Source organism: Bubalus kerabau, chromosome 16 (assembly GCF_029407905.1).
Source record: "Bubalus kerabau isolate K-KA32 ecotype Philippines breed swamp buffalo chromosome 16, PCC_UOA_SB_1v2, whole genome shotgun sequence".
In the NCBI taxonomy this organism is placed as follows: domain Eukaryota; kingdom Metazoa; phylum Chordata; class Mammalia; order Artiodactyla; family Bovidae; genus Bubalus; species Bubalus kerabau.
This window is the reverse complement of record NC_073639.1, coordinates 14,703,017-14,847,195: the sequence shown is the minus strand read 5'-3', so window position 1 is coordinate 14,847,195 and position 144,179 is coordinate 14,703,017. Positions and strand designations below refer to the sequence as shown.

Genomic DNA, 144,179 nt, shown 5'->3' with positions numbered 1-144,179 from the left:
TGGAAGTGAATATGTATATATGCATGTGTAAATGCCCTCCCCAAAAGACCTTTGAAATTAAATACACAAAATTTAAAGCATTATCTCTGATAACTTCAATTTTCTGCTGCACAGCTGTCAAGCACCCATGATAAGCCCATGTTGAAAGCACTGGATACTAAGAGGCACAGAGGTTACTTACATTCAAGGTCAGGCTCTGTGGGCCAGTTGTGGGTCTGGGCAGCCACTGCACATTGAAATCCTGGCACATGGAAGACCACCACAGGGGCAAGGGCTGGGAGAAACTGTGTGCATGAGTAGAGCCACGGTACAGTTAGAGAAACTACACACTGAAATTCTCAAGAAAGGGAACTCACAAAGCTGCAGGTATTTCAGGGGAGTCCGATATACACTGGATCCCCAGTCAGAGCACAGAAAGGTCTTCTCAAGCTGCTTTGGCTTGTAAGTCATTTTGGAATTGCACCTGTTAAAGAACAGCACCCATAGCACCTGCCACTGATATGTGGACCAGCTCAGTAAGTTCAGTCCAGTCGTGTCCAACTCTTTGCAACCCCATGAATCATAGCACGCCAGGCCTCCCTGTCCATCACCAACTCCTGGAGTTCACTCAGACTCATGTTCATCGAGTCAGTGATGCCATCCAGCCATCTCATCCTCTGTTGTCCCCTTCTCCTGCCCCCAATCCCTCCCAGCATCAGAGTCTTTTCCAATGAGTCAATTCTTCGCATGAGGTGGCCAAAGTACTAGTGTTTCAGCTTCAGCATCAGTCTTTCCAATGAACACCCAGGACTGAGCTCCTTTAGGATGGACTGGTTGGATCTCCTTGCAGTCCAAGGGCCTCTCAAGAGTCTTCTCCAACACCACAGTTCAAAAGCATCAATCCTTTGGCGCTCAGCTTTCTCCACTAGATCACCCCAAATCATAACATCACATCTTGAATGCAGCCACAGTAATCAGAATCTTCCATTGAGTACCTCTACTCTGCCAAGCCACCTCATAGGAGGAGCAGAGGAGACCTCAGATCCTTTCAGAAAGACGGAGAGCTACCTCTGACTCAGTGTTGTTATCTCATCCATACAAATATATGAACAAGCCAGGATTCAAATTGTCAGACTGCAAAGCCCAGGATAAATTTTAACCTGGGCTTTCAATCTCCTCCCCATCTGCTCCCTATTAAGATCATGGAAGGAAAGCACTGTACGGATACTTACATACAGTGTGGGCTTAACCTAATGGAGTGGATGAACTCATGGGTCTGATGGCAATTCCTAAGTTTGATCCAAATTAACTAAATCTTGACTTGTAATCCAAACTATTATTTGTTAATTTTTAGCCCCACTTCATTACCAAACCACAGCTTAAAAAAATTCATAAAGTGCAGCACAATAAAATGAGTTAGAAGTAGATGATAAAGACAAGTGAACACAGATAGGGGCACAAAAAGGTGCCAAGATTGATGCTAAGACAAAATCACAGAACACAATGTCCTTCTATGTACTTGAGTGTTCATTCTTTTGTAAACTTACATGGCATTTTAGAGTTCTGCCAATAAAACTCCAAGTCACATGATTTACCACCTAGTACCTGCTGCTGCCGCTGCTAAGTCACTTCAGTCGTGTCCGACTCTGTGCAACCCCAGAGACGGCAGCCCACCAGGCTCCCCCGTCCCTGGGATTCTCCAGGCAAGAACACTGGAGTGGGTTGCCATTTCCTTCTCCAATGCATGAAAGTGAAAAGTGAAAGTGAAGTCACTCAGGTTGTCTACTTGAAAGTTACACAGTCGTGTCCGACTCCTAGCGACCCCATGGACTGCAGTCTACCAGGCTCCTCCGTCCATGGGATTTTCCAGGCAAGAGTACTGGAGTGGGGTGCCATTGCCTTCTCCACCTAGTACCTAGTTACGTTCTAAAAAGACAGGTCAGCTTTGGTATAAGTTGCTTTAAGTGAACACTTATCACAGGTCAGAAAAGTTTAGTAATTCAGAATTGCTTTTAGAAACTAAGACATTAGCATGAATTGTGGATCAAAAGACAGTGAGGGACTCATAACACCAGTGTTCCAACTTCTCTATCATACAGGTTGTGGTCACCAGTGCCCACAGGGGATAAAGATTTAATTTAAAATCGGGTAAATGTTAAATTCACCACCTACAGCCTCTATCATATGCTACAACTTTCATTCCCCAAAATAATGATGGAACTGTGCTATCTAGAACAATGATAGAACAGTATACAGCAGTCATAAACATATAGCATTCAACATTTACAATGTTTAATGCTATTAAGATATTAATAATATCTTGAAAAGTGACTTAATTGATAGAAAACAGAAAACAAATGCAGATGTTCATTTGTACTTTGAAGAGTTATCAATGAACTGCACTGTATATCACAGAGCACAAGTAGGTACTTACTTGGAAGCAAAGATTTTTCACTTTAAGATAAAGTCCTAAGATTCAAACATGGTACCCTTTACATCAAGAGAGCAAGAAAAAAGGTTTAGAGCAGATGTGTTGCTGTTGTTGTTTAGTCGCTCGGTTGTGTCAGATTCTTTGTGAGCCCATGGACTATACATAGCCCATCAGGCTCCTCTGGCCATGGGCTTTCCCACACAAGAATACTGGACTGGATTGCCTTTTCCTCCTCCAGGGGATCTTCCCAACCCGGGGATCAAATGTGCACCTCCTACATTGGCAGGTGGATCCTTTACCACTGAGCCACCTGGGAAGCCCAAAGGGATGTGTAAAGAGCTAGAAAAACATTACTCTGAGGTGTGTCTGTGAGTACTTTTTCCAGAAGAGATTATCATCTGAATCAGTAAAACTGAGTGACGATCACCTCTCACCCCTGCAGGTGGCCATTGCCCAATCTGTTGAGCGCCTGGATAGAACAGAAAGGTGGAGGAAGGACAAACTTGCTCTGTTTATGCCAAGACATTCATCTTCTCCTGCCCTCAAACATCAGCCTCCAGATTCCTGAGGCTTTGGTCTCAGACTGGATTCCACCATTGGCTTTCCTGGTTCTCCAGCTTGCAGACAGCAGATCATGAGATAGCCTCCATAACTGTATGAGCCAATTCCCACAAGAATCTTCTCTTATCTGTCTCCAGCTCTATCTCTTATCTGTATTTCTCTCTCTTACTTCTATCTCAAGCTCTTAACTCCATCTCTATCTCTCTTTTCTCTATCTCTATTTATCTCCATCTCTAATCTCTACTTGTTGTTGTTCAGTTGCTAAGTCTTGTTCAGCTCTTTGTGACCCCATGGACTGCAGCATGCCAGGCTTCCCTGTCCTTCACCATCTCCCAGAGTTTGCTCAAACTCATGCCCATTGAGTCAGTGATGCCATCCAACTATCTCATTCTCTGTCGCCCCCTTCTCCTCCTGCCCTCAATCTTTCCCAGTATCAGCATCTTTTCCAATGAATCAGCTCTTTGCATCAGGTGACCAAAGTATTGGAGCTTCAGCATCAGTCCTTCCAGTGAATATTTCAGGTTGATCTCCTTTAGGATGGACTGGTTGGATCTCCTTGCAGTCCAAGGACTCTCAAGAGTCTTCTCCAGCACCACAGTTCAAAAGAATCAATTCTTCAGTGCTCAGCTTTCTTTATTGTTCAACTCTCACATCTGTACGTGACCACTGGAGAAATCATAGCTTTGACTATCTCTACCTCTGTCTCTATCTCTGTGCATCTCTATCTCTACTTCTACCTCAGTCTGTATATCTATATCTCCTATTGGTTCTATTTCTCTGGAGAACCCTAACTAAAACACTCAGAAACAAACTGGATCTTGTATGCATAACTGACTCACCTTGCTGTACAGCAGAAACTAACACATTATAAATCAACTATACTGCAATAAAAAATATAAATTAAAAAAAAACACTGGATTTCACACATTTCTCAGATGCTCTTCCCCAGTTATAATCCTCAAATTTGGCTCACATAAAAATTTCCAATTCCTACTCAAAAAAAAAAAAAAAACCATACTAGAAACTGATATTTGGAAAAAGTTGGATCTGTACTATGCAATATGGTAAATTCTAGTCTTGTGTGGCTATTTCATTTTAAGTGTAAATGACTTTAGATGAAATAAAATTTAAAATTTAGTTCCTCAGCCATGTTAGCCACATGTTTAAGTGTTTAACAGCCACGTGTGTCTAGTGGCCACCATATTGGACAGCATGGAAGTAAATTTCCATTACCACAGGAAGCTCTATGGAGCAGGTTGAGTTGGTTCAACTGAGATGGTTCAGTTACCAAGCATGAATTTAAAGAATAAACTATCAAGTTTACTCCACTTTAAAACAAATCAAAAAGCGAAATCTTACACTGTCATCTGTAAAATTCCAGCCACCTTTGCTCAGGGGGTAAAAAACAAGCATGGGTCAGGACAATATGAAACCCATTAATAAAAGCAGCTTACATTCCTTCTTCCCAGCAAAGAGCAGTACAGCTCAGCCTCAAATGGAACCTGACATTAATGGGCTAAAAGAGAGAGATGGGTAACAGAGACCAACTGAAGCTAAACAGAACATGCCCCAGACTCTGCATGCTTCATTCCAAAGTATTCTTAACTGTTATCAGGCTATCTCGTGACCCGATGAGGAAACTAATACCAGTGAGAAAGTGTCTAGGTAATGGGGAGCATCATTCTATGTCTGGCTCTCTCTGGAACACTCAACTCTTACACAAGCAACAACAGCCAAAAAAAGAAAAAAGAATGTATTACTCAGGGTTCTCCAGAAAAACAGAACCCAAAGGAGACAGATAGGCAGACAGATATAAAGATAAAAAGATAGATATAGATAGAATTATATGTAATTTTAATTTTATATTATAATTTATTGTTAGAGAGGATTTCTTTTAAGGAGTAGGGGCATGAGATTGGGAGGACTGGCACATCTGAATCCACAAGGCAGGCCCGCAGACTGGAACCCCAGGGAAAGCTGATATTGTACTTTTGAGTTTGCAGACAGTCTGAAGGCCAAATTCCTTCTTCTTTGTCAGGCCTCAGGCTTCTCATGTAAGACCTTCAACTTATTGGATGAAGCCTGCCCACATAGAGGAAACATCTACTTGACTCAAAGGCTACTGATTTAAATGTCCCATCTAAAAAATACCTTCACAGAAATATCTAGACTAGTGTTTGTCCCAACAGCTGGGCATCAGAGCCTAGTTAACAAGGGAAATTAACCATTACAGGAGCACAGAGGTGATAAAACCTTTGGCTCCAGGTGCCTAGCATTTAAAGGCTACCTACCCAGAGTCCCTGATGGCTCAGCTGGTAAAGAATCTGCCTGCAGTATGGGAGACCTGGGTTAGGAAGATCCCCTGGAGAAGGGAACAGCTACATACTCCAGTTTTCTGGCCTGGAGAATTCCATGGAGTATGTATAATCCATGGGGTGGCAAAGAGTGGGACATGACTGAGCAACTTTCACTTCACTTTCTATCCAGATCCTTTCCTTGCTTCTTTCCTCCAACTCAGCAGCCACATCAGTGGAAACTATAATGATATTGATATTGTAATAAAAGCAGGCTGAACTGTGAGGACCACTTGTCACCAGTCCCACTTAAGTTTGCTGACAAAGTCACCATGAGCCTTCAGAATGGGACACCTGATGTCAACCTTGAAAATTGTTCCAGGACAAGGGAAGAGTGGAAAGCGTTGGCATTTCTCTTTTCCCCAAACTCTTCCTTGCCAAGGCCCACCTAAGATACTGAAAATTGAAATTGCATGTCACTTATTATATGATCCAGAGAAGGCAATGGCACCCCACTCCAGTACTCTTGCTTGGAAAATCCCATGGACGGAGGAGCCTGTTAAGCTGCAATCCATGGGGTCTCTAAGAGTCAGACACGACTGAGCGACTTCACTTTCACTTTTCACTTTCATGCATTGGAGAAGGAAATGGCAACCCACTCCAGTGTTCTTGCCTGGAGAATCCCAGGGACAGGGGAGCCTGGTGGGCTGCCGTCTATGGGGTCGCACAGAGTCGGAAACGACTGAAGTGACTTAGCATATTATATGATCACTTGGGAAATCTGGAAAATAAATGAGATGTTTGTCAACTATGCTGAATATTTCAAAAAACATGCATAGCTCAAAGGGAAAAGGGGCTTTCATTAAAAGAGCCTTTCTAACCTGCTAAAAACAACTTGAATTTTCCCCTGGATTTGGTAGGTGGAGAAGGTAATTTGCTCATCTTCTAGGAAAAGGAAAAAAAAAAATTCTTTCAGACCATGGATTTCATGGTCTATGAAAGATTATCAGTTTATACTCCCACTAGAAAGTTTCTTCTGCCTTTCATTATTCCTAATTTTCTATTCAGAACTGATGAATATATAGCCTGCAGTGGTGTTATCTGAGTGAGAAGAAATTAAATTATAAATGTATAGAAAGCCTTCCTCCTCACAAATGATATTAAATATTGAGGGAGAAGGTTTATGGATTGATTTTTTTTTTTTAACTGTACATAACTGTATTAGATTTGCCAAATATCAAAATGAATCCGCCACAGGTACACATGTGTTCCCCATCCCGAACCCTCCTCCCTCCCCCCTCCCCATTCCATCCCTCTGGGTCGTCCCAGTGCACCAGCCCCAAGCATCCAGTATCCTGCATTGAACCTGGACTGGCAACTCATTTCATACATGATATTTTACATGTTTCAATGCCATTCTCCCAAATCTTCCCACCCTCTCCCTCTCCCACAGAGTCCATAAGACTGTTCTATACATCAGTGTCTCTTTTGCTGTCTTGTACACAGGGTTATTGTTACCATCTTTCTAAATTCCATATATATGCGTTAGTATACTGTATTGGTGTTTTTCTTTCTGGCTTACTTCACTCTGTATAATAGGCTCCAGTTTCATCCACCTCATTAGAACTGATTCAAATGTATTCTTTTTAATGGCTGAATAATACTCCATTGTGTATATGTACCACTGCTTTCTTATCCATTCATCTGCTGATGGACATCTAGGTTGCTTCCATGTCCTGGCTATTATAAACAGTGCTGCGATGAACATTGGGGTATTCGTGTCTCTTTCCCTTCTGGTTTTCTCAGTGTGTATGCCCAGCAGTGGGATTGCTGGATCATAAGGCATGTCTATTTCCAGTTTTTTAAGGAATCTCCACACTGTTCTCCATAGTGGCTGTACTAGTTTGCATTCCCACCAACAGTGTAAGAGGGTTCCCTTTTCTCCACACCCTCTCCAGCATTTATTGCTTGTAGACTTTTGGATCGCAGCCATTCTGACTGGTGTGAAATGGTACCTCATAGTGGTTTTGATTTGCATTTCTCTGATAATGAGTGATGTTGAGCATCTTTTCATGTGTTTGTTAGCCTTCTGTATGTCTTCTTTGGAGAAATGTCTATTTAGTTCTTTGGCCCATTTTTTGATTGGGTCATTTATTTTTCTGGAGTTGAGCTGTAGGAGTTGCTTGTATATTCTCAAGATTAGTTGTTTGTCAGTTGCTTCATTTGCTATTATCTTCTCCCATTCTGAAGGCTGTCTTTTCACCTTGCTAATAGTTTCCTTTGATGTGCAGAAGCTTTTAAGGTTAATTAGGTCCCATTTGTTTATTTTTGCTTTTATTTCCAATATTCTGGGAGGTGGGTCATAGAGGATCCTACTGTGATGTATGTCAGAGAGTGTTTTGCCTATGTTCTCCTCTAGGAGTTTTATAGTTTCTGGTCTTACATTTAGATCTTTAATCCATTTTGAGTTTATTTTTGTGTATGGTGTTAGAAAGTGTTCTAGTTTCTTTCTTTTACAAGTGGTTGACCAGATTTCCCAGCACCACTTGTTAAAGAGATTGTCTTTAATCCATTGTATATTCTTGCCTCCTTTGTCGAAGATAAGGTGTCCATATGTGCGTGGATTTATCTCTGGGCTTTCTATTTTGTTCCATTGATCTATATTTCTGTCTTTGTGCCAGTACCATACTGTCTTGATAACTGTGGCTTTGTAGTAGAGCCTGAAGTCAGGTAGGTTGATTCCTCCAGTTCCATTCTTCTTTCTCAAGATCGCTTTGGCTATTCGAGGTTTTTTGTTTTTCCATACAAATTGTGAAATTATTTGTTCTACCTCTGTGAAGAATGCTGTTGGTAGCTTGATAGGGATTGCATTGAATCTATAGATTGCTTTGGGTAGTATACTCATTTTCACTACATTGATTCTTCCAATCCATGAACATGGTATATTTCTCCATCTGTTAGTGTCCTCTTTGATTTCTTTCACCAGTGTTTTATAGTTTTCTATATATAGGTCTTTAGATTCTTTAGGTAGATATATTCCTAAGTATTTTATTCTTTCCGTTGCAATGGTGAATGGAATTGTTTCCTTAATTTCTCTTTCTGTTTTATCATTATTAGTGTATAGGAATGCAAGGGATTTCTGTGTGTTGATTTTATATCCTGCCACTTTACTATAGTCATTGATTAGTTCTAGTAATTTTCTGGTGGAGTCTTTAGGGTTTTCTATGTAGAGGATCATGTCATCTGCAAACAGTGAGAGCTTTACTTCTTCTTTTCCAATTTGGATTCCTTTTATTTCTTTTTCTGCTCTGATCGCTGTGGCCAAAACTTCCAAAACTATGTTGAATAGTAATGGTGAAAGTGGGCACCCTTGTCTTGTTCCTGACTTTAGAGGAAATGCTTTCAATTTTTCACCATTGAGGATAATGTTTGCTGTGGGTTTGTCATATATAGCTTTGATTATGTTGAGGTATGTTCCTTCTATTCCTGCTTTCTGGAGAGTTTTGATCATAAATGGATGTTGAATTTTGTCAAAGGCTTTCTCTGCATCTATTGAGATAATCATATGGTTTTTATTTTTCAATTTGTTAATGTGGTGTATTACATTGATTGATTTGCGGATATTGAAGAATCCTTGCATCCCTGGGATAAAGCCCACTTGGTCATGGTGTATGATCTTTTTAATGTGTTGTTGGATTCTGATTGCTAGAATTTTGTTAAGGATTTTTGCATCTATGTTCATCAGTGATATTGGCCTGTAGTTTTCTTTTTTTGTGGGATCTTTGTCAGGTTTTGGTATTAGGGTGATGGTGGCCTCATAGAATGAGTTTGGAAGTTTACCATCCTCTGCAATTTTCTGGAAGAGTTTGAGCAGGATAGGTGTTAGCTCTTCTCTAAATTTTTGGTAGAATTCAGCTGTGAAGCCATCTGGACCTGGGCTTTTGTTTGCTGGAAGATTTTTGATTACAGTTTCAATTTCCGTGCTTGTGATGGGTCTGTTAAGATTTTCTATTTCTTCCTGGTCGAGTTTTGGAAAGTTGTACTTTTCTAAGAATTTGTCCATTTCTTCCTCGTTGTCCATTTTATTGGCATATAATTGTTGATAGTAGTCTCTTATGATCCTTTGTATTTCTGTGTTGTCTGTTGTGATCTCTCCATTTTCATTTCTAATTTTATTGATTTGATTTTTCTCCCTTTGTTTCTTGATGAGTCTGGCTAATGGTTTGTCAATTTTATTTATCCTTTCAAAGAACCAGCTTTTGGTTTTGTTGATTTTTGCTATGGTCTCTTTTGTTTCGTTTGCATTTATTTCTGCTCTAATTTTTAAGATTTCTTTCCTTCTACTAACCCTGGGGTTCTTCATTTCTTCCTTTTCTAGTTGCTTTAGGTGTAGAGTTAGGTTATTTATTTGACTTTTTTCTTGTTTCTTGAGGTGTGCCTGTATTGCTATGAACTTTCCCCTTAGGACTGCTTTTACCGTGTCCCACAGGTTTTGGGTTGTTGTGTTTTCATTTTCATTCATTTCTATGCAAATTTTGATTTCTTTTTTGATTTCTTCTGTGATTTGTTGGTTATTCAGCAGCGTGTTGTTCAGCCTCCATATGTTGGATTTTTTAATAGTTTTTCTCCTGTAATTGAGATCTAATCTTACTGCATTGTGGTCAGAAAAGATGCTTGGAATGATTTCTATTTTTTTGAATTTACCAAGGCTAGCTTTATGGCCCAGGATGTGATCTATCCTGGAGAAGGTTCCATGTGCACTTGAGAAGAAGGTGAAATTCATTGTTTTGGGATGAAATGTCCTATAGATATCAATTAGGTCTAACTGGTCTATTGTATCATTTAAAGTTTGTGTTTCCTTGTTAATTTTCTGTTTAGTTGATCTATCCATAGGTGTGAGTGGGGTATTAAAGTCTCCCACTATTATTGTGTTATTGTTAATTTCTTCTTTCATACTTGTTAGCATTTGTCTTACATACTGCGGTGCTCCTGTGTTGGGTGCATATATATTTATAATTGTTATATCTTCTTCTTGGATTGATCCTTTGATCATTATGTAGTGACCATCTTTGTCTCTTTTCACAGTCTTTGTTTTAAAGTCTATTTTATCTGATATGAGTATTGCTACTCCTGCTTTCTTTTGGTCCCTATTCGCATGGAAAATCTTTTTCCAGCCCTTCACTTTCAGTCTGTATGTGTCCCCTGTTTTGAGGTGGGTCTCTTGTAGACAACATATGTAGGGGTCTTGTTTTTGTATCCATTCAGCCAGTCTTTGTCTTTTGGTTGGGGCATTCAACCCATTTACGTTTAAGGTAATTACTGATAAGTATGACCCTGTTGCCATTTACTTTATTGTTTTGGGTTCGAATTTATACACAATTTTTGTGTTTCCTGTCTAGAGAATATCCTTTAGTATTTGTTGGAGAGCTGGTTTGGTGGTGCAGAATTCTCTCAGCTTTTGCTTGTCTGAAAAGCTTTTGATTTCTCCTTCATACTTGAATGAGATCCTTGCTGGGTACAATAATCTGGGCTGTAGGTTATTTTCTTTCATCATTTTAAGTATGTCTTGCCATTCCCTCCTGGCTTGAAGAGTTTCTATTGAAAGATCAGCTGTTATCCTTATGGGAATTCCCTTGTGTGTTATTTGTTGTTCTTCCCTTGCTGCTTTTAATATTTGTTCTTTGTGTTTGATCTTTGTTAATTTGATTACTATGTGTCTTGGGGTGTTTCACCTTGGGTTTATCCTGTTTGGGACTCTCTGGGTTTCTTGGACTTGGGTGATTATTTCCTTCCCCATTTTAGGGAAGTTTTCAACTATTATCTCCTCAAGTATTTTCTCATGGTCTTTCTTTTTGTCTTCTTCTTCTGGGATCCCTATGATTCGAATGTTGTAGCGTTTAATATTGTCCTGGAGGTCTCTGAGATTGTCCTCATTTCTTTTAATTCGTTTTTCTTTTATCCTCTCTGATTCATTTATTTCTACCATTCTATCTTCTAATTCACTAATCCTATCTTCTGCCTCTGTTATTCTACTATTTGTTGCCTCCAGAGTGTTTTTAATTTCACTTATTGCATTATTCATTATATATTGACTCTTTTTTATTTCTTCTAAGTCCTTGTTAAACCTTTCTTGCATCTTTTCAATCCTTGCCTCCAGGCTATTTATCTGTGATTCCATTTTAATTTCAAGATTTTGGATCAATTTCACTATCATTATTCGGAATTCTTTATCAGGTAGATTCCCTATCTCTTCCTCTTTTGTTTGGTTTGGTGGGCATTTATCCTGTTCCTTTATCTGCTGGCTATTCCTCTGTCTCTTCATCTTGTTTAAATTGCTGAGTTTGGGGTGTCCTTTCTATATTCTGGCAGTTTGTGGAGTTCTCTTTATTGTGGCGTTTCCTCACTGTGTGTGGGTTTGTACAGGTGGCTTGTCAGGGTTTCCTGGTTAGGGAAGCTTGTGTCGATGTTCTGGTGGATGGAGCTGTATTTCTTCTCTCTGGAGTGTAATGAAATGTCCAGTAATGAGTTATGAGATGTCTATGGTTTTGGGGTGACTTTGGGCAGCCTGTATCTTGAAGCTCAGGGCTGTGTTCCTTTGTTGCTGGAGAATTTGCTTGTTATGTCTTTCCCTGGAACTTGTTGGCCCTTGTGTGGTGCTTGGTTTCAGTGTCGGTATGGAGGCGTTTGATGAGCTCCTGTCAATTAATGTTCCTTGGAGTCAGGAGTTCCCTGGAGTCAGGGTTTGGACTTAAGCCTCCTACTTCCAGTTATCGGTCTTAATTTTACAGTAGTTTCAAAACTTCTCCTTCTATACAGCACCACTGATAAAACATCTACGTTAAAGATGAAAAGTTTCTCTACTGTGAGGGTCACTCAGAGAGGTTCACAGCGTTACATGGAGAAGAGAAGAGGGAGGAGGGAGTTAGAGGTGACCCAAATGAGATGAGGTGGAATCAACAGTGGAGAGAGTGGGCTAGCCAGTAGTCACTTCCTTATGTGCACTCCACAACTGGACCGCTCAGAGATGTTCACGGAGTTATACAGGGAAGAGAAGAAGGAGGCAGGAGACAGAGGTGGCCAGAAGGATAAAAGGGGGAAATGAAAAGGAGGGAGACAGATCCAGCCAGTAATCAGTTCCTTAAGTGTTCTCCACCGTCTGGAACACACAGAAATTCACAGAGTTGGGTAGAGTAGAGAGGGGTTAGGGAGGAGATACAGGTGACCTGGTGGAGAAAATGGAGAGTCCAAAGGGAGAGAGAGCAGTCAAGCCAGTAATCTCGTACACTAGTGAAAAATGGGTCCTGAAGATTGGGTTCTTAAAGGTACAAAATTGGTAACAAATACATAAAAACAAAAATTAGAAATCTAGAGTAGAGTTTGGAATTTCAAAAATGCGATGTTAATGAAAAGAAGAAGGAAAAGAAAGAGAGAAAAAACGAACAAAGAAAAACAAACAAGGTCGTGAAAGTAATAAAGAAACTACAGGTACAAAACTGATAACTAATACCAAAAAGCAAAAATTAAAAATCTAGAGTAGAGTTTGGAATTTCAAAAATACAACGTTAAAAAAAAAAAAAAAAAGAAGAAGAAGAAGAAGAAGAAAAAGAGAGAAAACAAACAAACCAACAAAAACAATGTCGCAAAAATTATAAAGAAAATACAGGTACAAAATTGATATCAAATACCAAAAAGCATAAATTAAAAATCTTGAGTAGAGTTTGGAATTGCAGATATACGATGTTATATAAAAGAAGAAGAGAAAGAAACAGAGGGGAAAAAAAGTCACAGCAATTATGAAAAAAACTATAGGTACAAAATTGATAACATATATCAAAAGTCTAAAATTAAAAATCTAGAGTAGAGTTTGGAATTTCAAAAATACAATGTTAAAGAAAAGAAGAAAAAGAAAAAAAAAAAAAAAAACCACAGTCAAAAAATTATAAAATACATATATGGAGTTTGCTGAAGAAGAAAAAAAAAAAAAAATAGGGTCTTTTTTTTCTTTTTTTTGGCAAAGTAATAGTTATAAAAGTGAAAATTAAAGGACAATAGAGGACTTAAAAAAAATTTTTTTTTAATTAAAAAAAAAAGAAAGAAAGATTGATCGTAAAAATAGTAAAAATATATCTAGGTCTTTATCTGGTTTTGTTGTGAGTATTGTGGGTTCAGTTCATTTTTGGCAGTTCCTTAGTCCGACTTATATTTGTCAAGATCTATAGGCCCCTTCCTATGTAATCCGTAGTAACCACAGGGTTTTAATCTATGGCCTGTAGCTTCCAAGGCGTTTCCCTCTGTTATAGCTTCTTCTGTTTGCTGGTCTCTTCAGTGTCTGGTTCCCGCCCTGACACAAAGGGGATGGTTGAGGACACTATTTTTTTTTTTTTTTTTTAATTTAGGCTCACTTGTTCAGCCGCGCTGTGGGGAGGGAGGGAGGGATGCTGCAATCAGATAACACTGGCGTGCGCTCGCAATGCCTCAGCCACACTGGGTCTGCCCCCGCTCACGGCGCATGTAGCCTCCCTGCCCACACTGCTTGGGCTCTAGGTTGTTCCGCCGGGAACAATCAGAGGCCGGCCCTGGGCTGAGCTCCCAGGTCCAAGCCGCTCAGGTTCAGGCACTCGGGTAGTCCTCAGAGGCGCAGACTCGGTTGGGCCTGCGTTTTGTGTTCTTCCCAGATCCGAGCAGCTCAGGTGATGAGGTGTTTGGCAGGCGCCAATGCTGCGACTTATCGCCTCCCCGCCACTCGGTTATCTGGGTGTAAAACCGGCGCACCTTCTCAGGCAGCTGTTGACCGTCCAGACCCCCAAGAAGTTTTAGTTAGCAAAGAAGCCTGCTTACAGTTTTATAGATAGTGTCTCTCTGGGGCTGCGATTGCCCCCTTCCGGCTCTGGCTGCCTGTCACCGGAGGGGGAAGGTCTGCAGCCTGCTATCTCTGTTCAGTCCTTTGTTCTGTGCACGGGCCTGGCGGTGTCTTAGGTTAGGGCTGGCTTTTCGCGTGGTAGATATCCCACAGTCTGGTTTGCTAGCCCAAATTATTTCGCTCAGATAGCGCTCAGGACATTCGGCCCGATTCTTACTCTAAGGGACACAGCCCGCGCCGCGCTTCCCTGCCCAGCCCCCGCTTGCTAATGCCGTGTGCAGGTGTCTGCGCTGCTTCTCCGCTGGGGGAGTTACCGTAGGGCTCACAATCCGCGATTTTTAATTGTTTATTTTTTTTTCCCCTCCCTTTTATGTTGCCCTCTGTGCTTCCAAAGCTCGGCACAGATTCGGCAGTGAGAGGGTTTCCTGGTGTTTGGAAACTTCTCTCTTTTTAAGACTCCCTTCCCGGGATAGAACTCCGTCCCTCCCTCTTTTGTCTCTTTTTTTGTCTTTTATATTTTTTCCTACCTCCTTTCGAAGAGTTGGGCTGCTTTTCTGGGTGCCTGATGTCCTCTGCCGGCATTCAGAAGTTGTTTTGTGGAATTTACTCGACGTTTAAATGCTCTTTTGATGAATTTGTGGGGGAGAAAGTGTTCTCCCCGTCCTACTCCTCCGCCATCTTGGCTCCTCCCCGGATTGATTTCTTTTAGTACTTATTTCAAACTCTAATCATAAACTTTGTCAGTCACAGGTACTAATATCCAACTATACAACTTGGAATCCAACTGCAGCTCTCTGCCATTGCCTTGGCATAATCCTTGGGGTGTTTTTTTCCTAAGCATTTTGGTCAGAGACAGAGCCCCCCTTGGAATATCACAAGCCACAGTATCTGCAGCTGCTTATTCCATAAGACACCACTAAAATCCATGATTACCAGTTTCTCTCAGTTGTTGGTGAGAAAAGATTAGCAAAAACACAATTATTTAAATCCATAAAAATATCGATTTATTTCCACTCCATGCAGACTTTGAAAGATTCCATGGACCAAATGCCTCCATAATTGGGTTTCATAGGAAGTAGAAGGATTCTATATGATTAAAGGGACTTGGTTTCCACAGTCAATGTAAGTTCAAGGAACTAGTAAATTCATTCATATGGGATGAAAAATTAGAGTGAGAATATGTCCCTTCTACAACTTGTCCTTCTACCCACCTTTCTACACTCTAGAGTTACCTCTTGCTACCCTTACCTACCCTGTCTTAAATTCCACCTTCTCAAATTCATCCTTCCCTTTGAATTAATCCAATCTATTCCCATTTATTAGACTCATCAAAAGTCTCATTTGAAGAACCTAGAAAAACAGTATAGATGATCTTATTTGCAAAGCAGAAAGAGAGACAAAGATGTAGAGAACAAATGTATGGATACCAAGGGGAGAAGGGGGGGTAGGAATTGGGAGGTTAGGATTGACACATATATACTATTAATACTATGTATAAAATAGACAGGGGCTTCCCCAATGGCTCAGCAGGTACAGAATCCACCTGCAGTGCAGGAAACACGGGAAATGCAAGTTTGATCCCTGGGTTGGGCAGATCACCTAGAGGAGGAAATGGCAACCTGCTCCAGGATTCCTGCCTGAAAAACCTCATGGACAGAGGAGCCTGGCAGGTTAGAGTCCAGAGAGTTGCAAAGAGTCGGACACAACTGAGCGACTAAACACACACATAAAACAGATAACTAATGAGAACCTAATATATAGCACAAGGAACTTGGCTGAATGCTCTATGGTGGCCTGAATGAGGAGGAGGTCCAAAAGGGAGGGGATATATGTGTGGCTGGTTCATTTTGCTGTACAGTAGAATCTAACACAACATCATAAAGCAAAGTTAGTTTTTTTTTAAATCCCATCTGTTAGGTACTTACCATTCAAATCTCACATCTTTCATAAACCTTCTAGTTCACTTCTCTAAGCACTGAGAATTTAACCTCTCCACCTCCGTACTCTCAGAATGCACTGCCTTCACCAGAATTAAAGCCTTCAAACATTTCAGATTGGGGTTCCTCATGTATCTTTCTCATTATTTGTGAACTCTGATTCAAAAATTTACTGTGTATCATTTTTCTAGCATTTAACACAACCATATGCCCAAATAAACGGTGTGTTTATTTAAACAGAATGGGAGAGAAAGGAATGGAAGTAGTTCTAAGGGATAGAACTTTGCAGGATCAGGTTAAGTTGCCAAAACAGCTTTTCTGAAGGTCCAGGAATTCTGTAATATAATACAATGTCTTTAGGCCATGGGACCTTAAAAACAGGGGACAAAATGTCCTTAGAGAAACTGGCACAGAGAAGTAGAAAAGGACAGAGTGTCCAGTAAAGGGGATACTTTAGCAAAAATCAAGGTGTACTCACTCTTCCAGAAATTCCGTCCTCTTGCAAGAAGAATTTCCCAACTCTGCCACTGAATCTTCCCCCATCAAGGTGAACTATGACTCCCTGCCGCCACCCCAACACCACAGACCACAATAACAGAGTAAGTGCATTTAAAGCTCCTCCGTACACACTTCCACGTTCCATTCCCTTGTACCTTGCAAGGGCAGTTTTCCTCATTTTATAGATGAAGAAAGAGAATCACAGAGATTCAGTCATTTTCCTGAGGTCCCATAGGCAGTTTATGGCAGAGCTGGGACTGTCAGCCAGGTCTTTTTTTATCCGTTTGAGAGCTGGAGTTGCCGTCTACCCTCCCACTTTGTAGGAGTAAGATTTTCAAGCCTTGACTACAACTGAACCTTTGGGGGTTGCAGAGGGAAGAGCAGCAAGCAGTTCCAGCTGTGGAAGCAGGGGGCTCAGGCAAGGCAAGGTGAGGAGGGAAGAGGGTGAGCCCTGAGGCTGCAGTTTATTGTATGCAGGAAGTTCAGAAGCAGAACCTTCCTATAGCAGCATAAACTCTGTTCTATTCAGTTAAGATAAACCCTTCAAAGAGAAGCAGTAATTCAAGTTCAAGGAAAGGACTATTCCTGCTGGCAGGGTGGGATGACAGAGCGCTTGTGACCACTCAGGAATCGTAGGTCCAGTTAGGATGGAAAGGATGAGAAAGGAAGTCAGGGTCCTTTGAGCCCTGAAAATATGCAAACTTGAGACATCTGATCTTCAGAAACAGTGCAAATACCTCCTTGACTAAAGTCCATGACATTCAGCCACAGGCTGAAGTCACCACTTCTCATGGACAAGAGTTGCTGACAAGGATGCCGAATTCAATGTTGTGACATTTTATGGCAATTAACCCAACACCCATAGTTATATATTAATGATAGGCTGGATAGAAAAGATGGTCCACAACTCAGGGCAAGTTTCTTCAAGGAAACTTTTTGACTCTTTGACATTTGGTATGAAGCCAACATTAACATATTAAGTCAACATTGAACTAATGCAAAAGATACATCTAGTAATGAGAGGAAAAAAGCAAACCAAGATGATGGAAAGAGATAATTTTAAATGGAGATAGAAAATAAGCCAATCTCTATAAATATGAACATCTGCTCATCATAAAAAGATTTTACATTTTAACATAGGTTGTATGAGTACTAATTTATAAATTTATTTTAAATATTATTCCATCTTGCTTCAGTAGGTTTAAGATATGCAAAAAGAATTTGAAAGTATAAAAGTGTATGTGTATATACACATACACACATATATACACACACATATATATACATACATATATACCTATATACACATGCATATATACATACATACACACACACACACACGTACATGCTACATGGCTTCCCTTGTAGCTCAGTTGGTAGAGAATCTGCCGGGAGTGCAAGAGACCTGGGTTTGATCCCTGGGTTTGGAAGATCCCCTGGAGAAGGAAATGGCAGCCCACTTCAGTACCCTTGCCTGGAAAATCTCATGGACAGAGGAGCCTTGTGGGCTGCAGTCCATGGGATCACAAAGAGTTGGGCATGACTGAGCGACTAACACTTACTTACTTACATGTATATATACTTTCCTTTAAGATACTGGCAAAGACTCAGAAATCTTAAGCAGGTTGTGAACTTTGGGTTCACTAGGCTAAACAGAATAATAATTTAGCTAAAGAAACAAATTTTAAATGTCCATCAACAAAGGAATGGATCAAGATGATGTGGTACATATATACAACAGAAGATTACTCAGCCATAAAAAGGAATGAAGTTGGGCCATTTACAGAGATGTGGATGGATCCAGAGCCTGTCATACAGAGTGAAGTCAAGTCATAAAAAGAAAAACAAATATTTTATATTAACTCATATATGTGGAATCTAGAAGAATGGTATAGATGATCTTACTTGCAAAGCAGCATAGAGACACTTATGTAGAGATCAAACATAGGGATACCAAAGGGGATAGAAAGGCGGGTGGGTTGGATGAATCGGGAGATTGGGACTGACATATATAGACGGTACTTATACTATGTATAAAATAGAAATTTACACACACTGTAAAGCAACTATACTCCAATAAAAATTAACTTTAAAAAATAAATAAATTTCGAGAGGAATGAATGGCTGTGCTGATATGGGAATCTCCTGGCTGATCCAAAAAGCTACAGGGAAAGACTGAAAGTGGGAGCTGTCCTCACTCCTTCCCACACTCACAGCTCCCAGATGTCAGCCACTAGGAAGTGAAGTGGAAAAGAAAAAGACTCAGTAGAGGGGTCTCTGGAGAGCTGGAGACCATGAGTAATTCAAAGAACCAAACAGAAAAACCACTTCCTCCTTTCCTGATGTAGAGGAAGAAATTTAAGACTTGGTTACAGCATTGCTATAGAGTGTGTGCACATGTATGTTCTAATGCAAACTTAAATCAAGTTCTAAATGACTGTCAGATAAGCAGAACTTAGAAGCCTAGTTTTGACTCAGAGGAAAAATCCAAAAGAACTGTATTTTATCTGAAGAAGTAAATCCATTATTATTATGTATTATGATTTCTTGCCTAATTAAAAGAGGTAGGGGGATTTCATATAGCTTTTTGCTAAACTCAGGCATAAATACTGTTTGAAGAGAAATTAAAACCAGAAAAGGAGTAAGAAACAAATATCCTAACCACAAAGGATAATACGGTTACTGTGACTGAACTCCACGCCTGGCCCCAAGCTTCTTGGCAGTCAAGACCAAAAGGAAAACACAGTGATTTATACAGTGCCAATGAAGGAAAGCATACAAATGCTTCAAGGGGGAAAACCTTTGTTTCTGGTAATAAATTTTCCAAAAAGCATTCATCACTAAATTAAACAATAATTGATAACAGTTGAGGTCTTGCGGAAGGAGCTTGCATTTGTATTTCTGAAAGAGAGCTATTTTTTATCGTGGCACAAATGTATAATTCATCTCTTACTTATGAGAGGTTAATATGTCTGTGACTGATGCTACAATTAATTGTATACCTATATAAAAATGTCTAAGATCATGGACAATATGTTAAAAGTCTCTCTCAGTTTTTTTAATTAGCAAACTTTACCATTTCAATCAAAGCCAAATGCCAGTCCATGGTGGCATCCAGTAGAATTGGTTTTAATCTTCAAATCTACTAAGAGAACAAGGCACCATCTCTAGCCTCATGAGTGAGTGAGCATTCTCGTCCCAATGGGATTTTTAAATAGCTTGGATATTTTACTATAGTCCACAGTTTTTTTTGAGTACAGTCGGTTTGTTCTCATTTTGATATCAGAAGTGGCAGAATGGTTTTCTGCTTCTGCCTTGGAATGACGAAGACAAGTGTCTTCACCAAAGCATAACACTGACACATGGAATAGGGTTATAGAAAAGATTAAGAAGTAAAAAACAAAGTTTCAAAACAAGAGACAAAACAGGAAGGTCAAATATCAAGGGAAAGAGTGTCAGCTATGAAGGACACAAGAAATACTTGCAGGTGGATTTTCAAGGAATAGGGAAATTTTAGAAAGGATTGAAAGTCACTGAAAATCTGCTTTAAAAGCAGAACTCATGAACTAATAGGAAGAAAAACTTACAAAGACTATAGACATTTTGGAGATCCAAGGGGTTACTTAAGAGTTCAAGGGGCCTTATTCTAGAATATATATCAAGTGTAAGAACAGAAATAATCACATCCACATGGGGATTTAAAGCCTGTGACTATTTCTAGCAGAACTGAACAAAGTGTAAAGAAGAGGGTAGACAGGATAGGAGATTCGGTACAGAAATAAGAAGAGAGAAAGACGACCTACAGAGCAGCAGCATAGAAGGGCTGGTAGAAAGAGGTTGGACTGGGAGGTGACGCACTTGGATGTGACCTTTCTTTTACCACTCACTGGCCTGTCATATGAGTCAAGTTACAAAACTTCTCCAAGCATCACATTCTTCATTCATAAAAATAAGGATAAGAACAGAGTTATCAGGCAAGGTAAGTGGCATCATACAAAAAACACCGAGCATAGCGCCCTCCACAAAGCCTGCTGCTACTGCTGCTACTGCTTCAGTCGTGTCCGACTCTGGGACCCCATAGACAGCAGCCCACCAGGCTCCTCCGTCCATGGGATTTTCCAGGCAAGAGTACTGGGGTGGGGTGCCGTTGCCTTCTCTGCCACAAAGACTACTGAGGCATTTACAGGGACTGGAGCTGGGGGATAGAGAAGGAGTCAGAGGTAAAAAAGGAAGGATGGGGGAGAGAGAAGGGGAGGATGAGAGAGGGAGTGGGGAGGGAAGGGAGGAGGGGAAAGGAAGGAGACCTGGAGGAAGAAATGAAGGATGGAAGGAAAAGAGGGAAGGAGGAAAGAGAAAGAGGGAGGGAGGAAGGAAAAGAGGCAGGAAGGGAGAAAGAGAGAAAGAAAGGCGAGGGAAGAGGAAGAAGGAAGCAAAGAAAGAGAAGAATCTCTACTCAGGGAGCCTGGAAAGAAATACAGACTGCCAAGTAAAATAGCAAAGAAAGCCCATGCTGTTATACACCACTGGACAGAGTATATTGGAGTAGCTATGCCTCAGAGACCATGGTCCATGGGGTCGCATAGAGTCGGACACGACTGAAGTGACTGAGCAAGCAAGGTGCCTCAGAGAGGACTGAGTTCAACTCCAATTTCATAGAGAGTTAAGTCGTGTCCAACTCTTTGTGACCCCATGGACTACACAGTCCATGGAATTCTCCAGCCAGAATACTGGAGTGGGTAACCATTCCCTTCACCAGGAGATCTTCCCAACCCAGGGATCGAACTCAGGTCTCCCACATGGCAAGCAGATTCTTTACCAGCTGAGCCACCATGGAAGCCCACAGGTAGTTAAACCGATGCCCAAAGTGGTTCTATCTCAAGATCTCACTGTGAGTGTGCAATAGATCTCTTCTCCGGGGGGAAAAAATCTATTATACTCATTTCAGAAAATTTATGTCAGGCAAGGTTGGGTGATTATTTACAATCATAAACAGAGGATGAGCATAGCCCTGGCTGACCTACATTTTCAAAATTTATTGCCTGAATTTTTTTACTTGCTTTTGGCCTAGTCACTTGAAGACATTCTCCTAAATTTAATGAATAGTGTCTCTGATTCTATGTAAGTATAAATCTAAAGAACCTATTGTACATTTTATTCATTATAAGACCGCCAAGACTGAGCATGTTGCTCTTTGGAGTAAATAATTATTACCTCTTTGTTACTGTAACCACTGTCTCTGAAGACAATTTAGCCCAGACATGTCAATTAATACCACAATCATTAGTTCTTGGCAGCCAGTGCCCCTTGATACCTTCTCCCTTATTCTAGCCAAATGCTAGCAGCTATAATAACAGAGATCCTTTTCAGTGTCCTGTATCCTTGGTTGTTATTTTTAAATTGTAGCTAGAAAGTGTATTTCTGAAAGATAAAAAAAAAAAAAACTTTTGTTTTGAAAAAAAATTATATATCCCAGCCAATGAAGCCTATTGTTGAATACTTGTAGGGAATATAGGAACATGTTTCGGTTCTTTCTTTCATTGTTTCAAAGTCCAAACTAAAAAGTCACTAAAAAAATACTCATTGGAATGGGATTTTGGTTTATGTTTATTTTTGACATCAGCATATGCCCCAGGATCTACTCAGGTTGAGTTCATTTTAGGAAAATGGTAGAGGGACTTGATTCTACCTTTTAATCAGATTTCACTTGGTGACCACTCTCAATGTCCTTTAAGTGATCAGACATCAGCTACATTTTTAGACTCTTACATCTTTACAGAAAAGTATCAGGCAGATCCCCTCATTTCCTGAAGAAGCTTAGCATCTAAAAGGGGAGATAATACTTAAAAAGTTTAAAAGATGATCTCACAAGTTGGTAAACATATTAAAAATTTTTATTGAGTTCTAAAAACAAAGGTAATTACTAACACAAGAAAAGACATCATTCTGTCAGTTACTAAATGTGTGTGTGCTGCTCAGTCACTTCAGTCATGTCTGACTCTTTGTGACCCCACGGACTGAAGCCTTCAAGGCTTCTCTGTCCATAGGATTTCCCAGGCAAGAATTCTGAAACAGGTTGCCATCTCCTCCTCCAGAGGGTCTTCCCAGTCTCCTGCAGCTCCTGCATTGGCAGATGGATTATTTACCACTGAGCCACTTGGGAAGACCAATTACTAATTGAGTAATTATTAAATGCATAATGTAGTCAATAAATGCTGAGTTGAGAGGGGTAAGATGCTCAAAGAAGACCTACTTTCTCATCAGGTCATCATCATCATTATCAAAATCACCGTCATCACCATGTATCTAACATGAAAACTGCTTATCATGTGCCATTGGCTAGTTTGAGTACTTTATGCACACTACCTCATTTAATTTCTACAACAACTTATGAGATCAGTGATATTATCTTCATGTACAGATGAGGAAACTGAAGCTCAGAAAGGTTAAGTGACTTGTCCAAGATCACACAATTAGTAAGTACCAGAGTCGGAGACGACTGAGCAACTTCACTTTCCCTTTTCACTTTCATGCATTGGAGAAGGAAATGGCAACCCACTCCAGTGTTCTTGCCTGGAGAATCCCAGGGACGGGGGAGCCTGGTGGGCTGCCATCTCTGGGGTCACACAGAGTTGGACATGACTGACGTGACTTAGCAGCAGCAGCAGCAGGAGCAGAGCTGAGACTTGAATCCACACATTCTGGCTTCACAGTGTAAACCCAAAGAAGCAAGGTTTGATCTCGGTCTTGAAGGACTGATAAGACTTCACTAAATGAGGAGGAGACTGAAGGGGGAAAGTATGTGCAAAATCAAAAAGCTGAGAAAACTCAGTCCGCCAAAGTGGAGAAATATGATTGGAGAGTTGTTATTAACAACAACAAAACCTCTGAGACTTTTGAGCAAGAAACTGAAAAACCAAAATGACATTTTAGGAAGATGACTCTGACAATAATGTGCTGCTGCTGCTAATTCGCTTCAGTCGTGTCCAACTTTGTGCCACCCCATAGACAGCAGCCCACCAGGCTCTGCCATCCCTGGGATTCTCCAGGCAAGAACACTGGAGTGGGTTGCCATTGCCTTCTCCATTGTGTGAAAGTGAAGTCGCTCAGTCGCGTCTGACTCGTAGTGACCCCATGGACTGGAGCCTACCAGGCTCCTCCATCCATGGGATTTTCCAGGCAAGAGTACTAGAGTGGCTTGCCATTGCCTTCTCCGAATAATGTGCTAGATGGATTCAAACAGCTAAAGGACTGGTTGACAGCCCTTCATTATAAGTCAGGTTTGCGGGTATAAAGACTTGGACAAGCAGTAATGAGAAGAAAGAAATGAATGAGAAACATTTCAATAAGAAGTGTCGATCTCAGTCACTGAATGAGCCTAAGGGGTCAGAGAAAATGGAGTTGCAAAGATGGTTCTGAATTCAACCTGGACAAATAGGAATATGGTGTCATCCTGACAAATTTGGAGAGTTGATTTTACAAAGACAAGAATGAACTAAATTGATAATTTCCCTGAAGTCTGATATTCCTATACAACTCAGTTCTTCGTTGCATTACTTCTGTCTCTGACACGCCGTGTTTCTATTCCCCAAGGTTTAGTCTTTGATCCTCTTGTCTGCTTTCCCATCCTTTACCCTACATTTTCACGATCACTCTGACAGAAGTGTGATAGAAGATCACCCTTCTCACAATCAATCTGAAGGTTTGGATAGGTTTTCATAGGGACAGTTGTGATAATATGGATTGCCTAAAATATTTTTCTCCCCCTTTGCGTGAAGACGGTCTGAAAGTCTGGCATACCCTGTAGCCTGCACACTTCAGGATAGCACCCTTGCTGAGATCTCTAATTGTGTCCAGCTTTGAACTCAGAGGATTTGGGCTGGCTGAATGATGCCTCTAGAATATTGTCATGTTTGCCTTAACAATATTTCCAAACAAGCTGTGATCAGAATGCCTAAAAGTGGACAAAGATTTGAGATTTGCGTACCCTTTTGTGCCTGCTTGCTAGTAAATGTTGCACGCGTGTTCAGACATGTTCTGGAACTTGCTTTCACTGTAATCGGGTAGTGAGGTGGTGAAGGAATGGCAAAGCCTTTCTGGCCTCTCTTGATGGCTCTACCCAAAGGAACAGAATAATCATACATAACCAATTAGTCTGGGCTAGTTCATATTCTGTGGGTTTCAGAGAGAACAAGGGAAAACAGAACCTGGAGACAGTAAGTAACAGACAATTCTTTCAAGACATTTTGTAAATGAAACAGAGATTTAGGACCATGATGTGGTCAGGCTGGTACAGGGGGGAATGGGGTAGTGAAGTCAAGAAGGATTATTGCATTCTTTCTGAGTCATCAATAAAGTAATCCTCCTTTCTAACTTCTTAAAAAAATATTTTCCCAATACACGAAAAGTATCACAAAGAAAAATAATTGAGAGCATGTGATGCTCAAAGGTGTTCTAAGTTAATGCACATCTTAATAATTATTGTCTATATTTGAATGTGCACATATGTGATCTATTTATTATCCCAAAGAGTTTGGCAAATTAAGCAATTTATTTAGACCAATAAAATCAGTTTTTAAGCTTCTAACATTTTAACCACTGAGAAAGAGGACAGTCTTGGGCTTTCCAGAAGGCATCTGTTATTCTGTTCCATTTCTGTGGAATGCCATTCCCCTTCAACCACCACAAACAAACTTTCAACAGTATTTGTTCTTTGGAGCATTTTGTTTCCATAACTTCAGGTCACAGGAAGGTTGGACAGAAGAGAGGGACTTCTTGTTAACGAATCCTTCTCTTTTTCCAAAGGCTTAACCCTGATCCATTAGAATGCTTGATTTTCTTCTACAATAAATATACCCCAAGGTTATTTTCCTTGGTGAATTAGCTGGGCACAAATGAATCCTGAATTTTCATGGCCTGACTTCAAATTTTTTTTTCTTTTACAATTCTCTGCCTGGCAGAATTCTCAGGTTGAAGACTGACTCACACAGATGGCCAGATTGGGCGTTCTGATTAAAAGAATGAGTCTCTTCAGCTGATGCTTAGTAATTGTAAGAAACTAATCACAGAAAGGTGAGTCCTAAATATCTATTCTAGAGAAAAGACTTAGCCAGCCAAAATAAATTAAGTACATTTAGACAAGGCACATTCTAAACATTTCTAACCCACTATCCAGATGTTTCTATGAAAACATCTCCAAATTGGTTCCTTTTGGGAAGCATAATTTTGAAACACTGAAGAAAACAAATGTCCATTTTTCAACAGATCTAATAAACTGTTCAACTTTATTAAACAGAGAACTTATTATTCTGCATTTTTCTTCCTGTACAAAAGGTCTCATTTTTGTAATCAAAAAATAATAAATACTTGAGTTCAAGCTGTCCTCCACTTGAAGAAAGCCATGAATTCTATCGATCTTAAAAATCCATCTTTGAAGAGATATCATTGGCAAGGTATGAGGACATTAATAACTGACACATTTATTTAGCTTTGATTTCTTAAAGGAACTTCACATTCGTTCTTTCACAACCTATGCAATACAATAGGGATGGGCAGGCATTATCATTACCATTTTGCAAATGGGTAAACTGAGGTTCAGAAATTTAAGGGACTTACTCGAGGTCCCAAAGCTTGGAACGCTAAAGGCAAAACACAATTATATGACTTCAAACTCCAACTCCACAGCTTTTCATGACATCACTTATGTCTTGTTTGAGTATCTGAGAAGACAGTGAATCTACCAGTACAGTCCCTATTTCCAACAGGTTTCATAACAACAATTTCTCAGCTGAAGTGACTGAATTCCATATGGGTCTTTCTGAATAGATTACTATAAAGATCATAGCATCTATAGTTAAAAAAAATTTCAGCCACAAAGCTTGTAATGCTCAAATAAGTTGATGGATCAAACATAATAAGGAGTCTAAAGATTCAGAAGTGATTAAAATAAATATTTCTAGTTAATACTGCATTCATACTATAATGTTAAATAATTTTTTTTAAACTCTAATATTAACTCTCAACAGTTAGAAAGAGGGAAGGAAAAAGTGTATGTTTGTTTAAAAGGAGACTGAATAAGGTCTAATAAAGTCATAAACAATTGCTATACAGAGCTCACAAAGTTTTCAGTTCAAGGTGGCAGAAGAAACACATATGTTTACTCTTTATTCCTTCCCAAATAGGACATTTCACCCCAAAACAATGAATTTCACCTTTTTCTCAAGCACACATGGAACCTTCTCCAGGACAGATCACATTCTGGGCCATAAATTTAGCCTTGGTAAATTCAAAAAAACTGAAATCATTCCAAGCATCTTTTCTGACCACAATGCAGTAAGATTAGATATCAAGTACAGGAGAAAAAATATTAAAAATTCCGACATACGGAGGCTGAACAACACGCTGTTGAATAACCAACAAATCACAGAATAAATCAAAAAATGCATAGAAATGAATGAAAATGAAAACACAACAACCCAAAACCTATGGGACACTGTAAAAGCAGTGCTAAGGGGAAAGTTCATAGCAATACAGGCATACCTCAAGAAACAAGAAAAAAGTCAAATAAATAACCTAACTCTACACCTAAAGCAACTAGAAAAGGAAGAAATGAAGAACCCCAGGTTAGTAGAAGGAAAGAAATCTTTAAAATTAGGGTAGAAATAAATGCAAAAGAAACAAAGGAGACCATAGAAAAAATCAACAAAGCCAAAAGCTGGTTGTTTGAAAGGATAAATAAAATTGACAAACCATTAGTCAGACTCATCAAGAAACAAAAGAAGTTCTTTTTAAAGAATAAACCCCTAACAGCAATGGAAACAAGAAATAATATAATCGGTAGACCAGCAACTTTGAGGAAATAAAAAGCAGATGAGATCAGACTGACGGAAAATCCAAACCAGAGAAAACTGCAACACACAGTAGGTGTGGGAAAGACAGCCGTGAAAGAGACATTCAGCTCTAAGGACTTGTCACAGAGAAACTGCAAGTTCTGAGGCCGCAACTGAGAGGGGCAGAGTGGATGACGAGATTATCAAGACAAGCAGACAAGCAACCTAAGAAACACCGATAGAAGAGGTGAGCCAGGGGTGGCCCTGAAGCTCCCTATCTATGGAACTTTTCTGGCTGGGTATTGCTTCCACAGGATCTGACTGAGAAGGGCTCCCAGCACAGGGCATGAAATGGAAGCATAGCCAAGGCTGGGTTGCCATTCCCTTCCCCAGGGGATCTTCCTGATCCAGGGATCGAACCTGGGTCCCTGCATTGCAGGCAGATTCTTTATAGCCTGAGCCACCAGGGAAGCCCAGAGGTAACTCCAACTCCAGACACCCACAATGCATGAACACACACACACACACACACACACACAAAAGGAAGCAATTTCCACACCCAAATATTTCTTGCCCTGGAAATCCTGGGGTCTCGGCCTGAACAGCTGCTCCCAGTATGTAGTCTAGAAGAAAGCATGTCTGCTTACACAGAAATTTTAAAATTCTCAATGAAATGCTATGTTCCTAGAAAACATAAATATACACAGTTCCAGAAGAAACTGTAAACCCAAACTAGATAATAATTTTGGGGCAAATTAAGTGCATATGTGTGATCCCAAAAGGGTACTGGGTCCAGACCATTTTATTGGTGAATTTGTCACACACAAAAAACAAACCAATAAATTCTATTTTATTTAAATTGTCCCTCAACATTTAAAAAGAAAATAGCCTCCTAACTCATTCTGTGAGGCTGGCACAAATACATACACAAATATACTAAATGCTACTAAATGGGTTCTCTGGGCCATGCCTATCTTGTCAATGGTCATACTTAGCATTTTTAATGCTGAATATACGTGTTATAGGAGAAGGAAATGGCAACCTACTCTAGTACCCTTGCCTGGAAAATCCCATGGATGGAGAAGCCTGGTAGGTTACAGTCCATGGCATTGCAGAGTTGGACCTGACTCAGCATACATATTAAGAGACCCAATACCCATTCTATTACCACACTCTCCACTTCTCTTTGTGAGCCTCATCTACTCTACTTAAACTTTTTAGACAAATTAGCTCCTCTAGGCATCTGAGTTTATAGTTCTTACCATAAACTAATTTCACATGTGGACGGTAATTTTAAATTCTTTCTAAAATATTAGCAAATTAAGACTATCTTAATTCTTTTACTAGAGTAAACAGAATAGAGCCTTGTAACTAAATACAGCTTTACAAGGCCTCATTTATCATTGGAAACTTAATTCACAGAACTCACTCTGTTAACATAATAAAGAACCATTTGATGGATGGATGCACACACACAAACTTGAACACTTTATATCCATTCCTGACTCTTTCATAATTCTTAGTAAGTTAAGAATAGAAGGAAACTATTTGAAAACCATTACATGGATAAAAAGAATGTATCTGAAACATGGGGCAAACAACATTCTTAAGGGTAAAAGATAAGAAAGAATTAAGAAAAAGACAAATCATCACTACTGCTCAAACTTATCTTGAAGTTACTAGACAAGAGAGGAAAGGAAGCATAAATATTAGAAAGAAAATAGAAGTCTATGAATAGTTATAGTTCAAGATAATCAATTGAAAATTATTGGAACTAATAGAGAGTTTCCTGAGGGATCAAGATGTAAGATACATCAAATAATTACATTACCATAAAGCAACAATACTATTAAATGAAATTTAAAAATCATATTTATAATAGTTTAAATATTCATATATTTAAGAAAAACCAAAAGGTGTAAGAAAATGTTTAAATATTTCTGAGAAACTTTTTCAAAAGTCTGAATAAATATCAAAATGCATAAATAACTATATCATTATTCTTTTATACATAGGACTATCCTATTGGTAAAAGTATCGATTTTTGGCAAATCAATAGCTACAAATTCCATGTGACTCTGATAAAAATCCAAACTATTTTTAATGGAACTTGAAGAGTTGATTTTAAAGTTTATTTGTAAATGTGACCAGAAAAAGAGCTGAATGTTGAAAAGAACAATTGAGACATTTTCCCCTAAAAAATAATAAAATGAACTATAAAATATGAACTAAAACAGAATTCATAATAAAAATATGTGGAGATGACACAGTAGTAAAGAAGCCTGCCAATGCAGGAGACCCAGGTTCAACCCCTGGGTCAGGAAGATCCCCTGGAGGAGGAAATAGCAACCCACTCCAGTGTTCTTGCCTAGAGAATCCCAGGGAAGGGGGAGCCTGATGGGCTGCCGTCTATGGGGTCACACAGAGTCGGACACGACTGAAGTGACTTAGCAGCAGCAGCAGCAGCAACAGAAAACACTTGTACTTGAAAACATGTGGACCAAGGTTTCTCAGCTGACATTATGGAAATCTGTGGCATCTAATCCTCGGTTGTGGGCATGTCCCTGTGCATTTTAGGATGTTTAGCAGCATCCCTGGCTTCTACCCAGGCCAGAAAAATACTTTTTATAAATAAATCAGAGCACCTTTCTCTCTCATTCAAAATTCCCCAATGACTTCCCATTCAGTTCAGTCACTCAATCGTGTCCAACTCTTTGCGACCCCATGAACCACAGCACACCAGGCCTCCCTGTCCATCACCAACTCCTGGAGTTCACCCATACCCAGGTCCATTGAGTTGGTGATGCCATCCAGCCATCTCATCCTCTGTTGTCCCCTTCTCCAGACCTCTGTTGACAAAGTAATGTCTCTGCTTTTTAATATGCTGTCTAGCTTGGTCATAATTTTCCTTCCAAGGAGTAAGCGTCTTTTAATTTCACGCCTGCAATCACCTTCTGCAGTGATTTTGAAGCCCCAAAAAATAAAGTCAGCCACTGTTTCCACTGTTTCCCCATCTATTTTTTTTCCCCCATCTATTTCCCATGAAGTGATGGGACCGGATGCCATGATCTTAGTTTTCTGAATGTTGAGCTTTAAGCCAACTTTTTCACTCTCCTCTTTCACTTCCATCAAGAAGCTTTTTAGTTCCTCTTCACTTTCTACCATAAGGGTGGTGTCATCTGCATATCTGAGGTTACTGACATTTCTCCAGCAATCTTGACTCCAGCCTGTGCTTCTTCCAGCCCAGCGTTTCTCATGATGCACTCTGCATATAAGTTAAATAAGCAGGGTGACAATATATAGTCTTGACGTACTCCTTTTCCTATTTGGAACCAGTCTGTTGTTCCATGTGCAGTTCTAACTGTTGCTTCCTGACCTGCATGTAGGTTTCTCAAGAGGCAGGTCAGGTGGTCTGGTATTCCCATCTCTTTCAGAATTTTCCGCAATTTATTGTGATCCATACAGTCAAAGGCTTTGGCATAGTCAATAAAGCAGAAATAGATGTTTTCCTGGAACTCTCTTGCTTTTTCGATGACTTCTTATTACTTTACAGTAAATTCCAAGTTCTCCTCTGCTCCATAGCTGCTGGAAGAATACACACACAGGTCTCCAACCCTAGATGCCCACAGAACCCTTCTCCCCACTCACCCACCTTCACAGCTGTGAAACCAAAAAGGTCTCCAGACACCACCAAATGTCCCTTTGGGGGCAAAATTACCTCTAGCTGAGGACCACTACTGTGAACAATTGAAATCAAGTCTCTGCTTCCTCAGGGTCTGAAGAATGCCCCCCAGTGGGTTTGCCTCATTGCTTGAGTACTGTTAACACTCATCTCTGACCCTCCCTTTGGACTTCTGACACTGCACTCGCATGGGTCACTCGCCCAGAGTCCAGGACCAGAAACAACAGTTTCATCCCTTCTCTTTCCCTCAAATCTCCATCATTCTCCATCCTCGCGTTCAACTAATGGCTTTACTTCCTATTTTACTGAGAAAATAGAGGCTATTTTAAAATACCTTTCTCATCTTTCTATTACAAATTCTACCAGCATTCATGTGGCTGTACCTCTACACTCAACCTTTCCTCTTACCAGAGTGGGTGATCCCTCCCTGCTCCTAGCTACACTCATATAATGAGAGGTAGCACACACATTAATTTTCTAGCCATTAATAATTCATATTTGCCACCATCCAAAGTATATGCAATACTTAAATCAAGATACTACCTTATTCCAGTTGTAGAACTATTGTGATAATGCTCCATTTTTTATATCTGATTTTATAGCCTGGTAACATTATTTATAGATATCAATAAAGTGTGAGGAAACTTGATATCTGATAGCTATTGACAAAGTGTTTGGAGGCCCAGTGTCTTTCAAAGAATGGATGACTCCATCCATCTGGTATCAAGAAACCACATTTATAACTTTGAATAAATTGAGGATGTTGATGCGAGTAAAGGTGAAAGTCATTGGGTGTTATTTTTAAGAAAAATTCAGTGAGAAAAAATATGAAAGCATTTTGTCAGGTTTTTTTATTGAGAACCTACTATACTGCTTCTAGACTAGCTCTAAGGTAAGTGGAAGTCTTCAGTAAGGTAAGTAACCTCAAAGGTTAACTCTTTCTACTTGGGGGGAACAGGATATCCTTACAATGATTCACCTTATGGTGCAGTTTCCCGAGATAATCTGGTAAGAAAATAAGATTTCCCTTTTCCTGCCCCACTTTTCTTATAGGGATGCTATGAGGCTTCAAAAATGTTGGCTATATATTCAATTTGAAAAAGTTAAGTGAATTAAATGCAAACTGTTACCCCCTTCAAAAAATTTCACTCCCAACCCTGGAAATACCCCATCCTAAGATAGGCAGAATGATTGCTCTACATTGCTCTATAAGCTCCTTTTAGCTTATAAAATTTGCAGAACCAGGGACTATTATATTCTTTTCCATTATAAAGCCTAAATAAGGGGGGGGGGAGGAATATAATTAAATAAGCATTTAAGTAATCTAGAAGACAGAGGAAATGGACACATTCTAACTCCTGGAGTGATGAGTATAAATGAACTCAGCTGGCCACATCTGGAAAGAGCTCACAGGTGAGGTGAGTCAGAGGTTGTGATGGAAAAATGAGTGTGTATCTGAAAAGGACCTGGGGGGCGGTGCTCTGGTCATGGTGGGTGGTAAGTGCCAAGGCTAGACATCAGTACAGGGCAGAACTGGAGAGCCTTGCTGGAGAGTTGTCAAATATATTTGTCCAACTAAATTCAGAGAACATGTAGGCTCTAAAGTTAGTGCCTATGGAGTAACACATTAAGTGAAATAAGTCAAAGGCAAATATCATGATATCACTTATATGTGAATTTTTTAAATGACACAAATGAACAAACAGACTCACAGACACAGAAAACAAACTTATGGTTACCAAAGAGGAAACAGAGGGCAAATGGGGGGAAATACATTAGGGATTAACACATACACACTGCTGCTGCTGCTGCTGCTGCTGAGTCACTCCAGTCATGGCCGACTCTGTGTGACTCCATGGACCACAGCCCACCAGGCTCCCCCATCCCTGGGATTCTCCAGGCAAGAACACTGGAGTGGGTTGCCATTTCCTTCTCCAATGCATGAAAGTGAAAGGTGAAAGTGAAGTTGCTCAGTCGTATCCAACTCTTAGCGACCCCATGGACTGCAGCCTACCAGGCTCCTCCATTCATGGGATTTTCCAGGCAAGAGTACTGGAGTGGGGTGCCATTGCCTTCTCCCATATACACACTATTATATATAAAATAGATCACCAACAAAGACCTACTGTATAGCACAGGAAACCATACTCAGTATTTTGTAATAACCTATAAGGGAAAAGAATCTGAAAAAGAACAGATATATACATATATATTTATAACTAAATCACTTTGTTATACACCTGAAACTAATATATTGTAAATCAACTATATTTCAAATCTTTTAATGGTTAAAAAGAAAGCTTTAAAAAAAAGGTAGGGCCTGACCTATAACAAATTATAAATATAGACTAGTAGGATATCAGTTTGCAAGGCTGTGGAGAGATAAGACAAGAAATAAGGTGTTTAAGTTTTACATAGTTCAAGATAGAAAATGGTGAAATAGTGGCAGTGTCCTGGCAAGAGAGTGTTCAGTTCAGTTGCTCAGTCATATCCGACTCTTTGCGACCCCATGAATCGCAGCACGCCAGGCCTCCCTGTCCATCACCAACTCCTGGAGTTCACTCAGACTCACGTTGAGTTGGTGATGCCATCCAGCCATCTCATCCTCTGTCGTCCCCTTCTCCTCCTGCCCCCAATCCCTCCCAGCATCAGTCTTTTCCAATGAGTCAACTCTTCACATGAGGTGGCCAAAGTACTGGAGTTTCAGCTTCAGCATCATTCCTTCCAAAGAACATCCAGGACTGATCTCCTTCAGAATGGACTGGTTGGATTCCTTGCAGTCCAAGGGACTCTCAAGGGTCTTCTCCAACACCACAGTTCAAAAGCATCAATTCTTCAGTGCTCAGCTTTCTTCACAGTCCAACTCTCACATCCATACATGACCACAGGAAAAACCATAGCCTTGACTAGATGGACCTTTGTTGGCAAAGTAATGTCTCTGCAAGAGAGTGTACATGTGACTAAATGTGGTTCTAAGGATGTAGAGTTGGCTCTGAATAAAGACAGGAAGAGGGGATGGGGTGGAGTCATTCATACAACTCTTAAGTTAGTTCCTACCAGATATCAAAAAAAAATTTTTTTTAATGTTTTGGGGAAATATTACCATGTTCCAAAAAATGAAAAAAAGAACATCTCCAATGATAAAGTAGGCAATGGCTCAACATAGAAGAGCTTAAAATGCTCTTTTTTTTTAATGTCTAAAATGTAATATCCTGGAGGCATGGTTTTTTTTTTAATCTCATGTAGACAGAAATCACAAAACTAGAGCATGAATAAAGTTTCCCTGTAGTGACTAACAGCAACACAGCCCAGCTAAGATGGTGAATAATAACATCACCACATCCTCGAGACTCAGCTAATACCAGCATTTCCTAACATTACTTAACCACAGAACACTTTGTCAATGATAAAATGTTGATGAAACACCAACCTAGAAGACAGTCTGCTGCTGCTGCTGCTACCGCTGCTAAGTCGCTTCAATCGTGTCCGACTCTGTGCGACCCCATAGACGGCAGCCCACCAGGCTCCCCCGTCCCTGGGATTCTCCAGGCAAGAACACTGGAGTGGGGTGCCATTGCCTTCTCCAATGCAGGAAAGTGAAAAGTGAAAGTGAAGTCGCTCAGTCGTGTCCGACTCTTTGAAACCCCTTGGACTGTAGCCCACCAGACTCCTCCGTCCACGGGGTTTTCCAGGCAAGAGTACTGGAGTGGGGTGCCATCGCCTTCTCCGAGAAGACAGTCTGCACACTTGACTAAAAGGGGACAGCAAAAAATAAGTGCTTCAGGAAGATCTCAAGATTGAATTCATACATTTGAAAAGAAACATTTAATAAAATCACAAATGAATTCAATACAAAAAGATTCTTATGGGACTTCCCTGGTGGGCTTGTGGTTGAGACTGTGCCTTCCATTGCAGGGGGTGTATCCCACATACCTCAGGGCAAAAAACAACCCAAAAACATAAAACAGAAGCAATACTGTAACAAATTCAATGAAGATTTTTTAAATGGTCCACAAAAAAAAATCTTTAAAAGAAGAAAGAGTTCATATAGTTGAGAAATAATCAAATATTTAGACATGAAGCTTATAATGTCTGTGATTTTTAAATATTTCCACAGAAATAAAATATTTCCACAGAAGTACATATACTCATGAAGCACGTAAAGCAAAGGGCAGTACATGAAGCAGCAGGTAGGAGCAGACCCTGGGGTGCGGGGCTTCCATGCTGCCATTTAGACCCAGAGTGCACGTATGAGATGCAGTCATGGCAAATATCGTATATTAATGCATATATATGGCATCTAGAAAGAGAGTACTGATGATCACACTTGCCAGGCAGCAAAGGAAACACATCTTGGACACAGTGGGGGAAGGAGAGGGTGGGATGATAAGAGAGCATAGCACTGAAACGCATACACTACCATATGTAAAGTAGGCAGCCAGTGGGAGCTTGCTGTACGTTGCAGGGAACCCAAAGCCAGTGCTCTGTGGGGCCGGTTCATGTTGCTGTATGGCAAAAACCATCACAATATTGTAAAGTAATTATCCTCTAATTTTAAAAATTACATATATATATATATATATATATATATATATATATATATATATATATATATATAAAGTTGTAGTCATAGGGGAATTGTATCTCCTCTAAAATGCCTATGTTAAACTCCTAACCCCAATAACTGCATTCGGGGACAGGGCCTTTAAAGTGTTAATTAAGGCAAAATGAGATCATGTGGTGGGCCCTAAACAAATAGAATTAGTGTCCTTGTAGAACGTTAAGACTAAAAACAAACATGAACTCACATAAGCAAAGACCGAATGAAGACACAGCAAGAAGGCTGCCATCTACAAGGCAAAGAGAGAGGAAATCTCAGAGCAAACCAAACCTACTAACACCTTGATCTCAGACTTACAGCTCCCAGAACTGTGAGAAATCAATTTCTGTTGCTGAAGTCACTCAGTCTGCGGTATTTTGTTACAGCACCCCAGCAAATGAATACAGGTGTCTGCCCAAAAATATTCAAATCAGAAAGCTGTCAACAAATGTCCTTGAGATGCTGTCTAATCCACCCATTCTCCTTTAGGCAAAGCCACCTCTAAATCTTCCAGTTGAAGGATAAAAAGTGCCTGGGAAGGAGACCTCATTCATGGAAGATGGCTGAGCTGTTGGTAATGGCACATTGAGAAAATTCTGAACTCTATATTTTAAGCTCTATAGAGCACAAAACCCGTCATCAGTTTTGGACATCTAAGTTGTAGTCCTAAAGCCCTGGTTGACAAATTAATATGAAAAACATTGGAAAGCTATGTTACAGAACTCTGCATTAAACATTACTTAAAATCATCAATAAATATACATGAAAAGCCAGAAGTCTTGATTGTTTTTCTTGTATTTTTTTTGTTTCATTCTTTACATTTAAATTCTTGATTCATCTGGTATTTATTTAGCAAATGAAACAGAGGTAAAGCCCATCCCTAATGTTTAGTCATTCCTCAGATAGTCTTTTTCCCACTGACCAATGATTTGTAACAATTTATTGATACCACTGAGACTTCTGGAGTCAGACAGCCTGGCTTAAACACTTACCAGTGATGGCTTCAGGTAACACTGTAAAACCAAGATAGCAATTGCACCTATCGGAGAGCCAAAAAAAATAATCTGAGAAAGGGTTCCAGTAGTTGACATGTAAGCCCTCAACAGACGTGAGCTACTATGATTATATTAAGCACTTATACATACACAGCAGTTTATTTCTGGATTCTATACTCTGTTGACTGGTAATTCTCCCACATCTATGTGAGCCAGCCATTAACACTCCATAACCCAACTCCCTGCCCCACCTAAAAGCTCCTCTTCCCTCATTTTGAAACCAAGGAGGACATGTGGGGCTGCTGGGCACAAAGGTCTTTCTGTGTCCCTCATTTCCTTTTTAGACACACTGTGCAGCTTACAGGATCTTAGTTCCCCAACCAGGGATTGAACCCAGGCTCTGCAGTGAAAGCACCAAGTCCTAACCACTGGTCCGCCAGAGAATTCCCTCCAATTTCTTGGTTATAGGAAATAGGCATCCTTCAGCCTCCATGACCTTCCCTGAGTTCCAGTGAGCAGGTTCAAACAGTTGCTAATCAGAGAGGGGAGGCGATGAGGAGACAAGGGGGGAACAATCAAGAAACAATGGTGCAGGACTTCCTTGGTGGCTCAGTGGTAAAGAATCTACCTGCCAATGCAGAGGACATGGGTTCCATCCCTGCTCCGGGCAGATTCCACATTCCTCGGAGCAACTAAGGCCCTGCACTGTAACTACTGAGCCCACACTAGAGGCCATGCTCTGCAACAAGAGGACCCACTGCAACGAAAAACCTGAGCGCCACAACTAGAGACAGCCCGAGTGTGGCAACAAAGACCCAGGGCAGCCAAGAATAAAGGAAGAAACAACAGGTCAGGCTTGGGGCAAGGCCCTGGGTCCCCCTCAAAGGATACACAGAACTCTACCTTCGAGCTGTTTTGCAGATACTGAAACCCCCACCAGGTGGGAGAAGTTAACTGTGTGCCGCCCACAGGCACAGAGACCCCAGACCAGTTGAAACCAGAGGTTGATGATGCTGACGCCCATTTACTGACAACCAACCAATCAGAAGAAGGTCCAGGAGCTGGTCTCCATCACGCCTTCTTTGGTCCATTACAATAAAGGCTCCTCACTACCCCCTCCAGGTGGGAACACAGTCTTGACAGCATTAACCCGCTGTGGCCCATTTTGTGTGACAAAGAAAAAAAAAAGTTATTCTTTTCTACTTCACTCAAAACTCTGTCTCTGAGGTTTCATTCTGTGTCAGGGTACCGAAGTTAGATTCAGCATCTATTTCATCAAAAAATGTCTTATCTCAACTGCCTTTCTAATTGTAACTAGAGCCTGAAACTGTGAACCTTGGTGAGGTCTGGCTGGAACTAAGCCCCTGCTTCACAAGAGAGCAAGAATCAAAATCCAATCAAGGAATCAAACACAGGTGGGGGAAGGGGCCGGGTTGGGGGCAGGGGGCGATGATCAAGTTCTCCTACCTGATTTTCTGGAACGTCTCAGCCCTCACCATATAACTGAGGTTCTCAGTACATGTCTTCCTACTCTAGTTTGCAGCTAGGCAAAGTCATTCACCTTGGTACCCCAGTGGGCCCTGAACTAGGGGTCACAAGCTTGAAGATCTGGAGCCACCAGCGTGGGGAAGGATTCCTACCTGGGCCTGGGTCCTGACCTGGCCATTTCCTCTTGGCTGATGGTGGGCAGAAGACTTCCAGACCTCTGAAATGTGCAGGGTCCAGCACAATGGCAGGCAAGACAGGACCGCCAACAGAGCCCTCAGAGAAGACAGCAGGGAAAGGCGGCAGGGAGGAGAAACGAGGGACTGGGAAGAAACCCTGAGACCTTGTCTAGGGGAGGAGCCAAGGGAGAGCCGCTTCCTGCTCAACTGCGCAGGCGTGACTCTGGTGCCTGGAAGCCAGTGCGGTCCCTGCGCCGTGTGTCCTCTTCAGCTCCAAGCACCCCTGCTGTGCCCCAGTACCCCCATACTTCACTGATCGCTTGCTTCTCCTGCCCTAACCTGCTCACTTCCTGTGCATGCGTGTTAAGTCGCTTCAGTCGTGTCCAACTCTTTGTAACCTTATGGACTGTAGCCCGCCAGGCTCGCCTTTCCATGAGGTTCCCCAGGCAAAATACTGGAGTGAGTAGCCATTTCCTTTTCCAGGAGACCTTCCCGACCCAGGGATCAAACCTGGGTCTTTGACATCTCCTGCATTGGCAGGCGGGTTCTTTACCACCAGCGCCACTTGGGAAGACCACGCGCCTCCTACCTCTCTCCATGATTGCTTCTTTCCTTTTTTTAAGTTTTTAAATTTTATATTGGGGCGTCATTGATTTATGGGCTTCCCTGGTAGCTCAGGGGTAAAGAATCTACCTGAGATGCAGAAGACATGAATTTGATCCCTGGATCAGGAAGATCCCCTGGAGGAGGAAATGGCAACCCACTCCAGTATTCTTGCCTGGGAAATCCCATGGACAGAGGAGCCTGACAGGCTACAGTCCATGGGGTCGCAAAAGAATCTGACACTACTTAGCAACTATCCAACAACATAATTGATTTACTATGTTGTGTTAGTTTCAGGTGTACAGTAAAGTGATTGTTAAACAAATACATGTATCTATTCTTTTTTAAATTCTTTTCCCACTTAGGTTATTATAGAATATTCAGTAGGATTCCCTGTGCTACACAAGAGGGCCTTGTGATGATCTATTTTATATATAATAGTGTGTACATGTTCATGCCAAACTCCTGATTTATCCCTCCCCACAACCTCTCCCCTTTGGTAACCATGAATTTGTTTTCTTAGTCTGTGTTCTGTTGTGTAGATAAGTTCATGTGTATCCTTTTTTTTTTTTCCCTAGATTCCACAAACACGCTGTCTTTCTCTGCCATACTTCACTTGCTATAATAATCTTTAGGTCCATCTGTGTTGCTGCAAACGGCACTATTTCATTTGTTTTAATGGCTAATATTCCATTTTGTGTGTGTGTGTATCATACATATATAATACATATAAATACACACCACATCTTCTTCATCCATTCATCTGTCGATGGACATTTAGGTTGCTTTAACTCAGCATTCAGATAAAGCCACGGAAAACATCTTCACTTTTTAAAAATGTAAATTAGAACTTAGGAAAAGGCTTTGCTTCAAGCTTTACTTTACATGCAGACTTCCTTGTCACTTGTTCCCCTCCCTATAAAAGTAGAAATGGAACTATTTCCCAAGAAAATTATTTTCCAAAAGTTACCAAGCAGTCTTGAAAAAAAGCTTAATGTAGCACACGCTAATTGTAGATGGTGTTGATTTTTCTTCCACCTATTACAAAAATAAACTTAACAAAAAGAGTTATGCTCGCTGCTTAGCAATGTTTTCGCATGTCTTTCTGCACTGTTTCTAATTACTAAGCTATTTTGAATGTGTGTAAAGCAGAAAAGTCTCCCTAAAGGCTCGACTTGGCAGCCTTAGAACAATATCCCCCTTATTGCCCATCTCTGTGACCTGTCTCCACTCTTCATTCCCTTTGACCTCTCTTGACCACTCATTCATTCCTGAAACTCTCTTCTTTCTCTGTGCCACCAACACTGCCCTTCTCTGGTTCTTTCTCGGATATTCTCTCCGTTCGACAAGCTTCTTACTGAATGTTTGGTACGAAGCTCACCCTTGTTTCTTTGCCCTTTTCTTTTACACATTCTCCAAGTGAAATGCATCCAACTTTTGACTTCAGTTACTGATTAATAGTTTTATTTCAAGCCTGAAGCTCCCATATGCCCTTAGATTCAAGCTGTTTAAAAACTGAATTTCTTTTCTTCCCACATAAACTCCACTTGCCCCATCAAACCTGGTCTCCCTTTCCAGGCACCCTAATGGATTCACTGTCCATCCTTTTCACCTGGTCACTTTGCTTACATGTATTCTAGGGCTCCTTTCAAGTGATCACAGCAGAGTTCAATGGTTGTGATAGAGGCTATTGGGTTCACAGAGACAAAACTATTTACTTGACATCACTTTACAGAGAATGTTTTCCAGTCCCTTATCTAAGGATATCTAAAACCCAGATAGGTCTAATCCTAACACTTACTGGATTGTTTTTAAGCTGATTGCATAACTTTTCCCCAGTAGACTCAAGACTTCTTTAGGATAGGGTCCTATCTTATTTGCTGTTACTTTTTCAAATCTCTGTTCCTAGCTGAACCTACTACAGTTTTTGCTCAATAAATATTGATGAACAGTTCTGAAGTCCCTCCAGGAAATTTTAGGGTCATTTTTTAGACTCTTCTCACTTCATCCCATAGATCCTATCTGCACTCCTGCATCAAAAAAAAAAAAAAATTCTGGGTTGCATTAGCTGGTTTGCACAAATGACTAGTATAATTTCCTTTCTCTTTTTTCATGTCATTGTCTAGTCTTCTTCAATACTGACTCTGGGGCTTGTATCACTTGCTTTGGCCAATAGATTAATAACAAACATGAAGTTCTTGAAAAGTACTTGTTCATTGGGGCTTACCCTTCCTTGCTGCCCTGGGAACCCTGATACCACTAGATGAATGGGCCAGGAAAGCCTGCTGGATGATGAAAGACACATGACCCTGATAACTAACCCCTTACTCCAGCCAAGAGCCAAATATGTGAGCAAGGCCATCTAATGCTAGCTGACAGCAGATATGTGAGCACACTCCACTGCATGAAGGAGCCTAGGCAAGACCAACAAAAAGAACCACCCTGATGACCGAGCCCACATTTCTGATGTACAAAATCTTGAGCTAGGAAACCATTGTTGCTTTCAGCCAATATGTTTTTGGTGGGGGGAGGGGGGAGGATTTGTTTATACAGCATAAGCAGCGTAAGCTAGCTGCTACACCAGTCTTCTTCATTTTAAATGTCTCCAGGACTTTTGCCTTAAACATTACCTCCAAACGACCAAAGCAGTGTCCATTACCACTTTATTCTCTACCTCCATGCTTCATACTAAGATACACCAACCTAACCTGTCTTCTTGCCCCTAGTTACTATTAAGACATATAAAACACTTTTGCCAAATTAATCTTCCTAAAACTTTTATTTCACATATCCTGATCAATGATAAATAAGGACATCTTTTTCCTAAACCCAAGGTCCATTTTATGTCCTGAATATCTATTTTTATATTCAAAATATCCATTTTGATCCTAAAGCCAAGGAGCTTATACAATAAGCTCCATGCAAAAGGAACTGTAGAATTATAAAGCATCAAAAAGCCTAAAGCTAATATGATTTTACAACTTCCCGTTACATATGAGGAAACTGTCTATCCTGCGACTATCCCACCATTGTTTTTGTAAGCATATAGCTTGACTGGCTTCACAGGTTCACAGCAGGAGAGAAATTTTGTCTCAGGGTGAATCATACCTTGAGTCTACTTGTATCTTATTTAGATAATGTTTAAGTGAAACTTTTGGACCTTAGACTTAAGAATTGATGCTGGAATGAGTTAAGATTTGGGAGCTGTTGGACCAGAATGAATGTATTTTGGGAGTTTTTATTAATTTATCTATTTATCCATTGGCCATACTGTGTGGCTTGTGGGATCTTAATTTCCCAACCAGGGACTGAACCTGGGCCCTTGGCAGTGAGAGCGCAGAGTCCTAACCACTGGACCACTGGGGAAGACCAATGGATGTATTTTGTGTGTGAGAAGGACATGAATTTTGGTGTGGTGTGATATGAACTGAATGTCTGTATCCTCCCCTCCATTCATATGTTAAAGACTTAGCCTCCAGGGTGCCGGTATTTGGAGATGGGGCTTTGGGAGGCAATTCAGATTAGATGAGGTCCTGAGAGTTGGGCCCTGAGGACAGGATTCAGTTCAGTTCAGTCCAGTCACTCAGTCATGTCCGAATCTTTGCGACCCCATGGACTGCAGCATGCCAGGCCTCCCTGTCCATCACCAACTCCCTGAGTTCACTCAGACTCATGTCCATTGAGTCGATGATGCCATCCAACCATCTCATCCTCTGTCGTCCCCTTCTCCTCTCGCCTTCAATCTTTCCTAGCATCAGGGTCTTTTCCAATGAGTCAGTTCTTCACATCAGGTGACCAAAATATTGGAATTTCAGCTTCAGCATCAATCCTTCCAATGAATATTCAGGACTGATTTCCTTTAGGATGGACTGGTTGGATCTCCTTGCAGTCCAAGGGACTCTCAGGAGTCTTCTCCAACACCATAGTGCAAAAGCATCAATTCTTCAGTGCTCAGCTTTCTTTATAGTCCAACTCTCACATCCAAACATGACCACTGGAAAAACCATAGCCTTGACTAGATGGACCTTTGTTGGCAACATAATGTCTCTGCTCTTTAATACGCTGTCTAGGATGGTCATAGCTTTTCTATGGGATTGCTGCTGCTGCAATAAGTCACTTCAGTAGTGTCCGACTCTGTGTGACCGCATAGATGGCAGCCCACCAGGCTCCCCCGTCCCTGGGATTCTCCAGGCAAGAATACTGGAGAGGGTTGCCATTTCCTTCTCCAATGCATGAAAGTGAAAAGTGAAAGTGAAGTCACTCAGTCGTATCCAACTCAGCGACCCCATGGACTGCAGCCTACCAGGCTCCTCCGTCCATGGGATTTTGCAGGCAAGAGTACTAGAGTGGGGTGCCATTGCCTTCTCCGTTCTATGGGATTAGTGCCCTCATAAGAAGATACCAGAGTACTCTATTTATCCATCATCTATCATCTCATTCTTTCTCTCTGCCATGTGAGGACAGAGCAAGAAGGTAGTAATCTGTAAGCCAGGAAGAGAGGACTCTTACCACACCCTGACCATAATAGTCCCTGATTTTGGAATTTCAGGCCTCCAAAACAACAAAATTTCTGTTGTTTTAGCCATCCGGTTTGTGTATTTCATTGTGGCAGCCCCAGCTGACAATATCAGCATCCACAAGGCACTAACTAGTCAGGACACCGACCAATCTTTTCTGTCAATGTCAAAGTCTACCTTGTTTCCCTGTTATATATGCTGCTGCTGCTGCTAAGTCGCTTCAGTCGTGTCCAACTCTGTGCGACGCCATAGACGGCAGCCCACCAGGCTCCCCCGTCCCTGGGATTCTCCAGGCAAGAACACTGGAGTGGGCTGCCATTTCCTTCTCCAGTGCATGAAGGTGAAAAGTGAAAGTGAAGTCGCTCAGTCGTGTCTGACTTATCGTGCGACCCCATGGACTGTAGCCCACCAGCCTCTCCATCCATGGGATTTTCCAGGCAAGAGTACTGGAGTGGGGTGCCATCGCCTTCTCCGCCTGATATATCTAAATAACAATTAAAACCTAATTGTCTTTCCCTCTCCTGATATGAAGCTACTACATATGAGACGTGCTATTGCCCTGTATGGCCAGACCATTCAAGATGGTTGTTCTCTTGCTCTCTGCACATTCCCTGCTTGTCCACAACCTACTCACACAAGTGACCTTCTCACTTAATCAGAGAGCCCAATCAGCAAATACCTACATATTTGCCTCCTGCCTTAGTTGGTGATTTTTCTAATCTTTAGATCAGAATGGTTTCCCTACAATAATTTATCAAATGTAAGGCCTCTGCCCCTTAAAGGTACCTATATCAAGGGGCTAAGAGGGCTGTAAACCTCTGCTGTTTCCTTGGTAACTGATGAGTCAATTCCCCTTATTAGTCTTCCTGTTTGCCTCCGGAGTGAAGACTGCTGCTGTGTCCTGCCGGCTGTCTGCTCTCCACAGTGGACTGTCACTTCAGGACACTTTTGCTTCAGACGTGTAAGATCTCCCATCTAATAAAGCCCCGATGTGTCTGTCACTGACTCTAGGCTCTTTCTTCAGTCTTAAGGCTGGGCAATACAGGGCCTGCAGGTCTGTGGGGTGCAGCCCAACACACCTCCTTTCACTAAGTCTCCTTAATTTGTTTGTCTTCTTTGATTACAAGTGCAAGTCACAATTCTCAAGCCCATTTCAGCCTAAGGATCATTCAAGAGCCAGAGACACAGTGATGTCATGAGAGGACCCATCTTGGCCTGGCCGCACTAACAAACTCTGGAACACTTAGGCCCCTCCATCCTTTTTATTTTTAATTTCTTTTGGCCACACCACACAGCATGTGGGATCTAAGTCCCCCAACCAGGGATTGAACCCTTACTCTCTGCCGTGGAAGCACAGAGGCCTAACCACTGGACCACCAGGGAAGTCCCAGGCCACTTGCATCTTGTTAAGGATTCCTGCTGCAGTGTTGACATCAGCTCTGCTGTGGATAACTATTCTCCTCCTGATCAACTCAAGGCAGCAGAGCCCCTGCCAGCTTTTACCTTGTGGCTCCTCAGAGGCCACTGGTCTCCCTGACATAAGTCCCTCTACTGTAACACATTCCTGAAGTCACCCAGGTCGTCACATGATGCTGCTTATTCTGCTTTACCAGTCACCACACAGACAAACCAGGAAGGAACCCATGAAAGTGAAAAAAGGTATCATTTATTGCCATTACTCCTGTTATGTGCCAAGACTTCAGGTATTAATACTTTCTTCTTCTTTTTTTTTTTTTCTTAAGTCTTATCTTTTTCATTTCTTTTTTGGTAGTTAAAAGTACATTCTATCTCTCCTAAGAGAATCTTTAAAAGATAAGACAATTCTTCCATATGCCTCTCCAATAATATCACTGAATAAATTAATAATTTCTTAATAACATCTAATACCTTGTGGTTATTGTTGGTCATTCACTAAGTCATATCCGACTCTTTGCAGATCCCATGGGTTGCAGCATGCCAGGCCTCCCTGTCCTTCACCATCTCCCGGAGTTTGCCCAAGTTCATCTCCATTGAGTCAGTGATGCCATCCAACCATCTCATCCTCTGTCACCCTCTTCTCCTCCTGCCCTTAATCTTTCCCAGCAGCAGGGTCTTTTCCCATGAGTAGGCGCTTCACATCAGATGGCCAAAGTATTGGAGCTTCAGCTCTTCCCTGTTAGCTCAGATAGTAAAGAATCTAATGCCTAGTCCAAATCTAAATTTTCCTAGTTCTCAAAAAAAATGTCCTCTATAACTGGTTTATGAAAACCAGGATCCAATCCAGGACAATGTAACTCCTTTATGTTTCTAATCTAGAAAAAAAAATCCCTTTTTTAATTGATTAATTCATTGAAGAGACAGGGTTAGATGTCCTGTAAAATGTCATAGTTTCTGGATTTATCTATCTGCTTCTCCATGGTATTTGTTTAACTTGTGTATTCATCTTCCATCTTTCCTGGAAACAAGAATAGCTAAAGTTTTGATTCAGGTTAAACATTTGGGGCCAGATGGAATATGTCATAAGAGGACACCTAATATCTGCTCAGCCAATCATGATTGATGCTTGATTTTTCAGTTCTCCAGTGAGGCGACCAGCAGTTTACAAAACACCTGGGCTACATTCTGCTGCTGCTGCTGCTGCTAAGTCGCTTCAGTCGTGTCCGACTGTGTGCGACCCTATAGACGGCAGCCCACCAGGCTCCCCCGTCCCTGGGATTCTCCAGGCAAGAACACTGGAGTGGGTGGCCATTTCCTTCTCTAATGCATGAAAGTGAAAAGTGAAAGTGAAGTCGCTCAGTCGTGTCTAACTCTTCATGACCCCTTGGACTGTAGCCTACCAGGCTCCTCTGTCCATGGGATTTTCCAGGCAAGAGTACTGGAGTGGGGTGCCATTGCCTTCTCCGGGGCTACATTCTACCTTCAGTATATTTTGATGAGATATCCTGCAGTCTTGACCACCAGGTGCAAAACACTGTTGCAGTCAGAAAACACTTTAGAGGGACTTTCCTGGCAATTTAATGGTCACGAATCCGCCCTCCAAAGCAGGGGACAATCCCTAGTTGGGAACTAAGATCCCACATACTGCAGGGTAACTAAGGTAACTAAGCCTGAGCATTGCAACTCCTGGGCCCCCACGTACTACAACTAGAGAGCCCACGAGCTGCAACTCAGACCCAGTGCAGCCAAATTAAATAATCAATCATTTATTTGAAAAGCAACAGTTTAGAATACTTCCTTTTGTGAATTTAGATTAAAAACGGACCTTCAACTCCCAGGGCTTGCTTTTTCGCCTCCAGACCAGTGATACTCACTGCCAACAGCAAGTCTCAGCTCTGATAATGCCCAGTGCTGCTCTAACAGGTTCAGGATCTGGTGTGCGCTTCCCCAATCTCTCAGTCTCTCTTCTCACAACCAGCTGTCCAGCCTTTATATCTCTGTGGTTCACACTGCGAGATTCAGACCCTTTATTGCAGTTCAGATTTGAGGAGCTAAGGAATTAGCAATTGTGAAATGGGTCTGCACATTTGAATCAAGGAACTTAAATTCATAAGAACATTTACCCCAAGGACACAAGAAAAGTTGCTTTTTAAGTGCTATCTTGAGTATGTCTTAATCTTCTGCAATTATTCTTCAGGGGATCAATGATCATATAATACGACACTGAGAAAAACCATTGTAACTGCCATTACAGTAATTCCCCACTTAATGAGCAGCTTGAACCCGAAGTCTAGTGCACCTGAGAAAGACTCCCTGCAACCTAGAAGATCTGCATATTGCATCCAATCCACCTTCCAGGGAAAATAAACAACCTTTGGGAGCTGAGTTGAAAATTTTGGTCGAAAATATAAATTATATGTTTGTTAAAAGTATAAAGCAGAGAATACAGAAGTGGGGCAAGTATTTAAAGTCTTGGCTATGGGGAGAGGGTAGGTAATTTAAATAGCTGGTTTAAAATCCACTGAAGTCATTTCCCCCAAAGTAAAGCAGAGAGGATGAGAAAATAAATCTCCAAAAGCTAAGGAAGGTTTGGATTCTTCTCACCTAGAATGAGGCAACTCCAGTGTCTTACAAAGGCAGATCTATGCTGGCGATCCACATAAACAGATCTGTTTGTACCTGAAGATCTTTCTCAGAGAGACAGAAAGCTCTTTAATGAACTTATAGAGCAGGTCAAAAGATAATATTATAGGTGGGAAGGTTCCATCTTAATGTCAGGAAGAATTTTTTTGTTGTGTTAAAATATACGTAAAATCAATTTATCATTTTAACCATTTTTAAGTGTATGGTTGTGGCATTAAGTACAACCATTACCACCATCCTCCTCCAGAACATTTTCATCATTCTATACTGAAACTCTGAAGCCCATTAAACAACAAATCCTCCTTCCCAGAGTCCCTCTTAACCACCATTCTACTTTCTGTCTCTATGCTCTCAACTACCTCATAGAACTACCACCTAAATGAGGTGCAATACCTCTCCTTTTGCATTTGGCTTATTTCACTTAGCATAATGTCTTCAAGTTTCATCTATGTTGTAGCATGTATCAGAATTGTATTCCTTTATAAGCCTGAATAATATTTCATTTACATGTACATACTACATTTTATTTGTCCATTCATCCATAGATGGATATTTGAATAGTTTCCATCTTTTGGCTTTTGTAAATTATGCTGCTATGAATTATGTATATGAATATCTGTTCAAATTCCTGCTTTCAATTATTTTGGGTATATACCCCAAAATGGACTTACAGTGATTTTACGATTAATTTTTTGAGGAACTGCTAAACTGTTTTCCACAACTGCTGCACTATTTACATTCCCACCAGCAACACACACGGGTTCCAATTTCTCCACATTATTACCAACACTTGTTGTTTTCTACTTTTTGATAATACCTATCCAGGAATTGATGCTTTTGAACTGTGGTGTTGGAGAAGACTCTTGAGAGTCCCTTGGACTGCAAGGAGATCCAACCAGTCCATTCTGAAGGAGATCAGCCCTGGGATTTCTTTGGAAGGACTGATGCTAAAGCTGAAACTCCAGTACTTTGGCCACCTCATGCGAACAGTTGATTCATTGGAAAAGACTCTGATGCTGGGAGGGATTGGGGGCTGGAGGAGAAGGGGACGACAGAGGATGAGATGGCTGGATGGCATCACTGACTCGATGGATGTGAGTCTGAGTGAACTCCGGGAGTTGGTGATGGACAGGGAGGCCTGGCGTGTTGAGATTCATTGGGTCACGAAGAGTCATACATGACTGAGCGACTGAACTAAACTGATCCTAATGAGTGTAAAGAAAAAACTGTGAATAATTAGACCTGTACCACAGCAGGATGAGCTGTCCCAAAAGGGAGGGACTGACGGATGTGCTCTACCAGAGACTGAACAGACTGACATGTTCAGTTGTGCAGGTCGTGCAGACATCCAAGTGCATCTGGTCACAAGGTAAATAAAGGCTGAAAATCAACACACGTCTCACACGCCACAGTTTGAACCCTGGTATAGGACATTTTCTTCCCTGAAAATATTGTCAGCTTGCTAAGCCATGTGCCTGAAGTGGCACCTTTTATAATGCAAACAAAGACATTTATTTATAAAAGCTATTAAATATTCTGACTGACTGACTCTTCATCATGAGGAAGCTGTAGATAGAACAGATTAATGCACAGGCTAATATCCAGTCTATTGAACTAGATGACTATTAAGGTCCTTTCCAATGGTGGTATTCAGTGGATCTCTTCATAGTATTACAAAATGAACCTTGAATCCTTTGACACGTCTTGCCTTGACAGGTGAAGTCGATAACCCCTTACCTTGAATCTGGGATCCATGACTGCTTCACTAATAGGAATAACTGGAATAGGAAAAGGAATTCTGCAGGAGTAACACTGTATCAGTTTCTAAACCCAGACTTTAAGAAACTGGCAGCTACCATTTCCTGTCTCTTGGGACACGCCTTCTTGGAACCCAGCCACCACTCTGTGAGGAAACATAAATCACTTTGTAGGGAGACACACATGGAGAAAACCCAACACTCATTACCAAGAAAGTAAACTATCTTGGAAGTGGAACCTCCAGCCCCAATAAAGAGGATGATCTGTCCCAGCCAAACCCTGCCCAAATTGCAGATTGATGAGTAAGGTATGTTGTTTTAAACCACTACCATTTTAGGGTGATTTTTCTTTAGCTGCAGCTGATAATCAGAACAGTCTGGAATATAATGTGACCTGTGCTCCAAAGTCACATTTCCACAACATGCCTCACATCAACAGTGCACTGAAGGACTCCCAGGTGAGGTCTTCCCTAAGGAGCCCTTGATTAATTTTTTTCCATAGAATGTTTTATTTTGATCATTTACTTGATATTAAACAACCAGATTATTAAATATTCTCTCATGATTTTTAGCAAGGTGTAGTTGACTTACAATATTACGTAAGTTACAAGTATAACGTAGTGATTCACAATTTTTACAGATTATACTCCATTTAAAGTTATTATATTACCTATATTCCCTGTGCTATATATCTTTGTAGATTATTTTATACATAGCAACTTATACTTCTTAATCCCCAACTCCTGTTTTCTCTCTCCCCTCTCTCTCCCCACTGGTAACCACTAATTCATTTTCTATATCTGTGTGGTTTCTTTTTGTTATATTTATTGTTCTTTAGTCACTCAGTCATGTCTGGCTCTTTGTGATACCATGGATTATAGCCCACCAGGCTCCTCTGTCCATGGACTTTTCCAGGCAAGATTACTGGAGTGACTTGTCATTTCCTTCTTATATTTATTAGTTTGTTTTATTCTTTAGATCCTACATATAAGTGATCACATACAGTACTTGTCTTTCTCTGCCTTATTTCACTAAACATAATATCCTTTGAATCCATCCATGTTGCAAATGGCAAAATTTGGGGGTTTTTTTATGGCTTAGTAGTATTCCATAATATATATATGTACTTTATTAAAAAGCAGAGACATTACTTTGCCAACAAAGGTCCATCTAGTCAAAGGTATGGTTTTTCCAGTAGTCATGTATGAATGTGAGAGTTGGAACATAAAGAAGACTGAGCGCTGAAGAACTGATGCATTTGAACTGTGGTGTTGGAGAAGACTCGTGAGAGTCCCTTGGTCTTCAAGGAGATCCAACCAGTCAATCCTAAAGGAAATCAGTCCTGAATATTCATTAGAAGGACTGATGCTGAAGCTGAAGCTCCAATACTTTGGCCACCTGATGCGAAGAGTTGACTCATTAGAAAAGAGCCTGATGCCAGGAAAGATTGAAGTCAGGAGGAGAAGGGGATGACAGAGGACAAGATGGTTGGATGGCATCACTGACTCAATAGACATGAGTTTGAGCAAGCTCTGGGAGATGGTAAAGGACAGGGGAGCCTGGTGTGCTGCAGTCCATGGGCTCACAAAGAGTCAAACATGACTGAGTGACTGAACAACAACTGCTTTACCCATTCATCTATTGATGCATAATTGGGGTGCTTCCAAATTTTGGTGATTATAAATAATGCACTGGGGTGCATGTATCTTTTTGAATTAGTGTTTTCAGTTTTCTTCAGAGATATACCTAGGAGTGGAATTGCTGGATCATATGGTAGCTCTATTTTTAGTTTTTCAAGAAATCTCCCTACTGTGTTCCACAGTGGCTGCACCAATTTACGTGCCCATCAAGAGCGTATGAGGGTTTCCTTTTTAAGGAGTTTTGATTTCTTTTCCTCATCTGCCTCATCTCCTCTCCCATATTCCCATTTAAGATAAAACTGTTGAAACCCACCTTCGGCAGCATCTGCACCCTCCCTGATTGGATTTCTTGAGGAATCATAAGTTTCTCAGAGCCACCCACTGGACCCTTCCACAGTCTCTTCAGGAGCTCCTATTTTACCCTGAGCCAGTAGTATATAGCCTTCAAGGGACAACATAGACACAAAACGTCCTTGAAACAGTCAGCTGCTGTGCACACGGGCTCTTTGGTGTTGCTGTTCAGTTGCAAAGTTCTGCTGGACTCTTTGCCACCCGTGGACTGCAGCACACCAGGCTTCCCTGTCCTTCACTATCTCTTGGAGTTTGCTCAAATTCGTGTCCACTGAATGGGTGATGCAACCTAACCATCTCATCCTCTGCCGCCCCCTTCTCCTTTTGCCTTCAATCTTTCCCAGCACTTTAACTTGCTATAAACTTAAGAGGGAGCTTAGAAGCCAAGCAAAGGGGCAGGGAACGCAGAGCATAAACCGCTGGTTCCGGACCCTGACTCTCTGCAGCTGCTCCATGCAGATCAAATCTGCCTGACTCACTGGGGAGGGAAAGGTTTCTCAGCAAGCCCTTCCTTAGTTCTGGGCCTCGTTTGTTAAACTACCCTCCTCCTCGACGACCGCCCCCGCACCACCACCACTTTCATTTCAGGAAGGAAATAGTTAAAAAGACTCCTGCCCTTCAGGGCCTGGGAGGGGGCGGCCGCCTAGTGCCTTATAGTGGCTGCATCCCTGGAGGGCTGGAAGGCTGGGACATTCTCGCCGCCTCAGAGTGGAGTAGATCTGGGAGCTTTGGGAGGAGAAGGGGAGGACAGACGCGAGGCGCGTTCCTTCGGAGTTTTCTTTTTCTTGAGAACACCCGCGCGCGCGCGCACAGCCAGCCCTTTGGTCTGGCGATTGCGGACCAGAGGTGGAGAAGCTCCATCCGCGTCCCCCCCCGCCCCCCCCTCCGGTGGCTGAAGCCTGGCGGCTCGGGGAGGACCTCCCCAGAGAAGCCGTGCCCAGGAAGTTTTCCGAAGCGGAGGCAACGGTGCAACCCGGGCCGCCGCCGCGCCGGATCCCGGGACACTCGCCATTCACCTTCGCCGGCTCGGCTTCAACTTGCCCGGGCGCCGCACACGGACCGGGCAGCCGTCTGAGCCAGCGGAGCTCCACGGTCGGTGCAACTCTTTCCTCTCCGGGTCCAGAGTCGGGTGGGGGAGACACTGGTGGGTCCCTGCGTAGGGAGGAGAGGGGACCTCCGAGCGTTGTCGCCCGGCGCCGGCACATCCTGCACCGGGGCTGGCATCACCTGCCCGCGGGGGCGCGTGGCTGCGCGGGCGCCTTCCTGGGCGGGTGCGCGCCCGGGAAAGTTTGGGGTTTGGGAAACTGATCCAAAGCCCCTCAGCCTTCCCGGGCGGGCGGCGGAGTTTTCGTCAAAAGAAAACCTGGGTCTCCCTTTTCCAGGCGTGCGAGAACTTTGTGGACCATCACGCCCCTGTCGCTGGCTCCAAAGCCCGCTTGTGAAGTTTGCCCCGCAGCCCGCTGCTCCGGCACGCCCGGGACGTGCCAAGGGTAGCCAAGGGCACCGGGTGTGAGGGGCGGATGTGTTTGGGAAAGATGTTTTTGGAGAACCCCCAGGGCAGCTACTTTGGAAACCTGCCTGTGGAGGTCTGGGCGTTTTGTTCTGTGTCCTCCTTTAAAGGACACTTGTCGCCCTTCACGTGCGGAAAACAAGGGCCGTTCCTACATAATCAGCCTCTGTTTACGCCGTCCTAATGGCGTTCCGGGTACTTGGCGGCAGAGGGGGTGGGCCGGGAGGCATATTAAAGACAGGCGTTGTCAGTCAAGAGAGTTACTAATTTCTTACTCAGTGAGCAAAACCCACCAAAGTTGGGGGTAAAACTTATTTAAAAGTTCCTAGTTTATCTGTGTGGTTTTTTTTTCTCTTGTAGATTATTTATGGCTCCCTCGCCCCCACCCTCCGATTTGTGTTAACTAATTGAGAAATACCTTGGCAATCATTTCATGTAAATTACCTGCTCTAAACTCATGCCGTGTGGGTAAGGTTGGAATTTCCAAATCACGAATTTGGTGAACTTTGATCCGGAGAGTCCCCAGATGCATCAGGATAGAGTCCTCTTGCTTCATAATAGCTTTTGAACTCCAGCAGATCCTTAGACCCCAAATATGAAGAATGCTGAATCTGTAAACCAGGTTCCTCAGGTCTGAACCTGAGAGGCTTCACCAGAGCTATGACTGATGATGAGTGATGATCTGAAGCCAGGGTGACTAGGTCCATGGAGATGAGCTAAGACTCATCCTTGGAGGAACACGCAGTTCAGAGGGCTTTTTCCCTTTGGTTTTGTGTCTTTAACCCAATGATCATAAGGCAGCTTCATGCCTTGGCCAAGTATACCTTAGTTCTGCAGCTCCATGTGTGTACAGACAGGGCTGAGAGAGATGACTTCAGAAATGGTGTCACTGTTGGAGGAGGGAGGCAAGTGGTTTTTATGGTAGCCGGCTCACATTTTGATAAGAACCCACAGCTTTGATAAGACTCAACTCTTGCTGTAATCAGCTCACCAAGTGAACCAAAGTGCTGATGTTCAAACAGTAGTGCTACTTTTGTGAACCACCTAGCCAGGCCCGTTCACAAAATATCCTCCTAGCAGACTATGATGGGCAGAGAGCCATTCCATTTCTGAGACAGGCCTTCTTGTCTCTTACTTTGAAGAAAACTCATTAAGGTTCATTCCCATTGGGAAACTGGAAGGCATTAGTCATTAAATAGCATAAGATATTGAAGAATTTCCTTTTTTCCATCTCTGATCTAAAGAGGAGGGTGACGATGTGCTTTATTCTTGGAACGGTGTGGAGTGGAGTCCTGATCACCACTGTGTAATTGAAATAGCGGCGTTTCATAGGTCTATCAATATTTTGTCAGATACTCCAAACTGTAAGACACAAGGGGGAAAAAAAAACTGCATACTATTTGACTTGGTCAAAAAGTTCATTTGGGCTTTTCCATAAGCTGGTACAAAAAACCCAAATAAACTTTTTGGCCAATCCAATAATTAAAATTGTCTAGGCAGAACCGTATGCCCAGTATGCTCATAGCTTAGAAAAATTGATATCTGAATCATTTAATCAGACTGAGTCAAGTCCTATGATTAATTAGAGTGAAGGGTTATACCTGTCCTACCACTTCTTGGTCACAAAAATGTAACTTCTTCAAGACTGTTTCCTCATGATATTCTCCCTGCCTACCTAGAGTTGTAAAGCTCAATTCAGATAACAAATAGGTGTATAAATAGATTACCATAGTACATAAACTTTTTTTTGGCCTCATGGCATAGTTTCCTGACCAGGGATGGAACCCATGCTCCCTGCAGTGAAATCACAGTGTCTTAACCACTGGACCACCAGGGAAGTCCCAAATGTTATTATTAATTCAGGTTCCTAGGGAAAAAATCTCTGGGGAAGGCAAAAGTATACAGTATTGCACCTTACATTTACTTTAGACCTTCTGTACATTTTGAATAAATCTTATTTCTTCATATATTGACTAAGCCCTAAGCTTTATTAATAACCAAGATAACTGTCAAACTCCTAAAAATGGTTGATATCAACGATGGATAGACTCAAAAGGACACAATTCTTAAAGCTTAAATTGTGACCTGGGTGTGTTCATCATATGTACACACTATATTGTAAATGAAAGATTCACAAAAACTCACAGAAAATATCCAAAAGATAAAAATGGGAAGAGCAATTTTATATATGTTTGTTGTGTAATCACCAACCTCCCTCATTTTCCCAGCATCTTTTCTTTAAGCATTGAAGTAGAAATCTAGACTTCCTGAACAAGAAGGACCACTTGCTCTCTACGAGTGACTAAAACAAAACAATGAAATGGTCTTTTGAAATCATATCTAAGTACCCTGCAATGCCTGTTGCTTCTTCAGAATGCTTGAAACATTGTTGAACATTTTAAGTGCTAAGTGAGTGTACAGTCTAGCAGTTAGGAGCTCAGATTCAAAGGCAGACTCACCTGCCTTGGTGTCATAGAAGGGCCACATCAACTATGGTCTTGACAAGCTACTTGACCTTCCTGAGCCTGTTTCCCTGTGTTTATAATGGAAACAGATACATAGTTCTCATGGTCATTGTATGGATGAGATGACATCACACGTGTGAAGTGCTCAACGTGGTAAATGGCTGGTCAGAATCAATGTAGCTATAAAGGATGTTTAAAGAATGTATAAAGGATATTTGGAAAATCAAATAGTACACCTGGTCTGGGAAAGTCCATTACTCCTAGTGCTACTCATTGACAAATATTCTTATAGTAATTTCTGACAAATGGAAGAGCAAAAAACTCCTGTCAGAGGATGTAGATTGGACTTCCCTGAAGGTTAAGACTTCCTGTGGTTAAGACTCCAGGCTTCCAAAGCAGGGGGCATGTATTCAATCCCTGGTCAGGGAACTAAGATCCCACATGCTGTGCAATGCCCACCCCTCCAAAAAGATGTAGATTGTACACATTATTCATCCAGGTTTTTAGTAAAATAAATATTCTGTCTTTATCAACTATCTTATTTTTAATTGACTAAGATTGTTAAATGTATTGATGGTTTAATCACAGTTCTGATTTTCAGTGAACATAATACTTAATAGCACCTGAGCTGCATTTTATTTCTATTTTATTAAACACACACGTGCATTTTATTTCTATGTTCATCATAGAAATACACACATGTTAACAGCACACATGTTGAAATACTAGATTGTTAATTATAAAATTTGGTGATTTTATGCCTTACTACTATATGACTTTCACTCAGTATATAATGTCTTTTCCATTAGTAAATAAAATATTGTTATCTCAACTCTTGAAGATTTTCTGTACTTCAGGCTATCAGCCTAAGTGTAAGGGAGAAAAGAAAGTAACTTCTGCACTACTTAAAAGGAAAATTGTCATTTTATATTATAATGACATTCATATTATAATCTAGATGTAGATGTGTGCACTAGTATTCAGTTGCTTCAGTCCGATTCTGTGTGACCCTATGGACTGTAGCCTGCCAGGCTCCTCTGTTCATGGGACTTCCCAGGCAAGAATACTGGAGTGGTTTGCCATGCCTCCTCCAGGGGATCTTCCCAACCCAGGGATTGAACCTGAGGCATCTCCTGCATCTTCTGTATTGCAGGCAGACTCTTCACCACTGAGCCACCCAGGAAGCCCCAGATGTAGGTATAGCTATGGAGAAAGGTGAGAGAGACAGAGGCAGAGGCTGAGATACAGAGATATCACTTGCCCTAATAGCTTTGATCTTGTCTGCTTTTGTTCTGACATGGGGTAACCTGACACAGATGTTATCTTATCTACTTACCAAATAAATCCTGCTTTTTAATTGAAGCAGTAAATTATCATCGACTGCAATCTTACTGGCAGCTGGATTTGTAACCAAAATCATTTTTTCTCTTTTCTTTTTCCAGGTGGAGAAAGAAAAAAAAAAAAAAAAGAGGGTGTCAAATCAACAGATTAAGTGACATTTCCTGAAATTTGCATCGAGATGGAAACCTTTTGGCTCAGGGTGTCCTTCTGGGTGGCGCTGGTTGGAGGTGTCATCAGTGATAACCCTGAAAGCTACAGCACAAACCTAAGCCTCCATGTGGACGGTGTCACGACTTTCCATGGGACAGAACTCAGCTTCGTGGTGACCACACATCAACCCACGAATTTGGCCCTCCCCAGCAATGGCTCAATGCACAACTATTGCCCACAACAGACTAAGATTACTTCAGCTTTCAAATACATTAACACTGTGATATCATGTACTATTTTCATCGTGGGAATGGTGGGGAATGCAACCCTGCTCAGGATCATTTACCAGAACAAGTGCATGAGGAATGGCCCCAACGCGCTGATAGCCAGCCTTGCCCTTGGAGACCTTATCTATGTGGTCATTGATCTCCCTATCAATGTATTTAAGGTAGGGAATCACCACACGTGCGTTTGCAGGTTGGCATGCATGCTCTGGTTCCACAGTTGAGAGAGGTGCTACAGACCTTTCTGTCCTTTGGAATTTCAGTCTGTGCTTTTACTGAGAGCCATTTCTGCTGTCTTGAAACTGGGTGACACATAATTTTTATTATTTCTTCAATGTGACACTGATTTTCTGACTTATTTATTAACAAAAGAGTATCTCAGGGATGACTCTTCAAAGTTATGGTCTTCCATGAATGGGGTTCTCATGCCAGTCCTAAACTGGCTGAGTGGATGGGCAATATGGGAAAAGAGCAGTGGATGTTTCTGAGATTCCATTTCTGGGCTGAGACCTACTGAGCCCAACAAGTATTTAAAATAAATATATCTTCAGTTTTAGTTACCTTTTCAGCGTGATGCTCTCTGGGAGCCAGATATCCTCAGTGTGACTTGAAATGAGAGGGCTTGTTTTATTTTGACTGTCTGGCTGATTGAAGTCAAAGGTCATGCTGGCTTCTGCAGTTATCTGGGTGACTTAGAGATAACAGGGTGCACGTGATGGCAAGCCAGTGGTGACCATGCTGAGCAGTGTTGCTAAAACCATTTAAAACAGGCATTGGCTTACTGCTGCCTCCTTCCTGGTTTCGGCTTACATTTATGGAGCACCCACTGTGTGCCTGCGTGCTCCCACTGTCCAGAGCTAGGCAGTAGGACCCAAGTTAGTGCCTGGGTGGGAGAAAAGGATAACTCACCCGTTGTTGGTGTGATCAGCTTGCTCTCTGGACTAGTTAGTACCAGAACAACTACAGCCAAAAGGAATTAGCCATTCCATATTTGGTTTAGTGGTTGTGAGGGGAAAACTGCTGCAAGAATTCAAATGAGCTAAAATTCAAATGAAATTTCATGATCTTTGCCAGATGTTTTGGAATGTCTTTATTCCTAGCCCAGGGAAAGCACGTTCCTCAGCCTTCTTTTTTTTTTTTTTCTTCTATGTATTATCTGAAGAAACAAAACTATTCTGAGCAAGAATACTCTGAAATATGACTGAAAGTGGAAAGTTTTGTCAGTTACAGACATGATTAGTTTTACGAGAAATAATAGCCTCTCGGTTTTAAGTAGATAGACTCCAACCGTGGGGAAATGACACTAGCCAACTAGAAAAAGCAGTGGTCTGACAACAAAGATGAAAACACTGATGAAAACTTTGAACATTACAAGGAAATAAATCATCTCACAATTATTCCGATACACTGGTTGCCGAATTGGGGGAATTAGACAACAAAAAGTTAAAAATCACGTACCATCTCTTTCCACAGAAGGGCATGAACACATGTGTTTTCTATTTGAACTTAAAGCAGAATTTCAGAACCAAATTAGGAGGCAAAATTGTAAATAGGCAAATGTGTAAATAATTTAAACTATTTCGCATATGCTACAGAACTTTATTTTTTTTTCTTTTCAAAAGTTTTTTATTTTCTCTTTGTGAAATAGTATATGTACTCAACCTAGCTTCCTCAAGACATCTCTTTAGTAAGAGATTAAAAAATGTTGACATGACTTATTCACAATCATGGTGTGGATTATTAAATAAACATTGATTATTCACATTTATACAGCTAGTTAACCAACCCATTATGGCTCAGGAAAACAACAGAACTGTCTCTGAATTAATAGGCACATCAGTATCTGCTGAGAAGGAGACTTATCTCTTGGAGGTGCTACCTGCCATTCACCAGAGTAAACTTTGTTTCTATGCCATAATAACATTTTAAGTCAGATCACATGGAATATCTCCAAATTTGGTGAAAATTCAAATAAAGCTTTGTTTTACATTCATACAGCAATGCGTGAAAACTAGCACTTCCTTATTTGACCTTATAAGTCTTCCATCTTGGGAATCCAGTACTTTATACTGCCGTTTTCAACAATGTGGACAGTTTGATGTGTTTCTTTGTTGTGGGAGTACTTTTGTATAATTCCTGTTTTTCTAAAACTCATGTAATGAGTCATTTAACCAACAGTTATTTTAGCAAGTAAACCTTTGGGGTTAAAAAAAAAATTACTCTTTAGTCATTTCAGTCTTCTTTCAGGGGAAAAGAGAAAAGCACTGGAGTGAGCATAAAAGTCTCACAATATTCAAGAGTTATTTCTACTTCCTCCTGGCAGTCCTCTTGTCTAGGTTAGGAAACCATAAGATGTTACTGTTTCTCTGACTTCTGCCTGAGAGAGTCAAGAGAATTCCTTCTAAGCAAGCTGCCTCCTGCTATAAGAGTCTGATGCCTTGAAGTCTCACACATCAGACCTGTGGATTCCTCTGACCATGTCAAGTTGTCTCTGTATTTCAGGGCAAAATAGTAGCCATCCAATCTCACTGTACCGTTATGTTTAGGTACCAGTGAAAAGTGCACAGGCTTGAAGAACATTCTATTAAAGGGATGCATGAAGCTTCTTTATCTCCCCTACTATTAGAATTAGGTTGAAAGAAGACTGGTTGAAAGGACATGCCTGTTCCTCAAAGAAAGATAAGTTTTCAAATCTCACAGGTCATTGTGTTTAAGAGTTCCATCAGTTGCTTTTTAGACTCAGTTCTAAGGTGTCTCCAGAGGGCAAACATTGCATTGAGTTAGGTTAGAATCAGAATAAGTGAAAGCAGCGTACAGGCGGCAAGCTAGACCTGCTGATTAGACTATTACAATAAAAAGGAGAGTGTGTGACAAAGTGTTCTTTCTATTCACATTTTGTTATCTTTCTTTCACTTTGAAAGAGGTTGCACTGAAACCGTTCCATGTATTGATGTACTGGAAGAGCAGTGCGGCCAGCCTCAGACGACTAGGCTGTTTCTGTTCAGTCATCATCCCATGCAGCTGGTGTTGGGTGGCTTGCGATGCTCTGTGGGCATGGAAGAGGTGTTCACTACACATCTGAATTTCCAGGTTTCCTTGTCGATGTCTGTCATGTCAGGATTTCTTCCTCCAGGCTGTAATGGACATTGCTTGTGCTTATCACGTGCTTCTCTGCTTGGACACCCCCAAGAGCTCCTGCTTCTTCCTCCTAACACGCATGTGCAGCTCTTGTCCGGATGCCTCACTCCCCCTAAGTAACGTTCTCCACCCTGAGGCTGGATATAGTCACCGAATTGCCTCTGCTGAAGCATGTACAAATCCTGAATTTAAAAATGAATTAGGTCTTAAGTTATATACATTGCATGGAGAAGAAATAACCCAAAAAGTGAAGAGAAATTCCTCTGGCCTTGTTTACACTCGTGCGAGTACACACACACGCACACACACACATTACCTGATAGTAAAAATCAGACTGAGACAATAAACTATAAAGTAGAAGGAACCAAAGGACGCAAATAAATGCCAATTATCTTGTTGCCTTTCAAATGGCAATGTTGAATGAATGCTATTGTTTATCAAGGGATTACCCTAATTTTGAATTGTACAAAAAAAAAACAACAACATATCATTAGCTTCATGAGGAGACTGACAAAAATAGGAGAGAGGAGAGAAAAGGAGTTAGTAGACCCTTTCAAATAGTCACACTTATAACCAAACTGATGATGGATTCAATCTGTCAAGAATTACACTATCTGATATCCTGAATTTTCAAGGAAGGCAAAAACGTAGCAAAATAGATCAATCTGTATATAAAATATTTACATTCATTACAATGACAAAACAAAGCATTGTATCTGTGTTTCGAATCCAAAAATACCCCCTAATGACTCAATTACAATGTAGATTAGAAGTATGGAATCTAATAATTATATATATATTTTTAATGACTCATTTATGTCAACTTTAGGGAGAGAGGTTTTAAACTTGAATAGAGTGGAAACCCTAAAAGTGATGTTGGTGCATGGGTGGGCCAAAGCTTCTTATCATGTGCTCTAAGTTCAGTTCAGTCGCTCAGTCATGTCCGACTCTTTGTGACCCCATGGACTGCAGCATGCCAGGCTTCCCTGTCCATCACCAACTCCCAGAGCTTACTCAAACCCATGTCCATCGAGTCGGTGATGCCATGTGCTTTCAGGATAACAGTTAACTCAGGGGTGCACACAGATATGCCCATAAGCCATTGCACCTCAGCCTCTTAAGTAGAAACAGGAGTGTGGGGAAATATATGTCGGAAGGAAGCAGAATGGAGAGGATGAGAATGGCAGCCCTGGGAAGAGGGAAGCAGCTGAGCCCAGGGACTTGGCATGGAAATGTCATCACAGGGGGGAGCTGGAACCAGTGGCGTTGTAGACAATACTGTGGGTGAGTAACGGCTCCACTTAGCGGGTAGGGTAAGGCAGATCTCTGAGAACAAGCTAAGCAGCCAGGGACACATCCAGTAATTAGTTGTCGACTAATTGCGTCCACTCCAAGCAACCACCTCTTCCTGAGGACAACAATAAAAAATAAACAAATACAATTTCTGTACGAAATGATCAAGGATATTTTGCAATGAAAAGCCAAGGTTCCCAATATGTTGCTCTGGCAGAGGATCTGAGCAATGTGGAAACCAGAGACGTTCACACAAAGCCAGTTTATCTCCATATTCACACAGACTTTGACATCTTGTGCAACGGGAATCCATCTTGTTTGGGCAGCCATACAAGAGTTGTTTCCGGACACCTCAAATCACCAGGGCAATATCTGTGTTGGACACAAATTTCCCCAGCATATAAAGCATATGCCTCAAACATAGAACCTGTGCAATAAGCGCTTTTTAATACGATTTAACAAAACCATGTCAAAATGATGTGATTAAAATTAACTTCTTTTTTTTCCCACTGAAGTAGAGTTGATTGACAAGGTTGTGTTAATTTCTGCTGTACAGCAAAGTGATTCAGTCATACAGATATAGCCTTTTTCATCTTCTTTCCCATTATGGTTTTTCACCAGATATTGAATCTAGTTCCCTGTGCTATATAGTAGGGCCTTGTTGTTTATCCATCCTATCGATAAGAGTTTGCATCTCCTAATCCCAAACTCCCAACCCTTCCTCTCCCACCCTACCTCCCCCTTGGCAACCACAAGTCTGTCCTCTATGTCTGTGGGTCCCTTTCTGTTTCATAGATAAGTAAAAAAATATAGGAACACTTCACAGATTTGCATGTCATCCTTGCCTGGGGGCCATGATAATAGCTGTATCGTTCCAGTTTTAGTATATGTGCTGCTGAAATGAGCACCAAAACACACTTCTAATCTGATTTTTCTGAGACCTTCAAATTAAAATATTGATGATGATAAGGACGATGATGTTGATCTGTCGGAGGGAGTCTTCATTTACAAACAAGGCACAGTGTATTCTCTATGGTCTGCACATACTACTCTCCCAGGCTGATCAAATTACCCACCACTGCATATATAATCATGAGGTTTGCCTTTTACTCAACATCAAGCAGATAAAAATAGGCCTTTCTCATATATTCCAGTAATAGCACTCTAATCATAAAATTAGGTATTCCCTAAATTTTCAGAAAGAGAATGTGTCCCTTCACTGAGCTTTCTGTCTCCTTGTTTGGTACCCTATAGCCCAGCTCATCATGTCATGTTAGGTGTCTCTGACTCGGCCTCATCTCTCCATGCTTCTCATCTACTCCTCTTTATCCAGCTAACCAAGCTAAGCAAGACGATCCTTCTACCTGAAGTATTCTCCCTCATGCCTCCTCTGGTTTATTCCACTGTATTCTTCAGATCCCAGCTGCAGCATCTCTTTGTGTGGCAAGCATGCCTGACCTAGACTGGGTCAGGGCCTTTCTCCTGGGCTCCCAGGACACTCTCTGTTAAGCCCGTAAGAGCACGGAACACACGCTCTATTGTCTCTGTCAGTCCCCTTGCCTGTCTGCCCCGCCTAGACTGCAGGTCCCCTGACGCCTGCTGCCATCATTCTCATTTATCACGGTTTCTCCACATCCAACAGTGTGCCCAGTTTCAAAACTACTTGACGAATGAGCAAAATAAGAAAAATGCACTGTATTTGTCTCTATAAGAATGTTTTTCTCCCATGCAATTCCAGATCTAAAGACAGGCTTGCTTTTTGAATTTATTGAATCTCTACTATTCCCCTGCAAACCAGGATAGCTCAAAGTCCATAAATCTAGGAGAGAAATAGATGCACTATCACAGGATCGTTTTCCCTTTGTCTTTAGAGGTCAAGAGTTCTTTTTCTATGGTTCTGGCATTATATTGTTTAATTTCGTCTCTCTTGAGTGGTGTAACCAATTAAAGAATCTCGTTTCAAGATTTCTGTGCAATACACAGTCCTTCAGCATACTTGTAATTGTGGTTTTGACTGAAATATTCAACCTACAAGTGATTTGGAATATCAAAATGCACATTCATATCATCAAACATTTTATTTGCTCTTTAGAGAACAGGAAACAGATTGATTTTTTGGCATGGCTGAGACACAGGAAGATTGTAAAAGTTCATTATGCTAACTAGCTGACCTAAGGATATATGTACATATTAAATGACAGAGTGATAAATTTATTACCCAATTTGCTGTTTATTATAAGGAAGTTGCTGTCTGAAAAGGCTTCAGAACCCTCTCCAACTCTACCTCCCCTTCTGACTTTTCGTTTCCTGTGTCTGGGAATCTCATTGCTTTCTCTCATGGTCCTGTTAAGTAATTATTCTCATGTGAGGTTACTCAGCTAACCCTCAGCATTTGGCTCACAGCACAGTTATTCCCATTTCGGTGATGGGGGATGGAAACCATGCATCACGGCAGGATTGTTCCCAGGGCTGAGAGATGCTTTCAGTCCCCTTCTCACTGGGAAGGTGTTGGGATGTTCAGAACATTGTGACTGATACTTCTTCATCAAACAGGACAGATCATGGAAGAGGCTGCTGTGTTCTGAACTGAAATAGTGATGCATAAATGCTTTACTTTTGAGAAAAGAATTTTCTCATACACACTGTGTGTGTGTGTGTGTTGCAGTAATTCCATCATTCTGTGCAGTAAAAGCAGATGTCCTGGCTATTGTATTCTGAAATATTTCTATAGTGTCTTTCTCCCATGAGTTGCTAGCATGGGGAGTGTCATTTCTTTATTATCATACAAATTTTACACAGTTTGTATATAGAGTGTATAAACTAAAATGAAAGAGGATGGGGTATGAAGTTTCTGTCTCTGAAGCTGATTTGAAGGCTAGAGTGGTTAAATAAGGAATGTTCTTAAGAAACTCTGTCAAAATAAATTTGATACACAGCCAGAAATTCTGCAACTGCTTTCTGGATCTACCATAATCTCTTGGGAGCTGGAATTATTGCTTTCTATAGCTACCATTTTATTTTTAACTAGGTCTAGTTTTTCTTGGAAACACTTTCCTACATTATAAAGGTAATAGTTGATATTAAACTGTAATAGAACTGAACATAAGTCTCATTCAGGGTTACTATTTGATAGCCTTATTTTCAAATTTGAACATCAAATTTTACAAAACCACATGCTCTAAAATGTTTATTTAAATTTGGGAGGTTTGACGTCTTCATGTTCCTGAACTCAGGAAGCAAAAATCAAGTGTGCCCTCAGATTTAGTATTATTTTTGTGAATGTGCAAATTTAAATTTCTCTAAAATGTAGAGAATTAGAATTTAAACTTCCCCAAAAGTTTCATCAGCATCATTTGCCATCATGACTTACTTGGCAAATAGGATAGACAACAGAAGCTACTCAAATCATGCTTCTCATAACACTTAAACATGGGAGTCCTATAATTTTAGATCGAGTTTTATACTAGAAAGTAATGGAGGTGGGCAACTGTTGGCCATTTGGTTACTCGGTTACATCAGATCTCTCTTCTCTAAATATCCATTATCTATTCATTCATACATATTTATTGAGCTCCTCCTATATGTCAGTTATTGGGGAAATAGCAGTGAACAAAAACAATCCTTGTCCTCAAGGAATTTACAATCTAGTAGAAGAACAAGATAATGATCAAGTGAAGTATGTGAAATAGCAGCTAAGGAGAAAAGCAAAACAGAGAAGAGGAATAAAAGGAGGGGGAGGAGTGGGTAAAGAAGAACTCAGTAGAAGGCGATGCTGAATAGAAGCTAAAACTTAAAGGAGCAAACCATGCCACTGTCTATAAAGAAAGAGCATCCAGCCAGTGGAAATGGCAAGTGCAAAGGCCCTGGGGCAGGCATGTGCCCAGAGGGTCAATGGAGCAGCAAGGAAGCCATGGTGGTTGATTGGAAGGGAGAGAATAGCAACACATGATGTCACAGAAATACTGGGGTAGGGTAAGCGATGCAGGGAAGCAGATAACATAGAGCCTAGCAATAGATGACCTTTTAATTTATTGTCCAAACCAAGATGCTTTGAGGGTAAAAGGAGACACTATCAATAATTGCATCTGGACAATAGGCATAAACCAAGCCTGTCCTGAGAAAAGTAGGAAGCCTAGTCACCCTACCTATACACCTTTATAAAACCTTTAGCTTCTTTCTGTAAGATAGGAAACTTTTAGGTTATGAACAGACGAGTGACATGATCTATTTTACATTTTAACAAGAACTTGCTGGCTACTGGGTTAAGAAGCATTTCCTAAATCGATGAAAGAAAAATATACACTGAAAATACATTATGTGTACCAGTTTATAGGGCTTCCCTGGTGGTCCAGTCAGCATAGAAGCTGCCTGCGATGCCAGAGAGTGGGTTCGACCCCTGGGTCAGGGAAGATCCGCTGGAGAAGAAAATGGCAACCTGCTCCAGTATTCTTGTCTGGAAAATCCCATGGACAGAGGAGTCTGGTGGGTCACAGTCCACAGTTCACAGAGTTGGACACCACTGAGCAACTAAACCAGCACCACCATACCAATTTATAACGGGAGAATACTGCCCTCTAAAGCTTAATTAGTGTTTACTCTGTACCAAGCTAACTCATTGGATCCTCACAGCAAACTTACTGCACTGCTATGGCCTGAAAATGAAGAGACTGAGGCACAGTGTTTAACGAAAGTTCTCAACACAGCCAGCTAGTTGCAGAGCCAGGATCAGGATCCAGTCTGATCGCAGAGGCCATGCTCTTAGCTAAGCCGCCACACTGTTTCTCTTCCATATGCCTCATAAGGCAAACGTGATAGTCATCCAGATGCCAGCCCTAGCACAGAAATAAATTTTCAAAGACTGTGTTCAAAAATAGTCATCCCCCTTTCTTTCCTGCATTAAATCCAATATTTCTTAAGTTGTTTATTTAGGACAGAAGTCACACACTACAAAGAAAGGATGTATACGAAACAGAGATTGCTCTCCAGAACAGCATTTGTGTTCTCAGTCTTGCAGATTGCATTGGAACATCTGGTAAACAGATTTTTGTATTCTATACTCATTGTCATGTTAGTGAGATCAACTGACAGAAGGAAGCCCGAAAATAAAAATAAATAAACTGTAAAAAAAAAAAAAAAAGTCCTTTGATGATCTGATTGCTTAGACATATATATCTGCTCAGAGGAACATTTTTTGCCAAACTGATGTCTCATGCAGTTATTACAGGAAAGGCCAGGCAAATTGTAGGCAAGAGACAGAAACATGAGTGTCTATGGCTATCCCACAGTTCCAGGTGGGATATGAACACCTGATTTTATTGATAAAACTAAATGTTGCATTTCTAGACCTTCCTCCCCAGGAGTTTACCAAATGCATAAGAATTAAAAGGGAATATGAAAGAATAATGAATGACATTTGGGGATATGTCTCAAATTATATTTAAAAAGAAGCTAGAAATAAAATGCCTGGGAATAAACTTAACCAAGCGGGTAAAAGACCTATACTCTGAAAATTGTAAAACACTGATGAAGGAAATTGAACATGATACAAAGAAATATAAAGATACTTCATGCTTTTCGATTGGAAGAATTAATATTGTTAAAATGGCCATACTACAGAAAACAATCTCCAAATTTAGTGTAATTCTTATCAAAATACCCATGACATTTTTCACAGAACTAAACAAATAATTCTAAAATTTATATGGAACCACAAAAGACCCAAATTGCCAAAGCCATCTTAGAAAAAAGAGCAAAACTGGAAGTATCACCCTTCCTGACTGCAGACAATATCAGTTCAGTTCAGTCGCTCATTCGTGTCTGACTCTTTGCCACCCCATGGACTGCAGCACACCAGGCCTCCCTGTCCATCACCAACTCCCAGAGTTTACTCAAACTCATGTCCATCAAGTCAGTGATGCCATCCAACCATCTCATCCTCTGTCATCCCCTTCTCCTCCTGCCTTAAATCTTTCCCAGTATCAGGGTCTTTTCCAATGAGTCAGTTCTTCTCATCAGGTGCCCAAAGTATTGGAGTTTCAGCTGCAACATCAGTCCTTCCAATGAATATTCAGGACTGATTTCCTTTAAGATGGACTGGATCTCCTTGCAGTCCAAGGGACTCTCAAGAGTCTTCTCCAACACCACAGTTCAAAAGCACCAATTCTTCAGCACTCAGCTTTCTTTATAGTCCAACTCTCACATCCATACATGACTACTAGATAAACCATAGCTTTGACTAGATGGACCTTTGTTGGCAAAGTAATATCTCTGCTTTTTAATATGCTGTCTAGATTGGTCATAGCTTTTCTTCCAAGGAGCAAGTGTCTTTTAATTTCACGGCTGTTTTCACCATCCGCAATGATTTTGGAGCCCCCAAAAATAAAGTCTGTCACTGTTTCCACTGTTTCCCATCTATTTGCCATGAAGCGATGGTACCAGATGCCATAATCTTAGTTTTCTGAATGTTGAGTTTTAGGCCAACTTTTTCACTCTCCTCTTTCACTTTCATCAAGAGGCTCTTTAGTTCTTCTTTGCTTTCTGCCATAAGGGTGGTGTCATCTGCATATCTGAAGTTTTTGATATTTCTCCCGGCAATCTTGGTTCCAGATTGTGCTTCATCGAGTCCAGAGTTTCTCATGATGTACTCTGCATATAAGTTAAATAACCAGGGTGACAATATATAGTCTTGACATACACCTTTCCCTATTTGGAACCAGACTGTTGTTCCATGTCCAGTTCTAACTGTTGCTTCCTGACCTGCATACAGATTTCTTAAGAGGCAGGTCAGGTGGCCTGGTATTCCCATCTCTTTCAGAATTTTCCACAGTTTATTGTGATCCACACAGTCAAAGGCTTTGGCATAGTCAATAAAGCAGATGTAGATGTTTTTCTGGAACTCTCTTGCTTTTTTGATGATCCAGCAGATGTTGGCAATATGATCTCTGGTTCCTCTGCCTTTTCTAAATCCAGCTTGAACATCTGAAAGTTCATGTTGGAGAATTTTGAGCATTACTTGGAGAATTTTAAGCATTTGAATGCAGAGTTCCAAAGAATAGCAAGGAGAGATAAGGAAGCCTTTCTCAGTGATAAATGCAAAGAAATAGAGGAAAACAATAAAATGGGAAAGACTAAAGATCTTTTCAAGAAAATTAGAGATACCAAGGGAACATTTCATGCCAAAATGGGCACAATAAAGGGTAGAAATGGTATGGACCTAACAGAAGCAGAAGATATTAAGAAGAGATGGCAAGAATACACAGAAGAACTATACAGAAAAGATCTTCACGACCCAGATAATCATGATGGTGTGATCACTCACCTAGAGCCAGACATCCTGGAATGTGAAGTCAAGTGGGCCTTAGGAAGCATCACTACGAACAAAGCTAGTGGAGGTGATGGAATTCTAGTTGAGCTATTTCAAATTCTTAAAAGATGATGCTGTGAAAGTGCTGCACTCAATATGTCAGCAAATTTAGAAAACTCGGCAGTGGCCACAGGACTGGAGTTTTCTTTCCAATCCCAAAGAAAGACAATGCCAAAGAATGCTCAAACTACCGCACAGACTATATATAAACCTACAGTAAACAAAATACACGGTTCTGGCGCAAAAGCAGCCACATAATTGATCAATGGAACAGAATGGGGATACGAGAAATAAACCCATGCACCTATGGTCAAGTAATCTGCAACAAAGAAGGCAAGAATATACAGTGGAGAAAAGACACTCTCTTCATTAAGTAGTGCTGAGAACTGGATGGCTACCTTTCCTTATACCATATACAAAAAAGAAAAATCACTCCAAATGGATTAAAGACCTAAATGCAAGACTATGGTTTTTCCAGTGGTCATGTATGGATGTGAGAATTGGACTGTGAAGAAAGCTGAGTGCCAAACAATTGATGCTTTTGAACTGTGGTGTTGGAGAAGACTCTTGAGAGTCCCTTGGACTGCAAGGAGATCCAACCAGTCCATTCTGAAGGAGATCAACCCTGGGATTTCTTTGGAAGGAATGATGCTAAAGCTGAAACTCCAGTACTTTGGCCACCTCATGCAAAGAGTTGAGTCATTAGAAAAGACTCTGATGCTGGGAGGGATTGGGGGCAGGAGGAGAAGGGGATGACAGAGGATGAGATGGCTGGATGGCATCACTGACTCGATGGACATGAGTCTGAGTGAACTCCAGGAGTTGGTGATGGACAGGGAGGCCTGGTGTGCTGCGATTCATGGGGTTGCAAAGAGTGGACATGACTGAGCGAAGGAGCTGAACTGAACTGAACTGAAGACCAGAAACCATAAAATTACCAGAAGAGAACATAGAATACTCTTGAACAAAAATCATAACAATATGTCTTTGGATCTGTCTCATAAGGCAAAAGAAATAAAAACAAAGATGAATAAATGAGACCTAAATAAATTTAAAAGCTTTTGCGTAGCAGAGGAAACCATCAACAAACCAAAAAAGACAACCTAAAAAAATAGGACAAAATTATTATGACTAACAGGGCTTAATATTCAAAATAAACAGTTTGTAGAATCAATATCAAAGAAAATTAAACAACCCAATCAAAAAATGGCCAAAGACCTGAATATACATTTTTCCAAAGACAGCATATATATGGCTAACAGGCACATAAAACAATAGCATGACTAATTATTAGAGAACTGCAAATCAAAATAATAATGAGATATCACCCCACACCTGTCAGAATAGCTATCATCAAAAAGTCGACAAATAACATAGCGAGGATATGGAAGAAAGGGAACCCTTGTCCACTGTTGGTGGGAATGTGAATTGGTGTAGCCACTGTGGAAAGCAGTGTGAAAGTTCCTCAAAAAACTAAAAATAGAAATATCAAATGATGCATTCTTGGGTATATATCTAGGAAAAAATGAAAATACTAATTTGAAAAGATACATGCAACCTCATTGTTCATAGCAGCATTATTTACAATAGCCAATATGTGGAAGTAGATGAATGTACAAAGATGTGGTATATTCATACAATGGAATATTACTCAGCTATAAATAAAGACTGAAATTCTGCCATTTGCAGCAACATGGTGGACCTAAAGAATATTATGCTTTATGAAGTAAGTCAGACAGAGAAAGGCAAATCCTATATGATACAATTTATTTGAGGAATCTAAAAAATAAAACAAATGAATGTATATCGCAAAACAGAAAAAGGCTCACGGATATAGAAAACAAACTAGTGGTTACCATTGGTTTAGGGGAGTTAGTGTAGGAGACTGAGATACACACTACTGCATATAAAGTAAAGAAGCATATATTGTACAGCACATGGAATTATAGCCACTATTTTGTAGTAACTTTAGTGGAGTATAATCTATAAAAACACTGAATCACTATGCTGTACACCTGAAACTAATATGATATTGTAAATCAACTATAAGTAAGTAAAGTTGCTCAGTCATGTCCGACTCTTTGCGACCCCATGAATCGCAGCACGTCAGGCCTCCCTGTCCATCACCAGCTCCCGGAGTTCACTGAGACTCACGTCCATCGAGTCAGTGATGCCATCCAGCCATCTCATCCTCTGTCGTCCCCTTCTCCTTCTGCCCCCAATCCCTCCCAGCATCAGAGTCTTTTCCAATGAGTCAACTCTTTGCATGAGGTGGCCAAAGTACTGGAGTTTCAGCTTCAGCATCATTCCCTCCAAAGAAATCCCAGGGCTGATCTCCTGCAGAATGGACTGGTTGGATCTCCTTGCAGTCCAAGGGACTCTCAAGAGTCTTCTCCAACACCACAGTTCAAAAGCATCAATTCTTTGACCCTCAGCTTTCTTCACAGTCCAACTCTCACATCCATACATGACCACAGGAAAAACCATAGCCTTGACTAGACGAACATGTGTTGGCAAAGTAATGTCTCTGCTTTTCAATATGCTATCTAGGTTGGTCATAACTTTCCTTCCAAGGAGTACGCGTCTTTTAATTTCATGGCTGCAATCACCATCTGCAGTGATTTTGGAGCCCAGAAAAATAAAGTCTGACACTGTTTCCCCATCTATTTCCCATGAAGTGATGGGACCGGATGCCATGATCTTCGTTTTCTGAATGTTGAGCTTTAAGCCAACTTTTTCACTCTCCACTTTCACTTTCATCAAGAGGCTTTAGTTCCGGATTCATTTTGATATTTGGCAAAACTAATACAATTATGTAAAGTTTAAAAATAAAATAAAATTAAAAAAAAATAAATTACAAATAGCTCATTGAAGATAAAAAAATAAAATAAAATAAAATAAAAATAAGCTAGAAATTCTCAATTTTTAAAAATATACATATGAAATTTAATGAAATGATTTCATTAAATCTGAAGCTATTTGAATAGGAACTTTATTAATATCCCTAAATTTGTTTTTTTTATTTTTATTGAAATATAGTTGACTTACAGTATTCAAGTGTACAGCAAAGTGATTCAGTTCTTTTTTACATTCTCTTCCATTATAGATTATTACAAGATGTTGAGTATAGTTTCCTGTGCTATACAGTATGTCTTTGTTGGTTATCTATTTTATATATAGTGGTATATATATTTTAATCCCAAACTCCTAATTTACCCCTCCCCCTGCTTCCCTATGGTAACCATAAGTTTGTGAGTGAGTCTGTGAGTCTATTTCTGTTTTGTAAGTGAGTTGACTTGAATCATTGTTTTGGATTCCACATGTATCATATGGTACTTGTCTTTGTCTGGCTTACTTGACTTGGTATGATCATCTCTAATATCCCTAACTTTAAAAGCAACAAGTAAAGCTAACAATATTGAGCATGTCCAACATATCCAGAATCATTCATTTCAAAATATAAAAAGTAATGGCGCATATGTCTTTGCCAAATATTGACTAATGTACTATGCCCCAATCCCGCATGAGTTTTATGTCACATAAAGCAATTCTATAGAATATCTGCCTTAAAAAGAATATGTGAACTCTTAACTTAGTTTCAAAAACAAAAATGTCTAGAATACTCCAGAATCTCTAATTTTGTGTCATGTATATCACAAATGCTGTGTGTCTCTGCCTATTTCCTTCGTTTCCACAAATTTGATGTTCTTATAAAAGCTAAACCTATGAAAATTAAGGTAGTGTTATATCATTTAAGAGCCATAATACTTTATAAACTTTTTGACATTTTATTGAAGTATAATATACATGCAGGAAAAAAAATACACATAAGTGTCAGCTCTGTGAATTTTCACCAAATGAACTTGATCCTGTGTATCCAGGATCAAGAATTGGAACATTACCTGCACCCAGAAGTCCCTCAGTCACTAACTATCCAAGTTCCCAAGGCAACCACTTTCCTGACTTCTAACAGCATGAATTTGTTTTCCTACTTTTGTGTTTTATATAAATGGAACCATACGGTAAATATTCTTTTCTGTCTGACTTCCTTTGATCAACATGATGTTTGTGAGAGTAACACATGCTGTTGGGTTTAGCTGTAGCTCATTCGTTCTCGTTATTGTATAGCATTTCACTGTCTGAATATATCACAATTTATTTATTCATTCTACTTAAATAAGCATTTAAATAGCTTCCAATTTTGAGCTCATACAAATAGTGTGAACATATATATTGCTGAAATACATATATAGATATAAAGACAACATCTTATACATTTGTATATACTTAAACATCAACATATATATTTGTATACTAGATATGCTTTAAATATAACTCTTGAGCATAATTCTTTTATATTTTGATCAGAATTTTAGAGAGCCACCAGGGCATGTACAGGGAACTAGGCAGAATTCTTTTCTAAACACTTTAAAGACTTGTGTGGCTTATGTCCGAACTTTGTTCATTATAATTCTTCTTGGCATTTCAGGCAAATCCACTATCTGCCTTCATATTGGATAATCCCCAAATCAATTCACACATTTACTAAGTGTCTACAAAAAGCACAAAGAAATCTGGGACAGACATGCCTTTGAGTGGCTGGCATTCCATGTTGAGGATACAAACGTATATTCCATCAAGTTAGCCTGACTGCCAGGGGAATTTTATATTCCACTGTTTTGTTAAAATTTGGAGGATCACTTAACACAATTTTACTGGGGGAAAAAATTACATTTTGAATGTAAAACACCTATTAACATTCTCTTTAAAAACAGAGAAACTGTCATTTCTCCTTCTCCTAAAGTAATATATACAGCTATACCAAAATTAATCAAATTACTCCCCAGAGACACAAAGATAAAATTAGGTTTCAAGCCTTTTCCATTAATGCTACAGCTAATGGTCATTTATTTTAAAACTTTACAATGCCCCATGAAACACAGATTAAAAAGCACTGATTTCAGACAGTAAATGTTACGAGAGTTTAAGTTAGATTGATGAAATTTTCCAGACAATCTCTCTGAGGTTATTTTTGTTAAATGACATATTTGGGGTATGCCAGTTGCTTGGTAAAACTTGGAGGTTTAGTTGTAATCGGGTTGCTACATTATTCTAAGACAAGATTGGTAAGAGAGTGTTGTTACAGAAATTTACCAAATTGTAGCATATGAAGACAGATCTATTAATAAAAGAAAATCTTCCTAATATCAACATCCAAATTTGCATTGCAACATAAAACTCCTAGAGGAGAACATAGGCAAAACACTCTCTGACATACATCACAGCAGGATCCTCTATGACCCACCTCCCAGAATATTGGAAATAAAAGCAAAAATAAACAAATGGGACCTAATTAACCTTAAAAACTTCTGCACATCAAAGGAAACTATTAGCAAGGTGAAAAGACAGCCTTCAGAATGGGAGAAGATAATAGCAAATGAAGCAACTGACAAACAACTAATCTCGAGAATATACAAGCAACTCCTACAGCTCAACTCCAGAAAAATAAATGACCCAATCAAAAAATGGGCCAAAGAACTAAATAGACATTTCTCCAAAGAAGACATAAAGATGGCTAACAAACACATGAAAAGATGCTCAACATCACTCATTATCAGAGAAATGCAAATCAAAACCACTATGAGGTACCATTTCACGCCAGTCAGAATGGCTGCAATCCAAAAGTCTACAAGTAATAAATGCTGGAGAGGGTGTGGAGAAAAGGGAACCCTCTTACACTGTTGGTGGGAATGCAAACTAGTGCAGCCACTATGGAGAACAGTGTGGAGATTCCTTAAAAAACTGGAAATAGACATGCCTTATGATCCAGCAATCCCACTGCTGGGCATACACACTGAGAAAACCAGAAGGGAAAGAGACACGAGTACCCCAATGTTCATCGCAGCACTGTTTATAATAGCCAGGACATGGAAGCAACCTAGATGTCCATCAGCAGATGAATGGATAAGAAAGCTGTGGTACATATACACAATGGAGTATTATTCAGCCATTAAAAAGAATACATTTGAATCAGTTCTAATGAGGTGGATGAAACTGGAGCCTATTATCCAGAGTGAAGTAAGCCAGAAAGAAAAACACCAATACAGTATACTAACGCATATATATGGAATTTAGAAAGATGGTAACAATAACCCTGTGTACGAGACAGCAAAAGAGACACTGATGTATAGAACAGTCTTATGGACTCTGTGGGAGAGGGAGAGGGTGGGAAGATTTGGGAGAATGGCATTGAAACATGTAAATATCATGTATGAAATGAGTTGCCAGTCCAGGTTCGATGCACGATACTGGATGCTTGGGGCTGGTGCACTGGGACGACCCAGAGGGATGGAATGGGGAGGGAGGAGGGAGGAGGGTTCAGGATGGGGAACACATGTATACCTGTGGTGGATTCATTTTGATATTTGGCAAATCTAATACAGTTATGTAAAGTTTAAAAATAAAATAAAATTAAAAAAAAAAAAAAAAACATCCCTAGAGAAAAATTTTATTTATCAAAACCACTGACTAGATTTTAAATGGAACACAGCAGTGGTCTTACAAGGCACTTAATACATCCTCCCAAGAAGGTATTCAGAACTTCGTGAACACTGGTTTTTTCAGTCTTATGATCATGCTTTTAACTTTAAAGGTAGATGATTAGTTGAGACTTTTCCTGCTTTTTGGTCTGAGGAAATAGCCTCACGGTAATATTTTTATTGGTTTTATGCTGTAACCTTAAAATTGCTTCCAGCTCCTGGATTACCATAAAGGAGGGAAGTAAATCCACAGGGAGTCTGGAAGCATGAAGGTGATATTCCAGGGCCTAACTTGCAAGCAGTGAGTGCTCACCACTTCAGCTTAATCCTGTCTGATTCTCTGACCCAGGGATGGGTAAACTACACCATGAACCAAATCTGGCCCAAAGCCTGTTTTTGTAAATGAAATTTTATTGGAACACAGCCATACCCATTGCTTACATAAATGGTTTCGACAGATACCAGAGGATCTGCAAAGCCTAAAGTATTTACTATCTAACAAAATGCTTTTGAACTGTGGTGTTGGAGAAGACTCTTGAGAGTCCCTTGGACTGCAAGGAGATCCAACCAGTCCATTCTAAAGGAGATCAGCCCTGGGTGTTCTTTGGAAGGAATGATGCTAAAGCTGAAACTCCAGTACTTTGGCCACCTCATGCGAAGAGTTGACTCATTAGAAAAGACTCTGATGCTGGGAGGGATCAGGAGGAGAAGGGGATGACAGAGGATGAGATGGCTGGATGGCATCACTGACTCGATGGACGTGAGTCTGAGTGAACTCTGGGAGTTGGTGATGGACAGGGAGGCCTGAGGTGCTGCAATTCATGGGGTCCCAAAGAATCGGACATGACTGAGCGACTGAACTGAACTGAACCATTTACAGAAAAGTTTATCAACCCCTGCAGCATCTCACCAACTGCCCTGGCCCTGCCTTTCATCTCTGTCTCTCATCCTCCCCCATTTTGTCCCATAGCAGGTCAGAGCTCAAGAACTGAACCCCAAAATATGAGTAAGCCTTCATAACCTTCACTATTCTTAAGTGACTGATGCCCACAACCACCAAAATAGTAGATGGCATAATCCCAAGAGATCAAAGTATGTTTCTTTTTTAAAATAGTTTTGTGACTGATCTGAAATAAATCACTGATTTTTCAAATCACTATCTTTTTTAAAGATTTTTTTTTTCTTAATATGGACCACTTTTAAAGTCTTTATTGAATTTTGTTACAGTATTGCTTCCGTTTTCGTTTTTTGACCACAAAGCACATGGGATTTTAGCTCCCCAGCCAGGGATTGAACCCACACCCCTTGCATTAGAAGGCAAAATCTTAACCACTGGACAACCAGGGAAATTCCTTCAAGTCATCATCTTTGTATGAAGAAATAAAGACGGGCTATCTCATGGAATCCCATTAAGAACAGTGACACATAGTCAGCCTGTTCCTGAGGTGACTGCTGACATAAATGAATCGAACAACCCAGGGCTATTACCTTCCCTCTGTCTTCCCCATTTATGTTAGCAAACTTCCAAACTTAGTTTCCTGGAAGGTCTTAGCAACTGGGTATCCATCAAACCTGTTGGACAAAACTGTATGTTTTCTGATCAAAATTGAAGAAGTTTTCAATTCTTTGTCACACACTTAGAGACATTCATTCCATTGTCTTTAAAGCAATAGGTTGCAGCTCTGAACCAAGGGGCTTAATCTTCAAGCAGTAATTCATGTTGCAGTTAAAAAAGAAAAAGAACAAAACAAAGACAAAGTTTCCATTTATTTCAGGGAAATTTCACACAGAAGAAAAAAAGAGAGGTACTCTCCAGAGATCTTAAAGATAAAAGCTTTACATACTTAAAGTTATTTGATCTGAAAAATCACTGCATCTTATATTTCTTTGATAGAGGAATTAAACTTTATGGTCATAATCAAACATAGATGAATTTTTATCTCTGGGCTATAAAATTCAAGGAATATTTATTTGATAATGGGCAGAACTATTCCAGTAGAACTATTCCAAACCCTAAAAGATGATGCCATCAAGGTGTTGCATTCAATATGTCAGCAAATTCGGAAGACCCAGCAGTGGCTACAGGACTGGAAAAGGTCAACATCCGAATTTCCAAGAAGCATAGTACTAACAAATGTGCTAACCATCAGACAATTGCACTCCCATGCTAGTAAGGTCATGCTTAAAGTCTTGCATGCTAGGCTTCAGCATTGTGAGAATCAAGAACTTCCAGATGTCCAAGCTGGGTTTAGAAAGAAAGAGAAACCAGAGATCAAATTGCCAACAGTCGCTGGATCATGAAGAAAGCAAGGGAATGCCAGAAAAATATCTCGACCTCTGTTTCATCAACTATGCCAAAGCCTTTGACTGTGTGGATCATAACAAACTGGGGAAGCTCTTAAAGAGATGGGAATACCAGACCATCTTACCTGTCTCCTGAGAAACCTGTGTGCAGGTCAAGAAGCAACAGTTAGAACCCTGTTAGGAGCAATTGATTGGTTCAAGATTGAGAAAGGAGTACGACAGGGCTGTCTGCTGTCACTCTGTTTGTTTAATGTATACACTGAGCACATCATGAGAAATGCTGGGCTGGATGAGTTACAAGCTGGAATCAAGATAGGCAGGAGAAACATCAACAACCTCAGATACGTGGATGATACCACTTTATGGCAGAAATCAAAGAGGAACTAAAGAACCTCTTGATGAGGGTGAAGGAAGAGAGTGAAAGAGCTGGCTTAAAACCAAATATTTAAAAAAACTAAGATTATGGCATCTGGCCCCACTGCTTCTTGGCAAATAGAGGGAAAAGGTGGAAATAGTGACAGATTGCCTCTTCTTGGGCTCTAAAAGCACCATGGATGGTGACTGCAGCCATGAAATCAGAAGACATTTGCTTCTTGGCAGGAAAGCTATGACAAACCTAGACAATGCGTTGAAAAGCAGAGACATTATTCCTCCAACAAAAGTTCGTATAGTCAAGGCTATGGTCTTCCCAGTGGTCACATACAGTTTTGAGAACTGGACCGTTAAGAAGGCAGAGTGCTGAAGAATTGATGCTTTCAAAGTGTGGTGCTAGAGAAGACTCCTGAGAGTTTCTTGGACTGCAAGGAAATCAAACCAGTCAATCTCAAGGGAAATCAACCTTGAATACTTATCGGAAGGACTGATGCTGAAGCTGAAGCTGAAAACTCCAGGTTTTTGGTCATCTGATGCGAATAGCTGACTCATTGGAAAAGTCCCTGATGCTGGGAAAGATTTGAGGGCAGAAGGAGAAGAGGGCATCAGAGGATGAGATGGCTGGATGGCATCACTCATGCAATGAACATGAACTTGGGCAAACTCCGGGAGATGGTGAGGGGCAGGGAGGCCTGGCGTGCTGCAGTCCATGAGGTCACAGAGAGTCGGACACAGCTGGGTGACTGAACAACAACAGAAAGGCCTTGTCATAGGCAAACGGGAAACTGGAGACACATACAAGACCTACTCCATGTTCCTTCTTTTTTAAAACTATGTACGTATCTATGTGATTTTGTGGCACAGGTATTATCTGTATACAACAACCTTTAAAAATTATTGGGGAAGGAAGGGGGAGCTACAGGGGATGGGAGGAAGAAGACAGAGTTGGGTGATGGAGTCATCCTTGAGACCCCACTTTTAGCCACTGTGTAATTCAGCAGTCACACTAAGACTTTCGGATATGTTTAAGAAAGGAGGGAAGTGAAGGAAGGAAGGAAGAAAGAAGTGAGGGAGGGACCTAGAGAGGGAGGGACCTAGACTCTCAGAATGTGAGGAGTCAACGTTTGTAGTTCCAATTATGTGAACCAGAACTTGGAGCTATTTATAATTTTACAGACACTAATCCAGCAGGCAATAGAATATAGGCAGTCTCTAAGCTGATGGGCCCAATTCTACCTCTACTGTGGTTTTGAAATTTTTTACTTGTTTGCAGTAATGGTGATGAACTCCGATGAAGTGATTAATATTTAGTTTGTGGAAATGGCCCAGAAGAAAAAGCTGGTACTAGAATTGAACATGTCTAATAAAGTGTTATTTCTTAGCTAGAGACTGGAGAGAAGCAGGTGCTTTAGGACTTAACATCTGTCATTTGGGGCTTTCCAGGTAGCTGAGTGGGTAAAGAATCTGCCTGCGATGCAGGAGACTCAGGAGAAATGAGAACCAAACGGGGGAGCAGTTTGCAGGGAAGATCCCCTGCAACCCACTCCAGTATTCTCACCTGAAAAAAACCCCATGGACAAAGGAGCCTGGTGGGCTGCAGTCCACAAGGTCACAAAGAGTCGGACACAACTGAGCGACTAAGCACGCACAGCAAAGAGTTCTTACACTTGACACCAAAAGCACAATCTAGAAAAGATAAACAAGACCCCATCAAAATTTAAAACATTCACTCAGCCAAAGACCTTCTTAAGAGGATGGAAAAATCATCAACGGAATGGAAAAACAAACTACAGATTGGGAGAAAATATTTTCAATCAGCATGTCTAATCAAAGGAGTAGTTTCTAGAATTTATTAACAACTGTCTAAATTCAACAACAGCAAAAAAGCTTCAAACGGGGACTTCCCTGGTGATCCAGTGGTTAAGAATCTACCTTCCAAGGCAGGGGACAAGGTTTGAATCCCTGGTCAGGGAACTAAGATCCCACAGGCAGCAGATAAACTAAGCCATGAGCCACAATTACTGAGCCTGTGCACCACAACTACAGAAAACCCGTGTATCACAACTAAGACCCAACATAGATAATTAAATAAATAATTTTTTAAAGATTAATATCTTTTAAAATCCAGGCAGAAAATGGGCAAAAAAAAAAAAAGAATAGAAATTTTACTGAAGAAGATATGAAGATGGTCAATAAAGACATGAAAAGATGTTCAACATTATTAGCCATTCAGTTCAGTTCAGTCGCTCAGTTGTGTCCAACTCTTTGCGCCCCCTTGAATCACAGCAAACCAGGCCTCCCTGTCCATCAGCAGCTCCCAGCGTTTACTCAAACTCATGTCCATCGAGTCAGTGATGCCACCCAGCCATCTCATCCTCTGTCGTCCCCTTCTCCTCCTGCCCCCAATCCCTTCCAGCATCAGAGTCTTTTCCAATGAGTCAACTCTTTGCATGAGGTGGCCAAAATATTGGAGTTTCAGCTTTAGCATAATTCCTTCCAAAGAACACCCAGGACTGATCTCCTTTAGGATGGACTGGTTGTATCTCCTTTCAGTCCAAGGGACTCTCAAGAGTCTTCTCCAACACCACAGTTCAAAAGCATCAATTGTTTGGCACTCAGCTTTCTTCACAGTCCAATTCTCACATCCATACATGACCACTGGAAAAACTATAGCCTGGACTAGATGGACTTTTGTTGGCAAAGTAATGTCTCTGCTTTTGAATATGCTGTCTAGGTTGGTCATAACTTTCCTTCCAAGGAGTAAGCGTCTTTTAATTTCATGGCTACAGTCACCATCTGCAGTGATTTTGGAGCCCAAAAAAACAAAGTCTGCCACTGTTTCCCCATCTATTTGCCAAGAAGTGATGGGACCAGATGCCATGATCTTTGTTTTCTGAATGTTGAGCTTTAAGCCAACTTTTTCACTCTCCTCTTTCACTTTCATCAAGAGGCTTTTTAGCTCCTCTTCACTTTCTGCCATAAGGGTTAGGGAAACGCAAAATTGAAACCACAGTGAGATATCACTACACACCTAAGAGAATGCATAAAATGAAAACCCTTAATAGTAGCAAAGATGAGGAAAAATTGGGTCATTCATACCTTGTTGGTAAGAATGAGAAATTGTAGAAGCACTCTAGAAAAGAGTTTGAAAGTTCATTATAAGACTGAACATGCAATTACCATAAGACTCAGCAATTGCTCTCTTGGGCATTTATCCCAAAGAAATGAAAATTATGTTCATGCAAAAACTTTTTCAGGCATGTTCATGGTAGCTTTATTTGTAATAGCCTGAACCCCAAAACAACCCAAATGTTTTTCAATGGGTAAGTGATTAAGCAAACTATGCTACATCCATTCCATAGAGTACAACTCAGGGATTACAAAAAGAACAGGCTATTGATACACACAGCAACTTGGATAAATCTCAAGGGAACCATGCTGAGTGAGGGGGGAAAAGCCAACTTCAAAATATTACATACTATGATTCCATTTAATTCCATTCATCTTGAACTGACAGAATTATTGAGATGGAGGGTGGATTAATGGTTGCCAGGGATGAAGGAGTTCAAGAGAGAGGGCAAAGGAGTGTGATTTTTATAATCACACTTAGGAGGTCATTATCAAGGATCCTTGTGGTCATGAATTTGTTCCATCTCTTGACTGGAGGTCAATACACAAAACTATACCTGTGATAAAATTGCATAAATACCAACAAATGCGTACAGTGGAGACATCTGAATATCACTGGATCACATCAATGTCAAAAAATGGTTGTACCAGTTTACATTCCCACCAGCATTATATGAGGGTTCCAATTTCTCCACATCCTCACCAACATTTATTATTGTCAGTCTTTCTTATTATAGCCATTCTAATGATGTGTAGTCGTATCTCACTGTGGCTTTAATGTACATTTCCTTTAATGATGAATGATGTTGAGCATTTTTTATTTTCATGTACCTAGCTATTTGTATTTCTACTCTGGTGAAATGTCTATTTAGGCCTTTTATTCATTTTAACTATGATATTTTTAAATTGTAGGAGTTCTTTATCTTTTTTAACTGTAGGAGTTTTCATGTTATTGTTGTTTTACTTATTTTTTAATAGAGTGAAGTTGATTTATCACACACATGTCTGACAATGGACAAAATGTTGTTTATATGAAACATCATAGATTAAAAATACATAGTATTTATATTTTAATAGATAATATTTATCCTGGACAGAAGTCCTTCATCAGATATATGATTTGCAAATATTTTCCCACTCTGTGGCTTTTCTTTTCATTTTATAAATGTAGCTTTTGAAGAGCAAAATTTTTAAATTTTTATTAAATCCAATTTATCAAATGTTTCCTTTATGGATCACGTGTCTGGTGTCATATCTATGAAATCTTTGCCTCAGCCCAGATCACAAAAAAAATCTTTTAATTTTTTTCCGACAATATTATAATTTTAGCCCTTAATTTAGATCTGTAATCACAATTAATGTTTTTGCAGTATATAAGGTAAGCATCTAAGTTCATTTTTTTGCATAGGCATATCCAGTTGTTCTAATGCCATTTGCTAACAAGACTGTCCTTTCCTTACTGAATTACCTTGGCACCTTTGTTAAAATTCAATTGATAATAAATATAAGGGTTTATTTGTCTTTTCTTTCTTAGTCCAGTGACCTGTGTGTCTACTGTTGTGCCATCCTGTCTTGATTACTGTAGTTTATAGGAAGTTTTTAAACGGGTACTATAAGTCCTGCTGCTGCTGCTGCTAAGTCACTTCAGTCGTGTCCAACTCTGTGCGACCCCATGGCCTGCAGCCTACTAGGCTCCTCCATCCATGGGATTTTCCGGGCAACAGTACTGGAGTGGGGTGCCATTGCCTTCTCCACTATAAGTCCTACTTTGTTCTTTTTTTTCCTCCAAAAAAAATTTTTGGCTGTTCTAGGTCCTTTACATTTCTATACAAATTTTAAGAAGAACTTGCTAATTTCTTTGAATTTACATAGGGATTGTATTGACTCTTTGGATGAATTTAGAGAATATTGCCATCTTAACAATGCTGATCCTTGCAATCCATATAATAATAAACATTTAATAACCATTTATTTAGACCTTTTATTTGTCTAGTATTTGGCAGAAGTATAGTGTCTTATACTTCTTTAGTTAAATTTATTCCTTATATTCTAAGTATTTTCTTCTTTTTTGATGCAGTTTTGAATGGAATTGTCTCAATTTCATATTTGTATTTTTCATTTCTAGAAAAATAAATTGGTTGTATATATGAAAATGCAACAAATATTTGTCTATTGCCATTGTGGCCTAGGACCTGGCTGGAGTCTTCACCATTACTCTTGCAGCAGAAGCTTTTTTCCCTGCTAGTGTGCAATGGGTAAGAATACAACCAGTGTGAGAACAGTTGGTGCCGCTGCTCGATACATGCTAAAGCACCAACGGTTTTACCCACTGTCACTTTTGTACCAACAGTGCACAAGTCAACCGGTGGAAAAGGCAGTCATCTCTGTTTTCCTGATCTTGCAAATGCTATGGAAGGTTCGCCTGAACCTTGAAAGGGAATGTCCAGGGCTCCAAGGACAGCGCTTAGAGAACCACTGATCTAGATGATCTCTAAGCACCTGTCCCAGTCTAAAATGCTATCGTTTTTCAGATCTAAGATAAATCTCATTTACCAAACTTGCAATAACATTTGCTTAAGTGACTGATTTTCATGAGTCACTATCCTTAGACAATTGCTGCATGTAGAAAAATGTGCCCAGTCTTTTGAGAGAGATTAAAAGGAAATAGAACTTTGGCCCTAAATCTCAAAGAAAAAGCCTCTCTCAGTGCTCAAGTGTCTATGAAAGGAAACCCAGCGTCCCTGTAGGCTAATTACATTAGACCCCAAATTTGTATGTTTTCTGTTCTAGGTAGCACTAAAAATAAACAAAATGCGTATAGTGGAAATACAGCGTGTGTCAAATATCAAGACTGAGAGGTAAAACTAGGTTAAACTCTGTTATTCTTGACGCATACAGTTTAGTATTGTCTCATTTCCAAATGTCTGGAAAAAAGACAAAGTAGGATCAAGCTAATTTTCAAGGTTTTTTAAATCCTTAATTTTACACTATGATTTATAACAAGCCCTTGACTAGAAGCTTAAAATAGCCATTTACCTACTATTTTTTCCTGCATTTTACAGTATGGTGCCTATTATATTCCCTGGGCAAATTTTCCATGTATTTTAACTTCTCCCTGGAGAGGAATAAAATACTATTTATATAGTCAAGGTAAATAAACAGTTTCCGGGCTTCATCTATGGGATTCCATAATATCTGACATCCTTTATCTTTTGGGGTGGAAAAAGGACCAAAAAAGCAAAAAGAACTAAAGAAAAAGGCAAAAAGGACTAAAAAGAAAAATGCAAAAAACTAAAATATTCATGGTTGGGAAGAATAAAAGAGAAATTGGGAAAACAAAATTAACCATATAAAATTAAGGGAGAGACTTTCCTAGTGGTCCAGAAGTTGAGAATCCATGTTTCCACTGCAAGGAGCCCAGGCTTGACCCCTGGTCAGGGGACTAGATCCCACTTGCTGCATGGTGCAGCCATAAATAAATGAATATATAATAAATAAAGTGAAGGGAGGGGTTGAGGTTAGACTAGGTCAAGGATAAATGGAGCTGATAATAGTTTCAGAGAAACCAGTTATGGATTGGAGTTGTGATTTTTTTTTTTAAATCATGCAATCTAAAGAGCTGGCAGAGAATTTAGAGATAAGAAATATTGGGCCAGAACAAGATTATACAGCAGAGCCCAGAGATTTTCAACAGGGCTAGAGCTGGAAGCCAGAATTTCTCCTTCCCTGCAGTATGGCCCATCTTTCCCTCTTCTAATACTTTAGTGGGTGAAGATGCATGCCATTCTTGAGGGAAGCATGACAGTTACATGACTGGTAACTCAGACATCTTGAACATGTCTTCCTAATTCACTTTATGCCTCAGCTATTGCAAATTATGAAGTCTTATTTGCCAATGAATTTCTGTTATTAAGTATTCAAAATCACCTCAACCTTGTTTACTGTAATACATCACCTTTAGCATCAACCATTTTCTTTGTTCTCCACAAGACACATATGGTATCATTTTCTTCACACCACATACCATATCTTAGTTGGGTCATTGTTTCCATCGACACAGGATAATTGTGAACATGTGACATACTTTACAATGAAGAACTAACGCCAGTTCTTAAGATTTTACACATTACATCATTCAATATGCTGCATGCTCTAAAATATGCCATTGGTTTTTGCTTTTTCCTACTTATTACCACCTTCCTGATAAGTTTTTTGGGACTACTACCTAAATCTACATGTAGAAATCTCTGCCGGTTATTTCATTTTGTTTTGTTCTGCTTCATTTTCACCTTCATGTTTCTTTTAAGTACGTACTAGAATGGCACCCCACTCCAGTACTCTTGCCTGGAAAATCCCATGGACGGAGGAGCCTGGTGGGCTGCAGTCCATGGGGTCGCGAAGAGTCGGACACGACTGAGCGACTTCACTTTCACTTTTCACTTTTATGCATTGGAGAAGGAAATGGCAACCCACTCCAGTGTTCTTGCCTGGAGAATCCCAGGGACGGGGGAGCCTGGTGGGCTGCCGTCTGTGGGGTCGCACAGAGTCAGACATGACTGAAGCGACTTAGCAGCAGCAGCAGCAGTGTGTGCTACCATAGAGAGTGCTTAAGATAAACATAACATTTTTTCAATAAGTTTTGAGTCTTATTGTGTGTCCAGGTCAGAGCACTTATTTTCTATAATTAACTATAATTCTATAATTTCTATATTTTCTCCATTCAGGAAAAATCGACTTCATTCTTTCCAACGTAAAGCTTCTCTCCATTATGAATTAAATCATAAAGTACTGACAGTAAACTGTACAATCTTGATATTGAGTACTTCTCACTTTTCTTTTTTAGAGAAGTTTAATTCTTTTCCATCCAATGATCCTTTGGTTTTAGGTATACTGAAAAAGTGGAAGTCTGATAGATTCTAGATTCTAGATTCTAAATCAATAGATTCTAGATTGGCATCCTTACAGCAGAGTTATCAAAGAGAGATATTTCTTTTCATCCCCAGCCTCTGAGAATGAAACCCTTGCGTGACTGAGATTCTTGGAGATACTAAGCCCATATCTTAGGTAACCGTCTTTCCTCTAATGAAATAACCTTCCTGGGTTTGGAATTTTGTTTTAAAAATATTTTTTCCTCTTTTTTATTCTCTCCTTCACCTGGTTATTAACATCTATGTATTTCAGATTCTAAAAAGTGAAGACCTCAGCTAAAACCAAAACACTGAATATTGAATAGTTAAATAGATGGATAGCAGGTAGTAGCAACAACTTCAAGTTTCTGATCTAAGTGCAGAGTAGCTGGAGCAGTTCCTCAAAATCCATGTTTACAGGCACTCCCAGTTACGATCTTCCATGAGTCAGGCCCTGTTCTAAGGAGCTCTGCCCATTTCCTACCCACATCAACCATATATGGCGCAGGTTCTCTTTCATCTCTGGTTTTCACCGAGAAACACTTCTATCGCGTGAGTCACGTAGGTCCAAGGTCTTCATCTGCTGAGCTGCTACAGGATGCTGCTTGCAGCTTCCCTGGGGACCATCGCATCTGTTCCTCTTCTGGGTAGACAACTCCTGGTCAGTGGGGCCCTTTGTGCCCATGGGGTCTGCCACCACCCTGCACCTGGTAACCAGGATGACCCTCCTTCACAGTCTCACTGGAAAAAGCAGACACAAAGCAGAGACTGATAAGGGTAGGCTGTGCAAATAGCTCCCATTGCCAGATACTTACTTCTGCTAAGCACTTTCTCTGGATTATCTCTTCTGTCTCCCACAGTAAACTGGCAAGGTAGCTGCCATCACCGTTTCCGTTTTCTAGAGGAGGAAACTGAGACGCGTGAGGTTAACCAGCGTGCCAAGGTCATGTGATCTGGAATATAGAGGAGCTGGGATTTGGTCCAACCCAGGAAGTTGAGCCTCAGGGCCCACACTCTTTATAACGCTAAGCCGCCTGCTCTCATTCAAAGGAGCGCTTCTCCGTTCCCCCTTACCCCCACCCCCAGCCCTCGTCACAGAGAGCACCCAGCACCAGAGTCAGGAACATTTATGGAGTTTCTGCTCTGCATCTGTCGTGCTCTCCAAATTCTAGGGCTGGCCAGGAGGTATGAGAACCCTGTCAAAGGAAAAATCGTAGGAGTAGGGCAGAAGCCTTTGGTTTTGCTTTATTGATTTGATTTGATTTCATTTGACTTCTGTGAAAATTCTGCCTCAATCCTGAAGCAGTTAAAGCCTCAGGGAAGAGCAAAATTCATTCTCAGTCACGCACAGTGATTTATTTTATTACAACCAATTTGAGATTTGCAACAGCCCAAAAACATGTTCTCATGAAAGGCCTCGGCATCACAGGCTTTATTACCATGCCAGTGTGTAGTGTCAGAAGATGTAGAACATCTTTACTGCTGGTTCGATGATGTACCAACTTCTAGAATACCTCCCAGCCCCACTCCCAGAAAGGAAAAACCTCAGAACCCTACTTTTTAAAGACTATACCTGGTTCACCATGTCCAACTTCAAGTGACCTGAGTAATCCATGTTGAGGGGAATAAAACATTTTATTTATTTTGAGGTTTCCAGCTATTACAAACTGTACTCATAAATCTCTCATTCCTCCCTAGGATGGGTGGAATGGGATGAAGGGAAGGAGGAGAAGCCGTCAACCTCACTGGATGGGCTGGAAGGGAAATTAGCACAAAGAAAAAGGCACCCCTGGTTTTACTTACCCCATTAATAAGATGTCATGACAATAACAAAGATAATGTCCAAATAGTGGTATTAACATCTGCAATGGATTTTAAAAGGGGGGATAAATTAATTTTTATTATCCTTTTCTTCATGGTCATGAATAATCGGTATGTTTCGGTTTATAATTACAAACTATAGCAGTTCAGAATAACTAACATCTGTGCAGTGTACATTCAGTGTGTGAAGTTCCAGCCCTCCGGATGATTCTGATGGCAGCCAAAAGTTGAGAACAAGTATACTAAAGCACTGAGTCTCAACCTTGGCTCTACATTGGAACCACCTGGAAGCTTTAAAAACTCCTGGACATGGAGGAGAGAAAGCGGTGAGTAAGATGGAAGAGGAGGAGGTCACTGAGGGTTGGGGCGAGAGTTGGGGTGACCCACCAAGGGCTGAGTCATGAATCAGATAGTGCCGCTTGGCCACTTGGGGTAAAGCCACTGCCAGCAATAATAGTTTATCGTGTTCATTAATTCATTATTTGGGGATGTCAAAACACAAATGAGAACTGCCGACCACCCATGCTCAAGTGCATGTCTTCATTATGTAAAACCAAGTTCCATTTGGGAAAAAAAAAAAGGAAAACTGCTGACCTTGTGTCCCAACTCAAGAGACTAGGGGGCTTCCCCAGTGGCTCAGGGGTAAAGAATTCACCTGCAATGCAGGAGACGTGAGTTCGATCCCTGGGTGGGGAAGATCCCCTGAAGAAAGGGTTCACCAACCCACTCCAGTATTCTTGCCTGGAGAATCCCATGGACAGAGGAGCCTGATGGGTTATGGCCCATGGGGTCGCAAAGAGTCGTACATGACTGAAGTGACTGAACACGCCAGAGATTCTGATTTTATTGGCCTAGGACAGGATTTTCAACCTAACCACCATAGACATTCTGGGCTAGATAATTGTTCATTGGAGCGCCTGGCCTGTGCATTGGATGTTTAGTGGTATCCTTGGCCTCTGCCCCGAGATGTTAATAGCCTCCCAACAAGCTGTAAAAACCAAAAATGTCACAAGATGTTGCCAAATGTCCCCTGAAGGACAAGATCACCCCAGGATGAAGAGCAGTTGTCTAAAGGCATAGCCTAGACACTGGGATTTTTAAAAGCTCCTTCAGTCATTCTGATGTACAGCCAAGACTAAGAACCACTCATCAGGAGGGTTTGTATTAATAAGCGGCTTTGTGTGTGCAATGATGAATAATAGAACAATAAAATTGTGTGTAAAGTAAAAACAAATCAACGTGTGTGGAAGACTCAGGCAGTCTGCCCATAAGTAAAGGACAGGGCTTTAGGGCATAAATTTCACAGCAAGCATTTGGCGCCTTACATTTTTGCTTACCTTCTGGTTGTCAGGTATGTTCCGGAAAACTGACATAAACAGGTACCCTGCATTTATCTAAAAGGTCACAATCACATAGAAAGTGCTTTGTGAGAAGTATAGTAGTGGCTGGACAGCCTGCTTTGGGACCTACTCATTCTAAAAACAGGGTGCTTATCAGTGGATCATGTGGTACAAGTAGTGAGGTAAATCTGTGTCAACGGGTTAAAAACATGCAGCCTGTCAATTGCTTTTTTGATGTATTTCTAACGCAGACATTGTATTTCAAGTGGGTGTACCTTATAGAAGATATTGAGTATTTATAGGGCACTTATAAAGGGAAAAAATTACTTCTCTGGAAATAGAGGAAAATAGAAAAAAGTCCCAGAGAAGGCAATGGCAACCTACTCTAGTACTCTTGCCTGGAAATTCCCATGGGCGGAGGAGCCTGGTAGGCTGCAGTCCATGGGGTCGCGAAGAGTCAGACACGACTGAGCGACTTCACTTTCACTTTCACTTTCATGCATTGGAGAAGGAAATGGCAACCCACTCCAGTGTTCTTGCCTGGAGAATCCCAGGGACGGGGGAGCCTGGTGGGCTGCCATCTATGGGGTCGCACAGAGTCGGACACGACTGAAGCAACTTAGCAGCAGCAGAAAAAAAATCTATTGCATTTATTTTTAAAACTTTTTATTTTATATTGGAGTATAGCCAGTTAGCAATGTCATGATAGCGTTAGGTGGACAGCAAAGGGACTCAGCCTTTGGATCCTTTACATGAATATACATGTATCCATTCTCCTCCAGACTCCTCCTCCCCATCCCATCACATAACATTGAGCAGAGTTCCCTGCGCTATATAGTAGGTCCTTGCTAATTATCCATTTTAAATATAGTAGTGTGTACATGTCGATCCCAAACTCCCTAAATATCCCTTCCCCCATCCTTCCTCTGTGGTCATTTTCTAAGTCTGTGAGTCTCTTTCTGTTTTGTAAATAAATTCGTTTGTATCATTTCTTTTTAGATTTGGCATATAAGGGATTTCATATGATAGTTCTTCTCCATCTCACTTTTTTCGCTCCGTAGGACAATCTCTAGTTCCGTCCATGTCATGCAGCCTGTCAATTTCATAATGTTGATTTTGACACCATCCAAATCAGCCACACAAATACAGAACTTCTACACTAATTGTGCTGTTTGCTGCTGCTGCTGCTGCTAAGTAGCTTCAGTCGTGTCCGACTCTGTGCTACCCCATAGACCGCAGCCCACCAGGCTCCGCCGTCCCTGGGATTCTCCAGGCAAGAACACTGGAGTGGGTTGCCATTTCCTTCTCCAATGCATGGAAGTGAAAAGTGAAAGGGAAGTCGCTCAGTCGTGTCTGACTCTTAGCGTTAGTAGTGCTTTAATTTTCAGGTGGAGATCAGGACTTTAACTACTTTTTGACTGAAGAAAATTCCCCTGTACTAGAACCACAGCAGGGGTCCTAAAACGAAATCCATACTCGGCAGATTGCCCTCTGCTGCCTCAGTGGCCCTGGACTATTCCTCTGCAGCCCACCTGAGTGCTCGGTTGGACCACAGGACGGGCGTCCTCTCAGGCACTGCGCTGTGCCTCTCATCCAGCTGCACAGTCTCAGCGCAAGGAGAGGGCTCCCCACGCAGAATCTGGCAGCTCCTGGCCGCCGCGGACTTTTCAGCAGAGCTCTGATCTCCCGCCTCCTCCAACAACTAGTTGAAACAGCGCCTTGTTTGTTTCCACGTAAAGAGTGGAAATACGACTTCCGGATACCGTTAAACAAGGTTTAAATAGTAAACTATAAGATGATTGCATTTTCTGAGGCAAATTGGTACTGTCAGATTTCAAAATGTGAAAGTTATTTTCCTGAATTAGTGAATTGAAATCATTCATTGCTTCAACACCTCCAGGGTACTAGGTACTGTGTGATGCTCTTGGAAGGTGTAAATATGAGGGTTACATAAAAGCACAGACCCTTTTATGCAAAAATAAGCTATGACTGCTCCAAGGTGCCAGATTAACCCTTGAGCCAATCAGACTTGTTAGTTTGTCAGACTGGTTTGGTTTGTCTTTCATTAAATTGTTCATAACTTGTTAATGGTAATGAAATCAACTAGTTCTTTTACCATGGTCTGTTTATCCTAAGCAGTTCTTTATCTTTTCCTAGTCTAGTCTAAATTGTTTTCCTCAACGTGCTTTTAAAAATCAAAACCTTTTAATTAAGTAATAGAACCAGTTCTCAGAAATCTGCTCTAGGAAAAAAAAACCATAAAAGACTGCTGAAAGGTATTATTTCCATATGCTCTCACTTTTTTTTTAAATGGCACATCTTTTATGTACAGAGGGAGTTTTCTGGAAGAAAACACACGTTATAATTAACTGTGATTGCCTTTGGGCAGAGAATTTAGAGTTCTTGAATAGAAGGGTGACTTCCTTTTCATTATATAAGTTTTTATACAGCTTAACTTTTGCAATTTTAAATACTGTATTTTCCATTTTATATGCTAGTAAATAACAGAAAGTGTGCATTTCCAGTAACCTTTCTTAAGCTCCAAAATGACTCCTCTAAATAAGAGAAAAATAGGTGAGCTAAACTCTATGTCTCTTTGCCTTCCTTTTGTATATGTTTTCTTGCTAAGGCAGAGCGATCTGAAAGGAGTCTTTGAGTATAAAATACTCCAACATTGGTTCCATGAAAGAGGTTAACAGGCAGATCCTACTTGAGGTTGAGTAGGTAAGGTCATGGCAACCCACTCCAGTATTCCTGCCTGGAGAATCTCATGGACAGAGGAGCCTGGTGGGCTACAATCCATAGGGTTGCAAAGAGGTGGACACAGCTGAAGCAACTCAGCATAGCACAGTACAGTTAATCAAGGCCTGCTTGAGAAAGCCGATTTAACCAGAAAGAGAAGTTGCCTGCAGGCAGGGACCTAATTTCCTGTTGGCAGCATTAGAATAGTCACTGTCCATACATCCCTTGAGAATAAAGTGTGGATGTACATCAGGATGTCTACACTGTGATTGGACCTAAAATTTTTTTCCAATTATTTCTTTCATTCACCTCTGTCTATAATTCCCAAGAAGAATCAATGCTAGCAAAGAGAAAAAAAAAAAAAAAGAACAAAAATAACCAAACACTCATTTGTGTCAAAGAAAAACAGTTCTGTAATCTGTTTAGTGCCCATCTATGGTGGCTCAGCAGTAAAGAATCCACCTGCAATGTGGAAGATGCGGGCTCAATCCCTGGGTCAGGAAGGTCCCCTGAAGCAGGAAATGGCAACCCACTCCAGTATTCTTGCCTGAAGAATCCCATGGACAGAGGAGCCTGGAGGGCTACAGTCCATGGGGTCACAGAAGAGTCAGACACAACTTAGCGACTAAACAGTAACAGTTCCATGGTGTTAGAGAAGACTTTTGAGAGTCCCTTGGACTGCAAGGAGATCCAACCACTCCATCCTAAAGGAGATCAGTCCTGATTGTTCATTGGAAGGACTGATGCTGAAGCTGAAACTCCAATACTTTGGCCACCTGATGTGAAGAGCTGACTCATTGGAAAAGACCCTGATGCTGGGAAAGATTGAGGGCAGGAGGAGAAGGGGACGACAGAGGATAAGATGGTTGGATGGCATCACCGACTCAATGGACATGGGTTTGGGTGAACTCCAGGAGTTGGTGATGGACAGGGAGGCCTGGCGTGCTGCGGTTCATGGGGTCGCAAAGGGCCGGACACAACTGAGCGACTGAACTGAACTGATATCTTCCTCTTGAGCTCCTCCTTTCCTCCTAACGCTAATTAAGAGTTTAAGTGAGCATTGCTGTTGTCTCGTGTTGTTGTGCTCAGTGTGTCTGACTGTTCGCAACCCTATGGACTGTAGCCCTCCAGGCTCTTGAGCCCATAGAATTTTTCAGGCAAGAGTACTGGAGTGGGTAGCCATTCCCTTCTCCTGGGGAATCTTCCCAACCCAGGGATCAAACCCAACTCTCCTATGTCTCTTGCATTGGCAGGCAGATTCTTTACCATCAGCCCCACCTGGGAAGCCCAAAATCTTTTTCAGTTGAGACTGGAAGAGCCTGAAATCATGTGCTGCGGTTTTCCAGATCATTTTCCTTAGCCCTTGTTACTTAGACTTTCACAGGATTTCAGAGTCTCCCTTTTAAAGCCAGAAACATCCTTTTCTCTTGTTGTTGGATGTATGAATTGGAAAATTTGTTCACATGGATTTCAGGATCCTCTGTCTCCAGGAATGAACCAACCATCCAACCATAACAGTTCAACTGTTTCAAACCTTATCCTATAACAATTCCTACATGTTTAATTTAAATTTATTTATTTTAATTCAAGTAAGCCAGAAAGAAAAACACCAATACAGTATACTAATGCATATATATGGAATTTAGAAAGATAGTAACGATAACCCTACATGTTTAAATTACATCTCTCTAGTCTTTACTGGAGAATTACTATTGTGGAACAAAATACTAAACTATCATTCTATAAAAAGTAATTTTCAGGTCTTCTTTTTAGGGGGTGATTCATCCCAGAAATAATGTTTTCTGTCTTTACTTGCATCAGGCCCTAATAACTAGCAATCAGCAATGGTATAATTATTTTTTAGCTTCATGAGAACTGAAAGTGTTCAGGGAAGTGTTTCTATGAAGAGTTTACTGGTTGTTCTTGGACAAGAGTTTATATGAAAATTCTAAGAAGACACCAAGCAAAACCAGTAAGAATGAGAGGGAAAAGATCACTGAGACAGGCCTGGATTGAAGGAAAAGGCCTTTCAGAAAACAATACAGAAAAATGGGGGAAATATGTTTAAAATCATACAGGGTCTTAGCCATAAAGCATATAATTATAGAGAGCCCTATGTTATTAAATTTTCAAAATGCATAATTCTGATTTTGTATTTCTGGAGTAACAGTTTCCCAGCCTCTTTCCATGGACTCATATCAATGACCACCCCGGCCATGAAATTAATCCTCAATATTTTAGACATGGTAGAACAACATTGGAAGGTCAACTTAGAGTTAGTATGGCAATGGGTGCTTTGAAAAACAAGAAAATTTTGTCAAATTAGCATGGTATTATTTCCTATTGAGTAGAGTAAGTTTAAGTTCTGAGTCACTAAGCAAACATTAGAAAGGAAATCAATGCCATTTTTACTCTTGAAAAGGCATCATATATTCAGTTGGGACTTCCTCCCTCTATTTACATAGCTGCGCTGTTATTTAAGCCCATGCTTCTAGTACAATACCTAAGTAGATGAATACCAGCAACTCACAGAGGACTTGTGTTCTTGCTACTTATCACAGCCACTAGAGGGTCATCACCCCCTCCTTTGAATTTCAAAGATTTCAAATTGTCAACATGGAAGAATAGACATTCCTGCAAACACTACAAACAGGTCACAGTAACCACATTTTCCCGTGTGATAAAGAGAAATCTGAGCCTCAACAAAGGTCACTGGTGTCAGCCCTGCTAAAGCAAGGCAGCCTGTTAAGCACGGAGAAAAGCGTGAGTTCCAAGTGATTTTAGGTGTTAGCCAGTTGACAAAGCCAGTATATCCTAAACCACTTCATTTCCCAGTATTCTCCATAACATCTTGTCCAGAGCTTTGGCTGCTTGTCAGGAGTGAATATAATCTCCCAATGCCACTGGTTGAAAATGACTCATTTAACTCATGACTTTGTAAGAACTGATCAAAGATGACTTCCTGCTTCTTGGTTAAACTGTCATCCAAACCCCCAACTTCTGCTCCTCTGAAAAGGGGGCCGCGTGACCACTTCCTATAAGATCAAAGATTTTTCTCTTGCTGTTATATTTATCATTCTCCGCATCTTTCAGGGTTAGAAAAACTTGCTGAAGCATTAAAATATGAAAAGATAATGACGATGATAATCTCCTGCTATCACTCCAACTGAAAAGCATCATAAATGATAAAATTTAGAAGTTCAGAAGTGTGATTAGAAATGTGTGTCCAAGTGTTCCGTGCTGGCTCTGCCATTTGTCTTACACGCTTTTTCCCTTTTTCAGCTGCTGGCTGGGCGCTGGCCTTTTGAACAAAATGACTTTGGCGTTTTCCTCTGCAAGTTGTTCCCCTTTTTGCAGAAGTCCTCAGTGGGGATCACCGTCCTTAATCTCTGTGCCCTAAGCGTTGACAGGTAATGTGGCTCTTTCTCCTCACTCTTTTGTTGGGTTTAGAACAGTATTTTTCTCAGAAAGAAGAGAACTCAAGGAGTTTTGACAGCAGATGCCCAGGACAGCGGTTCATTGGTTCCCAGGAATTAAACTATTATCAACCTTCCTGTACTGTTCAGAATTACTTTCCACAGTTGCTGATTACTAGTCATCTTTGGTTTAGGCAAACTTGCACCTAGAGCATTTTGCCAACTATATCCATTTGACATCCTTATGGAAATGAGCTGTCAGGGAAGCCCAAGGAATATGTTAGATGGAATGAACTTTGGAAAAGGAAATTCTAGGACATCCAAACTCTATATTTTCAGTGGTAGATTTCTCATTGGAAAAAAAGAAGATATGGCTCAATTATGTTTCTAAAGCTTGATTCCTTGAACTGAATAATGAGTAATCAGAATTATATTCTAATCTATGCTTGAAAGTCTTCCAAAAAGAGAACAATAGAAGTGCCCTTTCATGCAGCTCTGAAAAACCCATCAAGTGTCTCAAAGTCTTACCAGAATTCTTCTCAAACATGGATGTCAAGACTTCTTTAAAGAGGTCTTTCTAAATTCCATGAATTTCTAGAAGGTATTTTATATATCTTCTAATTTTCATAGTGGGAATTTTATTAAAAAAATGAAATTAGGAACTCTGGTGCTCTTTTATATTGAATACAGCCCTTTGAGGGCTTCCCAGGTAGCAACCTGCCTGCCAATGCAGGAGACATAAGAAATATAGGTTCAATCCCTGGAGCAGGAAGATCCCTTGGAGGAGGACATGGCAACCCACTCCAATATTCTTGCCTGGAGAATCCCATGGACAGAGGTGAGCTATGGTCCATAGAGTCACAAAAAGTTGGACATGACTGAAGCAACTTAGCATGCACACATAATCCTTAGCAAATGCTGTTTAATGGCCTACTTAAGTGGTTTACCTACAATTTAGAAGAGGTCTTCATTTTTCCTTTCACACTTTAACAATCACTTTATCACAGCACCCAAGTCCCATCAACATAGAAATAAAAGGCCCACTTTCTTAAAGAACAGTGTAAGTGTTTACAGATATTCTGTTATTTATCATTTACAATTAATTTTCAGGACCAAAACTTTTATTGTTAAACCATAAAGATATTCATTCCATTGGTAGTAGAAAACTATAATGATATCCTTATTATAAATGTATGGTTATAGTAATTGTGAAACACTAAACAAAATGTTTAGTGGTATTATTAAAAATAAATTTATTGCTGAAATCAAAACAAAGAACATTTCATTAGCATTTAAGTTGCAGTAAGGTATTGACAAAAATGATAAACACAGCAATGGTAAAAACAAAGATCATAAATAAAATCATGAATAATTAGGATTCACAGTGATTCTCAGGAAAACCTGAGGTCTACATAGGTTTCTTCTGCATCACATCAAATGTTAAAGGCTGTTGCATACAAATATTTACATACCATAAGTAGCCACTGTATCACTTCAACTTAACGAATAACTGTTACTTGTGACGATGTCTCAAAATATGAGCAAATAATCTGGATTTTATTCACTAGTGAATTCTCACTCTGCTGTTCACACTCCTAGCACCCCAATAACATCATTTTTAGATAATACAGTACTTATGAGATGTAAAATAGTCATGACAACTTTTTTAAAAACTGTGTTTCCTGTATGCAAATTCTTCCTACATGATATTCTTAAGTGTTATAAAACTACAATTGTGAAACAATGTGGTATACACCCATAAATACATTGACAAATCAATGGGGGAAACAGAAACAGGTTTCAAAGTGTACAAGAATATAATATAGGCTGAAGTCACTTGGATTGTAACAGGAAAAGGGAAGATTCATCAATAAATAGTGCTATGTACCATCTGGGGAAAAAACATGTTAAAGGTTTATCTTGTGGTACATATCAATAATATTAGTTACAATGACTCAGCTCAGTTCAGTCACTCAGTCGTGTCCAACTCTTTGCGACCCCATGGACTGCAGTGCACAAGGCCTCCCTGTCCATCACCAGCTCCTGGAGTTTACTCAAACTCATGTTCATTGAGTCGGTGATGCCATCCAAGCATCTCATCATCTGTCATCCCCTTCTCCTCCTGCCCTCAATCTTTCCCAGCATCATGGTCTTTTCAAATGAGTCAGCTGTTTGCATCAGGTGGCCAAAATATTGGAGTTTCAGCTTCAACATCAGTCCTGTTCACTCAGGACTGATCTCCTTTAGGATGGAGTGGTTGGATCTCCTTGCAGTCCAAGGGACTCTCAAGAGTCTTCTCCAACACCACAGTTCAAAAGCATCAATTCTTCAGCACTCAGCTTTCTTCATAGTCCAACTCTCACATCCATACATGACCACTGGAAAAACTATAGCCTTGACTAGACGTACCTTTGTTGGCAAAGTAATGTCTCTGCTTTTTAATAGGCTGTCTAGGTTGGTCATAACTTTCCTTCCAAGGAGTAAGTGTCTTTTTATTTCATGGCTGCAATCACCATCTGCAGTGATTTTGGAGCCCAAAAAAATAAAGTCTGCCGCTGTTTCCACTGTTTCTCCATCTATTTGCCATGAAGTGATGGGACTGGATGCCATGATCTTAGTTTTCTGAATGTTGAGCTTTAAGCCAGCTTTTTCACTCTCCACTTTCTCTTTCATCAAGAGGCTCTTTAGTTCTTCACTTTCTGCCACAGAATAGTGTCATCTGCATATCTGAGGTTAGTGATATTTCTCCCAGCAATCCCGATTCCAGCTTGTGCTTCTTCCAGCCCAGCGTTTCTCATGATGTACTCTGCATATAAGTTAAATAAGCAGGGTGACAATATACAGCCTTGATGTACTCCTTTTCCTATTTGGAACCAGTCTGTTGTTACAATTATAACCGTTTATTAAGTATTAGTATGTACCAGGCCCTGTTAAAAAATACTTCCCAGAAATTATTTTATTTAATGCTTATAACGGATTTCTTTGGAAGGAATGATGCTAAAGCTGAAACTCCAGTACTTTGGCCACCTCATGCGAAGAGTTGACTCATTGGAAAAGACTCTGATGCTGGGAGGGATTGGGGGCAGGAGGAGAAGGGGATGACAGAGGATGAGATGGCTGGATGACATCACTGACTTGATGGACGTGAGTCTGAGTGAATTCCGGGAGTTGATGATGGACAGAGAGGCCTGGCGTGCTGGGGTTCATGGGGTCGCAAAGAGTCAGACACGACTGAGCGACTGAACTGAACTGAACACCTGTGATGGTGCTATAGTTATCCCCATTTTACAGGTGAGGAAGCTGAAATTGAAAGAGCTTAATCAAGGTCACTCGTCTACTAAGTTTTGGAGCCAGTCATCAAATAAAAGTAGTGAGTGTTCTTAAACACTATGCTTAAGCGTGCAGAAACTCAAACCATCAGGCAGTAGAAGAAAATAAACCAGCATCTTTTTGGTCTCTAGAAAAGGAAGACTTTTTAAACCTAAAAAGGATGGTAGAAAATCTGAGTAAAACTATAAATGCATTTTAGGACATAAAATTTTAAAAGAAGATCAAACATTCATAAAATTAAAAACCAAATAAACCAATAATCTGGGGAATATACTTGCAGCAAAACTGCATGTTAATATTCTTGGTATTTAAAGAATCCATACAATTAGTAGTTAAAATCGTAATACTTTCATATTAAAAGGTATGAGTATAAAAATCACCAAAGAAAAAATCAAAATGACTAACATTAGTCATTAACATGAATAATGTTCATGTAATCAGAGAAATTCTCACTAAAAAGCATACTTCTCTGGTAACAATAGAAACTTGAACAGCCCCTCCAGAAAGTGAAGTCCTACAAGTGCTTTTGCGTTCTTTTTTTAAATTTATTTATTTATTGACTCTGCTAGGTCTTTGCTGCTGTGTGCAGGCTTCTCTTACTGCTGAGGACAGGCCCTAGGGCACTCAGACTTCCGTAGTTGCAATTCCCAGGCTCTAGAGCACAGGCTCAATAGTTGTGGCTCACGGCTTAGTTGCTGCTAATGGATTCTCATCCACTGAGCCCTTAGGGAAGCCCTGCTTTTGCCTTCTGACCCAATAATTACAATTTTTAGAATAAATCCTATGGAAATGATCCAAAATTTGAACAAAGAAATTAGGTACATAAATGAGACAATTTACAGAAAATGTTGAAAGCAACATTTTAGGGAAAAGGATAGGAATGTTAAATGCAATTTAAATGTGTAGGTTTATGAATATAAAATTCCTTGAAAGTAATATGATCAGTATTATTAGTAGTTATGTCAAGGGATAGAATAATGGGTTTTTATCATATTATTAGTAGTTCTATTAATACAAGCAGAAAAAAGTTCTGAAAGTTTATTTAGTTTTATTATCTGTGACCAGTTTTCCTTATTTACTTCATGCTATTCTTTACATTTAATTTTTCTCATTTGCCCAGCTCATTCCTATGACTTTTATTTTATATTAACACTAATTTCCTATGACTCTAGCTCTAAAACACAAATGTATATAGGCCTTGTGTGGAGAAATACATGTACATACTCAGCTCAGAGGTATTTCCACACCTACACTTGCCTTTACAAAAGCACCATCAAATTTGGGAAAATAGCATTTTATTTTAAAACTTACTTTTTATTTAGAAAATTTCCCAAGCTTTATGTTAAAAACTAGCATGATAACAAGTTTTAGGAAAGAGCCACTCAGTGTTCTAAGAAAACTGCACCTGTGAGGAAACATCTAACCAAATCCAGAAAAGAACAGCCTATGAGTGACTTCACTTTCACTTTTCACTTTCATGCATTGGAGGAGGAAATGGCAACCCACTCCAGTGTTCCTGCCTGGAGAATCCCAGGGACAGCGGAGCCTGGTGGGCTGCCGTCTATGGGGTCGCACAGAGTCGGATACGACCGAAGTGACTTAGCATAGCATAGCATAGCATGACCCAAGAATGAGAAACAGGAGAAAGAAGGCAAGGAAGATGCTTGGCTCCTATAAATAGTAAAACCTTTTTTTAAGGCAGCTGGGCATAGTCCTCTGAGAAGAGAGGCATTGATGAAAAGAGCAAGGAGAGGAAAGAATTTGCTTGGTTTGATAAGAAATAGAGGCAACTTTTCATCTCTACAGTATATTTTCGTGTTACAAAATTTACAATATGTGCTCTAAATAGTGTTATGTGCTATAGTTTAGTGGTCCCTTTTACGGTTCATATGAATCTTAATATAGAAAATATACATTTTTTTTCTTGGGACTTCCTTGGAAGTTGGGTTCAATTCCTGCTCAGGGAACTAAGATCCCACATGCCATGAGTCACAGCCAAAAAAAAAAAAAGAAAAGTATAAAAAATTAATTTTTTTCTTGATTGAAAAATATTTTAGAGCACTTATTCCTCAGTGATATACTATATCATGAAATATCCCTACATTGAGAAGCATAAGTCATCATTTAGTTCAACAGAACAATTGGAGAGAAGAGTATGAGGTACAGACATGAAGAATCAGGCCTGGCTGCTGTTCTTTAGAGTATCAATGGTTGTGAACATGTGGACATGGGAACCAGGAAGAATGAAATGCACAAGGGAGATATTCATGCAATGGGATTCCCAAAAGCCCTAAGTCATCAAAAACTTCCAATTCCTTCCTTATTTCATCTTGTTCTGCCCTCTCTCAGGGACAATATTGCTTCAGCATCCCCAGTATAAACCCTACCTGTAAAAAAAAAAAACACCCTACCTGTAGATAGGAGGAAGAAGGGAGCTGGGAGGAGATGGGGGGAGGAAATGGAAGGACTGGGTCATAGACTCCTAGTTCTGGTGGAGGTTCACCTCAACCACACCCTTTCCTCCCCTATCTCATGCAGGGAGAAAAATTAACTCAATGGTTCAATCACAAGTCATCACTTATGTATCAAATAAAATGTCCTTGGTTTGAAAAAAAGAAGGAAAAAAGAATGCCAAGCATCTCTTTCATTAAGACTTGCTCTCAGTTGTTTGTTTTTTATTTTATTTGTTTGGCTTCATCAGATCTTATTTGCAACATGGGGGATCTTTAGTTTCAGCATGGGATCACTTGACTGTGGCATGTGGGACTCAACTCCCCGACCGGGGTCCCGCCGGGACTGGGGGCACGATGTCTTAGCCACTGGACCACCAGGGAAGTCCCTAGTCTCAGTTTTAGATCAAAGAGATGAACCATTTTAAAATTCCACTTTCTCAAAAATCTGCCTTAATCCAGGTTTTTCCCTGGTAATCAATTCACCATCCTGTGTTCCCTCAGTCCTTTCTTTATAAATTGTTGCATTTCCCTTGGTACTGACTCAACTTTGAGATCTGTATGGAAGGAATCTTTTTTGACATTTCTATGTCAAAAGCTTTCACAATGTAAAATGAATCATTCACAGTTCATTCCTGAAAATTAGATACCATTTGCTTTGCATCTTGATTTGGTTGCATTATATTCTACTAAAAATTAAAAAATTTCTTCCTTTTAAAAAAAAAAAAGCAAGGAGTAAAAAGAGGGAAATTGGATTCTGTTAGGAAACAATTTGCAATTTAGGAATCTCTGCTTTCCTTTTATGAGCTGAATCAAATTATGGCCCAGTAAGAGTCGGTGATTTTTTTTTTATATGTTGCTTTTGAGGGAAAATAATGGGAGTAACTGGGCTCAGTAGTAAAGAATCCACCTGACAAAGCAGATGTGGGTTTGATCCCTGAGTCAGGAAGATCCCCTGGAGAAGGAAACAGCAATCCACTCCAGGGTACTTGCCGGGATAATCCCACGAACAGAGGAGCCTGGAGAGCTACAGTCCACAGAGTTTCGAGGAGTTGGACACAATTTATCAACTAAACAACAATTCATCCAAGCTGTATATGATTTATTACTTCATTGATTACTTAGTGAATACTAATACCGTAGGGTCAAAAAAAAAAAAGGCCTACCTTTCTCAGTCTAGGTGTTTGGTTTTGGGGTTTTTTTTTTAATATTTATTTACTTATTTGGCTGCCCAGGTCTTGGTTGCTGCATGTGGGGTGGATGGGGGATCAAAACAGGGCCCCTTGCATTTGGAGCTCAGAGTCTCAGCTACTGGACCACCAGGGAAGCCCCCTCCCTAGCGGTTTTTTTAATCTAAATAAGGTAAACAAAACAGAAAAAGCTTATCACTTATACCAGCCATTACCAATAATTTGAATAAGTATTCTCACATGCTTTAAGTGGCAAGCACTCTATGTTACTTTGTTTTAGGGAAAAAAGGAGGGGCCGGGATTGGAAAGAGGAATTAAATGCTATTCTTTGTAAGGTTAACCGTCCTGTTTAAAGTGGGAAATGATGGGGGTCAGACCAGTAAAGAGGTCTGGTTACAGCTCCAAACTGTAGTTAAAAGCTGCCTGGGAAAGGAAGCTATAAAAAGATAAAACTCCTTTAACAGCTACTCCAGATGATGTGTAATTAGATACCTGGGAAAGTTGCAAGGATCCATTAATAAGGCAACTTTGATTGATTTGCGTCAGTTCCTCATCCCTCATTTCAAGTAGTTACTTGGTGGTTTCTGTGATAGTCTCAAAGATTGACCATAACTCAAGAAGCATGGAAGTGATTTTCTAAAACACTTCATTTTTACTTAGACTTGGTCTTGGTTTCTCTTTTTTTCTCCTGTGTTTTGATTTTTCTTTCACCCTGCATGTAATGGGTTTCCCTTGTGGCTCCTAGGAAGTGGTAAAGAATCCGCCTACCAATGCAGGAGATGTAGGTTTGATTCTTGGGTCAAGAATGTCTCCTGGAGAAGGAAATGGCAACCCGCTCTAGTATTCTTGCCTGGGAAATCCCATGGACAGAGGAGCCTGGCCGGCTACAGTTCATGGGGTTGCAAAGAGTTGAACACAACTTAGGGACTAAATGACTAAAGCGTAAAGAGTGTGTGTCATGCAACTCAGGATCTCATTTTGGAGTCTGTTCCCCATTGCAAAGTTTTTCACTCTTTTAATTCTCTTGTCAAGATCAGGTGACTGGTTAATCTTGCTGCCTCGTTTTTCTTTAGTAAGAAACTACCCCCAGACTGAGTGGTTTAGAACAATCATCATTTTCTTACAGTCTGACCATGTTGTGGTGCAGAAATTGGGGCAGTTCTTCCACTCCTTGTTACTCTGACTGGGGTCTCCTGGTGGCTTTCAGGTGGCTCCTGAGCTTGTTTCATGGTTCCAAGACTCACATGACTGGCCCTTTGATAGGAACAACTAGACATGTGAGATCAGTGGAGCACGTCTCCCTCTCCACGAGCCCAGGGCTGCTCAACACTGCTCCAGCCAGCTCGGAGCTCCAGGGTAGAACCTGCTGCTCAGAGGAGAGGACAGGTGTGAAACTGAAAAAGCATGATTCCAGCTGTGCTCAACTGGTCAAAGCAGCCACAGGCCAGCTTGACACACCCAACCAAAAAGTGTCCAAATATCTGCAGCTAGATTCCACATGTATTCGTTCAGTTCAGTTCAGTTCAGTCACTCAGTCGTGTCCGACTCTTTGCAACCCCATGAACCGCAGCATGCCAGGCCTCCCTGTCCATCACCAACTCCTGGAGTTCACTCAAAGTCACATCCATCGAGTCAGTGATGCCATCCAGCCATCCCATCCTCTGTCGTCCCCTTCTCCTCCTGCCCCCAATCCCTCCCAGCATCAGAGTCTTTTCCACTGAGTCAACTCTTCGCATGAGGTGGCCAAAGTACTGGAGTTTCAGCTTTAGCATCATTCCTTCCAAAGAACACACAGGACTGATCTCCTAAAGGAATGGACTAGTTGGATCTCCTTGCAGTCCAAGGGACTCTCAAGAGTCTTCTCCAACACCACAGTTCAAAAGCATCAATTCTTTGGCGCTCAGCTTTCTTCACAGTCCAACTCTCACATCCATACATGACCACAGGAAAAACCATAGCCTTGACTAGACAGACCTTTGTTAGCAAAGTAATGTCTCTGCTTTTGAATATGCTATCTAAGTAGTTTAAGTGATACTAAAGCCATGAGAATAGATGAGATTACTAGGAGAGAGAAGTTAGATTGAAAGGGGGTCCAAGGGCTACAGAGAAATCCAGTACTAAGAATTTGAGGCATGGGCATGGTCCAGCCAAGGAGATGAGATGAAGTGACCAATCCCATCAGCAAGAGGAAAACCAGCAGAAGATGGTCTAAACCAAGTGAAGAAAGCATTTCAAAGAGGAGGAATTATTTCCAGAATATTATTTGTTTGCAGTTGGCTCCACACTTGCAGATTTTCAATGACAGTGTCATATATCATATATATATACACACCAACTAGACTGAAGGTCGTTTATAGTCACTCCTAATAAGAACATATTATGTGTTATGTGTTATGTTTTTCTCTCCAGAGAGAAATCATTTTTGGAACATCCAGTATTTCTTATTCTCCACATCTTTCTCCACCTCTGTCATCACAAATGATTCTTTGTAATTGCTTTTGTTTTCTCAAGAAACAAGATCAGTGTGATTAAAAATGGAAAACATTCTAATTCTTTGTCCTGAGGGTTAAGGAAGGAGCAGACTGATTATGAATCATTTGCTCAACTAGATACGAAAAATTACTTCTACTTATTTTTAAATGTTGAATTTACATTGGATTATAGATATGTAATATTCTGGCAACTCATTGGCTCGTTACAGAATGAAGCTCCTCTGTGAATATATTCATCATTAGAACATATAGACCACATTTTCTTACTAAACCACCTTCTATCTCCAATCCTGCCTAAGAAATCTGGCTTTCTGGCTCTCTTAAAAGATAAAGTGTTTTATTTACATCACCTTTCCTGATAAGAAAAAGGGAGAAGAAATAGATAAAATTTATCAGCAGCCTCAAGATATGGACATCCCATCTCCATTCCTTTTAGCTTTTACTGGACATCAGCCTGCCAGTCTAATAAGGCAGCAAAGTCAACAGAAGTAGAAAGCAAAATATATTGCAGTCTTTATTCCACTGGTAATAACCATAAATTTTAAAATGCAATGTTGGCTATATCGTAAAAGGATTTTCTTGGTCTGTTTGCATAGCTGTATTTTATCCCATTCTGGACTAGTCTGGACTTTTTCAGAGATTCTCATTGTACACCAATCTTATTTACCCTAAAAATCTTTTGCAAAACACTTCTCCAGCAAATTGAGCTATATATATGCCAAGTGGCATCATTGTGTGTACCAAACTATAGGTTCTAACCTACAGTGAAGAACAAGGTAGCGTAATTCCTAGGAGTTGTGTTTTCACACATGTACTTTTTAGATGCAGTGGGACAGAACACTAACTGTAAGTGATCAAGGGCTCATTTCAGTGGCGATGGGTATTTTGTATCTTGCCTTGGTATTGCTGACTCTCGTTCCCGTCAAGTTGCCTGGCCTGCAAACCCACGTGCACCTGTCTCCAATGCCTTGGTCTGTTTTACGGCCTTCTTCTGGCACTCTCTAATGAAAGCTATAAAAAGAAAATGTTTCCTTTCCATTACAACAGCAGCAAAAATTTCAAGAATGAAGCCACAAAAATACTGTACCACATCCCAGGTCCTTTCTTAACTGTAAATCTGAGAGCAGTTAGCACCAGACCATCACATCAGGTCAAAGAGCACAGAGTTTCTGAAACCAAACTTTCTTTAGACCTAACATTTAAATGTAATTATTATGATAAAATATTAAGGTAAGAAGTAAGGCAAACACAATTTCTTAATGCCAGTTGGTGTTTTGATTGGCAAAATTGTTCAGTTACATTTATATCCTGTGCTTCTGGATGAACCATCTTTTTTATATTAAACTATAAACCCTAAAGATTAGGAACCAAGGTATATTTAGTTCAGTTTTACATAGTCTGGCACCAGGCCACATGGGAGAGCTATAGTTATTCTTTTACATTTTTAAGTATTATGATTTTGTTATTGTTCAGTTGCTCAACCATATCCAACTCTTTGCAACTCCATAGACTGTAGCACGCCAGGCTTCCCTGTCCTTCACCATCTCCCAGAGTTTGCTCAAACTCATGTCCATTGAGTCAGCCATCCAACCATCTTGTCCTCTGTCATCCCCTTCTCCTCCTGCCTTCAATCTTTCCCAGCATCAAGGTCTTTTCTAATGAGTCAGTTCTTCGCATCAGGTGGCCAAAGTATTGAGCTTCAGTTTCAGCATCAGTCCTTCTAATGAAAATCAGGATTGATTTCCTTTAGGATTGACTGGTTGGATCTTCTTGCAGTCCAAGGGACTCTCGAGAGTCTTCTTCAGCATCACAGTTCAAAAACATCAATTCTTCGGTGCTCAGTCCACTTTATGGTTCAATGCTCACATCCATACATGACTACTGGAAAAACATAGCTTTCACTATATGAACCTTTGTCAGCAAAATAATGTCTCTGATTTTTAATATACTGTCTGGGTTTGTCATAGCTTTTCTTCCTAAAGCAAACATCCTTTAATTTTGTGGTTGCTGTCACCATCTGCAGTGATTTTGGAGCCCAAGAAAATAAAAGTCTGTCACTGTTTCCATTGTTTTCCCATCTATTTGCCATGAAGTGATGGGATCAGATGCTATGATCTTAGTTTTTTGAACGTTGAGTTTTAAGCCAGCTTTTTCATTCTCCTCTTTCACCTTCATCGAGAGGCTCTTTAGTTCTCTTTGCTTTCTGCCATAACAGTGTTATCATCTGCATAGCTGAAGTTATTGATATTTCTTCTGGCAATCTTGATTCCAGCTTGTGTTTCATTCAGCCCAGCATTTCACATGATGTACTCTGCACAGAAATTAAATAAGCAGGGTGACAATATGGAGCCTTGATGTACTCCTTTCCCAATTTTGAACCAGTTCCAAAAGTTCCAAAAATAGCAAGGAGAGATAAGAAAGTCTTCCTAAGTGAGCAATGCAAGAAATAGAGGACAACAATAGAATGGGGAAGACTAGAGATCTCTTCAAGAAAATTAGAGATATCAAGGGAATATTTCATGCAAAGATGGGCACAATAAAAGAAATAGTATGGACCTAACAGAAGCAGAAAATGTTAAGAATAATTGACAAGAATACACAGAAGAGCTGTACAAAAAATAACTTAATTTCCTAGATAGCCACGACAGTGTAATCACCCACCTGGAGCCAGACATCTTGGAGTGCAAAGTCAAGTGGGCCTTAGGAAGCATCACTACGAACAAAGCTAGTGGAGGTGATGGAATTCCAGCTAAGATATTTCAAATCCTAAAAGATGATGCTGTTAAAGTGCTGCACTCAGTATGCCAGCAAATTTGGAAAACTCAGCAGTGGCCACAGGACTGGAAAAAGTCAGTTTTCATTCCAATCCCAAAGAAAGGTAATGCCAAAGAATGTTCAAACTACCACACAATTGCACTCATTTCACATGCTAGCAAAGTAATGCTCAAAATTCTCTAAGCCAGGCTTCAACAGTACATGAACTAAGAACTTCCCAGGTGTTCAAACTGGATTTAGAAAAGGCAGAGGAACCAGAGATCAAATTACCAACATCTGTTGTCTCATCGAAAAAGCAAGAGAATTCCAGAAAAACATCTACTTCTGTTTCATTGACTACACTAAACTGTAATGATTAAAAATATTTATTTACTAAAATGGGCACCCACTGTAACCATAATTTGAGGATCGAAGAAGGGAGAAAACAATGGAATATCTATGGTCATGATTCACTTAAAGATATCTAGATCCACTTCATATATAATATTCCAAGTTTTTTAAATATAGAAACAGAAATAAGATATTACCATAATAAATACGAGAAGTTTTCACTACCCAATTTTTCCCACAGCTTAAAAAACATAACACACCTGTCTTAGTGGCCACATCCTAAACTCTCACGAGATTTTACTAAACCCCAAGTGAAGATCTCAGACTCAGGCCTGCAAGCCAGTTGAACCCCAAATGGGTGGAACTTTTAATGGCCCCAACTGTTTTTCACACACAGAAAATTCCTAAAAAGCCATGGTTGGTCAGTGGCCAATGGAAGGATTTTCCAGCATTTATTAATAGAATTTTTATTAAATTGAAATAACAAAATTTCCTAACAAGTTGGTTCCATCACTCTCCTCTTTTTTTGTTGTTTTTTTTCCCCCCAGGTACAGAGCAGTTGCCTCCTGGAGTCGTGTTCAGGGAATTGGGATTCCCTTGGTCACAGCCATTGAGATTGTCTCCATCTGGATCCTTTCTTTTATCCTGGCCATCCCTGAAGCCATCGGCTTTGTCATGGTACCTTTTGAATACAAGGGTGCACAGCACAGAACCTGTATGCTCAATGCCACGTCGAAATTCATGGAGGTATGAATAGTCTAAAGGAAATTAATTAGGGAGTGGGAGAGGTCTTCATTTACCATCAGCGAGACTTGATACCACTACACTGCCCAGTGTGATTTATGATGCTGTGTGCTGTGTGCGCTCAGTCGCTCAGTCATAGCCGACTCTTTGCAATTCCAAGGACTGTAGCCTCCCAGGCGCCTCTGTCCATGGGATTTTCCAAGCAAGAATACTGGAGTGGGTAGCCGTTCCCTTCTCCATGGAATCTTCCCAACCCAGGGATCGAACCCAGGTCTCCTGCATTGCAGGTGGAGTCTTTACTGTCTGAGCCACCGGGGAAGCCTGCTTTACTCTGTTAGTTGAGTCAAATACCGTAAGTCCCCTACAAATGAGCCCTCAAGTTGTGAAATTTCAGAGATGTGCACATGTGCCTGTAGCCAGCTGTCATACTGTACTACTGTGCTTTTTCAAGATACCACACTGTAGGATTAAAAATATTTTCTTTATATTTTGTTTTTTATATATCATTTGTTGTTTTTATATCTTATTTGTGTGAAAAGTACAATAAACCTGTTACAGTCCAGTACTATATAACTTAGCATGTTAGTTCGGTACCTAGGCTGACTTTGTCGGGCTTATGAACAAATTGGATTTATGAACGCTCTTGCAGAACGTAATTCACTCATCTGTAGGAGACTTACTGTATTATTCAATTGCATGAAAAGTAGATGTTAAGCCAGGGCTTAGCTTCTTCACTAGAACAACTACTCTGTTTTCTCTTTTGTAACTGTAGACACCACTGCTGCTCTGTTTCAAACAACTCAGAATTCTGAAGCTGAGAGAGACTGAAGTGTATACATGGAGTGCTATTTGTTTTGAGAATAAGGAACACAGCACAACAATTTCCCTCTGACAGACACGCTGACATTTATTTGATGCTCCTTTGGGAAATGCATGTTTCTCACACGTTTTTTAAAGATCAGATCAGATCAGTCGCTCAGTCATGTCTGACTCTTTGCGACCCCATGAATCGCAACACTCCAGGCCTCCCTGTCCATCACCAACTCCTGGAGTTCACCCAGACTCACGTCCATCGAGTCAGTGATGCCATCCACCCATCTCATCCTCTGCCGTCCCCTTCTCCTCCTGCCCCCAATCCCTCCCAGCATCAGAGTCTTTTCCAATGAGTCAACTCTTCGCATGAGGTGGCCAAAGTACTGGAGTTTCAGCTTCAGCATCATTCCTTCCAAAGAAATCCCAGGGCTGATCTCCTTCAGAATGGACTGGTTGGATCTCCTTGCAGTCCAAGGGACTCTCAAGAGTCTTCTCCAACACCACAGTTCAAAAGCATCAATTCTTTGGTGCTCAGCTTTCTTCGCAGTCCAACTCTCACAACCATACATGACCACAGGAAAAACCATAGCCTTGACTAGACGAACCTTTGTTGGCAAAGTAATGTCTCTGCTTTTGAATATGCTATCTAGGTTGGTCATAACTTTCCTTCCAAGGAGTAAGTGTCTTTTAATTTCATGGCTGCAGTCACCATCTGTAGTGATTTTGGAGCCCAGAAAAATAAAGTCTGACACTGTTTCCACTGTTTCCCCATCTATTTCCCATGAAGTGGTGGGACCGGATGCCATGATCTTTGTTTTCTGAATGTTGAGCTTTAAGCCAACTTTTTTACTCTCCACTTTCACTTTCATCAAGAGGCTTTTGAGTTCCTGTTCACTTTCTGCCATAAGGGTGGTGTCATCTTCATATCTGAGGTTATTGATATTTCTCCCAGCAATGTTGATTCCAGTTTGTGTTTCTTCCAGTCCAGCGTTTCTCATGATGTAATCTGCATATAAGTTAAATAAACAGGGTGACAATATATAGTCTTGACGTACTCCTTTTCCTATTTGGAACCAGTCTGTTGTTCCATGTGCAGTTCTAACTGTTGCTTCCTGACCTGCATACAGATTTCTCAAGAGGTAGGTCAGGTGGTCTGGAATTCCCATCTCTTTCAGAATTTTCCACAGTTTGTTGTGATCCACACAGTCAAAGGCTTTGGCATAGTCAATAAAGCAGAAATAGATGTTTTTCTGGAACTCTCTTGTACTAATTAAAAGTAGAAGTCATTCTCATGTGTGCTTAGTTCAGATTCTAAGATGATATAATATAAATTTGCAGAACTTTTTTTAAAAAGCATTTTAGTGTAACAAATTCAGTTGCTATTTATTATACCTGACCACATTAATTTTTATGACCAGCTTAATTACATAGCCTACCATGTAAGGAAGCATTTCAAATGCATATTTCCTCACAAAACTAGTCCCATGTAGACCAAGGAGAAAAACTAAGAGTCACTATTTCTATTTCTCTTAAATCAGCATAATTCAGTGCTTTGATGTAAGTTTCACAAAGTCTGGTTCCACCTTTAATCATTTACAGACAACTCACAGTATGTTTTCTACCTTGGAAAATTCACAAAAATTAGTGGTCTTATGGTTGATCAGTTACCCTGCTTGGAAATTCTTGTTTTAAAATTGAAAGTGTTCATGAACAGAGCCAAGTTGGCAACCTTAAAATTAAAGTTTTCTACTGATCTACTGACTTTTTTCACTAAATCAACATCCACAGTGAAAAACGAAGTAGGAAAAGTGCTCAGAATTTCAATTCAGTTCAGTTCAGTCGCTCAGTCATGTCTGACTTTTTGCAACCCCATGGACTGCAGCACACCAGGCTTCCCTGTCCATCACCAACTCCCAGACCTTGCTCAAACTCATGTCCATTGAGTCGGTGATGCCATCCAACCATCTCATCCTCTATTGTCCCCTTCTCCTCCTGCCTTCTCCTCCTCCTGATGCCTTCCAGCATCCAGGTCTTTTCCAATGAGTCAGTTCTTCACATCAGGTGCCCAAAGTATTGGAGTTTCAGCTTCAGCATCAATCCTTCCAATGAATATTCAGGACTGATTTCCTTTAGGATGGACTGGTTGGATCTCCTTATACTCCAAGGGACTCTCAAGAGTCTTCTCCAACACCACAGTTCAATAGCATCAATTCTTTTGTGCTCAGCTTTCTTTATACTCCAACTCTCACATCCATACATGACCACTGGAAAAACTATAGCTTTGACTAGACAGACCTTTGTTGGCAAATTAATGTCTTTGCTTTTTAATATGCTGTCTAGGTTGGTCATAGCTTTTCTTCCAAGGAGCAAACATCTTTTAATTTCATGGCTGCAGTCACCATCTGCAGTGATTTTTAAGCCCCCCAAAATAAAGTCTCTCACTGTTTCCAGTGTTTCCCCATCTATTTGCCGTGAAGGGATGGGATCAGATGCCATGATCTTTGTTTTCTGAATGTTGAGCTTTAAGCCAACTTTTTCACTTTTCTCTTTCACTTTCAACAAAGGCTCTTTAGTTCTTCACTTTCTGCCATAAGGGTGGTATCATTTGGTATCTGAGGTTATTGATATTTCTCCTATTAATCTTGATTCCAGCTTGTGCTTCATCCAGCCCAGCATTTCACATGATGTACTGTACATATAAGTCAAATAAGCAGAGCCACATATACAGCCTTGATGTACTCCTTTCCCAATTTGGAACCAGTCTATTGTTCCATGTCCAGTTCTAACTGTTGCTTCCTGACCTGCATACAGATTTCTCAGGAGGCAGGTCAGGTGGCCTGGTATTCCCATCTCTTTCAGAATTTTCCACAGTTTGTTGTGATCTACACAGTCAAAGGCTTTGGTGTAGTCAATAAAGCAGAAATAGATGTTTCTCTGGAACTCTCTTGCTTTCTCTATGATCCGACGGATGTTGGCAATTTGATCTCTGGTTCTGCTGCCTTTTCTAAATCCAGCTTGAACATCTGGAAGTTCACAGTTCACATACTGTTGAAGCCTGGCTTTTACACTTTTGAGCATTGCTTTGCTAAAGTGTGAGACGAGTGCAATTGTGCAGTAGTTTGAACATTCTTTGGCATTGCCTTTCTTTGGATTGGAATGAAAACTGACTTTTCCAGTTTCATGGCCACTGTTGAGTTCTCCAAATTTGCTGGTATATTGAGTATAGCACTTTAACAGGACCATCTTTTAGGATTTGAAATAGCTCAACTGAAATTCTATCATCTCCACTAGCTTTATGTGTAGTGATACTTCCTAAGGCCCACTTGACTTTGCATTCCAGGATGTCTGTCTCTAGTCCAGTGATCACACCATCGTGGTTATCTGGGTCATGAAGATCTTTTTTGTGTAGTTCTTCTGTGTATTCTCAGAATTTGGGCGGTGTGAATGAGCGATCTGGATACCTCTGACTAAAACGTTAGAAAAGAGGCTCGATGTAATAAGGAACTTACTGATGGATCTTGCTGGGTAAGAGGAAATGGGTTTCCTCACAAGAAAGCATCTCCTTGTTAGCAATGAAGCTAAGACTGGCTGCCCTTCAGGCAGGGGCGGGGATGCCTGGAGGGTTGCATAAAGAATACTGAGTTTGAACTGATAATTTTTTGGTCACACCCTTCAGCATGCAGGATCTTACATGCATGCATACTAAGTTGCTTCAGTCACTTCCAACTCTTTGTGAGCCCATGGACTTAAAGCTACCAGGTTCCTTTGTCCTTGGGATTCTCCAGGCAAGAATACTGGAGTGGGTTGCCATTTCCTCCTCCAGGGGATCTACCCAACTAAGGGATCAAGCCCACGTCTCTTACAGCTACTGCATTGGCAGGTGGGTTCTTTACCCCCAGTGCCACCTGGCTTCCCTGATGGCTCAGCCTGCGGGATCTTAGTTCCCTGATTACAGATCCCACCAGCACCCCCTGCATTGGAAGCACCAAGTCTTACCACTGGACTGCCAGGGAAGTCCCATGAACTGATGATTTTGTAGATTTCTTTTCAAGTCTAAGGTTTTAGGCTTCTCTTTCCCCCTGGGCTCTTTTTCTAATTTGATTCCCCTTCTTTTTCCAGTCTTTCCTCCTCAGCTTTGCTCTAACCTAGACTGGAGGGACCCACTCCAGTGTTCTTGTCTGGAGAATCCCAGGGACGGCGGAGCCTGGTGGGCTGCCGTCTATGGGGTCGCACAGCGTCGGACACGACTGAAGCGACTTAGCAGCAGCAGACTGGAGGGAGGGGCTTCCCAGGTGGTGTTAGTGGTAAAGAACCCATCTGCCAATGCAGGAGACATAAGAGACACCGGTTCAATCCCTGAGTGGGAAAGATGCCCTGGAGTGGGCATGGCAACCACTCCAGGATTCTTGCCTGGAGAATCCCCATGGACAGAGGAGCCTGGCAGGCTACAGTATATGGGGTCACAAAGAGTCGTCCATGACTGAAGTGGCTGAGGACTCACATAGACTGGGGGGAGGCCCCGCTGTACCCTTGTTGATGACATCAGTTCAAAAGAAATGTGTGATCCCGTTCTGGACTGGCCTCTGCCACGGAAGGGGCAGGGGACTCCATCCAGTCTCCTCCAGCAAGGGCCAACTCCCAGGACCCCCACAGCTGCTTCTGGGCTTCACACCCCCACCCGCAGTGCACCCAGAAGGAGGAGGTACAAAGGAAGGGGCTTCTTCAAGGAGTGTGTGCATTGTGCTTAAACGAAGAGTTCTGATTTTTTTTGTTTGTGTTTTAAGTTCAGTACTAAGATCTTTCTACAGCGGGATGTGAATAGGAAAATATTTGTATAAACAGATCTGAATACGCCAACTCCTTTGAGATTCTGCACTTAACCTGAGGCTACAATTCAGTGGTCTGTGAACTTGAAGGAAAAGGAAATTACATGTTTATTTTCACTAGCTTCTAACTGAAATTTATCATTTCCTTCTAATTAATGTGGATGTAGGCAACAAATCACAGTAGTGTTTAACAGAAACATGTTGTTTTTTTTTCACTAACATATAATCTGGAGATGTTATTTACATTCATCATTGGTTCCACATTCTGATAGAACTCATTAGATCTGTCATTTAATTTGTTAATAAACTCATATATTGTGATATTAGAATTTTCTTTTTCATATTTTTGTTAGCTATGTTTTGATGTAATTTGTTTCCATTGTATTGGTACATAGTTTATTTCATGCATTTAAAAACATTAGTCTCAACAAACTTATTATGGTTGCCAGTGGGGAAGAATATGGCAAAGAGATAGTTAGGGAGTTTGGGATCAACATGTACACACTGCTATATTTAAAATGGATAACCAACAAGGACCTACTGTATAGCACATAGAACTCTGTTCAATGTTATGTGGCAGCCTGGATGGGAGGGGAGTTTGGGGGAGAATGGATACAGGTATATGCATGGCTGAGTCCCTTCACTGTTCACCTGAAACCATCACAAAAATTGTTAATCAGCTATACTCCAATATAAAATAAAATGATTTTTTTAAGTATTAGTCTCAGAAAGAATTACAGTCTTCACCAGAAATCCAAAGGGGTTCCTGACATAAAAATAGTTATGAACCCCTGCCCAGAACTTTTTTTCCTCAGGAACCATTTATAGCATATTTTAATAGACACGTTATAAATGCAGCCTACTGGGCCTCTTTCTATATTCAGAAACTCTCCAGTTTTTCACAGAGCAGTGTGATTATTTTTTACTGTGGGAACTGAGATATTGCAGGAGGCTGCATTATCCTTAGTAAATAAACTATCTGGAGAAACAGCATTAGGAAAGGAAAAGCGTTCTTCCCAAGTTGGTGATTAATTTAGTGGGAGGAAGAATTTAGCTATAATTTTCTAATTTCCATTTTTATGGGGTATTACATTTTCTCCTTTAAAAAGACATAAAACTGAGTAATCCTGGTATTTACAAATCCTGTCCACAGGGAGATCAGGTTCAACATGCCTTCAGATAAGCTACTCTGCCTCAATAGTTTCCAGGTGGCAAGTATTAAGAGAGAGAGGAAGGACACGGTTATTGATGGCTCACACTGGCTGGCTGAGGTCGCATAGCAGACATACCAGACAAAGGGTTAACTCCCAACAACCAGAGCTCCACAGATAAGCCATTCACAACCTTCGCTCTCTCCAAACAAGACAGGCACATTAAGAACACTTTCACCGCAACAGTCAGAAGTAAACCAGGCACTAGCAAAACGTTGAGAATCACCAATAAAGATACAGATACTGTATGTCTCAAAAGCATGTTTCATGAGCTTTGAAAGGGAATTCTTTTTATTGATGAGGGTTCTTCCACTGTGTAATTCAAACCAACTTTATTTTATTAAAAATATTAATAATTGTTAATAATTATTAAAATTATTTAATAATTTGGGTAATTTTAAACTTCTTGCAGCTGATTCACAATGTTGTGTTAATTTCTGCTATATAGCAAAGTTATTCTGTTATATATTTTCTTTTTCACATTCTTTTCCATTATGACTTATGAAAGGATATTGAATATAGTTCCCTGTGCTATAGAGTAGGACCTCGTTGTTTAGCCATTCTATATATAATAGTTTGAAGCTGTTAATCCAGAACTTCCAATCCATCCCTCTCCCACCCGGCCTCCCACTTGGTAACCACAAGTCTGCTCTCTGTCTATGCATCTGTTTCTGTTTCATGGATAAGTTCATTTGTGCTATATTTTAGATTCCACATAAAGTGATATCATATGTTATTTGTCTTTCTCTGTCTAAATTATTTCACTTGGTATGATAATCTCTAGGCCCATCTTGTTGCTGCAAATGGCATTATTTCATTCTTTTTATGGCTGAGTAATATTCCATTGTGTATATATATATATATTATATATATATAATATACGTACATGGTGTGTGTGTATATATATGGTGTATACTGTATATAAATTTGGTGTGTATATATATATACAGTATATATATATATATGTATACCACATTTGTCTGTCAATAAACATTTAGGTTGCTGTTATGTCTTGGCTATTGTGAATAGTACTGTCAGAATAATATTAATGTAGTTTCTTTGTGTGCTGTTATAAAAAGCAACACACAGCACACAACACACAGCTAAACCGGAAACTACATGTTTGGACTTTGTAGTTTAGTTGAGTTTTGAGCACGACCTCCAAGCCCATTACCGCCAGCAGAGAGCATGAATATACAAACATCGCTGTAAGCACGGAGACGTTGAAGCCACCAAAGGCTTTGCACAGCAAACTTGCCTTATAATCCTCTTCCTCCTCTCTCCCTCCTCTCCTCTTTCCAGTTCTATCAAGATGTTAAGGACTGGTGGCTATTCGGGTTCTACTTCTGCATGCCCCTGGTGTGCACTGCGATCTTTTACACCCTCATGACTTGTGAGATGTTAAACCGAAGGAACGGCAGCCTGAGAATTGCCCTCAGTGAGCATCTGAAACAGGTAAACCTGATAAGGTCATGACGATCTGGCCAAGACTGGTTTGTCCTTGACAACGAAAGGACTATGGATACCGTGTTTTGCAGATTTAGCCTGATTTCCTAAAAATTAAAATACTGTCTTACTTGTCTGTATGCCTTGTTTTCTTTAGAGTATTGAGCATTTCTCCAGTGAAGTCAGGATCCAACCTGTGAAACAGATGGCCCTGGGGGCAGGGCCCAAATAGAGAGGAACTATTCGTTAATTTTGCCAAGAGTATCTATCAAACGTGTGTTTGTGATTAGTAGTACATTGAACTGGGCTTGGAATTGTGCCAGGACTATAAAAAAAAAGAAGCACATGACTTTCTCCCCAGCAGGCTTTGTAGTCTTGTTGTGGAAATAAAACACAAACATGAGATAATTGAAAAACAGAATCACAAGGTGTGGTAAAAAGTAGCTTGTGCTATAGAAAGCCAAGGAGGATATGAGAAAAAGTCATGAAGAAACTGTTCATGCATGAGGAGGATTGAACTGTTCCTGATGGAGGTCTAGCTAGAACACACATGAGTACCATGCATTTGAGGAGTAGGAAAAGGAGACAGACGTCATGAGAGCAACATCTAAGGTATGACTCATGGAAAGAAATGGGATTGGGTACATAAGAAGTCGCATTTTGGAAAGCCTAAAATCCTAGAAGAAATCTGAACCTGTCAGTGGGAGGCTATCTGTTTCTCCCAGGCAGCGAACAGGACAGATAAAGCTGTGAAGCTTCTGTTTGCTGACTCTGGAACACTGGGCAATTGCTTTCTCTCTCTGAACTTCTAGTTTTTTGAAAAATGTATAAAATAATATCTGCCCTTTAAAATATTTATTTGACTGTGAGATCTAGTTTCCTGACCAGGGATCAAACCCAGGCCCCCTGTATTGTGCGTGCGGAGTCTTAGCCACTGGGTCACCAGGGAGGTCCCACCTGCACTTTTCTGTACAAATACTAACTCAATTTTGAGTCTTAAATTTTTTAATGAAATGTATATAATAGTACATCAAAGGGATTATGTAATGCATGCACGGTGTCTGATAGAACCCAGCTGATACTAAGTAGTCAGATACTGTTGATATATATTAATTCCAAGAGTAAAACCAGGACTGTGGGTAACTGTTCAGTTTCAACAGACAAGCGTGTAAAGACGACCAGCCACACCAAAAGTCAATGTGAGTTGTTGATGGAGCCCGGATAACTGCCCTGTGTGATTGCTGTACACGAGCATCAGTCTTCATCGACAACTCTTTTTGACCCGAGTACTGATTTTTTTGAGCCTCAATTCATTATCTTAAACTGGACATAATAATATATGAATCAGTATTATTATTGAGAATCAAAGGAATTAACATGCATTCACATACTTCATAAAAATCTAACGTTATACAAATGGTAGCTATTATCCTTTATTAAAATTTAATAGGAAACTTATCTTGAGAAACTTTAGCATGACATCATCTAGGCATGAAAGTTCAGAGTACTCCAGATGTGAAACATATTAAGCTGTTATTACCTTTCATTCCTGCAATAGAGGTAACTAATTAGAATAGATTTGTGGAAAACGGTGTTTTTGAATGTCGATTTTTGCATTAGCACCACAATTGAGCCTATTCAAGCTATGAGTGACACCTGCTCTGAAAATAATTAAACAGGGATTGGGAGCAATAAGATGCTGCTGCTTCACATTTTCATAGCATTTTTTAAGTTCCCAAAGAGCATTTCCATGTCATTTTGGTATTTGATTCATCCAAACATGCTGTGAGATAAGCTAGACAGGCATGTACCCTTATTACACAGGTGTTTAAGAGACTAGCGCAACCAAATGGACATTAGAATCCAAAACTTGGTCCCCATGCAGTAGACATTCCCTTGCATCCTGCTCAAAAATCGAGAAGGTTCTGACTCCAGGAGAGCAAGCCTAGCTGGGAGGCCTTTGCGGGTGGAGGGTGGCAGGGGAGTTAGCTTAGAGTGAAAACCCTACCACCCCATCCAAGTCCAACATGGCTCTTCATCCTGCTTCTGATATGTTTTTCTAGAATTTCTCTTCACTATACCAACAACACCTTTATCAGTTAGGGGTTGTGTTTGGATGCTGGGAGCAGAAAATCTTCCCAGGTGGCTCAGTGGTAAAGAATCTGCCTGCCAACACAGGAGAAGTGGGTTCAATCCCTGGGTCAGGAGGATTCTCTGGAGGAGGAAATAGCAACACTCTCCAGTATTCTTGCCTGGAGAGTCCTATGGACAGAGGAGCCTGGCAGGCTACAGTTTATGGGGTGGCAAAGAGTCAGACACAACTGAGCTACTGAGCACAAGTGTGAACAGAAAACCCAAAATAACAGGGAGTAGGCCAGGTAGGTGCTTATCTGTCTCCCGTAGCAGAAAGCTCAGATGTCATCAGCTCAGTGGTCAAGGGACTCAGAAGCCAGGGTTCTGCTGCTGTGCTCGCCTTTCCTTTATTATTGGAAGACGGCAGCTACAGCTCTGCCCTTAGACCTCCTTTCCAGGCAGCCAGAAGGGGAAGGATACAGATCACATTAGCGTGTGTGCACCGAAGGAGTAGCCCCCACGTTTAAGTAGCTTTTCCAGAAACCCCACATGTCTATGGCCATACCACTCTGAACACACCTGATCTCGTCAGAAACCCCACACAATGGCTTCTACCTACTGTAATAGGTAAGATCTGTGTGCATGAGGAAACCAGGCTCCTCTGCTGCGTGACAAAGTCAAGGATCTGACTGATAGTAAGGAAAACTCAGAAGGATGGATATTGATTAACCAAATAGCTGACTGTCATGTGGCAAAGTATTAATATTGCCTTTTAAAAAATTATCCTCTTGCAGACTTCCCTGGAGGTCGAGTGGTTAAGAAGCCACATTTCCGTGGCACAGGGCACAGGTTCAATCCCTGCTGAGGGAACTAAGATCCCACATGCCATGTGGCATAGCCTAAATAAATAAATAAGTTTACCCACTTTGAGGATGTGCTCCAAAGAGATAGCCTCTCCCCCAATATGCTCCTCTCTACACTTTCTGTGTGCACAAAATGGCCCTTTAAAATGATCCCCCATTCCTGTAGACTAATAAATAAAGGAATCCTTTATTGTTCTCAATCATCAGTCAGTTTATACATTCTCTGAAGCCATAGCCAGCTAGCTAGCTAACTCAAAGATTAAAGAAATCCCAGTGCTTGGGGCTAAAGCCACAATTTGTGACAACTGCCCTGAGATCTTTTTAAATAGCTCTATCAATCACGTGGCTTTATTGCAGGCTCCCCCTACTTAACGCTGTATGCTCTGGATTGAACCAGCCTTACCCTTCCAAACCCTGTTTTCAATCAGTTTTATTTTGACATTAAGTGATCCCGGTTACAGACAAGTTGTATTTTATGTTCCCAGTTGGGCTTCCTAATGCCATTCCCTCTAATACTCAAATACAGGGCACCCAGATGACTGGCTGCAGATAATTCCTAACATGGTTTTACTGACCCTGTGCAGACCCCAAAGCGTGTAAACGTGCCACTGGAGTCAGGCCAGAGTCAGCATGTCCCCGTTTTTCCAACTGTCTGTGCTGATAATTCTTTACCCTCTGGTGACGCTAAGTGGTCAAGAACCCGCCTGCAAATGTAGGCGACAAGAGACATAGGTTTGATCCCTGGGTCAAGAAGACCCCCTGGAGAAGGAAATGGCAACCCACTCCAGTACCCTCGCCTGGAGAATCCCATGGACAGAGGAGCCTGGCGGGCCATGGTGCATAAGGTTGCAGAGTCGCACTCTATATTTGCAAACAATGTATCTTTGGAAACTACCTGTCATCAATGAAAGAATTTTAAAAGCCAAAAAAATCCGAATGCCAGCTTTCTCCAAGATCAAGAAATGGAGAAAACACGTTGTTCTTCCTTTTCCTTTTCTGTTTCGTACTCCTATTTTGTTTTCCAAACATCTTTGTAAACTTGTTCATTGTTTGGAAAATCCCATGGACGGAGGAGCCTGGTAGGCTGCAGTCCATGGGGTCGCTATGAGTCAGACACAACTGAGGGACTTCACTTTCACTTTTCACTTTCATGCATTGGAGGAGGAAATGGCAGCCCACTCCAGTGTTCTTGCCTGGAGAATCCCAGGGACGGCAGGGCCTGGTGGGCTGCCGTCTATGGGGTCGCACAGAGTCAGACACGACTGAAGCGACTTAGCAGCAGCAGCAGCAGCAGCATGCCACACAGCTTACAGCATCTTAGTTCCCCAACCAGGGGAACTGGTTTCAGGCAAGATTGAACCCAGATTGTCAGCAATGAGAGCCAAGAATCCTACCACTGGACCACCAGGGAATTTCCTAGATTTGTCCCATTTTGTTATTATGGTAGGGTCAGTCACCTTGACTACCATGCTATCATTAATGCAGGTGAATTACCTGCTATGGAGACTTTTAACTAACCTTCCCCTCCTATGTTCGACAGACATACAGACCCAGTCACAGTGTTGGCTCAACCCCAGCCCGTCCTCACCTCTGCCCACCATCAAACCTTTGACCTGGCCCTAATAACCAGCCTGAGGCTACCATGATTCCTGGCAGCTGCCCCAAAAGAATCACTAACAACTAACAACTCCTTGCTTAAGACAATTGGACTCCAAACCTTATCTACTTTTTTGTTTGGCCGCACTATGCTGCATGGGGGATCTTAGTTCCCCGACCAGGGATCGAATTCATGCTTCCTGGAGCAGAAGCTCAGAGTCCTAACCACTGGACCAAGGGAGTTTCATGGACTCCAAATCTTGACGAGGTAGAGGGTGGTGAGGTGGGCTGCTCTGGCTCTTCTTCGAGTACTCTGTCCCAATCTACTGCTTTTTTTTAATTGGAGTATAATTGCTTTACTATGTCATGTTGAAACCAACATGACATTGTACTACTTCCTTTTGTGTATCCCTTTTCTCTAGTAGAAAAACACTAAACTTATTGTATTTTTTTCTCTCACTTTTCTTTAGCGTCGAGAAGTGGCAAAAACAGTTTTCTGCTTGGTTGTAATTTTTGCTCTGTGCTGGTTCCCTCTTCATTTAAGCCGCATTTTGAAGAAAACCGTGTATGATGAAATGGACACGAACCGATGTGAATTACTTAGGTATGATCCTTTGTGCTCAGAAGGAAATTGGAGTTTCTCTGATCTCACGTTTCTAAGAGTTTTACAAAACCACCTATTCTATACTCATGTTAGCCCTGAAAATTAAATCTTCTAAGTTGATTGTTTTTCTTTAGCTGTCACAGCCCATAACCAACCTCAAAATTTTGTGCAAGCCCTATCAATAATTTTGCTGCTCCCCTCCTGGGTTAAGCAAGTGGTGGGTATATCTGCACATGTCCTGCAGAACTGAAACTGCCATTTAAACAAGGGCTTTAAAAATAATTTTGACTGCTACCTCTGAGAAATGTCTCCTGGGCAAGAAAAATGCTTATTCTAGAGATAAATGCTAATTAGGTTTTAAAACATGATGTTCTAATTTATCTCTTCTATTTCCTTTTGCTCAAGTTTCTTGCTGCTCATGGATTACATCGGTATTAACTTGGCAACCATGAATTCATGTATCAACCCAATAGCTCTATATTTTGTGAGCAAGAAATTTAAAAATTGTTTCCAGGTAAGTATTTCTTTTAGCAAGAAGATCTTTTTCATAATAATTATTGGCATTAATGATTGACTATATGTGATGGTTGTTGCTGTTATTGTGTAGTCACTCAGTTCAGTTCAGTTCCGTTCATTCACTCAACTGTGTCCGACTCTTTGCAATCCCATGAACTGCAGCACGCCAGGCCTCCCTGTCCATCACCAACTCCCGGAGTTTACTCAAACTCATGTCCATCAAGTCAGTGATGCCATTCAGCCATCTCATCCTCTGTCGTCCCCTTCTCCTCCTGCCCCCAATCCCTCCCAGCATCAGAATCTTTTCCAATGAATCAACTCTTCGCATGAGGTGGCCAAAGTACTGGAGTTTCAGCTTTAGCATCAGTCCTTCCAATGAACACCCAGGACCGATCTCCTTTAGAATGGACTGGTTGGATCTCTTTGCAGTCTAAGGGACTCTCAAGAGTCTTCTCCAACACCACAATTCAAAAGCATCAATTCTTTGGTGCTCAGCTTTCTTCACAGTCCAACTCTCACAACCATACATGACCACTGGAAAAACCATAGCCTTGACTAGACGGACCTTTGTTGGCCAAGTAATGTCTCTGTGTAGTCACTCAGTCATGTCCAATTCTTTTGTGACCCCATGAACTGTAGCCTACCAGGTTCCTCTGTCCGTGGGATTTTTCCAGGCAAGAATGCTGGAATGGGTTAGCGTTTCCTACTCCAGGGGATCTTCCTGACCTAGGGATCAAAATTGCATCTCCTAAATTGGAAGGTGGATTCTTTTTTTTTTAATTGGAGGATCATTGCTTTACAATATTGTGTTGGTTTCTGCCATACATCTGCCACAAGTCTCCATATGTCCCCGCCCGCCTGAACCACCTGCCACCTCCCTCCCCATCCCATCTCTCTAGATTGCCACAGAGCGCTGGGCTGAGCCCCCTGTGACACACAGCAAATTCCTACCCGGCAGGCAGATTCTTTAGTGCTGGGCTGCCCATATGCAATAGTATATAATAGCAAATTCAATTGTTTTCATTTAATTAGAATTCTGTTTTTCTCTTCTGTCTTTTCTCTATTTTTATTTCTAATAGAGTATAATTGCTTCAGAATGCTTTATTAGTTTCTACTGTCCAGCAACGTGAATCAGTGATACATATACATTTTATATATATGTATATATCTTTTATATATATATCATATATATCCCCTTTTATATATATATTTATCCTTCCCATTTATATATATATATATATCCCCTTTTATATATATATCCCCCTTTTATATACATATATCCCCTTTTATATATATATATATATATATCCTTCCCATTTAGGCCACCACAGAGCGCTAAGGAGAGTTCCCGTAGATTCTCATTAGTTCTCTATTTTATACATGGTATCGGTGGTGCATATATGCCAATCCCAATCTTCCAGTTCATCCTACACCTCCCTGTCCCCCTTGGCATTCTTAACGTTGTTCTCTACATCTGTGTCTCTATTTCTGCTTTGTAAGCAAGTATTTTTTAAGAACAGCCAACTGTGTGTATTAGATATCCAACAGGCATGGCTCATTCCAGTTGTAAATAGCACTTTCATCGGCTGAACTTTTCAAAAGAGAAGTGAAAATTGCACTTTGTTACCCAGAAAGAGCGTCAAATTGTCAGCATAACAGAAAAGCAATATATATTCAAACAACATACTCAAAAGTTAAAATAAAAAGAACTAATTTAGTAGCATGCCAATTTAGTATCATGCTTTGAAAAGAAATATTCCAAGTTGAGCTCCAAGGCCAACAGAATAGATTAAACTTATTCATGCCTTACATAGCCTTAGACTTTTAACCATAGTCTCAAACAAAACATAAACTCATTGTTAAGAAAGCTCTTGCTAAATGCTACTTAATAGTATACTTCATAATAGTCTTTTCAAGAAAAGTAAATGTTTATGGCTCTGGAAATCTGAACTAATGTAATTTAATTCAAAATCAGTTTCCTTCCGTTCTTCAGACCTCCTTGTAGCTAAGCCAACACGTGTTCTCCAGAAGTTCCAAGTACTTCTCACTGAGGTATTATTTTTCCAGTTCCTAGAGTGATTTTAGCATAGAGTTAGTCCTAAGTGAAATCCGCTGATTTTGGCCAGGATGTTTAACTTCATTTTATGGTGCATATTAGAAAGAGTAGCATAGAGTTCAAGGGTGCAGGATCTGGACGTGAACAGTCTTGATTTACATCCCAGCTCTGCACTAGCTATCTAAAACCAGATCCAAGTGGGGCCACTCCTGCTTCCTCAGTTTGTCCATCAGTAAATCAGATGCTGTATCTGAATCTGTATCAGATACTGTATCTATCTCATAAGGTGGAATAAGTGGGTTCAGTGCTTGAGACAACACAAAGTCCTCGGTATGAGTTAATCAGTATTAGGGAAAGAAGAGAAGAAAAACACAAGTGAATACCTTCGTGACTCCTGCAGTCTAAAAGGAGACAGACAGATATTAACCAGAGAATCACGGGCATCAATAAAACTTGGTATGGAAGTTCTTACTGCCACACTTTGGCAGTCTTTGGGGTCATGTTTACAAGTCATGAAATACCCTAAGAAAGATTCTGCCATAAGAAATATTGACTAAAATACAGGTCATAACAAATACATTTATGTAATCTGGAGTAAAATCAGTTGCTAATTAGTTTACATGTTTTACATATAAATTAAAATTATATGTGACATGTAAATTTATATTACATATAAAATTAGTTTACATATACCCCCAGAGGGTAAGGGGGGAAAAAAATCCAGGTACGAACTCTTAGAAATTAAACACAATTTTGACTGATATTCATAAAAAGGCAGCATACCCAGGGGAAAGAGTCCAACAGAGAGAGTCCTGGGTTCTGAGTTCAGGTCTGCCTCTTCTCTAAGCCTCCCTGTTCTCATCCAGGAGGAAAATAGCATCTTCCCCCTAGGGCTGTTTAAGAGCCTCAAGTGAGGTGCCCAATGAAGAGAGGCATGCAGGCGGCACAGTAGAGGCAGGCCAGGCGCTTCCCAGTCCCTCCCACCCGTGGCCACCCCAAGTCATAGAGAAGTTCCCCCCACCAACACTGCCTTCCTTTCCTCTTTGACTTGGTGAATCAACTAAAACAAGAAACACAGGATTTGTCATTTTGCACTAGAATAAACCATTTAACTTGGAGAAGACTCTTGAGAGTCCCTTGGACTGAAAGGAGATCCAACCAGTCCATTCTAAAGGAGATCAGTCCTGGGTGTTCATTGGAAGGACTGATGCTAAAGCTGAAATTCCAATACTTTGGCCACATCATGCGAAGAGTTGACTCATTGGAAAAGACCCTGATGCTGGGAGGGATTGGGGGCAGGAGGAGAAGGGGACGGCAGAGGATGAGATGGCTGGATGGCATCACTGACTCGATGGACGTGAGTCTGGGTGAACTCCGGGAGTTGGTGATGGACAGGGAGGCCTGGAGTGCTGCGATTCATGGGGTCGCAAAGAGTCGGACACGACTGAGCGACTGAACTGAACTGAAACCATTTAACTTCTCCCTAGAGATTAAAACTCCCTACTCCAGATTACTGGCAAGGCCCACACTCTGTCCTCAAACACCTCTGGACATTCACCCCTTGTTGGTGAGCCTCTGTTTCTGCTGGGAACAGGCTGGTGGCCCCCTCTTAATCTGAGTCTGTTCCTCCTCCCAGTCTTGCCTCTGCTGCTGCTGTTACCAGTCCAAGAGCCTGATGACCTCGGTGCCCATGAATGGCACCAGCATCCAGTGGAAGAACCATGAACAAAACAACCATAACACAGAGAGGAGCAGCCACAAGGACAGTATCAACTAAACTGAAGGAACAGTTATCGGTGTGCTTCAAGCCCGACTGGAGGAAAAAATCAACACAGCACTGTGTCTCCAGGAATCTGTTCCATCCTTCTCTCACGACTCAGCCCCACCCCCTGGAAAAATGTTTTCCAAAACATTGAAGGGTTGACTGGTCTATACCCACAAATTCAACGAATCTTACTTCTTTGATTTATCTGATTTACCTATTCTGCATGTTATATTCAGCCCTAAAAAATGGTGGGAGTTGGCAGGGGGAAAGGAGATTGTTCAGTTAAACCAGAAGGATATTTACCACCTTTGCATGAAAATAGATTTTTTTCAAGTACATGGCAAACTTTCATGGTGGTTCTGTAGAATGTTCAATAAGACCAGTCACCGTGAAAAAGTTATAGAGACTGTAACAAGATTTTCTATTTTTTTTAAGTAATTTTGTTTTTTTGGCCAAACATAGTATGGGCTGAAGTCTCCTTTATTTGAAATATCATTCAGTGCCAGTATTTTTTAACTGCATAGTAACCTACAGATGATTTGAGCTCATTTACACATATTTTTGCCCCCCAAAACAAATAAAACGGAATTCAGGTGAGAAGTTAGGTTAGTGTTTCTCATGTCACTGGCTTATTTTTTTAAAACATAAATTCTTAGGCTTCAGGAGCTTACAGGACTTTAAAGCACAGACTGATATCCATATATGGCAGTTTAATAGCTGCTATGCAAACTTTTTAAGAACCTATATTTTCTTTTTTAATGGGGTTTCATATTAGGAGATCTTGTGCCTATTCTTCTGTTAAATTGAAAAATAATGCTTGACTCAAACAGTTCTGTTTTTCACAAGCCTAGTTTTTTAATGGAAGCATTTTATGTAAAATCAAAATACCATTTACTAAAATTTAAATGTTTGTATCATTTAACTATGTCCAGGACTTTTGGTGAAATGCACAGAAGTCCAGAACAAACCAAGAAAGAAAGGATTGCGTATTTTCAGAAGATCTGGAAATTCTCATTGAGGTTTATTTTTGGTAATAGTAACGTGTATATGTGTGTGTGCAAATATACACATATGTATCATGTGTATATATACATGCATATACATATATACATGTATGTATATATTCCTTTGCTTTCTTTAAAAATGATAACTGGCAGTGAGACTTTTTTGGTCATTCCTTTTCCATGTAGGAATATGGAAAACATAATTTCAAAGTGGCCAGCTGAGTTTATTGTGTCAATGAAATATAATTACTCCCAGATGCCGCAATGAACTTAAGGTTCTTCATGTCCCTGGGTTTTCAGTATGAACCTAAATGCCTTCCCTACCCACACTCCTCACATGGTCACCATTTCAAAAGGCCTGCAGTGACTTCTGCTGGGCGTTTTCCACGATGTTTACAAACTGGGATTGCAGCAGCAAATCTTTTACTGTGTGTATATAAATATATGTGTATATAAACAACCGTAAATTTCTTTTAGCCAATTTTTCTATGATCGTCTCTGTGGAATGTATTCGTGTGTGTGGCATATGCATGTGGTCAGATGGTATGTATGGATTTCATGTAACCTAATATTAACGCCTTGCAGTTGTGCCAAAGCAAACAGTCCAGATGGAATCTAGGTGGTTGTCCCTCACAACAACCAACCTGTCCGTTTTAATCTATCCATGTTCATAAATCTCGTGACCATGTTACCATTACAAATGAAATGTGAGAGGCCTCATGAAAAAGGATGAGCCAATGGATTTTTGACAATGGATTTGGGTTTTTTTGGTTGGTTGGTTAGTTGAAAAAAGCAGTATTGGGGGTTGTATTTTGCTCCTGTGCTGGAGCAAAATTCATTAAAGTCTGAAGTATTATATTGTCCCAGTCCTCAACATGGTGATGAGACTGACAAGTGGGCAAATGCTTCTATCAGATTTCACCAGAAAAATGTCTGATGATACATTAGCTCAGCTGCTTCCTTGGGCTGTATTTCAGAACAGTCCTGTATAAAATGATATCAGGTGCCAGCCATCCAATTGCAGGTTCCTTTGTGTGTTAGCAGTCAAATTCCATTAGTCCACTGGTGCATCACAGGCAGTGATAGAGCCCATAACATAAGCTGTAGGTTCACACCATTGTGTTTAGACAGTGGTCTTTTTCTTTAAGATGCTTTGTCTCTTGCGTATCAAAAATGCATTTTACAAGTTCAGAAAGTCATAGATTTCTGAACAACCACACGGGCTTCCATGTGCATTTTGTTTATGGACCAGTAAGTGACTGTGGTTGATAAGTAGGAATATTTCCAGTTTCTACGTTTATCACATCTTTCCAAGTAAATCTGTAGAAATGAGCCAGAAGCCACGGCCCTGCACGGGCAGTGGCCCATAAGTACGAAATAAAAGTTTACAGAAGCCTCGTGAGTGTCTCTTCATTTGTATTAATACATAGTTCTATCTAGGAAACGTTTACCACACAGTGGTTGCAAACCTCTCCCGAGTTAATAGCCAGGTGAGTGGTTTTCAAACAGATAAGTCCTAACTGTACTGTATTCTCAACCAACTTTGTTGTATTGAACACTTAACAGTCCCATTCAATCCTTCATTCACCCTTCCTGTAAATTTTACTGAGCATCTACTATGTACCAGGAGTTCTTCTAGCGACCAGGGGTATAGCAGGGAACAAAACAGGCCAAGTGCCTGTTCTCATGGAGCTTGCATCCTAGAAGAAGCTAGAAAATAAAAAACTATCGTCAATAAACAATATGTCAAGTGGATACCTGGACTCATGTATATATAACTGGTTATTTGACGTTTTCAACTAGGGAGGGGCTTCCCAGGTGGCACTAGTGGTAAAGAACCCATCTGCCAATGCAAGAGATGCAGGAGATGCAGGTTCGATACCCAGCTCAGGAAGATCCCCTGGAGGAGGGCATGGCAACCCACTCTAGTATTCTTGCCTGCTGAATCCCATGGGCAGGGGAATGTGGCAGGACACAGTCCATAGGGTCGCAAAGAGCTGGACACGACTGAAGCGACTTAGCACACATGCACACACAGCTGCTTAATAGATACACTACATCTAAAACTAAGCTCCTGATAGCTTTCTAACCTGTGCTGCCATATTATTCCTCTGCTCATGTATTACTCAAAATTCTCCAGAGAAATAGAACCAATAGAATAGATAAATGATAGATAAAGAGAAGATTCTGTGGCCTCTGAGATATGTATGTCATGCTGTGCTGTCTACAAGCTGAAGAAACAGGAAATTCAAAAGCATAATTCAGTCCAAATCCTAAGGCCTGAAACACAGGAGCTGATGGTAGAACTCCCAGTCCGAGGCCAAAACCCTGAGAACCATGGATGGCTCGCATGAGTCCCAGCGTCCAGAAGCCAGAGATCCAGGAGCACTGGTGTCATGAGCAGAAGATGGATGTCCCACGCCAAGGAGAGACAGAGGGAACTCATTCTGCATCCTACTTACTGTTCCCTCCAGGTGCTCTACTGATTCCTGATGCCTGTCCCCGCTGGCGAGAACAGATCTGCTCTAGTTAGTCTCCTGATTCAAGCCCTGATCTCTTCCAGAAACACCCTCACAGATACACCCAGAGATCATATCTTCCTAGCTATCTGGTTGTCCCTTAGCCCAGCCACGCAGCACCGAAGATACACCGTCACAGCTCAAAGAGCCCCATCACCTGAGCTGTCACGACAGAGTCGTGTCCCGTTTCTTTCTCTCTGCGCTTACACCCAACCCCATCCTCAGATTATCTCCAGAAACTGACTCTCTCTCTCCACCTCCCTTTTCTAAGCCACCACTATCTCCTGATCTCTTGCCAGGATAACTGCAATTGGATCCCAAATGCCTCCTTTTTTCCAGCCTTGGAAACACCGTACTCTTAACGGGAGCCTATCAACCACCGTAGTGGTCTAAAGGTGCTGACATTTCCAAGGTAGGCGAACCAGCAATGGGGAGTTTTCTAATAACAGCCAAAGTAAGAAAAAAGCCCACTAGCACAAGCCTGGAAGGTTGTGAGACGAGAAGGTGCTAGCCGCAGCTGGTGTGGGTGTTCTGAAGAAGGTTAGTCTACAGTGTAACAAAGATGAAAAAGAGCATTTTAAGTCCTGGCTCTGGTTTTCCCTGATGCTTTCCCATAGCTTAAGCAAGCAAACTAGCATATTTACCTTTGTCCCTCACTATTTACATTTAGTTTTCTCTTGCTTACAATACACATATTCTAAGAACATCTCAGCTGATTTATCTTTTCTTACTGCTGTTTTTAAATTAAGAGACCATGTATTTTAGAGTAGCTTTAGTTTTACCTTCCCCCCAAAAAATTGATTGGCAAATCCAGAGAGCTCCCTGTGCCCACTTCTCCCAGATTTCTCGTACACAGCTCCCCGCTATTATCTACTCCTTGTGTTGCTGCTACTACTGCTAAGTCGCTTCAGTTGTGTCCGACTCTGTGCGACCCCAGAGACGGCAGCCCATCAGGCTCCCCCGACCCTAGGATTCTCCAGGCAAGAACACTGGAGTGGGTTGCCATTTCCTTCTCCAATGCATGACAGTGAAAAGTGAAAGTGAAATCACTTAGTCGTGTCCGACTCTTAGCAACCCCATGAACTGAAGCCTACCAGGCTCCTCCATCCATGAGATTTTCTAGGCAAGAGTACTGGAGTGGCTTGCCATTGCCTTCTCCAACTCCTTGTGTTAGTGGGGTATATATGATGAACCAATACTGAAATATTGTTAACTAAAGCCCATAGTTTACAGTAGGGTTCGCTCTTTTGTGTTGCACATTCAATGGATTTTGACAAATGGAGAGTCACAGTTATCTACCATTGTGGTATCTTTCAAGATAGATTCACTGCCCTGAAGCCCCTCTGGGCTCCACCTTTCCTCCCCTCCTCCTGTCCCTCTTGATTTAGCTTTTCACTCAACACAGATGTAGTAAACACCCACCACATTACCTTGTGCTCGTTGCCGGGAACGTGAGATTGGAGGCAAATAAATACCTGCGCTGACGTGCTTCGTGGAGACTCTGTAGCTGTCGGCATCAAGGACAGTAATGGCACAAAGGCAAGAGCAGTCCAAGTTCTTGAAAACTTCAGCTGGTGACATCAGTGAACAGTGTGAAGGCTCTTCTATAATTCTTTTTACAACATTAAAAACAATTCACTATCCACATGGCTTGCAGGATCTTTTCTCCCCAAAACAAGGGATTAAACCTGGGCCCCAGCAGTGAAAGCACAAGTCCTAACCACTGTACTGCCAGGGAATTCCCTGAAATCCTTATTTTGGTGAGTATAATCGTGTCACTGCTACAGAATTACATAACACGAAGCAATATAACATTGTCTCTACATTAGAAGCTTTTTAAAGGTCTGTAAAGGGAATTCCATGGCGGTCCAGCGCTTAGGGCACCTCACTTTCACTGCCAAGGACCCAAGGGCCTAGGTTCCGTCCCCTGGTCAGAGGCCTAAGACCTGGCAAGTGGCATAGCCCCCCCCCAAAAAAGAAGTAAAAATAATAAATATCTGCAAATATATATTATTCTCCATCCAAAAATAAACCTACCCAGGATAATTCAAGTTATTATGGGAGTAAAACAAATTAGAGATTAAGTCCAGGAAATAGCCAACACAAATGTGAATCTTTCATTATTACCTCTATTGCTATTTTCAATGGTATTGTCAGTCCACGAGAGTGTATGAAACACTATGTATGTGCAGAGTGAAGAAAAGACACTGTCAGTCTTCCAAAACCTTTCCAGGCCTGAAATTCTGATTCCTGTGTTTGAAACATAACCTAGCACCATACTGAATTTACTGACTTTTCTCCATACTTCAAACAAGCAGAGTTAAGTCAAGGCACAAGTCGACCATATGCAGTTGAATGTTTCTAAAATTCCAATGGAGTCTTCACACTGAAAAACCTCAGGGGTTTTTAACAATCCTTCACTCGAGAAGCTACTGTCACTCTCTTCCATAAGTAGTCACAAAAACAAACTAGAACCTATATTTGGTCAGCACTGATATGCCTGCTTTTTTGTTTCTAAAACTGAACGGAGACAAGCCACGGTCCTTAGAATCAGGGAATGAAGAAATATTGGAAGTTGTAACTACAAAGTCAGCTTTCCCTATGAAGCAAGCTAGCAAAGGTCACTTGATTTGATTAAGTCAGAAATCCTAATATCTTACAGTTTCCCAAGACTTTAGCATCGACATTATTCAGTTGACTTTCTATTTCTTCCTGGGAGGTAATAAATTAGGAACAGCAATGCCAACCTAGATAGAATCAGAAGAGTCATGGAATCTTGCTAAGGGGACATAGAGAATTCCACAGATTTTTCCTTTTTGGTCCTCATTCACAGTCCCCTTACCTAATTTATGTACATGGAACTGATCATCTTTTACTTGAATCTGATTCCATGACGGTGGAGACAATTGTGTACTTGGTGTCATGTGGCAGATTTGTCCCAGATGGGAGAGGGCAAGAGATGCTGCCCAGACCACATGGGATCACACAATCGGCCAAACCACAGGCCCCAGGCATAGCCTATCTCCCTCCATCGACACGCGTTTTTACAGAATAAGACATTTCTTCATGAACTATACCTATTTCTCTCAGAGTGTAACAAGTCTGGCTAACTACAGTTAAATTCTTGCATTTTTAACATATCCTGAAATGAGAAAATCTGCTAAACGTGATCAAGGGGAACATATGTACCTTTTAGCTTTTCAGGGCAAACATTCACACATAATGAAAATTTGATCTTCCAGGTCCAGGCTTTTGTCTATTTTACGCAACCCAGTGGGGTTTGGCCTGGATCACTCGTTCTCAATCAAGACTGTGATGGAGGGGTAGAAGTCTGTGGACCAGCTTAGGCCAAGATGGGCCAACTCCTGGAACTGGAGGTGGGGAGCGGGGGGTGCGGGCAGTAACATCTCAAAGGAAAACCCACATCACCTTAGAAAAGGAGAGAATAGCTGAGCCACTTCTCCACTCCATCTTTAAGCAGATTTCTCCATTTATAAGGATATATCCCACTCCTCCTATTTTCTGCTGCTTTTTCACATTTTTCCCTCAGTTAATTCCTCAATTTTTATCATTTCTTTAAAAGTAACTTTTCCTCTTCAAATTATAAAAAATAAAATAGCTATAGGATATATTTAAAGCCAGTGCAAACAAAACAATAATGAATGATCCATGTATGCAAAGAGAGGAAATTCCTCTACCTGGGGCATTTTATATATACATAAGTTCGATCCCTGGGTCAGGAAGATCCCCTGGAGAAGGAAATGGCAACCCATTCCAGTATTCTTGCCTGGAAAATCCCATGGATGGAGGAGCCTGGTGGGCTACAGTCCGTGGGGTCGCAAAGAGTTGGACACAACTGAGCGACTTCACTTTAATATATAATATGTATGCAATATAATATATATAATGCCTTATTCTTCAATATCTTGCATTTAATTTATCCAGTTCCTTTGTTATCACAAACAAGCTGTACATTTACTGTACATCTTTGTATGAGTCTCCATGGAGATATTGGAGAAGGCAATGGCACCCCACTCCAGTACTCTTGCTTGGAAAATCCCATGGACAGAGGAGCCTGGTGGGCTGCAGTCCATGGGGTTGCGAAGAGTTGGACACGACTGAGCAAATTCACTTTCACTTTTCACTTTCATGCACTGGAGAAGGAAATGGCAACCCACTCCAATGTTCTTGCCTGGAGAACCCCAGGGGCGGGGGAGCCTGGTGGGCTGCCGTCTATGGGGTCGCACAGAGTCGGACACGACTGAAGTGACTTAGCTCCATCCCAGCAGCAGCAGCCACAGAGATCTGTGTGATTTCTCTAGGAAAATTAAAGAGGAGCAGGATTGCAGTCAATTCATACATCCTGCCAAACTATATCCAGAATGGCCCGCCAGTCCTGGGTGATCCATTATGAAAGATTTCAGGGCTCTCAGCGCCTTGCAATTGTTCCTCTTTACGTGGGTGCCATCACACTGGGGGACCCTGCCATTACGTCTCTGTAGCAGACAGTTGGACACCTGACCAGATCCTCTCGGATCCTTTGTACTAGCTCTGTTCACCCATCTCCAGTTTCGGTGTTTTTGCTACTCTCTGAGCCTGCACCTGTCGGCGGCCTGCCCTTGGACACTGGAGCCTTCTAGCATGAAAGGAGAAGAGGAGGAGCCTGGGGATTTTACACCCTCTTCCATTGCCACCATGACCTATAGCCAAGGACTGGCCAGTGTGGGAGTGTAAAAGCCCAGCTCTTGTGTCTCTGGGTGGGTGGTAAACAGCAAGCACCCCCAGAGAACAGGCTGAGTCTGCAGCCTCACCTGAAACATCACCTTAATAAAGATGAGGCAGCATCTTCCCTTTCCCTCACTGGTTTCTGCTGTGGGACTGTGCCTTAACAAACCACGGACACCCAGACACCTGCCTTGAGGTCTTCTAGAAGAATCTGACCAAAGACAGCACACATTTCTATCTCACTGCTGAACTTAAATGGCAAATTACAAGACACTGAACATGTCAGATTCTTTAGCATACTAAATGATAACTGGTATTTGAAACCACTTTTGATTTTTCTCTGAGGCATCGGAGTATACATGAGAGCTCTCTGCTAACTAGCAATCCAAACTTCCTCAGCCACAGTCCTATTGGCTTTGAAGACCCACTTAACCACTCTAGGACCTCCATTACAGGCTCCTTGGAGCATGGCAGTTAAGTTTTTCTGTATATCCAAACATTCCTCATATAAGAATTCAGCTGCAATTTCTCTTAGGAGGACATGTCTCTCCCAAGTGGCTGCCAAATGAAGGTGTAGGTCTTTTGTGTATGAAGCTAGAAATGTATGAAGCTAGAAATCAATGAGAAGGCAAGCGACATTAGTCAGTTGTTGGTTGGGAAGTGCCGGCCACAAGCACAGTTCACTCTTTCAAAGGGTTTGCCCACGAGCCAAGATGACAAGGTGAGGAAGGCAAGGTCAAAGGAAAGGTTTTTATCTCTTCAAGAGAAAGACAACCAGGGACTTCCCTGGCGGTCCACGGGCTAAGACTCCACATTCCCAATGCAGGGGATTGGGACTCAATCCCTGATCAGGGAACTAGATCCCACATACTTTAACTAAGAGTTCACACGCTGCAACTAAAGATCCTGCATGCCTCAACTAAGACAACTAGGACCCAATGCAGCCAAAAACATAAATATTTTTTTAAAAAGAAAGAGAAAAACAACCTCAGCAATTTTAAGACAGTAGAATTAGGTCAGTGATAGGAACAGATCATGCATGAATGAAAAAAAGAAGAAGAAAATAATTTATGGATCAAGCTCCCATACAAGACAAAAGAAAATGCAAATGGCAGCCTTGGGAAAGAAGTATTCTTCTTCACTGCTGCTATTGCTGCTAAGTCGCTTCAGTCGTGTCCGACTCTGTGTGACCCCATAGATGGCAAACCAACAGGCTCCGCCGTCCCTGGGATTCTCCAGGCAGGAACACTGGAGTGGGTTGCCATTTCCTTCTCCAGTGCATCAAAGTGAAAAGTGAAAGTGAAGTCACTCAGTCGTGCCCGACTCTTAGTGACCCCATGGACTGCAGCCTACCAGGCTCCTCTGTCCATGGGATTTTTGAGAAATCAAGGTGAGTAATCAACAACATCTGTTTCTTTCAGTTCAGTTCAGTTCAATTGCTCAGTCATGTCCAACTTTTTACACCTCCATGGAATGCAGCATGCCAGGCTTCCCTGTCCATCACCAACTCCCGGAGCTTACTCAAACTCATGTCCATTGAACTGGTGATGCCATCAAACCATCTCATCCTCTGTTGTCCCCTTCTCCTCCCACCTTCAATCTTTCCCAGCATCAAGGTCTTTTCAAATGAGTTAGTTCTTCACATCAGGTGGCCAAAGTATTGTAGCTTCAGCTTCAACATCAGTCCTCCCAGTGAACACTCAGGACTCATCTCCTTTAGGAAGGACTGGTTGGATCTCCTTGAAGTCCAAGGGACTCTCAAGAGTCTTCTTCAACACCACAGTTCAAAAGCATCAATTCTTCAGTGCTCAGTTCTTTAGTCCAACTCTCACATCCATACATAACTACTGGAAAAACCATAGCTTTGACTAGATGGACCATTGTTGGCAAAGTAATGTCTCTGCTTTTTAATATGCTGTCTAGGTTGGTCATAGCTTTGCTTCCAAGGAGCAAGCATCTTTTAATTTCATGGCTGAGGTCACCATCTGTAGTGATTTTGGAGCCCCCAAAAATAAAATTTCTCACTGTTTCCATTGTTTCTCCATCTATTTGCCATGAAGTGATGGGACCAGATGTCATGATCTTAGTTTCCTGAATGTTGAATTTTAAGCAAACTTTTTACTCTCCTCTTTCACTTTCATCAAGAGGCTCTTTAGTTCTTTGATTTCTGACATAAGGGTGGTATCATCTGCAAATCTGAGGTTATTGATGTTTCTCCCAGTTACCTTGATTCCAGTTTGTGCTTCATCCAGACTGGCATTTCACACGCTGTACTCTCCCTATAAGTTAAATAAGCAGGATGACAATACACAGCCTTGACGTACTCCTTTCCCGATTTGGAACCAGTCTGTTGTTCCATGTCTGGTTTTAACTGTTGCTTTTTGACCTGAATACAGACTTTTCAGGAGGCAGGTGAGGTGATCTGGTATTCCCATCTTGTGAAGAATTTTCCACAGTTTATTGCAATCCACACGGTCAAAGGCTTTGGCATAGTCAATAAAGCAGAAGTAAATGTTTTTCTGAAACTCTCTTGCTTTCTCAATGATCCAGTGGATATTGGCAGTTTGATCTCTGGTTCCTCTGCCTTTTCTAAATCCAGCTTGAACATTTTCAAGTTCACAGTTCACATACTGTTGAAGCCTGGCTTTTACAATTTTGAGCATTACTTTGCTAGCATGTGAAATGAGAGCAATTGTGCAGTAGTTGGAACATTCTTTAGCATTGCCTTTCGTTGGGACTGGAATAAAAACTGACCTTTTCCAGTCCTGTGGCCACTGCTGAGTTTTCCAAATTTGCTGGCACATTGAGTGCAGCACTTTCACAGCATCAACTTTTAGGATTTGAAATAGCTCAACTGGAATTCCATCACCTCCACTAGCTTTGTTTGTAGTGATGCTTCCGAAGGCCCACTTGACTTCACATTCCAGGATGTCTGGCTCTAGGTGAGTGATCATACCTTTGTGATTATCTGGGTCATGAAGATCTTTTTTGTACAGTTCTTCTGTGTATTCTTGCCACCTCTTCTTAGTATCTTCTGCTTCTGTTAGGTCCATACCATTTCTGCCCTTTATTGTGCCCATCTTTGCATGAAATGTTCCCTTGGTATCTTTAATTTTCTTGTAGAGATCTCTAGTCTTTCCCATTCTATTGTTTTCCTCTATTTCTTTGCATTGATCACTGAGGAAGGCTTTCTTATCTCTCCTTGCTATTCTTTGGAACTCTGCATTCAGATGCTTCTATCTTTCCTTTTCTCCTTTGCCTTTAGCTTCTCTTCTTTTCTCAGCTATTAGTAAGGCCTCCTCAGACAACCATTTTATCTTTTTGCATTTGTTTTTCTTGGGGATGGTCTTGATCACTACCTCCTGTACAGTGTCACTAACCTCTGTTTCTTTAGGCATGTGATTTCCTATTTCTACTCATGAATGTCCTCTGTCTATATTAACGATAAGGACAGGCCTGTTTCTACTATAGGTATAAGAGTGTCCTTTCAAAATCATACCCTCAGGAATTTCCTGGAAAGATACGCACACAAATAAAATCTGAATGAACTCTTCAACTCCTCACTGGAGGGACTCAGGGAAGATAGACCTACAGGTAGAGTTGGAGGTTTCCATCCACACTCAAGGCTGTCCAGAGATGCCAGGGAAATATAACCGTATGACTTTCCTATAATGAATGTGTATTAATCTGTAAACAGCATACGTAGAAAAAGAAAGTTTATCTAATTTTTGGCGGTGATAGTGTTAAAGTTTCTTCGGTTTACCAGTTGTATTAGTCAAGGTTCTTCAAAGAGAACCAACATAATATACATATTTAGCTACATATAAGAGCTTTGGGCTTCCCAGATGGCTCAGTGGTAAAGGATCCACCTGTAAAGCAGGAGAGACACAGGTTTGAACCCCTGGGTCAGGGAGATCTCCTAGAGAAGAAAAAGGCAACCCATTCCAGTTTTCTTGCCTGGGAAATCTCATGGGCAGAGAAGCCTGGTAGGCTACAGTCCACTGGGTCACAAAGAGTCAGACATGACTTAGTAGACATGACTAAACATAAGACATAAGAGATTTATTACAGGAATTAGCTTGCATGGTTGGATGATGCTCTCTTGCATTGTTGAGAGAAATCTTATTCAGTCTATCAAATGCCAGTCCCCCTCTCCCAGAGACACTCTTACAGACACACCCACAAGTAACATTTTAGGAATGTCCCTAGTGGTTCAGTGGCTAAGACTTCACACTCCCAATGCAGACTAGATTCAATCCTTGGTCAGAGAAGTAGATCCCACACACTACAGCTGAAGGTCTCGCATGCTGCAACAAAGACCAAGCAAAGCCAAATAAAGAAAATAAACATTTTTTTAAACAAGAAATAACATCTTACCAACTATCTGAGCATCCCTAGTCCAAATCAAGTAAAAATAAAAATAGCACATAAAGTTAATCATCATAGTGATGTAACAAATACTCAAGATAAATCAAAACCATTCCATGATATGCTTCCTTGGAGAATTTATCAGGGAAAATAAATTTTCATAAAGCTGGATAATAATACTATCCACATAACTATGCCTTAAAGCCTTTATTTTACAAACATCTCCTACTCTCATAGCCATTCTATGCTAAAGAGTCTTTCTCAGTCTTCCAAATCTATTAGTCAAGGGTGGCTGGTGGAGATAAAGCCCTGAAGTGGTCCAACATGTTTCCTTGCCCTTCCTCTGTGTATCTGTAGAGAATCTATAACATGCTAGACCGTTTTCTAACTCCTCCCTCTTCACTGAGGGCTCCATTTCCAAAATTCATCAGGCAGAAGGAGCCTGAGTTGTACTTCCTCCACCATGGACCCTCCATGTCTCGCATTCCACATCATTTTCAGGTATCCGGCAATTGCATTATGCTGTAAATTGCACAATTCTTTGGGCTTGGTTACTTGGTGCAACCACACACTTGCCATCAGTCCAACATCCCAGAGTCTCTTTCAATCAAAAAGCAGCAAGGTCATGGGAACTTTGTATTCTACTGAACCATAAATTAATTCAGGCAAAATAATGGCGTAACTTCTGACCATGCTGGGGATCACTCATCATTCCACCAGGTTGTCCCAATACTCCAGGGAACGCTGTGTGGTCACAGCTGAATACTCTCATCTGAAATTTATACTATATGACATGATCTTACAAGCTCTTGACTCTGTGGATCAGACAGTGTGCAACACGTAAAAGGTTGTCATTCTGATTTCAGCTTAAAGGTCACTTCCTCTGAGGGACCTCTCCTGACCACATAATGTAAATGAGTCACCCATTCAGTCTATCATTTCACTCTGTTTTAATTCTCTGCATAGCACACATGGTTACATGATATTTTTCATGCTCATTTAAGTTGGTCTACTGTCGGCTCCCTTCCACTCTATAAAGGATCTGGTCTATCTTGTTTATTGTAATATTATTCCCAGTGCCTGGGGAATAATTCTGGCCTTCCCAGGTGGCTCAGTGGTAGAGAATCTGCCTGCCAATGCAGGAGACAAGGGTTCAATCCCTGTGTTGGGAAGATTTCCCTGGAGGAGGAAATGACAACCCACTCCAGTATTCTTGCCTGGAGAATCTCATGGACAGAGGTGCCTGGCAGGTTACAGTCCCTGCGGTCTCAAAGAGTCAGACACGACGTACTGACTGAGCACACAGGCACACTAGAATAATTCTGAATGGCACAGAGGAACCCCCAGTATGAATATGTTAAATGAATTAAATCAAGGTAACAATAAAAATGACTAGGAGGCTACTTTTTAATAAAGGATGGTCAGAGAAGGTCATTCTGGGATGACAACTTTTTAGTTAAAATGTATATAATGAAAATTACATAAGAGTACAGGGTTTTGATTATTACATCAGCCTGCATGTTTTTAATTTGATATTAGACTGTTCTTGTGAACAAAAGCTTTATAACTATTGATGAGTGACCCAAAAAATTATGAACTTGGCCCAAGAATTCAACAGAACAGGTATAAGACTGAACCTACAGAGTGGGTTTAAAGGAGGTAATGAAACGGACTTCCCTGGTGGTCCAATGTGTTTAGACTTCATGCTTCCACTGCAAAGGGTACAGATTCAGTCCCTGGTCAGGGAACTAGGATCCCACATACTGGTGGCACAGCCAAAAGTAAATAATTTTTAAATCAAATAAAAGAGGTAATAAGAGAAATCAGTTCATGGGGTCGCAAAGAGTCAGACACAACTTAGTGACTGAACAATAAGAAAAATAATTGTCAATGCTTCCCCGAACATTTTCCTTTTCAATATTCCAGAATTTTTTTTTCTCTGAAGGTTCATCCATCACTTAATCACCTGAGGGAATGGGATGGCAGGTACCATCTAGAACAAAAATCCACAGCGGAAGACATGATGAGAGAAGTATCCGCCAGAATCCACCAGAATGGAAAGAACACATGCTCTTCTGATGAGCAGTGGGAAAGCCTCGTGGGGAACACTATGCACATTCCACCTGGATTCTTTCGGGTTTCATGACTCCTACCTACACGCCTAAGATTTAGCCAGTTGAGGTGCTGGTTGATTGTGGAGGCAGAAATCAGGCAAAGAAAGACAAGACAGAAGGCTCGGGATGGTGAATCGCGCCCTTTGTAGGAAAAGGCCCTGTACACTACAGTTACTATTTAAAACACATGAGCAGACCACCTCGGCTGACCTAAACCAACGTGGTTGTCTGCAGCTAAAGACAAATAAGTATGAGTGACTAGAGAGAGAGGATTGTGCTAACTATCCTCAAGTCTCCCATGTAGAAGGATATAGAAGTTCCCATTGCTCCCAGAGAAGGTCACGGAAGCTTACCAAGAGTCAAGTCCAGGGAGCTTGCCTTTGGGTCATCAGAGAGAGCTGCGATGACACTGAGGTCCACAGGGAGACAGGGGAGGTCAGAGAGCCTGGAGAGGACAAGGCTGGACATTTCAGCAGTGGATACAGCAAGAACAGGTCACTCCCTGCAGAGGGGATGGTGTATCTTGACCGGTGAGCCACAGATATTACATAAGCTCCCTTTTGCACCCAGACACCAACTTGGGCATAAGGAGGAAGAAAGGAAACTCTTCGGAAGAGAAACAACTCTGCTGCGTGCATGCTAGGTCACTTCAGTCATGTCTGACTCTTTGCAATGCTATGGACTGTAGTCTGCCAGGCTCTGCTGTCCAGGGGATTCTCCAGGAAAGACTACTAGAGTGGCTTGCCATGCCCTCCTCCAGGGGATCTTCCAGACCCAGAGATTGAACCTGAGTCTCTTGCATCTCCTGCATTGTCAGGCAGGTACTTTACCACCAGTGCCACCTGGGAAGCCCCAACAACCCTGGTAGGAAGTTGGAATTTTTAATTGCTTAAATATGAGTATATAGACACCCACACAAATGAACCTATTAAACTGAAATAAGCTAAATTACCTGTTAATCATGAGATTTAAAAAATGACTTTCTACAATCACCAGCAATTTAAGTAGGTGCAGAGGAAGAAGTCAAGTATAGAAACAGAGAAGTTAAACTTATCTTATAGTCACCTTAGATTGATTCCGGCTTTACTGTACTCTGTACATACAGCACAAGTGTCTGTTTCTAATGTTCCAAACTGAGATGCTCAAGCATGCTGAGTCCAACTCACAAATCTCCTCATCAAGTGTCCAAGGATCTTCTTAATCTTTAGTTGTCCTGGAGGCAGACATAGAGTACCAATAAGAGAGTAGCTTCCTCTATGTGCTGTAGAGTCAAGGAGAGCAGAAACAGGTAGGCATTGCTTCCACACCACAGCGGATGTATCATTTATGGGCAGGACACTTAAGGCCAGCAAAACGAAATTCCCAGTAAAGATGGGCAACATTGCTGGCGTAACCTTGAACTTCCCTGGCAGTGACGCCTCCCTCCAAGCCCTGTGTTCACCTCCACACCCCTGTATACACCACTTCTCCCTTCCTCAGCCTCTTCCAATTAAACCTTCTCCCTTCCTCAGCCTCTTCCAATTAAACTAACCTCTTCCAATTAAACCTTCCAATTAAACCTTCTTCTTCTGTTGCCTATTTACTCTTTTCCTAACATAGTGGCTATTAATGACTAACAGCTAGAGCTGTGACCATTTGGTAAACCTGGATGCCATAGCATCCATTTCTTCTGTTCAGGAGTAGGAAGTGTTTTCTCCAGAAGCACTATTTCCAGATCTCCCATTCCTGGAAGGAAAGAGAGAGCTTTGTTTCCCATGCTTCAGAAGGTCATCCAAACATTCTCCATCCCCAGTAAGAAAAATGACTTCTATTAATACCAAAAAGAAAAGACAGACCTGAGAGAGTTTGGTGGACAAAGAGACTGACTCTAGTAAAACAAGAGGGTTAACCAAAATAAGAGAAAATGTGAGATTCAGAAAAAACAGAGGCTCCAACACAGGAGAGAGGCAAAGAGACTTCCCAGAATAAGAGTGAAGAGAAATCCCAGGGTGACAGCTGAGCAGCAGCTGGCCTACAGCAATCAGTCCAGATGGGAGCAGGAGGACAGAAAGTTCTGGAAAGGGGGTCTTGTCTTCAGAGAAAAAAAGACAAAATTAGTAGATGATCTAATATTGTCCAAATTACAACTTTACTCCATTGGGGTAATTAGAGAAGGAAAATTGCATGTGTGTGTGTGTGTGTAACACAGAAGGGGCAGTGGGATTGACTGAGGTAAGATCTCATTTACTCTGAAAAGAAGCTAAAAAGTAATGCATAAATTTGACAAATCCATGGAAATGCCATGTAACCATTGTTCAAAAATATGGAGTTAAATACTAGTAAAAAACTGTTAAAAAGTTGAAAGTGGTTGCGAACTATGGTGCTGGAGAAGACTGTTGAGAGTTCCTTGACAGCAAGGGGATGAAACCAGCCCATGCTAAAGGAAATCAACTCTGAATATTCATTGGGAGGACTGATGCTGAAGCTGAAGCTCCAATACCTCGGCCACCTGATGTGAAGAGCTGACTTGTTGGAAAAGACCTTGATGCCAGGAAAGATTGAAGGCAGGAGGAGAAGGCGACAACAGAGGATGAGATGGCTGGATGGCATCACTGACTCAATGGACATGAGTTTGAGCAAACTCCAGAAGACAGTGAAAGACAGGGAAGCCTGGTGTGCTGCAGTCCATGGGGTCACAAAGAGCCAGGCAGGACTCAGCGACTGAACAACAACTGGGGAGTAGGTCCCAAGAAAGGAAAAGGAGGGGCAGGGTCTTTTTTATTAGCTGTGGTGTATTAAAGATCATCACAAAGTCATTGAAATTCTTCCCACGGAGGCCTGGGATATATTTTGCCTCCCCACAAATGAATTCGGACTGGCCTGTAACTGCTTCCCAGTAATAGGCCTGACACGCTACCATTTCCAGTCCTGGCTTTTAAGATTAGAAGTTTCCAGTGTGGGCTCATGAATCCCTGAACCAACATGGAAAAAGACCAACACCTCCCTCAAGAGACCACACAGA

General features: G+C 40.9%; 1 protein-coding gene, 1 long non-coding RNA gene and 1 other non-coding gene across 7 annotated transcripts; 1 reads left to right on the top strand and 2 right to left on the bottom strand.

The window, feature by feature from the left end:
- Positions 1-51,744: 51,744 nt before the first annotated feature.
- On the top strand, positions 51,745-128,973 carry EDNRA (endothelin receptor type A). Its single transcript, XM_055550579.1, has 8 exons — positions 51,745-52,346; positions 56,672-57,168; positions 95,235-95,362; positions 108,484-108,682; positions 116,832-116,984; positions 121,978-122,111; positions 122,517-122,625; positions 126,320-128,973. Exons 2-8 carry the CDS (start codon positions 56,749-56,751, stop codon positions 126,458-126,460), a joined length of 1,284 nt encoding a protein of 427 aa, XP_055406554.1. The 5' UTR covers positions 51,745-52,346; positions 56,672-56,748; the 3' UTR covers positions 126,461-128,973.
- LOC129630480 (U6 spliceosomal RNA) lies at positions 62,240-62,343 on the bottom strand. Its single transcript, XR_008703733.1, has one exon. It is a non-coding gene; the product is annotated as a U6 spliceosomal RNA (small nuclear RNA).
- LOC129630174 (uncharacterized) lies at positions 128,852-143,234 on the bottom strand. 5 transcript variants are annotated; one of them, XR_008703581.1, is made up of 5 exons: positions 143,014-143,234; positions 142,244-142,391; positions 141,532-141,623; positions 131,402-131,542; positions 128,852-129,162 (listed from the first exon to the last, which is right to left on the bottom strand). It is a non-coding gene; the product is annotated as an uncharacterized LOC129630174 (long non-coding RNA). The 5 variants fall into 5 exon arrangements; XR_008703580.1 differs by lacking the exon at positions 143,014-143,234 and having other exon boundaries at positions 141,532-141,680; positions 142,244-142,611; XR_008703578.1 differs by lacking the exon at positions 143,014-143,234 and having other exon boundaries at positions 131,402-131,583; positions 142,244-142,611.
- Between the last annotated feature and the right edge of the window lie 945 nt (positions 143,235-144,179).

Bases quoted from the DNA above. Each gene is read 5' to 3' on its own strand.
- EDNRA (XM_055550579.1), top strand. From the start codon at position 56,749: ATGGAAACCTTTTGGCTCAGGGTGTCCTTCTGGGTGGCGCTGGTTGGA. The intron at 116,985-121,977 runs GTAAACCTGATA...ACTTTTCTTTAG, and splicing joins TCAGTGAGCATCTGAAACAG to CGTCGAGAAGTGGCAAAAAC. The intron at 122,626-126,319 runs GTAAGTATTTCT...TCCTCCTCCCAG, and splicing joins AATTTAAAAATTGTTTCCAG to TCTTGCCTCTGCTGCTGCTG.